This window comes from Neovison vison, chromosome 11 (genome assembly GCF_020171115.1).
Source record: "Neovison vison isolate M4711 chromosome 11, ASM_NN_V1, whole genome shotgun sequence".
NCBI lineage: Eukaryota > Metazoa > Chordata > Mammalia > Carnivora > Mustelidae > Neogale > Neogale vison.
The window spans coordinates 172,988,641-173,132,819 of NC_058101.1; the positions used below are offsets into that span (position 1 = coordinate 172,988,641).

The following is a 144,179-nucleotide window of genomic DNA, read 5'->3' on the forward strand; positions in this document are numbered from 1 at the left end:
TTTCCTGTCCTGAAATATATCAGATAAACGTCAAACAAATACTTGTTTCTAGGGGCTACTTGAGAAAGAGAGGGCTAAGATGTTAGTTACTTTGCATTAAAAGTTTTAGATCTTGGGGCGCCTGGGTGACTCAGTGGGTTAAAGCCTCTGCCTTCGGCTCAGGTCATGATCCCAGGGTCCTTGGATCAAGCCCCACATCGGGCTCTCTGCTCAGCAGGGAGCCTGCTTCCCTCTCTCTGCCTGCCTCTCTGCCTACTTGTGATCTCCGTCTGTCAAATTTTAAAAAATAATCTTTTAAAAAATTAAATAAAAGTTTTAGATCTACAGTTGAACCTTGAACAGTGTGGGGGCTTCTGAGGGCGCCAGCACACCCCCCACCACTGTACAGTTGAAAATCCATCTATAATGATTCCCCAAAAATGTGTTTACTAATAGCCTACTGTTGACTGGAAACCTTACTGATAAACTGTTGATTGGCATGTATTTTGTATATTATATGATTTATATACTGTATTCTTAAGATAGAAAAAATGTTAAAATCATAAGAAAAATACATTTATAGTACTGTACTATAAAAAAAATCTATGTATAAATGGACCCATTCTTTTCAAACCTGTGTTGTTCAAGGGTCAACTGTATTAAAATCAGTAGTTTAAGTAGTAGACAGCTGATCTCAGGAAATATTCCACCTAGCTCGTTTTAAAATTATCAACTTAGGGGCGCCTGGGTGGCTCAGTGGGTTAAGCCACTGCCTTCAGCTCAGGTCATGATCTCAGGGTCCTGGGATCGAGTCCCGCATCGGGCTCTCTGCTCAGCGGGGAGCCTGCTTCCTCCTCTCTCTCTGCCTGTCTCTCTGCCTACTTGTGATCTCTGTCTGTCAAATAAATAAATAAAATCTTTAAAAAAAAAATAAAATAAAATTATCAACTTAATATGAGTTGATTACAATATATAAACCATTCCGTTATTTTGATCGAGGAGTGTGCTGGCCCCTAATAGCTTTCGAATTAAACACATTTTTGGTTTTATGCCTTTCTCAGATCAGTATTTGGGAGCAGCATACATCAAAACAGGACTTTCTGATACTAAAATGTGTAGGCACTAGGGGCGCCTGGGTGGCTCAGTGGGTTAAGCCGCTGCCTTCGGCTCAGGTCATGATCTCGGGGTCCTGGGATCAAGTCCCGCATCGGGCTGTCTGCTCAGCAGGGAGACTGCTTCCCTCTCTCTCTCTCTGCACCTGCCTCTCTGTCTACTTGTGATCTCTCTCTGTCAAATAAATAAAATCTTTAAAAAAAAAAAAATGTGTAGGCACCAGATAAAAAAGAAGCAATCACTTTTTTTTTTTTTTTTTAATTCAGTAGTGTCACTCCTGTGTGAAGAATTGCAGGGGGAAATGCCATAGAGTAAAAATCGGAAGTCAGACAAAGTTTGCAGACAAGGCAGGGGCAGGGCGGAACTGCTGATCGCTGGCCCCTGAGGACCCAACCATGCCCTTTGCACTGAAACGTGACCCAACTCCAATGCAGCTTCTGGCAGCGTCAGGCCAGGTACCCAGGATGACCCTAGACCCCCTTAAAGTGACTGCCTGAGAAAGCTGCACGCTCACAGAATCTGATCCAGCCAAAGCATGGCAATGAGCAGATAGGTCCCTGAACCCCCTCTTAGAGCAGTTACTTTTAGAAAGCCAGCAATTATAAATCCTTCGCTGCCCTTTGAGATATGAAACTACTGCCAGAAAATATTGAAGCAACCCAAGCTGTCTCTGAAGAGTGAATACCCAGAAGAGCCTCATTCAGGTGGGCACCTTGTTTCAATGTGCCCCACCACCTGCTATCATAAAGATGGGGGAGAAGTGCCAACTCACAAATCCAATGGCCTTGTCACACAGACCAAGCCCATCACATCCCTCCCTGCCTTTCCCTTAGCGCACCCAGCCTTTTTAAAAAGTCTGCAGCCTTTTTTTTCCAGGAAACTGGCTCAGTTCACACCAGACCCCAGTGCAGTCAAGTCTGCCCTCACCCCTTCATCAAAATGGCTGTTTCTCTGACACGGGGACAGGCATCACCTGGGGTTGGTTAAACTGACACAAACGGTCTCCTGGACAAAGCTGTGTCACAGGCAGGATTTGGCCAGATGGAGGTACCAGTCTACAAGCGAAACGACCTTTGGAGTTTAGTATCAGCAGAGAAACGATTCTGTATTGAAGTATATGTGCAAGACTACAAACGATCAAAGACAAGAATGAACTGTCATAAAAGGTGGGAAAAACAAAGACCTGATTTTTTTTAAGATTTTATTTATTTATTTGACACAGAAGCAGGAAGAGAGAGAGGAGGAAGCAGGCTCCCCGCTGAGCAGAGAGCCTGATGCGGGGCTCAATCCCAGGACCCAGGGACCACGACCTGAGCCGAAGGCAGAGGCTTTAACCCACTGAGCCACCCAGGCGCCCCAAGACCTCATTTTCTGTCCAGTTCCAGGAGTCCAGACAATTCCACCAGAACCCAAAATGGTAATGGACACTGTGGGAAGCCCTGCGCTCCACACTGCAGTGAGCAAGGCCAGCTGTCTGCTAGGTTAGCACTTGGGATGGAATTCTACAGAGGAAAGCCAGTGAAATAATGGCATCTTTTGTCAGTGGCAGCATTCTGACATACACAATTAGGTAAGGGGTTTATGAGGTCTGAGGCAAGATATGACATAGGGCAAACTAGGACTTCCATCAACTTTAGATTTGGAGATGCATTTAGCCTAAAAACAAAAACAAAAACACCGTGTTTTTAAACTAACACCCAACAGATACTGATCACCAAGAGAAAAATGTTGGCTCACTACACTCATGAAAACAGATTACACAGATATGCAACTAAAGACAAACACTAGCAATGTGTTCTCCCACCTCATTTCAAAGTTCAAACAAAAGGAGTGTTAAAAATCTCAAAAGCTGAAACTATACCAAAAGATGTACTATTAATAGGGTCATGGATCCCACCATGTACTGTTTAGTGTTTTCAAAAGCCTACCCCGAACTTTTTACAGTTGATAGAGATCTCTACCCAAAAGGAGTTTGATATGTTGAGGAACTTTCTCAAAAGTCCATTTGTCTCCCCCATTTATTAGGAAAACAATTACATTAAAAGAACAAATAAAAACTATTCTGCTGGAATTTCATTTAAGCTGATGCCCTTTAATACATCCTGGATTATTGCACATTTATAAAAGATGCGCTTTATTGACTAGAGTGAAAAGACAAGAGGTGTAAGGACAACAATTTATTCACTTGATTATGAATAGGAATGAGTAATGGAAGTACCAAAAAATGAATAAACAACATTCAATTACTACATCCCTACTCTAGAACAGTGTTTTGGGCTTAATCACTTTAAGAACTCAACTCCTAACTTCCATGTCGGACACTCTCCCAACTGTGCCACTTGGGCACACTCGTTCCCTCCCAAAGCAGGTCATCAATGTAGCCATGCCATGGGCTTGTCAGTCCATGGTCCCTTGTCACTGCTGGGTCTCATAAGTCAGATAGGAGACTTGTAGCCAGTGAGACACAAGGGGAGGACTGCTGAGAGGCTCCTGGGGAGGGTTTTCTAACGATGTCATGAGATGCACAGATGGGAAGCCCTCTCCTTTGGGTGGGTGTCGCAGTCAAGTGTCTGTAGCTGTCAGCCTGCGCTGGCCTCACAGGCAAGTGAGCTGGAGCCAGCCCACCTCTGGCCTTCCTATGTGAGCCAAGTTTTCCTTAAAACCCAGCTGAATCAGGATTTCCTGGTGCCTACGGCTCAATACACCCTGATCTATTACTCCCTAATTCAAGAAATGCTTCTGGATAACTCACCTGGAGAGGCCCAAGTCAGGCTGACTTGCCAGGACTTGGGATCAATGTGACCATCCATGATGACTCGCTTCGAGAGAAGCACAGCAGCAGGTTTTTTCACCGACTGTCCCCTTACACATTAGCAAAAGCAACATTTTCATGGGGCACTCCGGGCATAGTAATTTTATCAACATTTAAATATTAAAAACAAAAACCACCATTGCTTTGCTTTGTTACATGTTTATTTAGCGCCTGCTAAGTACCAGGCACTGTGTGTGCACCGTGAGGAATATATAGATGAACAAGACATAATTCTTGCCCTTAACAAGCTCAGGGACTGGTGTGGGAAATGAGACATGTACACAAATAACTACATCATACCAGGCAGAAAGCAGTAAATGCCATGAGACTGATCCCAGTAGGTATTATGAGGGAAAAAATATCACCTTCGTCTGAGAATACAAGATTAGAGAAGGTGTTTCAGAAGTAGGGGGTCTGGGGAAAATTAAAGCAGGAAAACCCGTTAAAGACAGAAGTAGGAAGGGCTAAGAGCTGCGGAAGGAGGAGCCCAGAGGGCCGGCAAACGCGGGGCGGGCGGGCGGGGCCCGAGCAGGGGGCGGGGCTCGGGCGGATGGGCGGGGCAAGCAACTGGGAGAAGCGTCGGGCTCCGCAGAAGGTGGTTCTCTAACCACACACGCCAAAGCGGTTCCAACTTTGAGGGGAGCTTCTGAAGAGCGATCTTCCCCCGAACGAGCTCTGCTGCATAAAGCTTGATGTGGAGGCATTGGATAGTGACTTCACAGAGAAAGGACTGAGGGAAACCCGGGCCGGAGTGACACGGCGCGCGCAGCGAGAAAGGGGGTGTCGGGTGGAAGACAGGAATGACGAAGTATGGAAAAGCGGGCATGGAGGAGGTAAGGTGAGTGAGAGGTGACTGAGTTTCGCAGCTGGAGACCGAGAAGGAGCCATTCAGGGAGCTGGGAATATCCCGAGGGAAAGTCTGGATTTGGGGAGAGAAGCGGGAAGATGGGGTGCCGGCGTGCTGGCGGGTGTGCAGGGCGGAGCGACCCGCGGGCAGTGACGAGGGGGGCTAAGGGTTCGGGGTGGAGGTCCACGGCGGAACGCAGGCCAGAGTCGTCCTACTGTGGTAAGGGCTGGGGAGACGTGGAGGTGGCCCCGTCGCACGGCGGAAGAGCGGGCCCAAGCACAACCTATTCCACCTTTTCCTCCATACGGAATTCTCACAGAAAAGTCGTTAAGCATGATGATGCATCATAGAAAAGTGCTGTTTTCAAAATGTCTCCTGTCTTCACTCCTGAAACACTATTTCTTCAGTTTCGTGATTCCACACAGGAAAGTGCCTCCACTGTGGAGGGTCGTTCTGAAAAGATTTACTCCAATGAGAGTCTTGTTTTGTTTGTTTAACTTTTCATTCTCACTTATTTTGAAGAGTTCTCTGTAATAAAATTATTTTCCTAAGGATTTCAGAAAAGCTACCGATGTATCCCACCTCAGTAAGCCTAAGAGCTGGAAGGAACCAAAGAGGTCATCCCTGTCTCTCTCATTTCACAGATGAGGGAACACGCGCCCAGAGAGGCCAAGGGACTTGCTGGCATCTCACATGGCAAGGATGGCAAAGCTGGCGCCACAAGCAAGGCAGTGTGCTTTTCTCTGCCACACTAGAACCCTGGGCGCCAGCCACCATCTAGACGCACAGTGAGAGACAGACAAGTAGGCAGACAGACAGCCAAATAGGTATGTAAGTATTATAACTATAAGCAAGAGTGGCTGGAATAACACATCTATATTTTAACATCCTTTTCCAAGTAGGGAAAAGGAGAGAATCCCTTCAGACAGAAAGGCATTTTTTGGACCCACCAATGCCTTGCAAATCTGAAAAGGAAATTACTGACTTTCTTAAAATACTAAACTGCACTTAACCACAAAAAATATCAGGCCACATCACTACCCATCCCATTCGATAAGACTTCTAGTCAGCCACAGTAGAAATGAAGGTATTCTTGGCTGGCATGTGTGTACCTGGAAAGGCAGTCTACAGGAAAACAAGATATTAAAAATTAGACTTTAGATTGTTTTATCTGCCACAGACACAAAATGCCCATGGCAATTTCCTTTTGAAGAGTTAAATGACAAATCCTTAAAATGAAATTCTAAATTCATCCAGAAAAAAGACAATTATATTCCAAACATATAAGTCTCAAATATACAGAGTTCTGATAAACAGCCGCATCATAGTAAACCAGCCAGAGCACATCGGCACCTTCCCCAATCACTGGGAAATACACATCCTACTGATTCTATAATTCATGGTTCCCTTTAATAAAGGCTGCTTCAACACTCCCGCAGGCCCACTAGAGTCTGCTAGCAATGCATTTCAGCTGGAGCTGTCAGATTTTCCAAAAAACCTTCTTTTTATAAAGAATGTAGGCAATGAGCACCCAAACTGCAGTGGCGACTATGTTCTGAGTTAGGTGCTCTTTGTGCGACTGATTATCCTGTAGTTTCCACTGAAAGGGGAAGTAGTTCTCAAACACCTCATGGCCAACGTACACCAGAATAGAGTTCATTCCTGGAGAAGAAATACAGAAAATAATATTTTCCTGAGTCACATCTGATCATCTGTTTAATTCTTGAAATTTGACTTTAGTGAAAAAAACAAAATGCACACACTTAATAAATAATGCACTTCTTAAATACTTAAGTGTAAGCTAAATCAAAAATTAGAAAATATTTATAATGATGTAATTCTTGAATACTAAATCTATAAGGAGAGCCAAAATCATTAACTTATCTTTTCTAGACCGGAAACTTGAGGTCAGAAAAATCTGTCAGTGAGTCACTGAAATGACTGGGTCTAGGGCACCTAGGTGGCTCAGTCAGTTAAGCATCTGACTCTTGGTTTCAGCTCAGGTCATGATCACAGGGTCCTGGGATCAGGCCCCAACGTGGGATCTGCACTCATGGCAGAGATCGCTTGAGATTTTCTCTCTCTCTCTCTCTCTCCTTCTGCCGCTCTCCACCCTGCATGCATATGCTCTCTCTCTCAAATAAATAAATTAATCTTTAAAAAAAGTGATTGCGTCTCTCAGTCTTCAGGCAGATTTGCATCAAAACCATTCCATTTATCTCTTGATACCATTTATCTCCAGTATCTCTTGATATTTCTTATGCATCATCTATAAGGCAGTACATTTATATACAGAAAGAAGGCATGGTCTCATTGCTGAAGCATTAGAAACTGAATGATATCCCCTGGATTGTTTTTGATGCTCCACAACTCAGGACTGCCTGAAGAAACAAGTGGTACTTGGTTGTGACCCTACAATCTTAACCGATAAAATGGGTGGACTCCTTTGGAACAGGCCAGGCATGTCCTGCATGTGGCCCCAGCGGCTTTCTCCCTCAGTCTGCATCTTGGAAACCTGCCACGAGGGGCCATGGCCTCAGGCCTCAGCTGTCTCTGGGCCTGCCCACTAGGTCACCATCATCAACTCCAAATTAGAGGTTTACCTGGGTAGAAGAACGGGGTTCCCGTCCACAGTCCCTTTACATCCACAATGGGGTACAGGATAAGCAGGATGAAGAAGGCAAAGGAGCTCAGTGTGGTGACATATGAAACGGACCTACAAGGTGAATGAGGTGTTTCAGGGCTCCTGAGGAGCACATCCAGTATCAGCAAGATCAACCCAACATTATTTTCTATACCTACCACAGATTTTTGTTTATTGGAATAAAGCCTTCATTTTCAGAAAATTTCGTCAAAGCAACAGAAATAAGCCCCTATAAAAGGGGGAGAAGGATGTTAGTTTTTTAAAATATTATCTCAAAAAACAATTATGCTTCAAAACTGGAAAATATGTTATTTAATTACTTAGGGAGGCCTGAAAATTGTGTCTTACATTTTATTCTTTTAACTGGAAAACTATTTTCAAGATGCATACCTAAAAATATTCTCCAAAACAAAAAATCTCCAAAGCATTCTCCTGAGTCAAAGGTAAACAAATAAATAAATTAGAGAGGAAATGTGAAGGATAAAATGAACAGCCCAACTTTCAACTCTCCGTCACTGGGAGATCTGGAAGCGTACCTTTGATAGCTATTACCCTGCTCTTCCTGGTCTGGCTCCCCACCGGAACCCACACAATTTCTTCACTACTCCAGCTGGCCTGTTCGACAGCAAACACTCTTAGTTATAAAGACATTTGCCTAAGAAAATAAACCTGAGAGTTCAGGTGTAAAGACATGTTCCTCTCAGCTGTTCTGGTGAAGAATGTAACCCTATGCTTTGGTGGCAGCTGCTGTCCAGTGCTGCTCAACATTTTCTTTCTTCGAAACATGTATAGATAGGATTTTAGTGAGGAATGCCAGTTACTTACTAGAAAACAACACCAGGCAGTAAATCTGATCAGAATGTCTTTGGTCTGATCCTTGTAATACAAGAGTATTTTTCCTGCCTAGAGAAGAAAACACAGATGACCAAGAGAACTGCTTAAGGTATATTCGTGTTTTGTGTTCATCTACATCCTAATCACTCAACAGATAGACTCATCTGCCAGGCATGCTGCTAGATGCGGGGATTACCGAGAGGAATGGAACATCACCCCTGCCCTTGACAACTGGCCACAGAGGCACGGGGGACTCCTCGGGAAGATGGGAGGAGATGCCAGGGAAGAAGTGCCGTCCGGTTGAGGCTACGAGTGCAAAGCAGGAAGGGCATCTGGGCAGAATGGAACAGCATGCACAGAAACAGGTCAGATGGCTGAAAGAGCACGTGTCCCTGAACTGCAGGTCACTGAGAAAGGCTAGAGGGTTGGGAAGGTGGGGGGAAGGTGGGTTTGTGGGTCTCACTGGTGAGGCACAGGCTTTCTCCCATGCATAAGAGGGAGCCGAGGAAAGTCACTTCTCCCCCACCCCCAAAAAAAACCAGTAACACGGGACCAGCTCAGACTGGCCTGCTAGACAGCTCAGTTTAGTGGCAGTAAAGAAGAGGGTGGTACTAGAGGCAGAAACAGAAGCAGTATAATCTGGACTTTGCCTAAAATCCCCTGAAATTAGGAATTAATTTCTGAAAAACATCAAAGGATAAGAAAATGTTCGTAATAACTTGTGACTAAAACTAAAATTTATGAATGTTTTCTATGTGCCAGTTCTTAGAATTTCACAGGAATTACTCAGTCCTCTCCACACATTCCTGAAGTAGATGCTATCAGAGCACAGAGGGATGAACATGCCCGAGGCTACCCAGTTAGAAAGTGGTAGAGCAGGTTCAAGCCCAGACAGTGTGGCCCCAGGTCTCACTCCTAACCCTACCCCAGGCTGCTCTCGGTGGCACAGATTCATCCCTGCAGATCTGCAGATACAGGAATGAAATGAATATATGTGAAAGTACCCACTGTGAACTGTAGTGTGCTACAGAGGTGAGTATAGAGCAGTATTTCTAAATATGAATCGCCAAAATGTATACATTTTAGATCCACACTATCCAATATGGTAGCTACTAGCCATACTGGAGACTATTTGAAGTTAAATTTAAACTAATTGAAAAAAAATTTTTAATTTTGTTCCTTGGTCATACTAGCCACATTTCAAGTACTCAAAAGCCACATGGACATGAATATTTTCATCAGAGCCTTCCATCTGCTGCTTTACAGACTTTTCCCTCCCCCGAGATAGCTCTGCTCAAAAAAGAGTTTCAAACACCAATAAGGAGAAATTTAGGGGGGAAAAAAATGTAGACTGCTCAAAATTTTTAAAAAATTGCATGTGAGATAAACCAAGAACAACCTGTATTTGACTCTGGTATACAATATGCATAACCTGAAACCATACAGTGGTTACAAAAGAAAGAAATGTGACAGGAGGGAACACAGGGACTTCCCAACACCACCAGCACCCAAACATTTTGCACCCTCCAACAGGGAGACCTTTTACACAGAAACTGCTATGCCTTCATTCCTAAGATAAGCCATATAAACAATGAGAATTTGGGGGTGAGGGAATATAGAAATTATACCTAATTATTTCCATGTGCTGAATTTTAGCAACTTCTGATTTTGACAATCTGTCACATATAACAAAATTTATTAGACCATAGAAGGTATGCTTCCAATTACTTGTTTTAATTAAACAATTTTTGAATTAGTGATGAATAATCATGAACTGTCAGGAAAATGTACACCCTAATGAAATGAACATATACCTGAACGCCTAAAAATGCCATCACAATGGAGTTGATGGTCCCTAAAATTCCCTCTGGATCGTAGGCCACCTGGGTATGATAAAGCACCTTAACAAAACAGAAAAAGAAGGCAGGACTCAGACCACAAAATGCACGCAAACAATTCAGATATCAAATACAAACTTAAAGACACTCCAGAATTCAATGGTTTTCATTTTTGCTACAGAAATTCATGGCCAGCTTGTGGGGATTATAGGCAGAATACTTCTGATCATTAAAGTGTGGGGTGTGTGATACCAGAAGGGACCGCAGAGCCCAGGGATGAGCCATGACCCAGAACAGCCACTTCAACTTCAGGGGCCAGTGATTTGATGCATCCCTAACTGGTTCCAACACTGTCCATAATACCTTCGTCACTGTCAGGTTTATTCCCTTTAGTCAACCCTACTGTAACATCAAAAAGCTGTTCCTGGGACACCTGGAACTGGCTGAGTTGGTTAAGTGGCTGCCTTCGGCTCAGGTCGTAATCTGAGGGTCCTGGGATCAAGCCCTATGTCAGTCTTCCTGCTCAGTGGGGAGCCTGCTTCTCCCTCTCCCTCTGCCCCACCCCACCCCACTCCTGTTGTGCTCTCTCTCAAATAAATAAAATCTTTAAAAAAAAAAAAAAAAAAGTCTGTTCCTTCCTAATTTCCTTTACGGCAAATAACATTATCTGGGGGCGCCTGGGTGGTTCAGTTGGTTAAGCATCTGCCTTTGCCTCAGGGTCCTTCGATCGTGACCCCCATTCAGCTCCCTGCTCAGCAGAGCCTGCTTCTCCCTCTCCCTCTGCCTGCTGCTCTGCCTACTTGTGCTCTCTTTCTCTCAAGTAAATAAATAAAATCTTTTTTAAAAAAAATTTTTAATATATATCTGTATTATTTTATTATAAAACAAGCATCCATGTAGAAACTGCAGAAATTTGGAAACTGCGATGGATGCCACAGTGCATCCCTCAGATATCCCCCTGCCCATGCCTCTTAGGACTGAAGTATTCATTCCCTAAGCTTGTAGAAATATCACTGGTCAAAAGCTCTCAGCCAAGTCCCTTTTCTGGATCTGTCCTTGACTGAAGAGAGCTGCCTCTCCAAGAGCTACACTCCCTTGCTGGGGGTGGTACACATCCAATGGCCCGATCCCTGACTCCAATTCAGAACCACTCTAAAGCACCAGTCTAGGCCCCCAGGAGATTAGCTAAGGTTTTGTGTAACTACCAGCCAGTCCAACGTCCCCTTCTGCCCATTCCTGCTTCCTCTGATCCTGAGCAGGGGCTGATTCCAAAAGGATGACCTGAAAGCTTCCTACACACCAATCTGGGCCTCAGTCTGCTGCCAGGAAGTCTGAGCTGAGCCACCACATGCCTGATCCACTGCATCTGCACTTTCTTTCTTTTTTTTTTTTTTTTTTTAAAGATTTTATCTATTTGACAGACAGAAATCACAAGTAGGCAGAGAGGCAGGCAGAGAGAAAGAGAGGAGAAAGCAGGCTCCCTGCTGAGCAGAGAGACCGATGCGGGGCTTGATCGCAGGACCCTGGGATCATGACCTGAGCCGAAGGCAGAGGCTTAACCCACTGAGCCACCCAGGCGCCCCACATCTGCACTTTCAAATCCAAAGTTACTGAGATACACAGCCCCATAATAAACACTTCATTTCCTAAATCAGTGAACTTTTCAAATAAAAATTAGTTCTCATGATAGTTTGTTAAATGGACAGAGTCTCCAGTTGGCCAGCCCTTTCTATTTTCCTTCACTTCAGAGCTCCCAAGGGTCTCGCTAAAAGTGAAAGGTCGTCTCACTCACGGCGGAAGAAGGATGCTGGTAAATGTGGTCATCTCCCAAAAGCAGGCGGTCAATGTAGCCAGCAGCTCCTCCAGTGCAATTTGGATACTTCCCCAAATCTCCAATGCCACCAGGGCCGAGATAACCACTGGGAAAGTGAAAACATGTACTTAATGAACAAGACTTCAGTGGGAATTAAGGCTTACCCTGGCAACAGTCAGAGCCCAAAAAGAAGCTTCAAACACAGAACACCCTTGGCACCACACACTCCTCGTGGATGCTTTTCTGACTTGACTACTCCCCACAAGCTAGGGCGGGCAGCCCAACTTCCCTTCAAACAGACCCCGAAAAAGCCTCATGGAGACAGTCCTCTGGACATACACCAAACTCCTCTCCCAATACACATGATGCCTCAAAGGAGAAGAAAGAGAGAAAGCAAGTTCCTCTTCCTCCGGAAATCTGCAAGTTCTCACCCCAGAAGCTCTGACTTGGCAGAAAAGGACATGCAAAAAGGGATTACCTACATGGGCTCACTTACGTAGGACATCCAGGAACAGGCAAGAAGAATGTCAAAGCCAGCCAAATGCTTTCCAGCATTAGAATGAAGAGCCACTGGGGCCAGCTGAAGATGATGTCTCGAAGGGAAAAGCAGCTTCTCTCCTGAGTGAGGAGTTATTAAAAAAACAAAAATGAACTACATGTAAGTAGAAGAGGAAAAAATAAGCAGTAAACATATTTGGGAAATTCCTGGTGATTCTTCTGTTGGCCTGTATGGTAGTAATACAAAAACAGGTGCACGTTTATTTCATATACGTTATGTGGTCTACCTGCCCCTCTCCATGAATATAGTAAAACATTAGTTAAGAAGAAATCACTGGATGGGACACCAGGATGGCTCAGTCAGTTAAGTGCCCAACTCTTGATTTCGGCTCAGGTAAGATCAAGCCCTGCATCCAGCTCTGCGCTCAGCATGGAGTCTGTTTGGGATTCGCTCTCTCCCTCTCCCTCCACCCCTCCCTGACTCATGCTCACTCTCTAAATAAATAAATAAAATCTTAAAAAAAATTAACTGGACAATTCTACTCTTACATCCAAGAGAACTGAAAACAGATGTTCACACAAAAACTTATATACAAATATACATAGAATCTTTATTCATACTTGCCAAAGAATGGAAATAAGTCAAATGCCTATCAATTGATGAATGTATCAAGAAAGTAGTACATTCATAAAATGGAGTATTATTCAGCAATAAAAAGGAATAAAGCACCAATACACAGCCTTTGAAAAATATGCTAAGTGAAAGAAACCAAACCACAAGGCACATGTTATATAATTCCATTTATATGAAATGTCCAAAACAGGTAAATCTACAGAGACAGAAAGTGGAGGAGGGGTTGCCTGGGACTGGGAGAGTCACGGGGAACAGCGAATGGCTGGTAGTAAGTACAGGGTTTCTTGTGAGGTAAAGAAAATGTCCTAGAATTGGGTAGTGCTGATTACTGCACGACTCTGTGAATATACTAAGTATCACTGAATTACACACTTCAAACTGGTGAGTTTTATGGTATGTGAAATATATCTCAATAAAGCTGCGATTTAAAAAGCTATTTTAAAAACCACATTTTAAGAAAGGAAAATGGAATTTAAACTTTTGGAGCTGTCCTGACTGAAGGAAGGAGTACAGCCTACCTATCCCTGGTATCTCACCCAAACCCTTGCTCCATTGTTGGGGTGGCGGATGAGCCTCCACAGACCCTGGGTCCCACATGACTAACCAAGCCCACATTCATGTCTCATCTCACTTCATCTCAAGAAAATCCACAGCAGAGGGTACACAAACAATGACCTAGCAGGGAGAGCAGGTAAATGAATAATGATCCAATACACTCCAAGGATATATGACCAAGCAATCATTACAGGAAGAGCCAAGAAGATCAGTTTAGTAAAGAATTTGCTAGTCACATATATGGAAAGGAGCCAGAAAACAAATACAGCTTTATTAATTTATTAAGAAGGACCCCAAGTAGAAGAATTTAAGTATTTCTTCCTGAATATTTGTCTCTACTAGGGAAAAAAAGCTCCACCTGCGGTATCTCAACAGAGTAATTTATAGTAAGATAGAAAGCAATCGTGAAAGAAGTGAGGCTCTCATACTTCCCACAAAAAAGAAATATGAAGTAGCCAAGACTGCCAAGGATAATACTGTCATTCTCCTCTACCCTACTTTGGCATTTTTCCTCTAAGATGAATCTTCACAGTATCCATATAGATACTGAAATGTTTTGTGAGTTTTCTAAATATCCTGTACTACGACGAAATGGAAAAACTGGCAGTAATGCCCCCAAAGACTGGGGGCTGATGGTGATATTATTTAATGCCATCAAAATGCATTTGATTACTGGGAACTTAAAAATGTATTAAGAGGGTAGATCTCATGGTATGTGTTTTTTTCCCCCACAAAAGAGAAAAAGGATTGATGTAAAGACTAAAGGAAAATAACTAATTGAAGGAAAAAAGATGCACTTGACTAATAGAATTAAGTACTGAGATACACTACTCTGCCCAGAACTAAAGAAGATTCTGAAAATCATACAGTGATTCCCACCATCCCCTCCGACCCTATGTTTAAAAGTAGGATTTCTTACCGAGGCACAACTTTCAGGCACAGGTTTAGCAAAGATGAGCTCTAACACAGCAACCACAAAGTAGGTCACCCCCAGCCTCTGGAGCACACCAGGAATTCGTACCTTATCCCAAGACACTGCAGAAGGCACAAATTTGGTATAGTGTTAGCCAGCATTCCTCCTCCTGCCCTAGACAACATTACTGTTCTCTAGGTGGGGGAAAGCATACCTCTATTGCACTTAAGTTGTTGTCTAGGCCTTTGGAGATAGGAATGCATAGGGGACTTGGCTCAAACTCATAGCAGGAAGTGGCCAGCTAAGACACAGGGAAAAGAACACGTGTTCAGGTGCCTAGGTGGCTGAGCTGGTTGGGCAACTGCCTTCGACTCAGGTCATGATCCCAGAGTCCCCGGATCGAGTCCCACATAGGGCTCCCAGCTCCATGGGGAGTCTGCTTCTCCCTCTGACCTTCTCCCCTCTCATGCTCTCTCTCACTCTCTCTCTCAAATAAATAAATAAAATCTGAAAAAAAAAAGCATGTTCCTTCAGTATGAGATAAAGCAAGGACTACCTAAAGTTCCTCTCCTGGCCCTTTATCATTCTGGGTATGGATTCAATTGACTCCCACATCTACCAGCAACTTGCAGAGCCAGCACAGGCCACCAACAGACTCTCCCTGTCTTATAGGCTACATGGCTACATCACTGGAAGAATGGGACCATGTAATGAATCCTACAATATATTCTCCTGGGAGCAGTGGCTCATTTTTTTGAGATGCATCGAATCAACTATTCAATGATACCTTCCCTTCTGACCCCAACTGGAAGTGACCTCTATCTCCCCCTAATGGCTACTCTTAGTGCTTCTTGTCCATGGGGACAATCTGGCTACTGTCCGGATAACTGTGTCCTGTTTTGCTAATGCCACTGTACGCCCCTTGAGTACAGCTAACTATTGCCTTCCCTGACCCTGATGCACGTCCCAAGCACGGGGTATGCGTCCTTCCCTCGGCCTTCCCATCTCACTCACTGCTAAAGCAATAACAAAGATATTCCTTTCCAGCAACCCAACAGGCATACATGTGATGACAAAGGTGGATTCTTGAACTACCAATCTCCTTATTATGGAAGTCGATGAATCCAAAGTGGCAGGAAGGCAGGGTCCAGAACAAGGTGACCTGATCTGGCCCTACTACTCTGTTCCTGCCTCAGAAGACCCACAGAAAGCACTTCAATCTCTCTAGGACTCAGAGTCTTCCTTTGTATAGCAGAAGGGTCTAAGTGGTCTTAGAAGCTCTTCCCAGGTCTAAAGTCCAAAGACAGTAACAATAATGCCCGAAGTTATACAAGCAGGTATATACTTTTCCAACAACTGTTCTTTTTGCAGGAATCTGAGATGGAAGAATTATATTTCTTTTAAATTATGACATGTAGCTTCCACATTTCAACCACAATATATACTAACAAGAGGTGAAAAAATACTTACATGGACCAAGGCAATAATTGGGATTCACAATGACCACTCCTATACAGATTAACAGGAAACTCCTCCATGCAATTTTCCCTAGCAATCTGAATTTTGAACATCCTCGCTGCAGTATGGAAGTCATTGACAGAAAAACTGAAGATCCCATAATAAATACAAACCTAAAAAAAAAGACAGCTATTAAGAGGTGATCATTTCTAGGGTGGTTTTTTTTTTTTTTTTGGTCTATATATCATTAATATTTTGTAATCTACTACATAAAAGAAGTGATACATTGTTTTTCTAAAGTAGCCAATTATGAAAGTAACACTGGAGGAAGAATCAGAACAAAACCATTTTGGACCATCAAGTCATATCCTAGAAGGAAAATTCTTCAGGGCTGAGTACAATCCAAGGACAAAGTCTCCCATTTATTATTAAAGAGAAACAATAAGAGACTCTTAATCTCACAAAACAAACTGAGGGTTGCAGGGTGGGGGTGTAGGGAGAGGGTGGCTGGGTTATGGACATTGGGGAGGGTATGTGCTATGGTAAGTGCTGTGAACTGTATAAACCTGGTGATTCACAGATCTGTACCCCTGGGGCTAATAACACATTATATGTTAATTTAAAAAAATTTTTAATTAAATTAAATTTTAAAAAGAGAGAGAGAAACAATGATGAAGATGCTAGAATCGAAACAACTAGACATTCATGACCACACCCTCAAAGTCCCTGAGAAACAAACAACATACATCAATCATTCCTATATTCACTCTTTCTCCTGAAAGAAAAATGAAAGCTATTTCTTTTTCTAATTTTGTCTGAGCCACATACCTCTTTTCTTGCCTTTTACTAAATTAATTCTTTAAAAAAAAAAAAGTCAGAATAGCAATCTTTCCAATGATTGTGCATGAGGGCTAACAGAGGTGAGAATTTGCCCTTGCCACATTTCTTGATATCCCCTGGCTTCCCTTCTTGGGGTCACCTAATTGGATAAAAAGTGTCGAGTAACAGAAATGGGAACACATTTCCTACAGGGAATCTCATAAATAATGTACAAAAATGGGAACTCTGGGTGGTTCAGTCCATTAAGCGTCTGCCTTCAGCTCAATTCATGATCCCAGTTTCCTGGGATCGAACCAAGCATTGGGCTCCCTGCTCAGCAGGGAGTCTGCGTCTCCCTCTGCCTTTGCACCTTGTTCATGCACACGTGCTCTCTAATAAATAAAATCTTAAAAAAAAAAAAAAGTACATAAATAATTACCAGGTCTTCAGGCATGTAAAAACTTCCTCAAACCCAAAACCACCTCAATCAAGAATCGCAGCTCCTCCGCAAGAAACCCTGAGTTCATATTGTGATGAAACACAAGGGACCAAAAACATAAACCAATAGCTAGTACTACTTCCTACAAATGGGACAAAGTCACTCAAAGCGTCAGAGGCAGTGACGCAAATCCCACACTATACAGGAAGTCAGGGTCCCTTAACAAGGTGAACAAGTCACAGATGATCAGAGATAGAGTGGGTCATTCCTGTATTACTTTAAATTTTAATTTAATACTATCATTGCCCAGTTACATACTTATCAGAATTTCCTGATGCCAATATACTACAATTTCTTTTAGGAAATATGATTTTTATACTTATTTTCAGGATTAGTGGGATTTAACCACATATTCAGAATTTATGATTTCCTATAAGATCCCAAGATGTATATACCATATCTATAAGAAGAAAATGTTCCCTGTGAAATCATTCATCTTTTATATGCAGGTTTTAGATACGCCCTCTTACCAAGCATATGAACTATCCAGTAACATAACTTTTGGAAGGACCTGTGAGCAACACAGGCCTGTGGCCCAGAACTCAAGGATGGTCTCAGAGAAAGGCTCCAGCATGAGCTGGACACTTGGATGACCTAGGGAAGAGCTGGTGGTAGACTGCAACTCACCATGGGAATACGAGGTCAGCCACCGTCAGTCCTGGAGAATAACACAAGCACAAGAGTAAGGAAAAAGACTCTAGAATGTAATACTTCCTAAAACGAATGGCTCCATTATATACTGATATATATGGAAAGTAAACTCACACTGAGAGTCTACAGGAAAACACTGTGAAGTAACATACAGACACTCCTTGGGGACCCTGGACCCAGTCACCAGGCCTGGTACATTTCCTAAGAACATGACTGAGCAGGGGAAAACCAGAGTAGAAGTCTGTGGACAAGTCTGTTATCTTTAAGCTGTGTTATTCAAAATCCATTCTTAAACCAACTACTGAGCCAGATTCACAACCATTACTCAACACCACTCACACCAACCTGAGTTCAATGGCACCCTGAGGAGGACCAAGAGTCTTAGAAGGTAGAACTCCCGTGTGGCTGTAATAAAAGTGTATCTAGATGACAAGAATCATTTACAACTAAATTCTTAACAGCTTCTGCAGAGTCCCATAGCCCTGCAGCAGAGTCTTGGGCATCCACTGTTATCACAGTGAAGCATTACAAAGCCACAGCACACAAAAGCAAGAACAAAACAAAAGGGTTAACAGCATCATCTAAAGGTCTGGGGGCAGAAGATCAGCACTCAGAGGAGGCTGGTGGGGCCTTGTCTCTGAGCTCCTGAGGGGATGCTGAGAGGTTCTCTTGTCCACACTTCTCTGAGGGGATCCTACACAAACAATACCACTTTTAGGAAATATCTTACCATTCCAACTTGAGTGTTTGAAGTACCAATATTTTCCTCCTCCATAATTGACGAAGACCATGAGGATGAGAGCTATCCTGTAAAGCAGCAAAGAGCACAATTTCAGGGCTTGCCCATGTGACAGGGAATGGCCCAACTGCAAGAGACACACTTACACTCACAGGGGCAGTCACAACACAGATACACTTAAAGAGCAGGAAACTATTATTTCTTTTTTTTTATTATTTTTTTAAGGTTTTATTTATTTATTTGACAGACAGAGATATCACAAGTAGGCAGAGAGGCAGGCAGAGAGAGAGAGGAGGAAGCAGGCTCTGTGCTAAGCAGAAAGCCCGATGCGGGACTTGATCCCAGGACGCCGGGATCACAACCTGAGCCGAAGGCAGAGGCTTTAACCCACTGAGCCACCCAGGTGCCCCAGGAAACTATTATTTCTAATTACTACAATTTGGGCCCTACACAAAGCCTTTCTGTTGCCAACATTTCCAACCTGATTTTTTTTTTTTAACTAGGCTCCAAGCGGGGGTCGAACTCATGACCCTGATCAAAACCTGAGCTGAGATCTAGAGTCAGACACTAGTGCTCGCTTCGGCAGCACATATACTAAAAAAAAAGAGTCAGACACTCAACTGATTAAGCCGTGGAGGCACCCCTCCAACATGATTTCTTAAGAGAAAATTACACTGACACTGAACTGTATAACTTGAAAACAAAACAGAACATTTCCCATCACTCCGCTCTGTGCTAATTACTTAGATGTTGCAGGTTTAAAGAACTGTAGTAGAAGGCATAGTCATTAGAGCTGAAGGCTCGAATCATGGGCCCTCAACTCTTATTAGGGCAAAACTCTCATCAGTTACCTCAGTGTGCTCCTCTGTAAGACAGGGAACATACCCACAGGGACCCCTGGAACCACTGAGGAAAATGATGTGTATCATGGCGCCTAACCAGGGCTTGGCACATTTTAGGCACTTAACAAATGTTAGTTCCTATCTACCAGCTAACATCTCATCTCCAAAAGTGGCAATGAGAATCGAAAAAAAGAGGAATAGGGGCTCCTGGGTAGCTGTTGGTTAAGCTTCTGACTCTTGCAGCTCAGGTCACGATCTCAGGGTTTGAGATCGAACCCCACATTGAGCTTCATGGAAGGCATGGAGTCTGTTTAAGATTGTCTCTCTTCCTCTGCCCCTCCCTCTCCCTGTCCTTCTCCTAAAAAAAAAAAGAAAGAGGAATATGATAAAACAGACTCTAAATATGCTACTGTTTAATGCTGATTCTGTAAGATACTGAAGAATGAAGACTTGAGTGTGTCACTGTGGTTATCCGTGGGGACTCTGGAGCCAAACTCCTGGAGTCAGATCCCAGCCATCCCACATCATCCCCAAGTGACCTCAGACATGTTACTTAACTCTGTGGCCCAGTCTCTTCATCTGTACCTGCTCACATTTTAAAAGGACATGCCTCAGGGGATTGTGAAGAGATTGAATAAACTACGACAAGTAAGAACAGTACCTGGCACAGGGTGAGAATTCAAGAATCCTTTGCAGTGGTTTTAATTCTTACTACTGCCTGGCTTCCAACATGCACCCCAGAGCACTCAGTGTCTGAGAAGGCTGGGACAGAATTGTAATTATCACCAGAGTTTCAAAGCCCTCCATCAGGGGCACATGGTGGCTCAGTCAGTTAAGTGTCTGCCTTTGGCTCAAGTCATGATCCCAGGGTCCTGGAATCAAGCCCCATAGGGTCTGTCTCCTCACTCAGTGAGGAGTCTGCTTCTCCTACTCTTTCTCCTCTATCTCCTACTCTATCAAATAAATAAATAATCTTAATTAAAAAAAAAAAAAGAAGAAGAAGAAAGAAAGCCCTCCATGGGTAGAAATGGAAGACCTAACACCTACATGTTTATTTTCAGCTATATGGTTTTAAACTTTATTTCCAGAGTTGGGTCCTGGCCCTCACACTTCTACCCAAACTCTAAAATAACAAGTTGCTGGGCGCCTGGGTGGCTCAGTGGGTTAAGCCGCTGCCTTCGGCTCAGGTCATGATCTCAGGGTCCTGGGATCGAGTACCGCATCGGGCTCTCTGCTCAGCAGGGAGCCTGCTTCCCTCTCTCTCTCTGCCTGCCTCTCCATCTACTTGTGATTTCTCTCTGTCAAATAAATAAATAAAAAATCTTAAAAAATAAAATAAAATAAAATAAAATAACAAGTTGCTGCAGGACGCTGGATTTGCCTCCCAGAGGGTTTGATATTCAAGCTGTTTTGCTAGCAGTGGGGAAGGGCCAGGACTGGCACACGCTGGTGTTTCATTTGTCTGACGGAATGGGGAGGGTGCAGATGGACATGCCACGGCCTGCCCACATGACCTTAACTCAGCAGAATCTCCGTACTAGCGCAAACTCGCTCTGGCCTCATCCCTTGATTCTTCTCCAGCAACTTTATACTTGCTATCATGACAGTTTTTGAGTAAAGAGAGGACACTGATTTTATTCTCACAGCAAGAAGTCCTGCCTATCCTATGAAGTAAAAGATATGTAAAATAGTTAAAAGCGTGTTTATGTGTAAACATGTAATTCTAGACTGCCTGTGCCCACCATGCCCCATGGAAGCCCCACATACCCTCTGAATGTGTCTACACAGCGGAGGCGTGGCGTTGCGGTGGGCGGACGCCATGCTTCCGGTTGAGCATCGCCACCGATGGAGGCTGCCCTGCTTGGAGACCCCAGCTCCTTCAGAAAAACGGGGAGAGAAACATGCCAGTTGATAATACTAGTGAGTTAATTTCAGTTTTCTGGTTTTTTAGGGAAGAAATTAACAGATGGGAGAGCTAAAAACCATTGTCCAGAACAATCCTTTAATTTGCTTTTGTAAAGATCCCAACCAGAGGTTTAGTTTTTCACAATTATTTCTGTGCTGTCTGCCGAGCCATGCTGATGAACCACCACAAAGACCTGGTCCGTAAGTGCATCTAGTACAAGAGGACAAGCAAATATGCCCATTTATGGACATATCTATGTCCATAATGAATTTATTAAAATAAGTAATCTATTTAATTACCACAGGAAGCCATCGATTTTTAATTTCATATTGATGGCTCTATTGTTTTTATCTTAATAGTCTCTATTTAACTGGATTGATTCAACAGTGCAGCCTGCAGAGAGAAAAATGTTTCCACACCATGCATATAATGCAACCCAAAGTTCCAGCTTCACCAGGAAAGAGAAGGGGATGGTGCCCTTCACCAGAGCTGCAGATAAGGCTGCCTGCTCTTTATGAAGGCTACAGAACACATGACCGACCTGGCCTTCCACAATATAAATAAGATTAATTAAGCCAGATAATAAAGATTATTAAATAGGGAATTATAAATTCCAAATAGAGAAAACCACCACACATGTTGCATTCTAATAACTCACAGAATTGATGAGGCGATCAGTTTCCCGGGAATTTATTGCTTTAGAAATCCAATTATGAAAGTCATCTAAACTGTAAAATAAATAAAAAGCTCAGTTAATTTGTTTTCTTTGGCAGAATTTTCAAAATGATTAGGTACTATACTGAAAAAAATTCATTAAGTTCATACTTCATACAAGTCAAAGAATTAAACATTTTAAAGTGTCTTTAAGTGTGGTGGGTCTTACTTCATCCACACTCCCACCCCTCACCCCCTTGCCTGCCTTAGATGGACTATTTTAAAGAATCCCAAACATGGTATCACTTAATCCATAAATACTGCAGTTTGTAGATCTAAAAAATAAACAACCCCTCTTTTTTTTAACAGAACTGCAGTTCCATTATTCAGTCTTAAAATATTATCAATAATTCCTTAGTTTTATTATCAATAACTTTATTATCAGTAATTCTTATCACAAGAGAGCCAGTTCAATTTCTGTCTCGTAAGTTTTTTCTCCAGCTTAATTATTCAGATAGCCTCTAAATATGACCCACTTATCTAAGGCACATATTCTTATTTTTTCTGTTTAGTCCCCACAACTCACTCCTATTTCTACTTTATTCAGCACTGGTAACATCACCATCACATGAAAACTATTAAAATCAAGACATCTAAGAAGGGAGAAAGGAGAAGGTAAGATATTTAAAAATTAAAATTTTAGAAACTCGCTTGATTTCCTTTTCCATGCTTGTCCTCCCAGTGAAAGGAGAGAGAGAACCGGTATTCTTACTACCAACTCAGATTTTGCTCTGTTTCCTCCGACACACCCGAACATCCCTGGACTTCCAGGGGCCCACTGGAAAGTGCTGGGGCAAGGGACAAGGGACTCCTGCTTTGCCATCAGAGCCTTCTGCCTGCAAGGCTGAAGAGGTGAACCACAAGCTACGAGGAGTTTCAATTCCACAGTGGAATGAGGTGAGGTTTGTTCCCTTTCCAAGAGCTCAAGATCAGCTACCAATTACTTTAAAAAGTGATGCCAAAGATCCATTCATATTAAAGGGACCAAATGAAAACATTAATAAACTGGAGTAGTATCTGCATTTTACCAAAAGATTGACAAGATAATATCTTTTTTTTTTTTAATTTTTTTTTTTAAGGATTTTATTTATTTATTTGACAGAGAGAAATCACAAGTAGACAGAGAGGCAGGCAGAGAGAGAGAGAGGGAAGCAGGCTCCCTGCTGAGCAGAGAGCCCGATGCGGGACTCGATCCCAGGACTCTGAGATCATGACCTGAGCCGAAGGCAGCGGCTTAACCCACTGAGCCACCCAGGCGCCCGACAAGATAATATCTTAATTCAAACAAACAACTCTGCCCCTAAAAAGCAGTCGGTTAAAAATCGTCTTCTGAGCAAGAAGTAGTCCTTTTACCCTTACAGACCCTTGTATTTCTAGGATGCACAAAGGAAGAATCAAGAGTATCTGAACTACCCCAAGCTGCTAGGTTTCCTCAAGGCAGCAGATTTGAAATACTAGGTTTTCTCCCTTCCAGTCTGAATATGGTCTGAACACCCATACAGTCAGAATATAGTCTGAACACCCATAAATAAAATCTTGTGATCCTTCCTGACCCTAACAGGCTGAGCATGTGAAAATTCCATCAATCTTACTTCTTTAAAAATACGAAAAAACTTTCCTTTCAAAGGTGACCTGCCAGCCTATATCTATGTGACTTTCTTTTTCTTTCCCAGTCTATTCACTCACTTTCACTCTCTTATCTCGTGTAGACTCGCTGTTAACCAGGCAGAGAAGGAATCCCTCGCCAAGCTGCCAGTCTCAAGCAGGGAAAAGCGAGTCCACGCCAAGGTCTGGAAATCCAGCACCCCAGCCTCCATCTCTGCGGCCTGATCCCCGAAGGGCAGGGGCTGCAAAGCTGGACCAGAGGGGTGGCCTCGGGGCTCAGGGTAGGACAGGAGAAGTATAAGGCAGCATCTGCCTCCTGAGATCAACCCAGGCCACCTCCCACTCACTACCACAGCAGGCTGTGAGATCCTTTGGGGAATAATGACTTGAGCATTTTCTTCTCTCTTTTCAGCCATGGGAGGAATGAAGGCAAAGATCCATTCGAACTAGGTTATCATGACCCTGAAGTCAGGGACCACCTCTTATTCTACATTGATCCCTCATCCCCCAGGCTGGACTGGGCATGGTGGACCCAGTTAAGTATTCATTTAATCAAAGGATAATGGTCACTCAAAGGACCAAACTAGCCTTCCTGAATTTATTTTTTTCTATATTCTACCTCCCCCAACTGTGCCCTCCCCTAACATTTGCTCACCTCAACAAAAACCTCAGAAACGATACTGCAATGATGAGTGCCACACCAATAAGGAACGCGATTCTCACAGCTATAAAAAAAAAATCAAAGAAAACACCATATCACCAAAGTGTCATCCTAAGCATGGAAGCTGTCAGGTCATTAAGTTTAATCTATAAATTAAAAAATACAAACAAAACAAGGGAAAAGCCTATATTCTTCTGCTAACTTTCCTAAAAACACTTGAGAACATTCATCATTAGAGGAGCGCTCATTTTCATTATGAAAAATATCAAACATAAACAAAAGAACATATTATTGAGACAAAAGAACTTATTATTATTGCATAATAAACCCACAAACACACATTACCCAGATTCTAGAATTATCAAGATACTGTCCCTCTTGCTTCATCTGTTGCTACTCTGCCTCTGGTTTTTTGCTGGAAGTATTTTTAAGCAAATCACAGACGTGACGTCATTTCCTCCGTCCACCTTCAGTACGTAGCTCTAAAGCACAGGCCTCACAAAAGACGTGTTGGCATCGTGCAACCCCTGACGTGGCCCACTGAGGAGGCTTCTGGAGACATCTATGGAAAATGCATGCCTTCTACCTAGCTGAGAGAAAACAGCAAGCAAGTGCAAATAACAAAATTATTTTGGCCAGTCCTCTTTATATGGCCAGTCCTCTTCCAAAGTGTCAAGGTCAAAAAGACAAAGAAAGGCTGCAGAAACCTAACAACTAAAAGGACTGTGGGATCCTGGACTGCATCCTGGACCAAAGAATGGGCCTTGAAGAAACAATGGGAGAAATCTGAAAAGTCTTCATCAGTTAACAGCACTATATTAATGTTAGTGTCTGGTTTCAAGCATTATATATGGGTAACTATACTATGTACTGTACTATGATTATATAGTTTAGGGCTTTAGGGTTACGGTTAGGTTTAGGGTTAGGGCTGGGAAAAGGGTTTATGGGAATGCTTTTTTCCCATGTTTCTTTTAAGTCTAAAATCATTTCAAAATTAAAAGATTCTTATGGCACCTGGGTGGCTCAGTCGTTAAGCATCTGCCTCAATAGCTCAAGTCATGGTCACAGGGTCCTGGGATCAAGCCCCACATCAGGCTCCCTGCTCAACAGGAGAGTCTGCTTCTCCCTCTCCCATTCCCCCTGCTCTCGCTATGCCTCTCTCTGTCAAATAAATAAATGAAATCTTTAAAAAAAAATTTAAAGATTCTTAAAAATGGACCTTTTGTTATATACGTATTTACATCCACCATATCATTAACAACTCCTCTCTAACAGAGTCCATATTTCAATTTTTCTAATTATTTCAAAAATGCTATTTGTGGGGCACCTGGGTGGCTCAGTGGGTTAAAGCCTCTGCCTTCGGCTCAGGTCATGATCCCAGGGTCCTGGTATCGAGCCCTGCGTCCAGCTCCCGGCTCAGCGGGGAGCCTGCTTCCTCGTCTCTCTGCCTGCCTCTCTGCCTACTTGTGTTCTCTGCCTGTCAAATAAATAAATAAAATCTTTTTTAAAAAAATGCTATTTGTAGTTAGTGTGTTCAGGTCAGGATACAAACAAGGTTCACATTTTCTATTTGCTCATTATGTCTCTTTAGTTGTGTTTAGACAAAAGCAGACATTGACTTGTTCGAAACAAGTTATCTATGAGGATGTCTCATGTTCTAGATCTGTCAGTCTGCTTCCTCATGGTGTCACTGAACTTGTTCTATCCTAATCCAATGTTCTGCATATGGGCAATTAGCTGTAGAGGCTTGACTAACAAAGTTCAACTTTTTGGGGGAAGAATGCTTCACAGATGGTGCTGTGTCTTTCTCACTCCCCACATCAGGCGCACCTGGGGTGGCTGACCACATGCCCAATACCCATGTTCAGATGGGGAAAGCCTGGCCCTCCTGTCCCAGTTCCTCTTTCATACAATGGTTTCATCCACTCATGATTTTCGTCTACATCAATTCCTTCATTAAGGGTTACAAAATAGTGTGCCATTCTGCCACATGTAGTAGCTAGAATTATTCCTTGAAGAATTCACCCTCAACATCTCAGACTACTTAGTTATCCTAAAATACAATTAAAATAGGAAACACAGGATAAATGCTTAGATCCTCCCTTTCAATTAATGATTTTAAGTCACTCTGGTTATCAGGTGTCCTTCTTACCTCCAAAGGCAACCGAAATACTGCCTTTGTTTAGGCAAGTGGCTCTGCTCTTTTAAGTTTCAGAAGGAACTCACTGGTTTTTGTAGATTCAATGTGTTTCCATCCATTACATTCATTATTCTTTCAAATGCTTGAACTGGCTCATATTGGCCCTTTCATGTTGGTTCTTCCATTCTTTTGACATGACCCTATGGTCTTCAAAAGCTTCGCTGTGCACAGTATTTATTAATGCCACAGGGATTGTCTAATGGGGGCTCAGATCAACAGACCTTCTTTTTCTTTTTTTTTTTTTTAAGATTTTATGTATTTATTTGACAGAGAGAAATCACAAGTAGATGGAGAGGCAGGCAGAGAGAGAGAGAGGGAAGCAGGCTCCCTGCTGAGCAGAGAGCCCGATGCGGTACTCGATCCCAGGACCCTGAGATCATGACCTGAGCCGAAGGCAGCGGCCTAACCCACTGAGCCACCCAGACGCCCCCTTTTTCTTTTTTAAGATTTTATTTATCTATTTGAAAGCAAGAGAAAGCACAAGCAGCAAGGGACGGGTAGAGGGAGAAGGAGAAGCAGACGCCCCACTGACCAGGGAGCCTGAAGTGGGGCTTGATTCCAGGACACTAGAATCATGACCTGAGCTGAAGGACTGACAGATTTTCTTCAGTGGAGTTATTAGAGAATAAACAGTCCCTCCTTAATCTCAGGGACTTCTGAACTGTCCCTATAAGACCCATACAAGAAATACTGTGCCCTCTATCCTAAAATGAGGAAAGATACTTGACAGTCATTTGCCCTATTTCTAGTTTCTTTCTATTGCACTAACTTTTTTTGGCTTATTTATGCTTCATCATTACACTAGAGAACATCTATGAGAAGATGTTGATCATATAATTTTCTTATATATCACATAATTTTTTTGGTATACACCCATGACACAATCAATACATTTAAATACACCACAACTAAGTAAGATAGATAACCTTTAATCCAAGTTTTAAAGTACACAGAGTGTTGCAAAAAGTATTCAAAAACTAAAACCTGTAAAACACAAATTAAAAAAAAAAATTCAACAAAGAGCCTATACGTACGAAGGTTACTGTCGACTGGCTTCTTGTTGACAACTATGTCACAAGCAATTTCACCAACTCCATTATGGGCGTGCTTTACCACGAGTGAATAATTTCCAAATTCTCCAAATTTATATTCCAGCCTACGAAGATGTGGTAAAATTAAGAAAAATGGTTAGAGCAGGCCATAAGGAGTTGGATTATGGTAATGTCATCAAGGCAGAGTGACAGGCATTCCTGAGTGCAGACCGGGAAAGATATAAAAAAAATTTTGATGGAAGTAAAAGCTAAAACCCAAATAGGGGACAAAAACTAGACAGAAATTGCAGGCGTCATGTCAGTAGGGCCAAATCAAAGCAGGTACAAACCTACAAACTTCTTTCTCTTCCAAGGTGTCATTAAGCTGCAGGAGAGATCCGTGCTGGGTGCTCACCGCCACGGCGGCAATGCTAGGCTTCCCGGGTTTCCCACTCCAGGAAACATTGACCAGAACCTGAAACAAGCACTGTACAACAGAAACACAACCTGTTAGAGGTATCTGAAAGGCCACCGGTTGTTGGCACACATGAGTATCTACCTGAAGTCCTTATAAATTCCAATAACTTAGATAAAATTAGTATCACTATGTGTAAATTCCTCACCTAATTAACAAATACATCATATACTGTCTTGTATTCCACTGTTTTACATATTACATACACGTAAATTTCCATGATTCTGCCTAATTTGCATATTCAAACTTTTAATGGTTGCATTATAATCCATTAAATGCTAAAATTTTGAGTGTTTAGGCTGCTTTCAAAGCTTTTGTTTTATCTTTTTGTGTAACATTTATATAAATTATGTTTTTAAAGATATACCATACATATTATAATTTTTATTAAATATAATTTATATAAATTAGCTTGTTTTCAAAGATCTACACGTGTTTTGTTTGTTTGTTTTAAGGTTTCATTTATTTGACAGAGAGAGAGAGACAGCAAGAGCAGGAATACAAGCAGGGGGAGTGGGAGAAGAAGAAGCAGGTTTCCCACCAAGCAGAGAGCCAGACGCAAGGCTTGATCCCACAACCCTGGGATCATGACCTGAGTCAAAGGCAGACACTTAATGACTAAGTCACCCAGGCACCCCAATGATGTTTTATTCTTTTAAATTCTTGCCCTGAAATAAATTTCCAAAAATGAGGTTACTAAATAAAAAATAATTGTTTTGGGGCACTTGGGTAATGCAGTCAGTTAAGTGCCTCTTGTTTTCAGCTCAGGTCATGATCTCAGGATAGTGGGATTGAGCCCATTGGGTTTCTCTCTCCCTCTCCCTCAGTCTCTCCCCTCCAAATAAATAAATATATCTTTAAGAAAAATCATTTAGCCACAGTCGCCAAACTATGGAAAGAACCAAGATGCCCTTCAACGGATGAATGGATAAGGAAGATGTGGTCCATATACACTATGGAGTATTATGCCTCCATCAGAAAGGATGAATATCCAACTTTTGTAGCAACATGGACGGGACTGGAAGAGATTATGCTGAGTGAAATAAGTCAAGCAGAGAGAGTCAATTATCATATGGTTTCACTTATTTGTGGAGCATAACCAATAGCATGGAGGACAAGGGGCGTTAGAGAGGAGTAGGGAATTTGGGTAAATTGGAAGGGGAGGTGAACCATGAGAGACTATGGACTCTGAAAAACAATCTGAGGGGTTTGAAGTGGCAGGGGGGTGGGAGGTTGGGGTACCAGGTGGTGGGTATTATAGAGGGCACGGCTTGCATGGAGCACTGGGTGTGGTGAAAAAATAATGAATACTGTTTTTCTGAAAATAAATAAATTGGAAAAAAAAAAAAAAGAAAAATCATTTAGGGTGCCTGTGTGGCTCATTTGGTTCAGCTCAGGTCATGATCCCAGAGTCCTGGGATCAAGTCCCACATCAGGCTCCCAGCGCCATGGGGAGTCTGCTTCTCTCTCTGACCTTTACCCTTCTCATGCTCTCTCTCTCTCAAATAAATAAATAAAATCTTTTAAAAAAATCATTTTAATGGTTCTTGTTTTATGTGGCCAAACAGTACTCAAATAAGAAAAATTACAGTATATTTATTTCTCATTAGTCTTAAAAGGATTTAAAGATCATCTTTTTTGTTCATGTACTAAATACTTATGATATCACAGCATTTAAGATTACATTTTAAATTATCAGTAAATTAAGTAATTCTTTTGTTATTTTATATTTCTTATGGTATGAACCATTCTTAGACACAAATCCCCTTGAACATAATCTTAGAAATATGTCTTCATACTGCAACATTAAACTTTTTTTTTAAAGATATTATTTATTTATTTAACAGACAGAGATCACAAGTAGGCAGAGAAGCATGCAGATAGAGAGGAAGGGAAGCAGGCCCCCTGCTGAGCAGAGAGCCCAATGTGGGACTCGATCGCAGGACCCCGAGATCATGACCCGAGCCGAAGGCAGCGGCTCAACCCACTGAGCCACCCAGGCACCCGTAACATTAAACTTTTTTTTTTTTTCCAATTTATTTATTTTCAGAAAAACAGTATTCATTATTTTTTCACCACACCCAGTGCTCCATGCAAGCTGTGCCCTCTATAATACCCACCACCTGGCACCCCAACCTCCCACCCCCCCGCCACTTCAAACCCCTCAGATTGTTTTTCAGAGTCCATAGTCTCTCATGGTTCATCACCCCTTCCAATTTACCCAAAAGCACATACCCTCCCCAATGTCCATAACCCTACCCCCCTTCTCCCAACCCCCCTCCCCCCAGCAACCCACAGTTTGTTTCGTGAGATTAAGAGTCACTTATGGTTTGTCTCCCTCCCTATCCCATCTTGTTTCATGGATTCTTCTCCTACCCACTTAAGCCCCCATGTTGCATCATTAACTTTTAACTGTCTCAAATATTTCCCCATTCTACTGCTTTCCTTTTCATCTTGTTATAGCCTCTTATTTTTTTTTTCATATAAACCACAGAATATATTTAATTCAAATTAAACATGAAACTAGAATAATGTTCAGGTCCTTATCAAGTAGCAATTACATTGTTTAAGTGGGTTGGGCCGCTGCCTTCGGCTCGGGTCGTGATCTCAGGGTCCTGGGATCGAGTCCCGCATCGGGCTCTCTGCTCAGCGGGGAGCCTGCTTCCTCCCCTCTCTCTCTGCCTGCCTCTCTGCCTACTTGTGATCTCTGTCAAATAAATAAATAAAATATTAAAAAAAAAAAAGAACAGTACATTTCCTTCTACATTCTGGCGATCCAACAAGGCACAAGTCACATCCAGCTTGCTGAGGTGACAGATCCAGCAGTCACCATCAATGCGCACGGTTTGGAGGGGGTTGGGGAGGGACGACCATACTTCATACAAAACGATTCTGCAGCAATGGTGAAGGAGAAGAACCTCCCTCCTAATATATAAGAACGAAAGTCCAAGTAGCAGGAAGTAGGCGATTTGCATAATGCATGTATTTTATTAAATAGATTGTTCACGCACTACTTCTTCTTCATTCCAAATTGCCTTTTATGCCACCTGCCTCAACGGCAGTGACAAAGCTTCCTAGGCGCGTCTCAGCAGTAATACTCCTTCCATTCTAGGTACTTCTTTTTTCTTTTTTTCTCTTTCTTTTTAAATTTTTTTTTTTTTAATTTTTTGGCATGATTTCTTTCCCGTTAAAGAAAACCAACTTCTTCAAAGACACAGATCATTCAGCTTAAAGTGTCAGCCTCCACCTTCTCCTGAGGCTGTGGGAAGGCAAAGGCCTGCATGCCAGACCTTCTTTTTCCCTTCACTGAAAGCTCTTCACTGTTTGGACTGCGGAGAGAACCATGCACCTGCCCGGTTCCGGGCTCCACAGTGGAAGGGGGCGGGGCGGGGGCGTGGCTTTCTTCACAGGGCGGTGCTTTCTGTATCGTTGTCTATATCCAACAGAATGCGTCGGGGCAGGTCTTTGCTGGCTGAGTCTGAATGCATGTCAGGAAAGGTGCTGCGAAGCGGCTCTGAAACTCTAGAACTGGTGTCCGTGACTATTTTGGAGGCAGTGGGAGCAGCATTGGTGAGGGTACCATCCCCAGCCGAGTGGGCACCAGGAGGATGTGGGGGTGGAGGCATGCTGGGTCGGTTCCTTGGCTTTGGTACTAGTCTTGGTCTTGGTAAGGTTCCGGTGTGTGGCTGTGCCATCTCGGGATTACTCACCGCCTGGGCCTGAGAAGCTGGCAGGCTGGGGTTCTGTTTTCCTAAAGGTGGAGTACTGGGGGGCGTTGGAGTCTGGGGAGGGGTGTGAAGCGGCTGCTCAAGTCCAGGCTCACTGGGCAAAGCCACGGGAGCGGGCTGGCCCTGGCTACTCGGTTTGCTGTGCCCCAGCAGCGCGGCCTGCGTTGGGGGCTGCGGTGGTGGGTGACTGGGAGCTTGTATGCGGGACAGACTGCTCGAGTACCTCCGGGGTGCAGAAGGCTGAGAGGTGGTGCAGGGCTGGCAGGGGGCCTGGCCCACATGCTGGGCGGGAGGAGAAGGGCTTCGCATGGTTGGCTTTGGTGACAGGCTGGGTAGGTGCTGAGATGTTCCTGGAGAACTCTGGCCCCCGGGATGGCCAGGAGGTGGGTTTCCTGGTTTCGGGGGCGCAGGAGCAGGTTTTTTAACAGCTCGGCGCAGAGTGTGCGGGCTAGGGCCTGCGGAATTGTGCCCTGGGCCGACAGAGAGCTGATGGGAGCCAGCTGTGGTCTGGGCCTGGTTCTGGCCAGTGGCCATCTGATTGCTGTTTCTCGCTGGGGCAGGGGCAGGTGCGGGGTCCTTGGGTTTTGGTGGACTCTCCTTCTTCACCAAGTCCCCTTCCATGACCGCCATGCTGGCAGGCCGCTTTCTCTCGAGGGTCCCTGAGTCAGAGTCATTTCCAATGTGAGATGAGTGATTGGAATTTGGGGTGACGAGAGGCACAAATGCTTCTGATACATTAAATTCCACCTCTTCAGGGAAGAACCAGTCGGCGTGCTGGATAATGGGCTCGATGACCGCGACCACGTGGACAGAGGTGGCCACTGCCATTTCAGCCAGAGTTCCTTCAGTTTTGGCCCATAATAAGTTAGGGCCTAACACAATTGCAATGTTGCTGGGAGTCATTTTATTGACGTCGCTGGTCTGAGCAAGCTTTGCAAGGAACTTGATTAAATACCTAAAGTTAACAAAATTTTGTGGTGGAACTTTTGACATGTTCTCCACAAATCCTGAAGCTTTTTGTCTTGATCAGATATACACACTTGCAACTTGTGTCCATTCTTCATACAGATTAAAAGTCATCAGAGGTTCAGGCAGTTCCCGTAAATAGGACTTTAAAGCACCTGCAACAGCATGGGGGTCAGAGTAGAACTCATCCAGGTGAGAAGTAGAACAGTCTAAAGCAGCTTTCAGTTTCTTTAACTTGGAGGCCCCAGCCCCAATTCGGAAAAGGCCCTCCTCCTTCATGCCCTTCTCCAGGAGCAGCATGACGCAGGCTTCGATGGGCAGGGCAATCTCACGGCCGCTCCGCTTCAGGTGTTCCTCCAAGGGCGTCCCAAAGGCTGGCTTTTCCGCCCACTTATCTTGATGGGCTCGCATTTCGGGAAGGGCCTTTTCTAAGACTGCTAATGCTTTTCTATGGTAATCTGCTTGGACTTCTAATAACGTAACAAAGAATTTGCCATACTCCCCTTCTTTAGCCATAAAGTTGTACATGTCTGCGGCAAGTTGATCCTTGCACAGTTCTACTTTATTTCCAGCTTCATCCATCTCTTCCTTTAGGGTATTTATTTTTGACGGAAGCCCCTGGAAGTTGGTTCCTGAAGATTTGTGAGCCTGGTTCCACCTGGCTCTGACCGAATCCCAGTCTAACACCAATTTAGCGAGCTGTTTCCTCTGTTTTTGGATGTTGGGAATCTCCACCTCTGCTATGCTGCACAGAGGCTCCACAATCTCTCTCTCAACAAAGACTTCATGCTGTGTAAGTTCTAGAGCCAGCTGATTCTCGGCATCACCACACGTCTCCAGCATCTTCCCCAGCAGAGACTCTTCCAGTTGAGTTGATGCTTCCTGCATGTTCTGCGCGAGAGTGGTCAGCGGGAGTTTTTTATATCTCCTCTCAGCGTCGGTGCCATGCTGGCCCTGGAAACATGCCATCAGACACTTGTGCGAATGGTGACACATTGACCGAACCGTGTCCAGGCGCCGCTCGATCTGTAACATCTTCACTGAGGACCTCTGTCTTCTCGGCTCTGCCCACGGTCTGGTTGGCCAGCTGCTTCATGCAGTTGAATTGCTTCTTCATGGTGGCGGCAGCGGCGGCCGGCGGGGCTAGGGCCGGGCAGCTCTATCCTCTTATTTTTAATTATGTTTTTAATATTTTATACAGTCATACTAATCTGGCTTGCTGTTTCTTCTTTCATTAGTTTAAAAATGTATTTTGTCTCTTTTAGTTATTTTTTACATTTATGGAGATTATTTTAACTTGAATCCACTTGGAGTATTTGACAGATGGTGGTATATAATAATTCTAGATACCTTCCCCATGGTTTCAGTTTTAACATGTTATGTTAAATTCTCAGAGTAAATTAGATTCCACTTCTTGTATTTACATTGGTCCACTGGTCTTCATTTTTCTTTTTTGGCTACATAAGTGGTTGTGACTTGGTAATCCATCTTATCTGGTATAGCAAGTCTTCACACTGCCTGTTCTTTTGGGCCATCTTTTGATCCTCTTGCTCATTTACTTTTTCCTATCGATGTGGGAATGACTTACATAGACTCTATAAAGTAGCCATTGCTATGTTAATGGCAACTGTGTTAAAGGTATGAATTACCACCATTTTTTCTATGCTTAGTCTTCATATCATATTGGCTATCTCTCCATTTAACCTATATTTTTGCCCTAAAATTTCCTTATCGTCTTTATGTATGAACTCTGTTCATGAACTTTATCCTCAGGGATAAAAATATAAGTCATCATGGGGCGCCTGGGGGGCTCAGTGGGTTAAGCCTCTGCCTTCGGCTCAGGTCATGATATTAGGGTCCTGGGATCGAGCCCCACATAAGGCTCTCTGCTCAGCAGGGAGCCTGCTTCCCCCTCTCTGCCTGCCTCTCTGCCTACTTGTGATCTCTCTCTCTCTGTCAAATAAATAAATAAAATCTTTAAAAAAAATAAGTCATCATAAATAAATCTTTCAATATGCTAACTTATTCTACTTGACAGAATTTTATTTAAGACTGTTGTACCCACACTGATTAAAAAGTCTAAACTGCATTTCTTTTCCTGTCTTTGCCAGACTTTTAACATCCTATCTATACTGCAGAATAAATCAGATATTGAGCCATCATTACAGGGGGGAGGGAGCTTATATTTAGGTTGGTTTATATAAAAACTGAAAATTCTTTATTATTTGAAAATGTAGAAAAAATACTGTATTTCTAGGTGGAGAAATTCATTATAACTTTCAAGATTTCTTAATCAGTGACTGATCTACTTATGTTCTCAATTTCTTGAATCAACCTTCATCATATTTTTTGAAGGAAATCAATTCTTGAATTTCAAATGTATCAGCTTATAAACTATTCATTTGACCATAATTATTTTAATTATAGTGGTTATCCAAATCCTAATTTCTAATTTTATTAATTTCTATTTATCAATAATTTGCCAATTATACAACTTTTATTTTTAAAAAATCATCTCTTGGGGTGCCTGAGTGGCTCAGTCAGTTAAGCATCAGACTTTTGATTTGGCTCAGGTCATGATCTCAGGGTTGTGAGACTGAGCTCCCACACTGGGCTCTGTGATTCTCCCTCTTCCTCTGTCCCTCTACCCCCTACTCCACTCACACTCTCTCCCTCCCTCAAAAGAAAAGGGAGGGGGGAACACCTGAGTTGATTATTTTACTTAAGCATCTGCTTAACCCCAAGGGTCCTGGGATTGAGTCCTGCATCAGGCTCCCTGGGAGCCTGCTTCTCCCTCTTCCTCTGCCCCCGGCTCCCCCTGCCTGTGCGCGCGCACACGCATTCTCTCTCTCTCTCTCTGATAAATAAATAAATAAATAAATAAATAAATACATCTTTTAAAAAAAAATCCCTTGGGGCCCCTGGGTGGCTCAGTTGTTTACATATCTGACTCTTAATCTCAGCTCAGGTCTTGAGCTCAGGGTTGTGAGTTCAAGCCCCACAGTGGGCTCCACACTGGCCATGGAGCCTACTTAAAACAAAACAAAACAAAATCATCTCTTGACTCATGTTAATTTTTCTCTCATTTTCACAGGCAGGAAGCGCCAGAGGCAGGATTCAAACCAGGTGCTCTGGCTGGCAGAATCCATGCTCTAAACCACTCCATTCTATCACTTTCTTGTCTGGTTCCATTCACCAGTTTAATCCCTAAACCCCACTGAGTCTGATAATAGTGAATACTTATTTTTCACCACAGTTTTGTTCTGTAGTTTCTACCATCATTTTTTTTTTAAAGATTTATTTATTTATTTTAAGATTTACTTATTTATTTATTTATCGGGGGCGGGGGAGAGCAAGCACAGGCAGACAGAATGGCAGGCAGAGGCAGAGGGAGAAGCAGGCTCCCTGCTGAGCAAGGAGCCCAATGTGGGACTCGATCCCAGGACGCTGGGATCATGACCTGAGCCGAAGGCAGCTGCTTAACCAACTGAGCCACCCAGGCGTCCCAAAGATTTATTTATTTTAAAGATTGATTGATTTTTTTTTTTCACGTCAGATGGGAAATGTGCTGACGTCGTAACAAGGTTTAAAGGGTGGCACATGTCACACAGAAGCGTGAACACCCAATCATCATGCTTATGAACTACAAAAGGATCCGATTGCTTTATTTTTGAGACAGAATGAGCACAGGGAGAGACAGAGGGAGAGGAGTGAGAGAATCCACAAGCAAACTCCCAGATGAGCAGGAAGCCTGATATGGGGCTCAATCCCAGGATCCTGAGATCATGATCTGAGCCAAAATCAAGCGTCAGCCACTTAACCAAATGAGCACCCAGACACTCTACTTATTTTAGAGAGACAGAGAGCATGAGCAGGAGAGACAGAGGAAGAGACAGAGAGAATCTCAAGCAGACTCCACACTGAGTGCAAAGCACAATGTAGGGCTTGATCTCAACCACCCTGAGATCCTGACCTCAAGAGTCGGATGCTTAACTGACTGAGCCACCCACGCACCCCCTACCATGACTTTCCATGTGTGCAGGGGCCCATTTCAATTCCGAGTCTTTTCATTTGGCGTGCTTCTATTTTAATATTAATATTTCATTTATCATTTATGCAAATACTAAAGCCTGACTGGCCCCCTTTATTCCCACATCTACCTCATGAAAGTAACAATGCATATGTCTTTTGTTCTTAATGTATTCTTTTTAAGCATAATATGTTATGTACAATATGTTATATTTTAAGTACAATATGTCTTTAATGTTATTAGTCAATGTATTTATGTATAACTTTCCTTTTTCCAAAAGGAATTTGAAATTACTCCCAATATTTTAATACAAATGAACCTTATTTTTATGCAAGTTAATCCAATTGTATTTGTTGAAATTAGCCTAGACTTGCTCACTCTGAATTCCTTCCTCTACTTTTATTGTCTTCTTTTGTCATTTATATATTTCCCATATTGCATATTCTTTTCTGATAATATTTTAAAGATATAGTAACATTAACTATTATATTATCATACTTACATGTCTACTTATATTACATACATACATGTCTACTTTAAAAAATGAAATGGCCTTGTTTATTCTAATTTATGTCTAAATAATTAACAGTCAAAATTAACAGATCACCTTCACTGCAATGAAAGCCCAGATTTCTGTCTCCCCCTCACTGCTTCTTTATGCCACCTCCAGATCCCCCAAGGAATACTGTTTAGGATGCTAAAAAGCAATTTTCTTTTTCTTTTCTTTTTTTCTCATTTACATCTTGGATTTATTTAGGCAGTTATAGTGATTACTCATAGTTAACATTACAATACAAACCTTCCTCCAATTTTGGTTCTCTTTTGAAAAGCACTTGCTGACACATTCAGGTACCTTTAGCTTCTTGAAGCTATGAAATCTACACATTTTTTTCAATATGTTTATGTGTTTTTCAACGTGTTTGTATCTTAAGTGTTTCTACTTTAAGAGAAGAGAGATAAAGAAGAAAGAAAATTCTCAATTTAACCAGATAGCTGATTTCCTTCACCTGTAAGTCCATAGTTCCCAAATATTTATTATTTGGTTTACAAAATACAAATTATTATCATTTGCATTCCTTTGAACGTCTTTCTCTATATTTGCTTAAAGATTTGTAAATTATCATTAATGTTCATAATTTTTTTAAAGATTTTATTTATTTATTTGAGAGAGAGACAGTGAGAGAGAACATGAGCGAGGAGAAGGTCAGAGAGAGAAGCAGACTCCCCGTGGAGCTGGGAGCCCGATGCGGGACTCAATCCCGTGACTCCGGGATCATGACCTGAGCCAAAGGCAGTCGTCCAACCAACTGAGCCACCCAGGCGTCCCAATGTTCATAACTGTTAAAAGGTTATGTCTCGGGCGCCTGGGTGGCTCCGTGGGTTAAGCCGCTGCCTTCGGCTCAGGTCATGATCTCAGGGTCCTGGGATCGAGTCCCGCATCGGGCTCCTTGCTCGGCAGGGGTCCTGCTTCCCTTCCTCTCTCTCTGCCTGCCTCTCTGCCTACTTGTGATCTCTCTCTGTCAAATAAATAAATAAAAATCTTAAAAAAAAAAAAAAAAGGTTATGTCTCGATAGCATTTTCTGGTTGTTCAACCTTTACAGGCTCATAAGTGTCTTTCCATATGTCCTTTATCAACAACCAAGCAGAGAGGGAAAAAGCAAAAAAGGAGAGAGAGGAGAGAGAAGCAAAAACCAGGAAACAGACTCTTGACTAGAGAGAACAAACAGATGGTTACCAGAGGGCAGATGAGTGAGGGGACAGGGCCCTGAGTAATGTACAGAACTGCTGAACCACCACATTGTAAACCTGAAACCAATAGTAACACTGCAGGTTTGTACTGGAATTAAAATTAAAAACTTAATAAAAACAAATAAAGCTTTTATCATCAGGAGGGCAGATCCCTGGAATAAGTGTCATACTTCAACCTAAGCCTCCCGGTTGTCGTCACTACCTCTGCCCTTAGAGAATACCAAGGTTCTCACTTCTTCCTTCTCTGGTTCAGCAACAGAGTTATGCATCAGGCAGAGGAAAAAAGTAGAAACATGGTCTGTCTATCACTTTCACTCATCACCAAGAACTGAGTTTCTAAAAAGATGGGGAGGGGGAAAGGTAAGAGACTGACATTGTTCACTGCTAGGCATTCCCCCTGATTATCTTTCTCCTGATTCTTTCTATTTGTGTCCTTACCTATAAAACTGAAGGAACACATGAAGGGCTTCAGGCAGGAGAGCCCTGGGGATCATTTCAAACAGCCCCAAAGCAAACAACAGTGTGAGCATGAACATAATACCTACGTGGTAACAGCGTTCGGAATTCCAGAACATAGTCAGGTTTGTTCCGCGCAGTTCATTGTGGATGAGCAGCAAAGCCTGATCCATCTTCAGCTCTCCATGCTTTTTTTTATCTAAGTCTGGTAAGAATTAGGAAAAGAAAGTTTAGGAAAAAAAATTAAAAAGCATCTGAAAGACACATTAGAGACAAAGTGCACCTGTGTGAAGAGTGTGGCTTCATAGGCGTGCTTCTCGAAGGCTTGCTTGGGGGCTTTGGGGTCTCTTGTCCCTTACTTTGTGGACACACAAGTGAAAGACTCTGAACACATGGGCACGTGCGCGCACACACACACACACACATACACTTTTGCACACATGCCACCACTACAGACGAGGATTCGGTTAACACCATTCACATCCTGTGTGTAAACGGACCATGTGGGACCAAGTTCATCGAGTGCTAAATTGTGAGAGGCACTGAATTTACTAGTTTCACAGATCTTCTATCTGACAATATGTCAATCTCGTAAGCTGGTATTTTCTCCATTTTGCAGATGAAGAAATTAAGGCTTACAAAGATTTGATCATTGCACATGGCCAGAGTTCTGCAAAATCACTGTGTAGTTCCAGAGCCTGGACTTTCCTGGACCTTGTTACTCCACTCTGAATGCAGCTCAGGAGACGTCAGGATGCCCAGTCAGCAGGGCTCTACAAGGATGTGCATAAACTTTAAAGTTGGAAACTCTGGGACGCCTGGGTGGCTCAGTGGGTTAAACCGCTGCCTTCGGCTTGGGTCATGATCTCAGGGTCCTAGGATCAAGCCCCGCATCAGGCTCTCTGCTCAGCAGGGAGCCTGCTTCCTCCTCTCTCTCTGCCTGTCTCTCTGCCTGCTTGTCATCTCTCTCTGTCAAATAAATAAATAAAATCTTTAAAAAAAAAAAAAAAAGTTGCGAAACTCTGCCTTATATCACTTGGGTTTGACTTCTGAATCTCTTTCCGGTTTCCACAGCAGATCCGAAGTAAGAACAGAGGATGAGCCTCAGTCTGAAGGAAGACCCACTGCTCTGTATTCCCTATGCTTAGAGCTCAGCAATCTACTAGATGCTCGTAGGATGACCTAAAGACCACCATCATGAACAGTCTAAATTTCACCTGCCAACTTGGTAGGCAAAGAAAGAAAACTACTATTGGCTAAAGTCAAAGCAAAATGTTTCATTTAGACCTACCCATTTATACTATTACATGAAAGAGAAATTAACTTGCCCTCTAGCTTCTAGGCCAAAAAACTATTTAATAACACAATGAGAAAGGTAATAATCTAGCCTCTTTTCTTTTCTTTTCTTAAGATTTTATTTATTTACTTGTGAGAGAGAGCACAGGTGGGGTAGGAAGAGGAACAAGCAGACGCCCCCTGACCAAGGAGTCCAATGTGGGGGTTGGTCCCAGGACCCTGGGATCATGACCTGAGCTGAAGACAGACATTCAACCAACTGAGCCACCCAGGTGCCCCCTAGCCTCTTTTTTTTTTTTTTTTTTTTTTTTAAGAGGGAGAAGCAGATTTCCCACTGAACAGAGAACCTGATGCAGGGCTCGATTCCAGAACCCTGGGATCATGACCTGAGCTGAAGATAGATGCTTAACTGACTGAGGCACTGAGGTGCTCCTAATCTAGCCTTTTTATTTTGCAATATGGGATCTTCCTTCAGGGCTCCCCGGAAACTCATGTGAACAGTTAATTGGCTAATTCAGGAAATTTTTCTAAATCGCTCTTTTTAAAGTTTACCTGAATTTACCCTTATTCAGCTCTCCATAAAGACAAAACCCACAATATATCATTTTCTTTTTTTATTTTTCTTTTTTTTATTTATCTGAGAGAAAGAGAGCACAAGCAGAAGGGGCAGAGGGAAAGAGAATCTCAAGCAGACCCCACACTAAGCACAGGGAGCCAGACGTGGGGCTCAAACCCAGGACTCTGCAATCATGACCTGAGCCAAAACCAAGAGTCGGACACTTAACCAACTGTACCACCCAGGCACCCCAACAATATATAACTCTTAATAATCTATTGAAAATCTTTTCCCTCTCTAAACTAAATAAAGTTATACCCATCACTTTTTCTTTTCTTTGTTAACCTTCTGAAGAGCTGCTTCTAGTAGGAGCAGTGGTTAGGACCAGGGATAAAACATGGTGACATGGTGGGTTAAGTGTCTGGACTCCAAGTTACAGCAACATGAATTTGAATCCCACCCTCTCAGCTTCCTCACCAATAAATTAAGAGTCTAGAGGTTCTGCACTCGATTTCTTTTTTTTTTTTTAAAGATTTTATTTATTTATTTGACAGAGAGAGATCACAAGCAGGCAGAGAGACAGGCAGAGAGAGAGAAAGGAGGAAGCAGGCTCCCCGCTGAGCAGAGAGCCCAATGCGGGCCTCGATCCCACGACCCTGAGATCATGACCTGAGCCAAAGGCAGCGGCTTAACCCACTGAGCCACCCAGGCGCCCCTGCACTCGATTTCTATTGGGAGTGAAGCTTCCCACACCACAAGCAATTCTCAGATACCAACTGGGAGTCCTACAATTCAACTCAACTTTGACACTCTTTACCTGGAGACAGTGTCAGGTCCCATAGACAGGGGCTCAGTCCCACAAGACCACCAGCACCTTCGGACATGGGTGGTGCAGGTTACCACCCATGCCTCTGACCATCCAGTGAGAGACTCCTCAGTTTTGATTAATTTGCTAGAGTGCCTCACGGAACTCAGAGAAACATTTTACTAGTACATTGCTGGTATATTATAAAACTACATAACTCAGGAACAGTCAGATGGTAGAGATACATAAAGCAAGTGGAGGGGAAAGAGCACAGAGCTACCATGTCCTCTCCTAGGCCACCACTCTCCCCAAATTTCCAATTGTTCTCCAACCCAGAAGTTCTCTGAACCCCATCCTTTGAATTTTTATGGAGGCTTCATTACACAGGCAATTGATTAAACCATTGGTCATTAGTGCCTGATTCAACCTCCAGCCCCTCCCCTCCTCTCTGGAAGCCTGCTGTGGGACTGAGCTCCAGCCCTCTCATCACAGGGATGGTTCTCCTGGCAACCAGCCCCATCCTCAGGTGGGCACAAAGGTTACCTACCTCATTAACACAACAAACACACCTTGGCCTGCTCTCAGCACTGAGGAAATTCACAAGAAATGGGGATGAAGACCAAATACCTATTTCTTCATATAAGCCACAGTATCACAAGTTGTAATATTGTGTACTTCATAGGACTGTTGGGAAGGCTATGAATGACAATATAGGTAATGTGTTTGGTGCAGAATCTGAAACAAAGTAACTGGTCAACACAGGATAACGGTAACATCGAGGCCACAGCCAACCAATGCAGAATCAGCGTTAGGAATATATGGTTAAATATTCTCCACAGTTGTTTCTGCTCTTTCCATGTAACTTCATTTCCAACTCCTTCCCATTTCCTCTTTCTTCCTAATGTAAGAAATGATGTCAGAGACAGCTGAAAATTAACATGGGCTCCTGTTGACATAGTTCCTTAACTTCGAGGAGGGAAATTTTACAGCCTTTTAAATAGTGTTTGCTATGCCACTGCCAAATCCCTCTCTAATTTAGTTGCAATTTATGACAATTGTGTCACTTGCGCTCCCAGGTGATACAAATTATACACCCAAATGTGCACCAGGCCCCAACAGCCCTATGAAATAACTACTGATGTCTCCATTTTCTGGATGAGGGATGTGAGGCCTGGAGAAGTCAAACAACTTGCCTCAAGTCACCCACCAGCCATAAGGACTTAGACTGTGGGCAGCAGCCCCTGACCTCTGTGACCTGAGTCTCCTGAGTCAGGTAAACAGATCTGTTGCCTAGAAGCTGTGCCAGTGATTTTTAGCCTTTTAATTTTTTCCTCATTTTTGAGCCTGATGTATAGAAAATATAATTTCCTTATTGTTTTAGTTTTGAAATAATGCTTGACAAGTTTGAAAATGTTTTCCAAATGTTTCCCATCAATATTTTCCTTTCATGGGAATTGTTGGAATGTTCTTTTCTTTTTTTTTTTTTTAAAGATTTTATTTATTTATTTGACAGAGAGAGATCACAAGTAGGCAGAGAGGCAGGCAGAGAGAGAGAGGAGGAAGCAGGCTCCCTGCTGAGCAGAGAGCCCGATGCGGGACTTGACCCCAGGACCCTGAGATCATGACCTGAGCCGAAGGCAGCGGCTTAACCCACTGAGCCACCCAGGCACCCGGAATGTTCTTTTATTTAACTACTTAACTCCCATTAAAAAGGAGCCTGCAGGCCCAGAATGGAGTCACATATGCTAACCCCCACCCAGATTTAAGACCTACCCCAACTGCAGCTTCAGCTTCTGCCAGAAATGGGGCCTTCAACCAGGCAATCTGGAACTTCCTGGTCAGCATCAGGAGGTAATCTATAGGCAGACCTTTTTCTGTTCCCTCCCAGAAAGGTCACCTTGCCCAAAACAATGCAAATTTTTGTGAATAATTTCCTTTTTCCTCTCCCTCTCTGCCTTTAAAAACCTTTCCTTTTCCGCAGCTCAATGAAGTTCCTTTCTGCAGTACTTGCTAGATGGGATGCTGCCCGATTCATGAGTTGTTAAATAAAGCCAATTTGATCTTTAAATTTACTCAGTTGTCTGTTACTTAACACATTTGGTGGCAGTGGTGGGATTGAAGGAGCCTTCCGACGACTCTGGGGAAAATGGGAAACACAGGCATGGTACCCCACAATCACTCTGAGCTCATGGTCTTGCTCATCATGTCCGAGTGCCACGGTAAGTTCTCTCTTGTTTCGGTGCTCCACTCTCTGCATCAAGCCTTCAAAGTAACTGCCTCTGCAGTCCACAATCCCAGGCTTTTTGAGTGAAAAACCCCATCCCTTAATCCTGTCCCAAGTTCTGTGTGGGAACTATTGGTGGGGGTATGTAGTTCCCCACCATGGGGAGCCTCCAGGCTGCAATTCCCATCTGCTGGGCTCTGCTGGTTCAACCCTTTCCCCGGGCCAAGGCTCCACAGGGACTGCTGTTGGTGCATACAGGGCCTTCTACTGGCCACTCCACAGAAACTGCCAAACCCAGGGTTTCAGTTAGTTCTCAGATTCCACTCCAGCAAGTGCTGACATTTCAGTCTGCTGTTCTCTGTTGGGAATCCTTCTCCAGATTCCATGCCTATCGGGAGCAGCTGCGGTTCCCATTTGTTTGGAATCAGTCTATAGGCCCCATTCTTTGAGGTTTGCTGGTTCAACACTTTCCCCAGCCCCCAGTTCTTTGGTTACAGCTCATGTCCACAGTTTCAGTTCCTCAGATACTACTACTGGTTTCTGTAAAAGTGCACATGATGGAAAGGTTAACTGCTCATGGGAATCGGGGAAGCCAAAAAAGCCACAGAAATTGGTAAGCAGGAGTCAAACATTTAAGAACTGTTGGAGTGCTCACCACTTAAACCAAAGACACCTGTGTTAGGACTAGCTAGTCACAGAACCAGATGGGTTGACAAGAGACCACTTGTCAACCACAAGAAAAATTCTGTGCGATGAGGTACACCATGAACCACCACACAACCCCAACCCCTGAGCAATTCAAAGGCTAAGCTAAAAATTAATAATAAATAACAATAAAGATAAACATAGGATCCTTAATTTCTAAAGAGTGAAGTGTGCCACCATCTGGCATACTTATTTTATGTCTAAGAACTGTGGTCCCAAAAGCTATAAATATCTACAAAAATGGCAAAATCTCACTAACGACAAGCTAGAATTACAGTGGCCATTTTGAGTAATGTTCCAATTAGATCAGCTCATTTAAGAAGTGTCCTTAAAAGCAATGATTCACAGAAGCACCTGGGCGGCACAGTGAGTTAATAAGCCTCTACCTTAAAAAAAAAAAAAAAAAAAAAAAAAAAGCCTCTACCTTTGGCTCAGGTCATGATCTCAGGGTCCTGGGATAGAGCCCCGCACTGGGCTCTCTGCTGGGAGCTTGCTTCCCCGTCTCTCTCTGGCTGCCTCTCTGCCTCCTTGTGATATCTCTCTCTCTCTCAGCCAAATAAATAAACAAATAAATAAATCTTAAAAAAAAAAAAAAAAAGAGGATTCCCAAATTAAACAAAGAGAATGTGATACACAATTTTAGCTGGTATACAGAGGCCTCCAAAAGGTTCCAAATGGCAAAAGAGATCCACTGAAATATTTATTGTAAAAGACTACTGAAAATTTTTTTAAAAAGAGGTACCTAAAGCAAAAGGCTACAGTACTGATGTAATCCCTGCTGCTCCACCAGCCTCCTTTATCTGAGTGCTCATTCTTCAATATCCCCTCTCTGAAGTAACTTTACTTGACCGCGAACAAAGTCACCCAAGTCAATGATCTTACAGGCACCCCATATCTACCTTCAAAAGAGGGATCCCCCTATGAGTTCCTCTCAGAGTTGACAAGACTCAGGAACTTCCTGATAAACTGCTACATTATTCCCTTAAAAAGTCAAGGGAAAACTAAAATTAAGAAACAAAATAAGAGGGGCACCTGGGTGGCTCAGTTGGTTGAGCATCTGCTTTCAGCTCAGGTCATGATCCCCGAGTCCTGGGATTGAGCCCCATATCGGGCATGGAGGCTGCTTAAGATTTTCTCCCTTCTTCTCCTACTGCTTCATCCCCTTGTGTGCGCTCGCTCGCTCTCTCTCTCTCTCTCTCAAAAAAAAAAGAAGAAAAAGAAGGGGAAAAAAAAGCTCCCAAATTCTAGTAAATTTCAGAGCTAGGAACTCTTTGCTTTAAACCCCATTCACAGCCTACAGAATGGATCCTGGAAAAACGGAAGCTGGCTAAGTCCTTCTCTAAGCTAAATGTGGGAAAGAGAAACATTCCCACATAGGTGGAGGGATAGGTCAGTTCTTTCACATCCAGACTATAACCTGAATCTTTGAGGAATTAAAAGCAATTCTCCTGATCTTAAAAATCTTTGCAAAACTAATCTTTAAAAAAAAAAAGGGGGGGGGCCTGGGTGGCTCAGTGGGTTAAGCCTCTGCCTTCGGCTCAGGTCATGATCCCAGGGTCCTGGGATCGAGCCCCACATCAGGCTCTCTGCTCAGCAGGGAGCCTGCTTCCTCCTCTCTCTCTCTCTGCCTGCCTGTCTACTCGTGATCTCTGTCTGTCAAATAAATAAAAAAATAAATAATCTTTAAAAAAAAAAATCTTTGCAAAACTAGAAATGCACATGGAGAGGCAATTCAAAGTTAACCTGTTTATTTCATTGATCTCCAAGCTTCCCCGTTTATCTCAGAAGACATACATTATTGTTATTAGAAAACCAGAGTCCTTATTGAAGGGACTTACATTCTTTTCCTGTGACTTTGAGTTGAAAATACCAAAAGTACAACCTCAGTGAGGTAATTCTTAACAGAAGTAGAATGGAAGGAATAAAAGTCATCCGAAATTTGGATAAACGAAAAATCATGTATCTTCTCCACAAATATTAGTAGAAAAAAATTTAGTCCATCTGCCAGAATTCAAGTTGGGAACCAACTATTCTTTTGTAAACTAGTGAGTTCTGCATTATCCTATCTGTCTTATGGTAAAAATTTTAAAATACTAACTCCCAGGTTTCTGCTTATATGTTAATGTCTGTCTGTCTGTCTACCTATCTATCTATGTGTAGGTGTAGATGGGTGGCATTTTTTCTACCTCTGAAAAATGCTAAATTGCTAAAATTAATTTGTAAAGAGGTCTATTTAATTGGCTTATAAATTAAGTATTTCTAAATTTCAGAAATAGAATAGAAACTAACTCAAGTGCTTTTTCAGGTTCATATTTATTGTCTGAACATGCAATCACAAGACATTCATTATTAAACATGGTTTATGTTTGTTGGTTTAATTAAAACAGATATGCCTTTATAGAGTTTTCAACATTAAATAGGACACATTTATCATAGCAAGTTTTACTCATCAAATATGTTCATATTATCTGTTACTAAATTTGTCAACAAGAAACAGTGGCTGTCTAATATCATATCTGAGTTGTACTGTTTTGTGGGTATTCTAACCATTGTTAAGAACAAGTAAACTGGGTGCCTGGGTGGCTCAGTGGATTAAGCCGCTGCCTTCAGCTCAGGTCATGATCTCGGGGTCCTGGGATCGAGTCCCACATCGGGCTCTCTGCTCAGCAGGGAGCCTGCTTCCTCCTCTCTCTGCCTGCCTCTCTGCCTACTTGTGATCTCTCTCTGACAAATAAATAAATAAAATATTGAAAAAAATAAATAAATAAAATCTGTTACTAGATTTGCAAATTTAAAAAAAAAAAAAAAAAAAAAAGAACAAGTAAACTGAATAGGTAGGTAAAAAGTTTTTATGTGAACTTTTTAAGTAGTTTTCCCAAATCTTTTTGGTAACAGTGAAACCTTAAAGTTTTGCAAAATCAAGTTTAATTCACTGAGTATCCAGATCATTTCCAACTAAGATAAAATGCTGGAACATTAAGTACTGAATATAGGCTTGACCACTTTTTGCTTCCTTTTACAGAGGAACTGAAGATCTTTGAGTCTATTAGTAAACATGCCTCATGCCACCCCGAGAAATTTTCTATGAAAAAAGCACCTGTTTCTAGAAGTCATAACATTTACAAGTCTGCCTGAAAGAGGATTCAGCTGCCTCCATTTTGACCCCAGACTTTCTGTTGGGTTCTTCTTTCCAGCTTGTCTCTTGGGTCAGGGGGAAGACCCTGAGGGCAAAGCATCCTCTGCAACATCCCCCTCAAGCAATAACGACTGCCAATAACGACAGCAACATACCACCTTTGATTGACTCTATGACAGTGGTGGACAAAATCTGATGGTAAAAAAGAAAGATGTAGAAGACTTGTGAAAAAGGAATCTCTGAAAGGAGTTTAATGTGTGGTCAGGCTGGCTACAATTAAAATGAATCTATTTAAAAGAAAGATTTTTTTTTTTAATTCAATTAGCCAACATACAGTACATCATTAGTATCAGATGTAGTGAGGTTTTTTGTTTTTTTAACATAATCTCTACGCCAACACGGGGGTCCAACTCAGGACCCCAAGATCAAGAGTCATATGCTCCACCGACTACACCAGTCAGGAGCCCCTAAAAATGAGTTTAAATGTCAGGAGTACCCTAGTGCAAAGTTAGAATTTGGTTATTCTCTCCGTTAAAAGGACAAAGTTGTTTTAGGTTATTGGTCTGCTCTTAATAAATTATAAGCAAAGTTTCTTCTTCATCTTTAATGTAATCTGCCTAGAAAGACAAAAATTTTGTTTTTTCTCTATCAGGTCTTTAATTAGTTAGGGGAAAAAACAGGGTCTTTTCAATATTAAAATAGCCACAGCAAATAAATAAATAAATAAATAAAATAGCCACAGGAAATAAATAAATAAATAAAATAGCCACAGCTTTGTACAACTATTTGACTCTCTGTATTTGCCTGTGAAGTCTTTGTAACTTGGTGAAATGGAAACTAAGTATTGCTTCACAGTGACCTATGATCCCAAACCTTTTGATACCTTAACAAAGGTCCCAAAAATCAAACTCTAAATGAAATCTTCTTGACCTTTAACTAGCTTTGGGTTTTCCAGACAGTCCCTTGGAATATCTCAAAGGATCTGTTCTCTTTATAAAAGGGAAGATGTTAACAGGCATATCTGGTATGTTATATTACATGGGAAGCACTGTCAAGCAGATGATGCTAAACCTTCTCGGATTATATCTGCGGGATATAGGTTATTAATATAAGTGTTTCAGAAACTGTATGAAATTCCTGAAGACAGAATAGGCACTGATATGTTAGCACTTGTAATTACAGTTATTGTCTGAACATGCAATCACAAAAATAACCAAATTTCCTTGTCAATTCTATTGTAATGAACTTTTCAGATCTTTAATGGGCATTTTTAAGTCTTTTGTCATTTACAGAGAGTTGTCTTACTCAGATGCTTTTACAAAAGCTTCCTGCAAATGTGTTTTATCTTAGAAGAAATTCATGGAAAGAGTCTGACAAGTACTCTAGAATACAGGTTTCTGATCACTTTCAGATCATGCAACTGAACTGGGTAAAAATTTCCAGGAACTATGAACCTGGGTGGCTCAGTTAAGCATCAGACTCAGTGTCAGCTCACTTCAGGTCATGACCTCATTGGTCATGGGACTGAGCCCCTCACTGGGCTCTATGAGTCTGCTTGAGAATCCCTCTTTCTGCCCCTCCCCCAACTCACAAGCACATGCAAGCACTCTTCTCTAAAACAAATAAATCTTTTAAACAAAAGGGGGGGTACCTGGGGCACCCAGCTGGTTGAGCATCCAACTCTTAGTTTTGGCTCAAGTCATGATCTCAGGGTCATGAGACTAAGCCCACATCAGGCTCTATGCTTGGTGGGGCGTCTGCTTGGAACTCTCTCCCTTTCCCTCTGTCCCTCCCCCTACTCACTCACACTCTCTCTAAAAATAAAAAAAATCTTAAAAAAAAAAAAAATCCAGAACTAGTGGGAAAACAGTATTCAAGTAGGACAAAAATTAATAACATGGGACCAAACGAATCTAGCAGGAGGATTATAAAATTTTTGTGACTTCTTGTTTAAAATGCTGCTGGTGGGTGCCTGGGTGGCCCAGTTGGTTAAGCAAGTACCTTCAGCTTATGTCTTGGCCCGGGAGTCCCCACATGGAGTCCTGCCTCGGGCTCCCAGCTCCATGGGGAGTCTGCTTCTCCCTCTCACCTCCTCCCCTCTCATACTCTCTCTCACACTCTCTCTCTCAAATATATAAATAAATCTTAAAACACACATACGCGCGTGCACACCCATAGTTCTTTAATATTTTGCTTTTCCAGATTTTAAGAAACCACCTTCTCTTTTCTCTAAAGGTATCAACAAATTGATAAGATATGCCTTTGGGAACAAAGATGAAACATTTACTTTTTCTCCCTAATTCCTCCAAAATTGGAAACCTCTTGGGTACTCCTTTCATGGCCATATTTACAGAGATTCAATGAGTCTGATTGTTGTAACCAGACACCACTGGAAACCTTAGCTAGACTACTAAAGCTTTGACCAGCACATTATATTTGAGAGAGATACGCCTACACTCAGATATGACCAAACAGCTTTAAAGAACTAAGATTGATGTGAACTGCTGCGATCTGAGAGCAGTCAAGATAGAATTCTTGAAACATCTTTGGTGCAAAAAGAATTGTTTTATTAAAGCATGGGAACAGGACACACAGAAAGAGCTACACTGGGGTTGTGGGGAGTAACTAATTATATCCTTTCAAGTTGGGAGTTGGTTAGGGATAGCCTAAGTCCCTGAAGAATTTGGAAGCAAGGCTTCCAGGACCTTGAGGGGCTAGCTTCAGGAAAAGGTCGTTTACTACTGTCTAGTAAAACCTTAGTCATGAGACCCTTCAGATGGTATCAGTGGGCCATTTGTTTAGAGGATGACTGTTAACACATAACTTGGGAGGGTGGATGGAGCTAAAGTAAGCTTCTAAAGGGATTTACATATGTTAAAGATTTATAGGATCTCACGAGGTTGTCTGATGTCAAGCTAAGGTTGTCTTTTGCTTATAGCAAAGTATTAACATTTAGGCAGTTGCGTTCCTGGAGGAAAGTCACTCTGCCTGTCCCAAGTATTTATCTATGGACTCTAAGTTATAAGAAAGTTTAATTTTTTTCCCCTATATTTCTTTTGATTTTGTTCTCTACATCAAGGTTGACTTTGCGGAGCCAATAAAAAGCCTCTTGGCAAACACCTTGCTTACAAGATTCCAGCAAAGTAATATTAAAAAGAGCTTAGGGACGCCTGGGTGGCTCAGTTGGTTGGACGACTGCCTTCGGCTCAGGGCGTGATCCTGGAGTCCCGGGATCGAGTCCCGCATCAGGCTCCCAGCTCCATGGGGAGTCTGCTTCGCTCTCTGACCTTCTCCTCGCTCATGCTCTCTCTCACTGTCTCTCTCTCTCAAATAAATAAATAAAATCTTTAAAAAAAAAAAAAAGAGCTTATATTGGGGCACCTGAGTGGCTCAGTCAGTTAAGCATGGGATTCTTGAACTCAGCCCAGGTCTTGATCTCAGGGTTATGAGTTCAAGCCCTGCACTGGGCTCCACACTGGGTGTGAAGCCTACTTAAAATAAAAAATAATTTTAGCTGGCCGGTTAGCTCAGTTGGTTAGAGCGTGGTGCTAATAAAATAAAAAATAATTATAATTTTTTTTTAAAAAAGAGCTTATATAATCCAAAAACTATATATATATATATATATATATGTGTGTGTGTGTGTGTGTGTGTGTATGTATATGTGTATACACATATACATATATATATATATATATATATATTTTTTTTTTTTTTTTTAAAGAGAGGGGATGCCTGGGTAGTGCAGTCAGTTCAGCATCTGACTCCTGATTCTGGCTTGGGTTGCGATCTCGGGGTCATGGGATCAGGCCCCATTCTGGCCTCCACACTCAGTGCAGCATCAACTTGGGACTCTCTCTGCCTCTCCTCCCCCCCATAAATAAATAAATATTTTTTAAAAATTAAAAAATAAAAGAGGGGAGGATACCTGGCTGGCTCAGTTGATAGAGTGTATGGACTGTTGATCTTGGGGTCATGAGCTCAAGCCCAATACTGGGCACAGAGCTTATTTAAAAATAAATTTTAGGGGCGCCTGGGTGGCTCAGTGGGTTGGGCCTCTGCCTTCGGCTCAGGTCATGATCTCAGGGTCCTGGGATCGAACCCCGCACCGGGCTCTCTGCTCAGCAGGGAGCCTGCTTCCCACCTCCCTCTGCCTGTCTCTCTACCTACTTGTGATCTCTCTCTCTCTCTCTCTGTCAAATAAATAAATAATTTTTAAAATAAATAAATAAATTTTTAAAAAAGAAAAAAATCTATAACCAATTTCTAAAAGAAAGAGCTTATATGGTCAATCACTATTGTTGGCAAAGCTTAAAGCAAAGAAATTAGTTTTACTCTTCAAAATGAGGGTATAACTATAGAGGGAAGAAATGTTTACCCTTTTGTCTGTTTTGATTCTAATCCTCTTAACTGTCTTTGAGGTTCTGCTCTAAGTTGGACTGGCTCCTGAATTATTCTAGTTTCTTCAAAAATTTGGCTCTGACTCTCCAAACGAATGTTTCCACTTTTCTCCCAGCCTTCTGATTTGGAATCAAGAATAAAGACTGCCCTTGGATCTCCTTCGGAGGCACTCCAGGTCCTTGTCACCACCCAGATGGCAGCCAGACTTCAGGGACTTAAAGCCTGGAAATGCATCTCTCACTGCTGAAGAGGGCTCTACCTGACATGGGGTCCTTTACAAGCCCTGGAGACCTCCAGATTCAACTGAACAGGACGGAAAGGAGCTGACAGCAAAGCAGAGTGCTTCCTCCCAAGATGCCACATAAACACTTCATATTTCAAAAGTGAAACTCTTTCTTCCTCCTTTTCTGTCCTTTACTCTGGCACTGGCCTGGAAAGATAACGCCATCATCTGTATCTCCCAGGCCACTGCTAAAACGGGTAACTTCTGGAATTTACAACAACTTTTTATGTTAGGCTGAGGAAACCTTGCTGACCCTTTGGCTTGAACAGGAAAATACAAACAGTCCCTGTGAATGAATCCATTCACCACGCCCATGTAGCAGGAAGTGCCTTGTGCCCCCAGAAGAGTTTATCTTTATCTGTGGTGGTTATCACTATGAATGCTGCTTAGTCTGTCTAACTGTGGGCCTAAGAACTAAGGCCAAATGAACTAAGACAGCTCACCAATTCACCCTCCAGGACTGACACTGTCCAGTTAGAAAGGAATTACCAGAAGGCATTCACGACTCCAACTCACGTCCTTTGGCCGGACCACACTTCATTGGTTAGGAGTACATGTCAACGAGAATATGTTCAGAAACCTCTCCTAAACTCTTAAAGATAGTGCAAAATCCAGTGCTAATGACAACAGCTGCCCAATAAAGATCCTATAGAAAGTTGTTCTTAATAACGGGATAGCCTTTGGTTATATTTTAGCCAAAAAAAAGAGGATGTCTGAACTATGGCTAAAACCACCGGCTGCATCTGCATTCATGCATTCACACTTCTGGGGAAGTTGAAACGCGGACATATGATCATGGAGCAAGCCACCTGGCTTACAGTGGTGACTCCTTCACCAGGGTCTGTCTTTGACTCAACTGACCTTGATTTTGATTAGTTTGGGACTTGGGGACCCATATGGCTCTGAAATGCACTCCAGACACTGGGAATTATCCTGCTTGGAATAATCACAGTTCTAGCCTCTCAAAAGCTCTCAATACATGTTTACAGCCACTAACCACCACACAAATGATCTCCTTAATACATGAACATCAGAAAGAAACAAAGAAAAAGACCAACTTAAAAGACCGTAAACCTTGAAATTGTGGCCTATGAATCTCACAAAGCTTAAAACAAGGGCGCCTGGGTGACTCAGCTGGTTAGGTGTCTGCTGGGTCATAATACTGGGGTCCTGGGATTGAACCCTGCATCATCCACTCCCTGCTCAGTGGTGAGCCTTCTCCCTCTCCTTCTGCCACTCCCTAGCTTGTACTCTCTGTCAAATAAATAAATTTTTAAAAATAAATAAACAAATAAAAAATAAAAATCTAAAAAACAAAACAAAACAAAAAACAACATGACCTATGCATACCACACAAAGGATCAACAAAATTTCAGATTTTGTTCAGATTTGGAGCTGAGAGTGCCATGAGAGCCTTATACTTAAATCACACCTCTCAGTTACGCCGAGAATCTGACCGAAAGGTGGAAATTGTTGGGCGTCTGGGTGGCTGAGTGGGTTAAGCCTCTGCCTTTGGTTAGGGTCATGATCTCAGGGTTCTGGGATGGAGCCCTGAATCGGGCTCTCTGCTAAGCAGGGAGCCTGCTTCCTCCTCTCTCTCTGCCTGCCTCTCTGCCTCTTGTGATTTCTCTGTCAAATAAATAAACAAAATCTTTAAAAAAAAAAAAAGAAAGAAAGAAAGAAAGGTGGAAATTGTTAACAAGGAGACAGCAGGCCCCAAATGCAGTCACTTATGGTACACCCCACCAAGACTTAATACCTAACTGCACCTTCACCTCTCAGAAAAGTGACCTTTAGGCAGCCAACCTGGAACTTCCTGGTCAGCACTGGAAGGTCAGCACTGGACCCCTTCCATTACCCTTAGAAGAACATGCTGGCCTAAAATGCATTCTTTGCTAATGATTTCCTTTTTTCCTTTCCCTCTCTGCCTCTTAAAACATTTCCTTCTCTGCTGCTTGAGGGAGCTTCTTTCCATTTGCTAGATGGGATACTGGCCAATTCATGAATTACTGAATAAAGCCAATTTGATCTTTACATTTACCCAGCTGAGTTTTGTTATTTAACACCCCTTCTGTCTTCAGGCTCTGGGGACTGTATCATTTCTTTACATAGCACAGATGTCAAATCTTTTGTCAAACCTGTCAAAGACATGTGTCATGCCATGTTTTCAAATAGTTCTTTTTAGTTTCCTTGCTCAGTTTTGATAGTTTTCATTTTCAAATTTATAGTCACTATTCATTTTCATAGTTGGAATAACTAATGCTTTTATCCATATTCTTGATTCTTTGGTAGTGGGTGGAGTAAGGTTCTTGATTTATGCTTCAATTTCCATAGGAATTTCAGACTTTTAACAGTTTTTTTTTAAGATTTTATTTATTAATTTGACACAGAGAGAGACACAGCACGAGAGGGAACACAAGCAAGGGGAGTGGGAGAGGGAGAAACGGGCTTCCTGTCAAGCAGGGAGCCCGATGTGGGGCTCAATCCTAGAGCCCTGGGATCATGACCCGAGCTGAAGGCAGATGCTTAACAACTGAGCCACACAGGTGTCCCTAGACTATAACAGGTCTTAGCAGTCATCATAAGGATGCAACTCCCAAGCCATCCACTGTGACATCTAAATTGAACTTGATGCTCAGTTTCAAGAAAAAGCTGCCAACTTCTGATACCGATGACCCTAGAAATACCAGGGTAACACTCTGAGTATTATATCCAAAACAATTCTCTCCTCCTCTCCTGTCTACAGTGTCCTGTGCCTGAGTAACTGTGCTGTTTATATATTAGAATTTTGTTTCCAAATATTTAATTTCTGGTTCTAGCTCTCTGCTCATGAGTTTCTTTGAGGGACAAATTTTTAAAGACATTGTCTATTTACTATTATTTTTTTCTTTCTACTAAACTGGAGTCCTCAAATCAAGCAGAGACTTTCTTAGGAGGAAGTTGTCCAGCCCGAACCTGAACTCCAGGTGGCACTAAAAGCTTAGCTGTCCTCTCAACCCAGCTTCATGAAGGTTCTGGAGTGGATCACTTAAGAATATTAATATGTTCTGGGGATCCTTTTGTAGTTCATAAGCATGATGATTGGGTGTTCACGCTTTTGTGTGACATGTGCCACCCTTTAAACCTTGTTACGACCTTGGCACATTACCCGTCTGACGTGAAAAAAAAAAAAAAAAAAAAGAATATTAATATGTTCTCCCTCACTCCACTGAATTACTATATACAAACCACCTTTTTCCTAAAATAATTCCTGCTATTAACTGGTACTAAAGTATAAAGAAAAAGAATTGCCCCCTGACAACTTAGGACTGGCGTGATTACATAACCTCTTAGGGTCCGTTTCCTCCAATATAAAAGGGGGGTAGAGGGGACAGAGTCAGGGGTGGGGGAGGCAGTTAATACAAAACGTTATCAGCTAAGATGGTTTCCCAAAACTCACTTTGTCTTTGCCCTACAAGATTCTGTTTGGGGAGGAGGGGTCGTCTGAACTACACGCACCGACGCCAAGTCCCCCATTCTGATACAGAGAGGGGGATGGGAGGAGGGGGGTAGGGGACAGGCAGACCTTTCCCCAAACCCTGACCAAGTAGGGTTTGCTGCATTTGACGGATCCCACAATCGCTGAACAAAGCATCCCCCGGGGAGGAGCCGGGGGCTATCATGGGGGCCATCAGATCCCAACGGAGCCCTGGGATGCCCGTTTCGGGGGCTCTAGGGGAGTACTTTTCACCATCCTCCCCCCCTCCCCCCCGGAGAAAGGGGAGACCAGGCAGATCAGGAAAATACGATCGGAGCTGAGTGTGGACACTCCCAGCCGCGCAGGAGACTCACCCCCGGCAAAAACACCCCGCGCGGCCCCTCCCAGGCCAAGAACCTAGTTCCGTGGCTTCCCAGCAAACCCAGGCCGCGACTGTCCCTCGCATCACCTCAGCGGGAAAATGTGGCTGCGGGCGCTCGCTACGGGCGTTCGAGTTTCGCCAACGCCTAGGACCGACGCCCTCCCCGCGCCGCCGGCGGAGTTTTTAACTCCAGGTCGGACGTGCGCTCGGGAGTTTGGTGCCCGCGCGGCGGAGGCTCTTCCCCGCCCAGGGCAGGCCCGGGCTGCCGCGCGGCGTGCCCCGTCGGCGGCTCCCGCGCTCCAGCCACCCGCCGCGCCGCAGCCACGCGCCGCGTCCTCTGTCCCTTCGCGGAGCGGACTTGGCCGACGCAGCGGCCCCGCACACAGAAGCTGGCGGAGAGCGGGCCGTCGCGTACACCCCTTTCCGGGCCGGTCCGCCTCTCACTTAGCCGTACGTTTGGGGAGTAACAGGTCTCCCCATCAGATGCTAAGACAAAAGTCGCCTGGAGACCTGGGTGCCCGGCAGCCTCCGGAAGCGCGCGCGGGGGAAGGGGCGCGGGGCTGCACCGCTCCGCGGCTCTCCCGGCTCCCCGCGGCCCTCCCGCGTGTTTCCGGTCCGGGTGGCGCTCTGGGGACGCTGCGGTCGGGCCCCTCCGCGGCACCAGCCCCCGAGCCCGCGAGGCTGACCCGTGCGGTATCTGCGACAGCGGCCAAACGTGCCGAGACCCCCGGCCCGGGGGACGCGCACTACGGTGCACAGCGAGAAGAAACTAGTTCCGGAGACCGGCTTTCTCCACAGCACTCGGCCGCGGCACTGCCCAGCTGGGAGGGGGCGGCGCGTCGTCCCGGGGGAGGGGACAGTCGCGCGGACCCAGCGGAACGCGCGGCGGAAGGGGGCGCAGCGGCCCGGGGTCCGCTGAGCAGCCCGGGCGGGAGCCGCGGCGCGCACTCACCTCGCGGCGGGGCGGCCTCGGCATCGCGCTCCGGGGAGCCACCGGGGGCCAGCAGTGCGGCGCTCAACACCGACGCGGCCAGCAGCAGCGCGGCCAGCGCCGGGCCCGCGCCCCGCGCCCAGCTCATGCCGCCCGCCGCCACCTCCGACGCCGCTCCTCCGCCGCCGCCGCCGCCGCGCTCCCGGGTCCTGCGCTTCTCCACGGCGCACGGCCGCGCGCCCGTCATCGCCTCCCTCCCGGCCGCCGTCACCGCCGCCGCCGCCTGACTCACCCGCGGGGGCGGGGCGGGGCGAAGCGGGAGCCGGGGGGCGGGGCGCTCAGGGGGCCCGGCCCGGAGTCGAAAGGAGCAGCGAGCGCAGTGAGAAGCCAAGAGTCTCTCCCCGCGCGCCGGGCACTTTGTCCCGCGGACACAGGCCGCCTGCAGGCCACGAGCCCCGGCTCTCCAGTCTCTGGCCACTCCCCTGAGCAACTTTCTGCCCCAGCGCCGGGTACAAACGGGCGTTAGTGTCCTCTGCCCCCGGTTCTGGAAATGCCTTGGTAAGCAAGACAGCCAGAGCCCCAGCTCCCAGGGAATTCACCCTCCAGAGGCAGAGATGCGCCTCCAAAGCCACCGTGAGGTGCCCCCACCCTGAAGCTCTGTGTCGGTGCAGTTAGAGGAGCTCGGGCACGCTGACGCCGCAGGTGCTCTCCTGTGCACCCGCGAAACTGTCACACGTTTGAGACACGTTCGGTAATGCTTGTAGCACAGTGCGTGGGAATTTCAGAAACCTGCGAACACTCTAAACGTCTGTCAGTGGAGAAAATGGGTAAACTGCGGTATAATATACAGCTGTAGAAATGATCTCGAGTTACGGGTATCAACATGGATGAGGCACAAAAATAAAGCTGAGGGCAAAATGCAAGTTGCACAAATACCTTTGGAATAACTTACATGTAAAGTGTAGAGCCAAGAAAAACAATACTATATGTTGTTTAGATATATATGCACATGTAATGAAAGTATAGAGACCTATGAAAAGATAAACACTCAATTCAAGGAATGGTTGGGAGTAGGGAGGGAGCAAAATGTCATTACCCTGGGCTTGGGCTGGCAATGTTTCGTAGCTTAACTACGGTGATAGGCATATGGGTGATCCCTGTATTACTTTATTTTAAAGATTTTGTTTATTTGTCAGAGAGAGATCACAGGCAGGGGGAGCAGGAGGGAGAGGGAGCAAGGAGCCCCATGCTGTGATTCATCCCACGACCCTGGGATCATGACCTGAGCCAAAGGCAGACGCTTAACTGACTGAGCCACCCAGGTGCTTCCCCCATATTATTTGTCATACTTCTCTGTATGTTTGAATTACCTGACAATTTTTTAAAGCGATAGCACAGTATGATGAGTGCTGAGTTGGTAGAAGAACAAGATGCTAAGATAGCATTTGACAGAAGCACGCAAGCTAGTCTGGGAAGAATCCCAGGAAGAATGACATTTAAACCAAGTTTGAGGGATGTTGGCCAGGGCAAAGGAGGAAGTGCTCCTAACAGAAAGAACAGCCCTTGCACAGGCTCCAAAAGCAGAAACCCAGTGTTAACTGAAGCAGAATTCTCCGACAGAGCTAGTCAACAGAATGAGGTTTATGCAGGTGCTTGGGTGGGTTAGTGGGTTAAGCATCTGCTTTTGGCTCAGGTTGTGATCCCAGGGTCTGGGGATCGAGTCCCACATCAGGCTCCCGTGCTCAGCCTGCTTCTCCCTCTGCCCCTGCCCCTTTCCCTTCCCCAGTTGTTTCATCTCTTTCCGTCTCTCCCTTGCAAAAATAAATAAAATTTTTTTAAAAAAGTAATTGAGTTTGGGCTTCTTCCTAAGGACCATAGCAAGCTGTTGATGAGTTGTAAGGTGGAGAATAACTTTCAGGAAAATGATGGTCATGGACTGTCTCACAGTGGTCGTCACATTATTTTTCTCAGAGAAAACAAGCCTCTATGCCTGAATGTCAGAAAAAGTTCAGTTACTCCCTCTTTCTTCTTTGCCCCACGGTTCAGAATCTTAAGACTCAAGGAACAGTGGTGTCTAGGCCATCTGGCAAGTCCACTGCCACCAAGTTGTCTACTGTCCAGCAGCTGCTTCTGGTCCCCACAAAACCAGAATGGGCTACAGGGACCACTGGGCAGATGTAGCCCTTTCCCTTCTCTCCTTGAGGACAGCTCTTTCAGCTTTGTCCCCATGGCCAGGAGAGCCTGGAGTTCCTGTTTTAGAGCAGTGCTTGGCTGTCTACCTAGAGTGCCCTTCCACCAGATACCTGCTGGCTCCCTCCCTCACTTCACTCAGGTCTCAGCTCAACTATTAGCTTTTCAAGGAGGCTTTCCCCATTACCCTTATCTAAAGCTAAAACATCCTCTATCCCTGTGCCTCACTGTATCTGCTTTGTTTTCTTCCTTGTATTCATTTCCACCTGACATTATAGTATGTATTTGTTTATCGTTTCTCTGGCACTAGAGTGTAAGCTCCATGAAGGCAAATAGTTTGTCCTGAGGACAAGAACCTCCTCTGTTAGGCTATGCTGCACTAATGAACAACCCCCAAATCTCTTAGCTTATCTCAACAGTTTACTTCTTGCTCACAGCTATACCCAAAGCTTCATTGCAACAGGAGCTTCTACCACTCTTGCAGCAGTGGAGGGATAATGTAGCAAACCTCACACTGGCTCTTAAAGCTCCTTCCCTAAAGAGATGCCTGTGACTTGAATTCACATTTTACCATCCAAATCAAGTCACATGGCTGCATGCAATGAACATGTGCGGGCGGGGGAGGGACCACTAAAGGAAATTCAATACCCATTCAACCCTCAGCTATTAGAAGGGAATAGAATAGAAGGGAATTTCTTCAATGTGATAAAGAGCATCTATGAAAACCTTAGCGCTAACATGACATATGGAGGACTGAATGCTTTCCTCCTAGGATCAGGAACAAGGCAAGATTATCTGTCCTCGCCATTTCTACTAAACATTGTTCTGGAGGTCCAGATCAGTGCAAAAAGGCAAGAAAAAGAAATTAAAAGCTTACACATTGTATTTATTCAGAGATGGTATGATTGAATATGTAGAAAATCTCAAGGAATCTACCCAAAAAAAGCTACTAGAAATACAAAGTGAATTTAGCAAGGTCACAGAACTCAAAGTCAATATACAGAACTCTACTTTTATATTCCAGACATAAACAATTGGAACTTGACATTTTTAAATAGCATTTACAAACGAGTTTTTTAAATGAACACATAGCAGCAAATTTAATAAAACTTAAGATTTGAACATAGAAAACTATAAAACATTGATGAGGAAGTTAAAGAAGACCTAACTAGTTGGAGAGAAATACCATCTTCATATATTAAAAGAATCATTGCTGTTAAGATGCCAATTCCCTCCAAATCAATCAATCCCAATCAAAATTCCAGCAGGTTATTTTGGTTTGTTTTTTGGGGTTTTTTTTGCACATGTGAAGAAATTGAGAAATGATTCCAAGATGTATATGGAAATGCCAAGGGCCTAGAATAGCCAAAACCATTCTGAAAAAGAAAAGTTACAAGAATTGCATTATCTGGTTTCAAGATTAATTATAAAGCTATAGTAATCAAGATAGTGTTTTGGGGACAACTGGGTGGCTCAGCTGGTTAAGCATCTGCCTTCAGCTCAGGTCATGATCCCAGGGTCCTGTGATCAAGCCCCACATTAGGCTCCTTGCTCAGCTGGAGGCCTGCTTCTCCCTCTCCCTCTGTCATGCCCCTGCTTGTGACAAATAAATAAAATCTTAAAAAAAAAAAGATAGTGTGTCTTTGATGTAAAGATAATACAGATCAGTGGAATAGCATAGCAAGCCTAGATATAAACACACACAACTGGGTTTTCACCACATTTCCAAAAGAATTTAATAGGGGAAAGGATATTCTTTTCAACAAATGATGCTACAATTAAATGATTCACTGTGATCCTTACCTCATACCACACACCAAAACAAAACAAAACAAGAAAACAACAACCCACAAACGAAACAAACAAAAAAACAGATTAAAGACCTAAAAGCTTAAACTATAAAACTTCTGGAAGAAAATATAGGAGAAAATACTTATGACCAGGCGCCTGGGTGGCTCAGTGGGTTGGGCCTCTGCCTTCGGATCAGGTCATGATCTCAGGGTCCTGAAATCGAGTCCCGCATCGGGCTCTCTGCTTGGCAGGGAGCCTGTTTCCTCCTCTCTCTCTCTGCCTACTTATGATCTCCCTCTGTCAAATAAATAAATAAAATCTTTTTAAAAAAATACTTATGACCATGGATTAGGCAAAGATTTCTTTTTTCCTTTCTTTTTTCCCCCATCTGTATAGCATTTATTAAAAGAACAACCAGTTAGGTACTGGGTGAAAGATTTCTTAAATAGTACATAAACCTTTTTTCTTTTTAAATTAAATACCCTAAAAAATAAAAAACTAAAGACACTGTTAAGAAAAAGAAAAGAAGGAGCACCTGGGTGGCTCAGTTTGTTAAGCATCTGCCTTCAGCTCAGGTTATGATCCCAGGGTCCTGGGACTGAGTCCTGCATCTGGCTCCCTGCTCAGGAAGGAGTCTGCATCTCCTTCTCCCTCAGCTCCTCAACCCTTCCCCACTTGTGCAGATGCTCTCTCTCTGTCTGTCTCAAATAAATAAATAAAATCTTTTAAAAAAGAAAAGGAAACCCACTGACTGTGTGAGAAAAGATTTGGAAAACATATTTAATAAGAGGATCTTAATTCCAGAATATGAAATGAACATTTACAATTCAGAAATAAGCAAATAACTCTTTAAAAATGCACAAAGGGGCACCTAGGTAGTTTCATCAATTTAGCGTCTGCCTTCAGCTCAGGTCATGATCTTAGGGTCGAGGGATCCAGTCCCACATCAGGCCTCAGGTCCAGCTCCCTGCTCAGTAGGAGCCCGCTTCTCCCTCTGTACCCCTTTCCCAACTCCTGCTTTCTCTCTCTCAAGTAAATAAATAAAATTTTGAAGAAAAATCCTTTAAAAAGAAAGGTATATACTATATTGCCTGTTTGCATTTATATGAAACTCTGGAAAAGAAATTCTAATTTTTCTAGGAAGAAAGCAGGGTTCTGTCCTGGAGCCAGCAGTGGGGGAAGGACTGAACATGATGGGACACATAGGAAATTCCAAGAGATAGAAATGTTTTGTGTTTCATCTATAGGGGAGGTGACATGAGTACATAAATATATCCAAACTCATTAAGGGATGCTTGGGTGGCTCAGTCAGGGTTATTACTCTGCCTTTGGCTCAGGTCATGTTCCCAGAATCCTGGGATTGAGTCCTGAGTTGGGAGCCCTGCTCAGTAGGGTATCTGCTTCTCCCAGTAGATGGTTTCACATTTCTGGGTTCCAAAACTACAAAGTTGTGTAATCAGGGGCGTCTGGGTGGCTCAGTAGGTTAAAGTCTCTGCCTTCAGCTCAGGTCATGATCCCAGGGTCCTGGGATCGAGCAGGGAGCCTGCTTCCTTCTCTTTCTCTGCCTGCTTTTCTGCCTACTTGTGATCTCGGTCTGTCAAATAAATAAATAAAATCTTAAAAAAAAAAAAGGCTGTGTAATCAAAACAGCATGGTATTGGCATAAAGACAGAGATATAGACCAATCCAATGGGATAGAAAGCCCAGAATCAACTTACATATATACTCAAATAATTTTCAACATGGGAAAAAACAATGTTTTCAGCAAATGATGTTGGGGAAATTGGATATCTACATGCAAAAAACAAAACCAGAAGTTGGATCCTTTCTTACACTGTGTACAAAAGTTAACTCAAAATGGATCCAAGACCTAAACATAAGAGCTGAAACTATAAAATTCTTAGAAGAAAGTATATGGGAATAGCTTTATGACATTAAGTTTAGCAGTCAGTTCCAAGGTATGACACCAAGAACAAAGGCAACAAAAGAAATGATAAATTGGACTTCATCAAAATTAAAAACCTTTTTGCATCAAGGGACATGATCAGTAGTGAAAAGGCAACCACAGAATGGGAGAAAATATTTGCACATCATATGTCTGATAAGGGATTGATGTCCAGTATATATAAAGAACTCGTACAACTCAACAACAACAAAACAAGCAATCCAATTTTTAAATGGGCTAAAAACTTGAATAGGCATTTCTCCAAAGAAGATACAAATGGCCAATAAGTACATGAAAAGACGTTCAACATCACTAATCATTAGGGAAATGCAAATGCAAACCACGAGATACCACTTCATACACATTATGGTAGCTAACAAAACAAACAACATAAGGCCCATGAGGAGTGTCTGGGTGGTTCAGTGGCTAAGCTTCTGCCTTTGGCTTGGGTCATGATCTCAGGGTCCTAGGATCGAGCCCCACATCTGGTTCTATGCTCGGTGGGGAACCTGCTTTCGCCTCTCTCTCTGCCTGCTGCTCTGCCTACTTGTGATCTCTCTCTCTGTGTCAAATAAATAAATAAAATCATTAAAAGAAAAAAAAAGGGCCAGGAAATAACAAGTGTCGATGTAGATGTGGAGAAATTGGAATCCTTGTGCATAATGCTGCTGGGAATGTAAGATGGAATCACTCTATGGAATATGTTCCTAAACATAGAATTACCATATGACCCAGAATTCCACTTTTGGGTAAATAACCCCAAAAAATTAAAGCAGGGAATCAAAACAAATATCTGTACACTTGTGTTTATAATAGCGTTATGTTGGTGCAGGGACTCATGGGGGTGGAGAGGGGGTTGATGAGTTGATGTTTGTCGAGTACAGAGTTTCAGTTGAGGAAGATGAAATCAGGTTCTGAAGGTGGATGGTGGTGATGCCTGAACAACAATGTGAGTATATTTAATGCTACAAAACTACACATTTAAAAATGGTTAAAATGATACATTTTTTGTACATTTTACTACAAAAAGGAAGGGGTGAACCATCCTGGAAGAAAACTATTTCTATTTTACATTTAAGAAATGACGGGACGCCTGGGTGGCTCAGTTGGTTAAGCAGCTGCCTTTGGCTCAGGTCATGATCCCAGCGTCCTGGTGAAAGACCCTTCCCCCAGTTAACTAATTAACTGCTCTTTTGCCTTTCTGTAACCGCTTGGCTTTTAGGGGGTGATACTGGTCTCCTGTTTGAACAAGATACCTTCTGCTAATAGCATAGGCATAGGCAGAGGCAGGGGGCGCATAGTCACGTAGGCAGGGGGCCGCATAGTCACTTAGGCAGGATGCTTCTCTGCTGAGTAATAAGGTCCAACTCCCCCTCCTCATTCCCCCTTCCCGCCTTTTTCTTCGCGCGCGGGGGTCCTCCAAAGCCAATCCGCAAACACCAAGTATGCCTTTTTCAAATGTTCAAGTTGTCAGCCAATCAGCTCTGCCCCATCCAAAACTTGTTTGTATCTGTCTATAAAAATCCTGCACCACCCCAGCCTGGTGTGCTCAGCTAGCAGGAGCTGCTGACCACCCGCAGGCGCCGGCGCTACAATAAAGAACCTCTTGCTGATTGCATCCTGTGGCAGTGTTGAATTCTTGGGTAAGGGGATCCGCGGGTCTTACACTGGGATCGAGTCCCCCATCAAGCTCCTTGCCTCACAGGGAGCCTGTTTCTCCCTCTGACTCTGCCTGCCACTCTGTCTGCCTGTGCTCGCTCTCACTCGCTCTCTCTCTGACAAATAAATAAACAAAATCTTAAAAAAAAAAAAGAAAAGAAATGAAGGTCTGGGGGCAGCTGGGTGGATCAGTGGGTTACAGCCTCTGCCTTCGGCTCAGGTCATAATCCCCAAGTCCTGGGATTGAGGCCCCACATCAGGCTCTCTGCTCCGCGGGGAGCCTGCTTCCTCCTCTCTCTCTGCCTACCTCTCTGCCTACTTGTGATCTCTGTCTGTCAAATAAATAAATAAAATCTTAAAAAAAAAAAAAAAAGAAAGAAAGAAAAGAAATGAGGATCTGGAGACACGTGTGTGGTTCAGTCAGTGAAGCGTCTGCCTCCTGCTTAGGTCATGATCCTGGGGTTCTGGGACCAAGTGCCACATCTGGCTCCCTGTTCAACAAGGAGTCTGATTTTTCCTCTCCCCCCCCCACACATGTGCTTGCGTTCACGCACTCTCTCTCTTCCCCTCTCTGAAGTAAATAAATAAAATCTTAAAAAAAAAAAAAAAGTGAAGAAAGAACTGAGAGGATCCGTGAGACAATTTCCACAGTTAAGGACATTAAAATTGCAAGTTTCAGAAACCAAATATAAAAATATATTAAATAAAGCCCAAATCTAAAAAATATATTAAATTTATATTAAATAATTAAATATATTAAAATATATTTTAAAATATATTAAATAAAAATATATTAAATAATAAAATATATTAAACAAAATATAAATAAATAATATATTAAATAAAAATATATCAAATAATAAAAATATATTAAATAATTTAATTAAATAAATTAAATTTTTAAAATATATTAAATAAAACTCCAAAAAGGCCACAGTAAGATGCCCACACCATACCCATTAGGTTGGCTATAATAAAAAAGTCAGCTAACGTAGAGAAATCTGAACTTCCACATGTTGCTGAAGGGAATGTAAAATGGTATAGCTTCTTTGGAAAATGGTCTGTTTAACGGCAGTTCCTCAGATGATTAAACGTAGAATTACCATATGACCTAGTAATTCCACTCCTGGGCATATGGCAAGAGAAATAAAAAGGGGGCACCTGGGTGACTCAGTTGGTTAAGTGGCTGCCTTTGGCTCAGTTCATGATTCCATGGTCTTCGAATTGAGCCCCACGTCGGGGTCCCTGCTCAGAAAGCCTGCTTCTCCCTCTCCCTCTGCCTGGCTCTCTGCCTACTTGTGCTCTCTCTATCTATCGAATAAATAAATAAAATATTTTTTTAAAAAATAAATAAAAACAGGATTTGAACACAAATGCTTTACCACCATTATTTATAATAGCCCAAAGTGGAAACAACCCAAATGTCTATCAGTGGATTAAGGATAAACAAAATGGGTTCTATCCATGCAATACACTATCACTTGACCATAGAAAAGAATGAAATAATGATACATACAACAACTTGGATAAACCTTGAAAACATGCTGAGTGAAAAAAAAACATGCTGAGTAAAACAAGCCAGACACACAAGTCCACATAGTATATGATTCCAGTTGTATAAAGTCCAGAATAAAGAAACTCATAAACATGGAAAATCAATTAGTGGTCGCTAAAGGGTAGAGGTTGGGAGGAATGGGAGGATAGGGGACTACAGATAATGAGTGCGGGGTTTCTTTTTGAGGTGATGAAAATGTTCCGATTCTTTTTCAGCTTTGAGGGAAACTGACAAATAATGAAAATAAAAGTGTATATGTTTGAATTGCACAACATGATGACTGGACATAAGTATACCTTGTGAAGTGATATAAACAGGTTAATTAATACATTCATCACCTTATATATGTACCCTTTATTCCCCCTTCATAGTGCCAACATTTAAGGTCTACTCCCTTATAAAGCTTCAAGTATGGGGCGCCTGGGTGGCTCAGTCAGTTAAGTGTCTGACTTAGGCTCAGGTCGTGGTCCCAGGGTTCTGGGATCGAGTCCCACATTGGGCTCCCTGCTCAGTGGGGAGCCTGCTTCTCCCTCTACCCCTCCCCGCTGCTTGTGCTCTCTCTCTCACTTTCAAATAAATAAATAATTCTTTTTTAAAAGCTTCAAGTACACCACATAGTACTAATTATAGTCATCATGCCATATACCCCATCCCCAGGGCTTACTCATCTTGGACCTGAAGTCTTGTACCCTTTGACTAACATCTTCCATCTCCTCCCACGTCAACCCCAACCACATACAAATGAGATCATGCAGTATTCGTTGTTCTCTGCTGGCTGATTTCACTTGGCATAATGTCCTCTAGTTTCATCCCTGTTGTTGCTGATGGTAGGATTTCCTTCTTCTCACAGGTTGAATAATGTTACATTAAATATAATATACATATATTACATATAATTTGTTACAGCTATACTTATATATAGTCCTGTATGGTCATACATATATAAATATACACACATACACATATCTTTTTTAACCATTAATCTGTCCATGGATGGGCATCTAGATTGTTTCCATATCTTGGCTACTGTGAGTAACATTGCAGTAAACATGGGAGTACAGGTATCTCTTTGAGATACTGTTTTTGTTTCCTTCAGCTATAAACCCAGAAGTGGGATCCCTGGGTCATACAGTATTTCTGTCTTGATTTTATTTATTTTATTTGTTTGTTTGTTTGTTTAATTGAGAGAGAGAGAGCGCAGGGGTGGGGAGGGGCAGAAGGAAAAATCTTTAGCAGGCTCTATGCTCAGGGCAGGAACAAACATGGGGCTCAATCCATGACCCTGAGCTCCGCACCTGAGCAGAAATCAAGAGTCTGACACTTAACTGACTGAGCCACCCAGGCGCCCCTCTATTTTTAATTTTCTGAAGAATCCATGTACTGTTTTCCATAGTGGCTGCACCAATTTACATTCCCACCAACAGTGTACAAGAGTCCCCTTTCTTCCACATCCTCGCCAACACATTTTATTTATTTCTACTGTCTGTTTTATAAAAACCATCCTAACAGTATAAAGTGATAATCTCATTGTGGTCTTGATTTGCATTTCCCTGATGATGAGTGATGTTAAGCACCTTTTTATGTAGCTATTGGTTGTTTTTTAAGTCTTCTTTGGAGAAATGTCTATTCAAGTCCTATGCCCATTTAAAAATCTGATTAATTTTTTGTTCATATATTTTGGATATTAACACTTTATTAAATATATGGTTTGAAAATATTTTTGCCCATTCTGTAGGTTGCCTTTACATCTTGTTTCCTTTGCTGCACAGAAACTTTTCAGTCTGATGTAGTTCCACTCATTTTTGTTTTTCTTGCCTGTGCTTTTGACATAATATTTAAAAAATCACTGCCAAGACCAATGTCAAGGAGCTTTGCCCCTGTTTTCCCCTCAGAGTCTTATGATTTCAAGTCTTACATTTAAATCTTAAATTCGCTTTGAGCTCATTTTCAAGAGTGATGTAAGACAGGGGGCAATTTCCATTCTTTAGCATGTGCCTGTCCAGTTTTCCCAACACTATTTATTGAAGAGACTATTTATTGAAGAAACTCTCCTTTCCCCACTGTGTATTCTTGGTGCCCTTGTCAAAGATTAGTTGACCATATATGCTTTGGTTTCTATCTGGGCTTTCTATTCTGCTCCATTGATATACATGTCTATTTTTATGCCAGTACCGTACTGTTTTAAACAAGTTTTACAACAAAGTTTAAAATTAGGAGTTGTGGGCGCCTGGGTGGCTCAGTGCGTTAAGCCGCTGCCTTCGGCTCAGGTCATGATCTCAGGGTCCTGGGATCGAGGCCCGCATTGGGCTCTCTGCTCAGCAGGGAGCCTGCTTCCTCCTCTCTCTCTCTGCCTGCCTCTCTGCCTACTTGTAATCTCTCTCTGTCAAATAAATAAATAAAATCTTAAAAAAAAAATAAAATAAAATTAGGAGTTGTGATGCCTCCTCCTTTATTTTTCAAGATTGCTTTAGCTATTTGGGGTCCTTTGTGATTGCATATGAGTTTTAGAATTTTTTTTTCTATTTCTGTGAAGACTGCCATTGGACTTTTATAAGAATTGCACTAAATCTCTGGATCACTTTGGACATTTTAACAATCTTCATTCTTTCACTCCATGAACACAGGGTATCTTTCAGTTGTGTCTTCCTCACTTTCTTTCATCAGCCGTATTATTTTCACCTCCTGGGTTAAATTTGTTTCTAAGTATCTCTTTGGTTTTGATGCTATCGTAAAAGGGATTATTTTCTTAATTTTCCCTTCTGAATTTGTTAGTGTGTAGAAGTGCAACTGAGAGTGACAGAAGCATCAACTCTGAAGGACAGTTGCTGGCATCTTGGTCTTCCCTGCATGTTTCTTGCCCTCCCATGAGGTTACTGCGGTTTCTGTGATGAGCTCCCATGAAAGAGCATAATCTGTTCCAGACCTCGGGTCCCAGGATAATTTTAGCTTCAAAAATGATAAGTTGGATAGGAGTGTCCAGACCAAGAAAATTAAGGCAAACCTTCATAATGGAGTATGTTAGCACTGTAAAGAAGTTCTTGAATGATGTGCAAAACACAGCAAATACAAGCCATTTTTAAGCCTTAAAAATGTGTTAAATATTTACAAAAGACAGTGAAGTACTGTTATAACATGTAGACCATGTGCCTGTGAACGTGAAGGTTGTGTAAAGGGTGTAAAAAAGAAGACACTGTTATTCTGTTTCATAAAGAAACAGAAAGGGGGCACCTGGCTGGCTCAGTTGGCAGAGCATGGGACTCCATCTCAGGTTCATGAGTTCAAGGACAATGTGGAGTGTAGAGCTTACAGAAAAGGAAGAAAGGAGAAAGAAAGGAAGGGAGGGAGGGAGGAAGGCAGGCAGGCAGACAGACAAAACATATTGAAAATAATGTACATTCCAACCACAGAAGAAATTGCAGAAGAAACGAAAATGACTTACATTTTGATATGGGTTTATACAACACAGATGACAATAAACTGATTACTATATTAAAATCAGTTTGAAAAATGGAGGGCGCCTGGGTGGCTCAGTGGGTTAAGCCGCTGCCTTCGGCTCAGGTCATGATCTCAGGGTCCTGGGATCGAGGCCCGCATCGGGCTCTCTGCTCAGCAGGGAGCCTGCTTCCTCCTCTCTCTCTGCCTGCCTCTCTGCCTGCTTGTAATCTCTCTCTGTCAAATAAATAAATAAAATCTTTAAAAAAAAATTAAAAAAATTAAAAAAAAATAAAAATAAATAAAATCAGTTTGAAAAATGGAATTTTTTTTTAAAGATTTTATTTATTTATTTGATAGAGAGAGATCACAAGTAGGCAGAGAGGCAGGCAGAGAGAGAGAGGAGGAAGCAGGCTCCCTGCCGAGCAGAGAGCCCGATGCGGGACTCGATCCCAGGACCCTGAGATCATGACCTGAGCCGAAGGCAGCGGCTTAACCCACTGAGCCACCCAGGCGCCCCTGAAAAATGGAATTCTGATCAAATTTTGACTTTAAGCCTTTTACAAAAAACAAAAACAAATAAAACCCAACTCAACACTGCTAAACCCTAATGACGAACTTGGAATAGCCTGTAGAAAATGTGCAAAATTTATACAGGGACAGTATAAATTGTGTATGATATTTGAATGACTATAAAACTTTCATCCAGGATTTACTTATAATAAAGTTCAAAGTAGCATATGTTAAAATAAATGAACCTTGAATGCCTAAATGAACATGAAGCCTCATATTGCAGTTAGTGGGAATTATTTAGAATAGACTACCTAATAGCAAACTGAGCCAGAAAAGCAAAATGGAAAATGTGGGTGTGCTTGCAAGAAGGTGTGCTGTTGACTCGCGGAGTTTTGAGTGCAAAGCCAGAAATTTCAGTGGGAGGTAAGCCTCTTCTTTGGGGTACAGTTTCCCTAGAAAGAAATCTTCCAGTCTCCTGACTGGTGTCACAGTAATAGGCCTGGCTGTGAGCATGGCAGGGGAGGACTTTGAGCCGTGGAGTGGAAAATGAGGGTTGAGGCCTCTTAACCATTCTTTCTGTAGAATTTCAGGTAATCCCTCCATTTTCATGATTGAATCTTACCCCCAACATATGTTACATCTGGGGTTCCCATTTAGCTCTTTAGTTCCTTCTACAAATTGTCTTTTTTTCCTGTAGAACATAGAGAGGTAGTATCCTGACTATACATCAGGTTTGTGAAGGCAATCGGGAGTCTAACTCTTCCGTATAGGAACTTTCAACCAAACCTTGTGGCTTTAAGCCCACTCCTTACTCTCACCTTCCAAGAAACTTGGCCTCTACAATTTTCGAGCTTTCCAGAATTCTGAGTAACAAATGGTCTTTCTTCATGTTTGGCTTTATGCAGTTTATACCTTTTTATTTCTTTAATGCCATTCTAACTTGGTTTCAGAAGGAAGCAGAGATAAATGTGTGCGATCCATCGATGGTTAAACACATGATAAACATGATAAAAACCAATGGTCTACTTTGGTGGTTTTTTGTTTTGTTTTGTTTTTTAAATTTTAAGTAATCTCTACACCCAATGTGGGGCTTAACCTCACAACCCCAAGATCAAGAGTTGCATGCTCTAACAACTGAGCCAGCCAGGCACCCCCAATGGTCTTTTTTTTTTTTTAAGATTTTATTTATTTAGGGGCCCCTGGGTGGCTCAGTGGGTTAAGCCTCTGCCTTCAGGTCAGGTCACAGTCTCAGGGTCCTGGGATCAAGCCCTGCATCGGGCTCTCTGCTCAGCAGGGAGCCTGCTTCCCCCCCCCCCACCCCCGCCTACCTGTCTGCCTACTTGTGATCTCTCTCTCTGTCAAATTAAAAAAAAAAAAATTTTCATTTATTTGAGGAGGGGGGAGAAAACAAGCAGGGCGGGGTCGGGGCAGAGGCACAAGCAGACTCCCCGCTGAGCATGGAGCCCAATCTGGGGCTTAATCTCATGACCCTGAGATCATGACCTGAACCCAAATCAAGAACCACCTACATGTCAGAACAGAGCTGTGTCCCACCTGGAAGTTTTTTTTAATGATAATCTGCAAGGAAAAAGTCAATTTATTTGCTTTTAGGGGAATATACCACACACATACTATATGCCTATGTTTTATGATCCATATATATGGTCCCTTTACATAATTGAACTGTATTAACCAAGCAGTGATGGAGTGAATCCTGATATAATTCTGCAAATACTAGTCCTGAAATAATCCAAATAGTCCTGGAAAAAAAATTATGAAATCCCTATTGGAGGGACCTGATGAAAGTCTGATAAAAGCCTATTTTGACAACAAAATAAGTAAAAATTAAGCCTCAAAAATTTACTCATAAGAAAATTCTAGCACCTGAAACAGTTGGAATTGATCTTTGACAATTTATGATGACTTTCTTCAGTCTCTAAGAACCCATTTAAAAGGTTAATAACAATTGTCAGGGTAAAGGGAAAAAAAAAAAGGAAAGAACACAGTCTAGCATAGGCTACAGTTTACATATTACACATATGGTTTTTACGCTTTAAGGAAAAAAAATAAACCCAAGGTAAAGGGTTTATTGTGAGCTTCACAGTTGAGGTCCAGAGTTCCTGTTCTCTTCAGCTGCCTATTTCCAAATTTCTGAATCCAACCTTGGCAATGACCCTGCAGGTATAAGAACTTCTGGTCGCTGGCACTGCCTTGAAGAATCTCGAGGGTCTGAGATGATCTTGGAGCCCAAGAACACTCTCAGGGGATCTCCACAGTCACAGGCTAGTCCTGTCCACTCATGATAGAAGAGAACAGCAATGACAACAACAAACTGAAAACACAGTGCTGTTTTCATAGGCACAAAGTCGCTTTCAGAAGTAAGTGAGTATTTTGCCTTACCCATGTGAGATACTCCGTAATCGATCACACGGACTTGGGAGTGAATGAATCAAATTTTCTCTGCAGAGGAGTTAATTCCAGGTAGTAAAACTCTGACTCGTGCTTAAGGTATAAATAAAAACACTGCACTTGGAGGCTCCTGGGTGGCTCTGTTGGTTAAGCAACTGCCTTTGGCTCAGGTCATGATCCTGGAGTCCTAGGATCGAGTCCCACATCCAGCTCCCAGATCCAAGAGGCGTCTGCTTCTCCCTCAGACCTTCTCCCCTCTCATGCTCTCTCTCAAGTAAATAAATAAAATCTTAAAAAAACAAAACACTACACTTGGACGCAGTGCTCTTGCTGACTTCCTCGGAGTTCTGATTCCAAACTACGTTGTCACGCTCCAAAAAATCTAAGTTATTCCCTTCATTTTGTTGACCCTTGCAGAAGATTACAAAGGGGTAGGAAAGCATGGTTTCCCATTTTAAATTACCCTTAAATGACCAAAACTCAGGCGAGAATAGTGATTACTGAAATTGAGTGATGTTTATTTTTAAAATAAAGGTGGGGGGGAGACCACCAGGACCTTTCTGCAGAGAGCTGCAGAGCTTTCCACCTCCCTCCCAAACAAACAGCCCCGTGTTCTGTCTCCGCTGAATCACTAACAGTCACTGCATTGCCACCAGACGTTTGGAGTGTTCCTAGCATCACCTGACATGAGAAAGCCCATTATGAACCACAGGGTGGCAATGATTTTTTTTTTTTAAACATTAGGAACAGGTAAGCAGGGAGAGAGCACTGAATCCTTGGCTGTGCTTTGAGAATGGCTCACTTCAGCAACCTCCTCTCCTGGTCACACACTTCTGTGGAGCGCCAGGCAGCAAGCTGACTGGGCCATGAACTCCCATCCAGGCTTTAGCTAGGCTTGCTTTTAGGATTTTGCAGTTCTTTGTGTACTGAATTATATCTGAGCACAAGCTAATGACTGAACCCTGACAGACCAGGTTCTGGTTGGCATCTGGCATGATGAAGCATCCGAGAGAATTTAAGAGAAGCACGGTGGAGGAAATGGCACCCGCCGACTCTCGCATTTTAGAGATCAGGTAGTCTGAGGGCACACGATGAATCGGAGGCAGGGCTGGGATTAGAACCCTGGTCTTCTGGCCCTAACACAGTGTCCCTTCCCCACACCGTGCTGTTTATTTTAGCTCTACCATCAATATTTCAAAATATTTCAAAACAAATTTGCTTAAACTGAAGGTTTTGCTCCAATGCAAAATCCTAAAGCTAAGAAAAACCCTCAAATAAGAATTACATCCTGAAGAGGGTAATATAACCAATAACTACACAATAACCACCTACATCAAGTGAAAAGAGTCATAAGGGATTCACAGCCTTGGCACAGACATGGGTTTTTTCCCCTTGGTTTTATTGAGATATAAATTCACATACCATAAAATTTGTCCTTTTATACAATTCAGTTACTTAATATATTCAGAGTTCTACAACCATCACTATATAATTTCAAAACATTTTCATCGCCCCCAAAAGAAACTCTGTACTCATTAGCAAGTAGTCCCCATTCGTTCCCCCCTGACCACCTGCCAGCCCCTGGCAACCACTAATCTACTTTCTATTTGTATGCATTTGTTGGTTCTGGACATTTCCTAGAAATGGAAGCATACAACATGTGGTCCTCTGTGACTGGCTTCCTTCAATTAGAATGTTCCCAAACTTCATCCATGTGGGAGCAAGCATGTATCAGTACCTCATTCTGCTTTAAGGCTGAGTAATACCTTATTGTATGGATATACCATATTTTCTTTATGCATTCACTGGATGATGAACATTTGGGTTATTTCCATCTTTCGTCTATTATGAATGTTGCTACGAATGTTCATGTACAAGATTTTTTATAGACATGTTTTCAGCTGTCTTGGGTGAATACTTGGAGTGAATTCCTGGGGTCATGGCAATTCTATTTTTAACTTTTATTTTTTAATTTTTATTTATTTTTTTAATTTCTTTTCAGTGTTCCAGAATTCATTATTTATGCACCACACCCAGTGCTCCATGCAATATATGCCCTCCATAATACCCACCACCAGGCTATATTTTTAACTTTTTGAGAAAGTGCCAGACTGCTTCCCAAAGCAACTGCACCAGAAGACATTTCTACCAGAGTGTTCCAATTCTCCACATCCTCGACAACCCTCGTTATTGTCCATCCTCTTGATTCCAGCATCCTGACTGCTGTGGGAGAGGTTTTAATAGCAAAAACTAACAGTTAAAATACTCTAGGGAATTATATTCTCTGCTCAGCCATATGACCCAATCAGCCCCAAAAGTGGTAGACTAGGACATAATACTAATTTTGCTGCCCTATCTTACTGCTCGTGGTACCCTCCCTAACAGTTAAGGAGAGTGGCTCTCAAAATGTAGTCCCAAGACCAGCAGCACCAGTCAGAAATGCAAAGTCTCAGATTCTGTCCCAGACCTACTGAGTCAGAGCCTCTGGGGTGGGACCCAGCTCCTGCTTCTGGTGATTCCAACACCTGCTCAAGTTCAAGGGAAGGCAGTGTCTATTGCCGGGCATCTATGCCCCTCAATGTCAGCTTTAACCTCCTTATTGGTGGTAATTAATACACACCAAATCCATCATCCTCTGCAAATGAGGATGATAGTGACCAAGAAAGAACTTTCTAAACGATTCTGTCATGCAACTTAAGTGGAAGGGTTTGACACTTTCCAGTAATGAGTGATATTTTTGATATAACTTGTTCTAATAATTAACTTTGGACACAGAAAACTGAGCTGGAAGGTAAACAGGAATTTCATAAGCACCACCCAAGGCAGGAACGTGGATATAATTTCCCTTGTACTTGCTGTCCTAAATATTCCTTGTCCATTCAAAACTTCAAGAAGCTGCTATCACAGCTCTCCTTTAGGTTTTTGGAAAGAGGATGACATAAGAATTTCACATTCATTAAAATAAACATTTAAACAATCCTTTAAAATACTAAAGACGCTGGGGCACCTGGGTGGCTCAGCAGGTTAAAAGCCTCTGCCTTCGGCTCAGGTCATGATCCCAGGGTCCTGGGATCGAGCCCCACATCGTGCTCTCTGCTCAGCAGGGAGCCTGCTTCCTCCTCTCTCTCTGCCTGCCTCTCTGCCTACTTGTGATCTCTCTCTGTCAAATAAATAAATAAAATCTTAAAAAAAAAAAATACTAAAGACGGCCTCATCAACACGTGAAACATCGCAAATACTCCTGTGACCCTGAATCTGGGAACTGAATTATGTCTGGTCATGTCGACCATCACCTAAAAACATGAGAAAAACAATTCTTTGGAAAACCACTGCATGTTTCTTTCATATCTTTCCATTTAAAAACCTTTTCTATATACATTTTTTTTTTTAATTTATTTGACAGAGAGAAATCACAAGTAGATGGAGAGGCAGGCAGAGAGAGAGGGAAGCAGGCTCCCCACTGAGCAGAGAGCCCGATGCGGGGCTCGATCCCAGGACCCTGAGATCATGACCTGAGCCGAAGGCAGCGGCCTAACCCACTGAGCCACCCAGGCGCCCCTTCTATATACATTTCTTACACGCCTCCAGATTCAGTAATTAGGGCAAGGGAAGCCTCTTTGTGGCTTTTTTTGGTTACTTCCTTCAGCTGTGGCTAGATTCCTGCTTCTCTCGTCTTCCACTGGGAGTGATCAGCATGAGAGAGGGAGGCCAGACTTCAGCCAAACCCAGTGTGCCTGCAGCGACTTCTGCCCTGGTCCCCGGCGGGTGAACGCCACTCACGGGTGCATGTGGAAGCAGAGGAAGGACCACACAGCTGAACAGCAAAAACCTCACCATCAGAGCAAGTTTGCTGCATCTCTTCCATTTGTTCCCATCCTCACTGACAGGACGGGTTTCTAGAGCATTTCTCTCATCTGGGACACCATGGTATCTCTGAGTAAATTCAAAACCTTCTTGTAAGTGTCTAGAATATCCTGAGCTGTCGGTCGTTCTGCAGGTGACTGGCTCTTACAGGCTTTATGAATATCAAACAAATGAAACCGGACCATATCGCTCCCTTCAACATGCCCCAAAAGGAAGCTAGAGACGTCTGGAATCTTCCAGATGTCGATCTTCTCGTCATAGGAGGGCATGAGGTCATCGTCAAAAGGCGTGTCTTCCCCATAGGGCCACAGCTGCTCTGGAGCCACGAAGTCCCCATGCAGCTCCCGGTGGCCACACTTCACCAACATCCCGGAGCTGTGGTTCACCAGGGGCAAGGCGTCCAGGTCATTCACCAAGAGGCTGAAGTTACTGGTCAGCAGATACTGTGACAGCGTCTTGGGCAGGTCGTTGGAGTCGCACATGACACGTGTGCCCAGGGGGCTGTGGTGCAAGTAGTTGATGATGCTGACATAGTCCACGGCCAGTTGTAGCCTGCGCTGCCATGTGTTCACGTTCTGGTACTTGGAAAGGTTCAGCGTTGCTTCCAGATTGCTCAAGGAGCCCAAGGGGTGATATTCAGTAAGGATAGTGTTGTCGTCCTCACAGAAGCCGAGCAGGGTGACCACGTGTTTACTCTGTAGACCTTTCAGCATCTCCAGCCCGTGCAGGAAATCCTCTTTCATCTCCAGCTGGGAGAGCCGTGAGAGCGCCACTTTGCGCTCCTTCCACTCAGACAGAAAGACCTGAAACAAAGCCACAGAGAGCTTCAACCCCGAAAACCGTCACCTGTGTCAGAGAGCCGGAAACCCCCCAAGGAGCGCCAGAGGTGGTACAGAGAATGCAGAAACGAGGAGACACAGACCCAGTCCCGGAGAAGAGCTCAGTCTGGTTACAAAGGCTCACTGATGAGCAAACACGGGCACCCAGAGCACAAGGCAGGGTAGGCCCGGGATGGAAATGGGTGAGGGTGCCGGAAGCCTCCTGGGAGTTGGTCTAGAGGATAACTGGGGCTGGCCTGGTGAATGTGGAGAATGGGAAGTGCATCCCTGGGAGAGGGGCCTGTAGGATAAAGGCATGGAGTGGAAAACTGACCGGAAGCTCCAAACACCTGCAGCACAAATGGATGGGGGGGGAGGGGAGACCACTAGAAAAGGAGTGAGTTGAGCCCAGCCAGACGATCACACATCACACCACCACCTGCTTAGCTTCAAGGTAGCACAGTAAATCACAAACAGGAATCGTTCTCGGTCAGGACAACAGTTTTTGTTTTTGTTTTTGTTTATTTTTAAATTTTATTTATTTGGGGCGCCTGGGTGGCTCAGTGGGTTAAAGCCTCTGCCTGGGATCAAGCCCCACATAGGGCTCTCTGCTCAGCAGGGAGCCTGCTTACCCCTCTCTCTCTGCCTGCCTCTCTGCCTACTTGTGCTCTCCATCTGTCAAATAAATAAATAAAATCTTAAAAAAAAAAAAAGATTTTATTTATTTATTTGACAGAGAGCACAAGTAAGCAGAGCAGCAGGCAGAGGGGGAGAGAGAGAAGCAGGCTCTCTGCTGAGCAGGGAGCCCCATGAGGGGCTCGATCCCATGACCCTGGGATCATGACCTGAGCCGAAGGCAGCCGCTTAACCCACTGAGCCGCCAAGGCGCCCCAGGACAACAGTTTTAAGTTGGGTGTGGTTCTGTATTCCTTCAGCTGTAAGAACAGAAGCAAAAGTGCCGAGCAGACTCTAGACCAGACCCCCCGCACCGAGTCCCTGAACAGGACTCCTTAGACTCCCCATTTCTACTAGCTAGGAAAGGCTTGCAGAAGGATTGTAATGAAGAACTTTTGACCTCCTGCTTAAATCTCCCAGAAGAGAAGACAGGCTCAGAAGTGAGGGTAGGGAGGTCTGGCTGCCCCCAGGCTGCATCTGCCGCTTGTGGGCTGTTTCTCTGTGCTGCTACTTACTCACTGCTACAACATAGCTTACGGTTTTTTAAACCAATGAGGAGTATTTATCAAGTGCCTGTAACATCAAATCCAAGATCTATTAAGGCAATAATCTCAAAGAGATAAAAAACTCCAGGAATAAAAATCTGGCACTACTTACAAAAGCATAAACTGGAACTCTCCCATCCATCAGAAAATGGAGGGCAAGAATGGCAAGATCACTCAGAAGAGTGCGACATGGTCAGCAAAAATGCATATATTGACAGAGTTTTCACAAGTCTTCACAGATAACAATAATGTCACAAATGAATAAGTATATAAAATTTCCTTTATGTTATTGTTCTAACTGAATAAAACAAGACAAAATTACATGGAAATCAAAGGAAACAGGCTAATACTTCTCTTCATATATTCTCTTCATATGCTAAGATTCTAGGTGATTTTTTTCTTTATGCCTTTCAGTATTTTCCAACTTTTCCAGAATGAATGTACATGATTTCACATTTTTTTTTTTTTTAGATTTTATTTATTTATTTGAGAGAGAGAGACAGTGAGAGAGAGCACGAGCGAGGAGAAGGTCAGAGAGCGAAGCAGACTCCCCATGGAGCTGGGAGCCTGATGCGGGACTCGATCCCAGGACTCCAGGATCACGCCCTGAGCCGAAGGCAGTCGTCCAACCAACTGAGCCACCCAGGCGTCCCATGATTTCACATTTAAAAACACTTTTTAGGGACTCCTGGGTGGCTCAGTTGGTTAAGCGTTTGCCTTCGGCTCAGGTCATGATCCCAGCATCCTGGGATCAAGTCCCACATCAGGCTCCTTGCTCAGAAGGAAGCCTACTTCTGCCTCTGCCTGCCACTCTGTCTGCCTGTGCTCACTCTCTGACAAAAGGAAAAAAAAAAAAACTTAATAGGGGGACCTGGTGGCTCAGTCGTTAAGCGTCTGCTTTTGGCTCAGGTCATGATCCCAGCGTCCTAGGATCTAGCCCTGCATCCGGGCTTGATCCCATCAATTCTGCATCACCTGATTCGCATAAATTCCCTGCTCCTCGAGAAGGCTGCGTCTTCCTCTCTCACTCTCCCTGCTTCTGTTCCCTCTCTCGCTGGGTCTCTGTCAAAAAAATAAATAAAATCTTAAAAAAAATTTTTTTTAAACTTAATAAACCTTGAAGTCAGGCATTATGATGCCTCCAGCTTTGGTTTTCTTTTTCAACATTCCCCCCTGGCAATTCGGGGTCTTATCTGGTTCCACACAAATTTTAGGTTTGTTTGTTCCAGCTCTGTGAAAAATACCAATAGCATTTTTTTTTTTTAATTCATTTGCCAGAGATCACAAGTAGGCGGGAGAGAGGAAAGGAAGCAGCCTCCCTGCTGAGCAGGGAACTCATGCTGAGCAGAGAGCCTGATGCCAGGCTCAATCCCAGGACCCTGAGATCATGACCTGAGCCAAAGGCAGAGGCTTTAACCCACTGAGCCACCCAGGTGCCCGCCAATAGTATTTTGATAGGGACTGCACTGAAAGTATAAATTGCTCTGGGCAGCACAGACATTTTAATGATGTTTATTCTTCCAATCCATGAGCATGGGATATTTTTCCACTTCTTTGTGTCTTTCTCGGTATCTCTCCTAAGTGTTCTACAGTTTCTAGAGTACAGATCCTTTATCTCTTTCATTAAGTTTATTCCTAGGTATCTTATAGTTTTTGGAGCTATTGTAAATGGAATCGACTCCTTAATTTCTCTTTCTTCAGTTACATGGTTAGTGTACAGAAATGCATCTTATTTCTGTGCATTGATTGTGTATCTTGTCATGTTGCTGAGTTGCTGTATGTGTTCTAATAACTCAGGGGTAGAGTCTTTCGGGTTTTCCACATAAAGCATCATGTATCTGTGAAGAGAGAGAGTTTGACTTCTTCTGTGCCAATCTGAATGCCTTTTATTTCTTTTTGTTGTCTGAACGCTAAGGCTAGGACTTCTAGTACTATGTTGAGCAGTGATGGTGAGAGTGGGCCTCCTTGTTGTGTTCCTGACCTTAAGGGAAAAGCCCTCAGTTTTTCCCCATCAAGAATGATACTCGCTGTGCGCTTTTCATAGATGACTTTTATGATATTGAGGTATGGTCCCTCTATCTTTGTACTTTGAAGAGTTTTAATCAAGAGAATGCTGTATTTTGTCAAATGTTTTCTCTGCATCAACTGAGAGAATCACGTTTTTGTTTTTTCTTTTACTAATGTGCCCTATCACCTTGATTGATTTATGAATGTTCAAGCTATATTACAAAGCCAGAGTCATCAAGACAATATGGTATTGGCACAAAAACAGACACAAAGATCAGTGAAACAGAGCAGAGACCCCAGAATGGACCCTCAACTCTACGGTCAACAAATCTTCAGCAAAGCAGGAAAGAACATCCAATGGAAAAAAAGACAGTCTTTACAATAAACGGTGCTGGGAAAACTCGACAGCCACATGCAGAAGAATGAAACTAGACCATTCTCTTATAGCATACACAAAGATAAACTCAAAATGGATGAAAGACCGCAATGTGAGACAGGAATCCGTCAAAATCCTATAGGAGAACATAGGCAGTAACCTCTTTAACATCAGCCACAGAAACTTCTTTCAAAACACGTCTCTAAAGGCAGGGGAAACAAAAGCGAAAATGCACTTTTGGGACTTCATCAAGACAAAAAGCTTCTGCACAGCAAAGGAAACAGCCAACAAAACTAAGAGGCAACCTATTGAATGGGAGAAGATATTTGCAAATGACACTTTGGATAAAGAGATGATATCCAACATCTGTAAAGAACTTCTCAAACTCAACACTCAAAAACCAAATAACCCAGTCAAGAAATGAGCAGAAGACATGAACAGACACTTCTCCAAAGAAGACATACAAATGGCTAACAGACACATGAAAAAATGTTCATCATCTGATTAGCCAGCAGGGAGATTCAAATCAAAACCACATTGAGATACCACCTTACACCAGTTAGAATGGCCAGAATTAATAAGACAGGAAACAACAAGTGTTGGAAAGGTGGTGGAGAAAGGCGAACCCTCTTACACTGTTGGTGGGAATTCAAGCTGGTACAGCATTTCTGGAAAATGGTATGGAGGTTCCTCAAGAAGTTTAAAATAGAGCCACCCTAATGACCCAGCAATTGCACTACTAGGCATTTACCCCATAAATACAGATGTAGGAAAAAGAAGGGGCACATGCACCCCAATGTTCATAGCAGCAATGTCCACAATACCCAAACTGTGGAAGGAGTCGAGATACCCTTCAACAGATGGACAAAGAAGATGTGGTTCATATATACAATGAAATATTACTCAGTCATCAGAAAGGATGAATACCCACCATGTGCATGGATATGAATGGAACTGGAAGGAATTATGCTAAGTGAAAAAAGTCAAGCAGAGAAAAACAATTATTATATGGTTTCACTCATATGTGGAGCATAAGAAATAGTGCAGAGGACCACAAAGGAAGGGAGGGAAAACCGAATGGGAAGAAATCAGAGAGGGAGACAAACCATGAGAGACTCTGGACTCCAGGAAACAAACTGAGTATTACAGAAGGGAGGGCAGTGGGGGGGATGAGGTAACTGGGTGATGGGTATTAGGAGAGCACGTGTTAGGATGAGCACTGAGTATTATAGGCAACTAATGAATCACTGAACACTACAACAAAAACTTATAATGTACTATATGCTGGCTAACCGAACATAATTTTTTAATACTTTATTATTTTTATTAATATACAACGTATTGTTTGCCCCAGGGGTACAGGTCTGTGACTTGTCAGCTTACACATTTCACAGCACTCACCACAGCATATACCCTCCCCAATGTCCATAATGAACATAATTTTTAAAGAAAAGTAACTGAGAAAAAATATTTTGACAATTTAAAATAAATAATTAAATAAATAAATAAAACTTAATAAAAAGATACACACAACATGGACATTGGGGAGGGTATGTGCTATGGTGAGTGCCGTGAAATGTGTAAGTCTGACAATTCACATACCTGTACCCCTGGGGCAAATAATACATTATATGTTAATTTTAAAAATGTAAAAAAAAAAAAAAAAGATACACATGAATAAAATTCACTGGAAAAAAAATTCTAAAAGGGATAAATCTCCCACTGTTATCCTCAGAGAATAAGATCAGAGATGGGGAGGACAAGAGGTAGAAGGGAACAGTTTACTTTGTACTTCACCTCCTTCTGTAAATTTGAATTGAATGTACTACTTTTACAATTAAAGAAAATTAAAGAAAAAAAAGAAAGAAAAAGAAAGGGTCAATCTGCCTTTCAGTCAAACTGGGACTGCTCCAGACAATCACAAACACAAACCATAAATAGAGTCTGGGGAAAGAAGGCATTGGCCACACGCTCCCCCTAGGAGCAAAATCACTTCTGGTGGAGAACTGCTGACTTAGGGGCAAGATAGGGGACAGAAGGCAGCAAGAGGGATAATTAGGAATGGCCCATGAGGGAGTAGGAAAACTATGAAGAGGTGGCGGCACAGAGAGCCACAGTCACAAGGACAGAGGAGCCAACTGTATCAAAGGCTGCAGAAAAGATCAGTGAGAGGAAGACAGAGAAATGACCAACCCAGGGTTTGCAGGTCTCTGGATAAGGGCAGTTTCTCTGCAGGAGGGTGTTTGGAAGCCATCCTGGCAGAAGACAAGAAGTGAATGGGAGGAGAGAAGTAGGGACAGAGTTCTGGCAATTTCATTACAGAGGAAAGAGAACGAGCACAGAGCTTCCGAGGAAGAGGGAATCAGGGAAAGGGATTTCTGTGTGAAAGAGTGTGTGTTTGCCTGCCAGTCAGAATGACCCTTGGAGTGGGGAAGACTGAGGGTGCAGCAGAGAGTGGACAGCTTCCGGGAGAGACATCATGAGAAGTCATGACACCTGAGCTGGAGGACTTACAGTCAGGTGACTGAAGATGAAGAAATTTTGTTTGGGAAGCTCCTGTTTCCATAACAACTTATGCAACAAGACCATGAACTAAGGCAAGGGGGAAGGAAAAGTCGCGGAAGGAACACGGTAAGAGCGCTGGGCTGTGGTGAGAGCAGGGCTGAGGTTTGCGGTCGCGCATGAAACCACAGGGCTGTGGGACCTCTCTACCTCCAGGGCAACTGCTCGAATGCAGATGCACAGCTGGGGTCAACCAGGTTCGGGGCTCCCCAGTCAGGCACGATGTATTTGTGCAAGACTGACTTTGAGGCTAACAGCCACGGAGTCCCTGCTGCTGGGTCAGTGTAGGACCCAATGCAACCACCATGGGATCAACACACAGGTCCTGATAACTTAGGAATTACTAAAGCAAGGGCGCTAGGAGAGGAGGTGGTCAGAGAGCAGGATGCCAAGAACTCTGGTTACAGAAATTCCTACTGAGGAAGCTTATGCCTTCCAGCTTAGGATGCGGAGTGTTGCCCGCGTGGAGGAGCTGGTCCCAGTGATGGGAAACACGTTACATGCAGCGAGTTGTTCCAATAAGTGACTATGCAAAGGATTAAGAGGCTGCCCTGTGCTGGGACCCCCATGTGTCCCAAGCCCCAGGGCTCAAGGTGGGGGGACGGACAAGACTCATCACTGATGGTGCAAATATCCAGTGCGCAAAATACTCTTGCCCTGAGGGCAAATTTCAACCAAAGACAAAAGAAAATCAATGTAATGGCCTTACAGTCCTATTTCATTTTAATAAACAAAACTACGTTACTCAGTTATTATCCACATTTTTTTTTAATTTCAGATATTTTTTATTTCTTCAAATTTATCAGGAGTGACTGAAATAAAAAATATAATTGAGTCCCATCATTGTGGAAATGGCTTTAAGAGAAAACTGCTCAGGTATTATTGCTTCCCGTTTAACCAGTGAAAGTTGCCATCGATAAAGAGACAGCCAACCAAGTTGAAATCAAAAAAGCTATTAATGAAGTTCAATCAAAAATGGAGGCTCTCACTGCTAGGATAAATGAGGCAGAAGAAAGAATTAGCGATATAGAAGACCAAATGACAGAGAATAAAGAAGCTGAGCAAAAGAGTGACAAACAGCTACTGGACCATGAGGGGAGAATTCGAGAGATAAGTGACACCATAAGACGAAACAACATTAGAATAATTGGTATCCACATTTTTAAACCTCATATTCGCATGGGCATAATTTGTAGGGCATCCCCCAAATCCAATCTGTCCTTAAACAACAATTTGCCACCATCAAAGCTACCTACGGAAGGGGTGCCTGGATAGGGCAGTAGGTTAACTCATACTGGACTCTTGGTTTTAACTCAGATCATGATCTCAGGGTCATGAGCCCTGTGTTGGGCTCCACACTCAATACGGAGTCTGCTTAAAAGACTCTCTCTCTCTCCCCCTCTCTGCTCCTTCCCCTGCTATTCCTCTCTCAAGTAAATAAACAGTTTTTAAAAACAAAACAAACAAACAAAAACTACCCACCCAAAAATATATCCTTCAAGGTAAAGAGCAATTCTGAAAAAGAAGTCCAAAAATGACCTGAGCAGTAACCTGGAAACAAGTGGGCGGCCAGCCCCTCCAGGTCATGAAGACAGAAATCAACGGGGCCTAAGTCCTCTTCTCTACCCATTTCCCCCCTGTGTGTTCTTCACATCCTAAAGCTTTCAGCATCATCCCAGGTATATATTCCCACCCACTGCCCCAGACCCGAATGCTAGGCTTGTATGTCCAACTTCACATTCACTCACAGCCTTAACATGTTCACCGCATGCACACAAAATTGTTCTTCATTCTTACCCACTCAGGCAATGGCAGCACTACTCTTCTTGTTGCCTGGACCTAGAACTTTGTGGTCACCTTCTCCCTCACTTACACCCCAGAAATGATCTATTAGGAAAGCCTACTGGGGGCGCCTGGGTGGCTCAGTGGGTTAAGCCTCTGCCTCTGGCTCAGGTCATGATCCCAGCATCCTGGGATCAAGCCCCGCATCGGGCTCTCTGTTCAGTGGGGAGCCTGCTTCCCACGCCGCTGCCTGCTGCTGTGCCTACTTGTGATCTGTCAAATAAATAAAATCTTTATAAATAAATAAATAAATAAAAAAGGAAGTCCCACTGGCTCTGCCTTTAAGACATGACCAGAATCTACTGATTTCTTACTAGGTTCACTGCTAACACCCTTGTCCAGCTGTGACCATCTCTCCCCTGCAAGGCCCAGCCAGTCAGTCTTCCACCTCCCACCAACACCTCAGCCTCCTTTCCACACATACAACACATTCTACCTCTATTCAAATTGCTCCAATGGCTCTCCTGGTCCCACTAAGCCTCATGTGCCCTGGCCACCACTTGGCTTTCCTCTGACTTTATGTGCTACCTCCCTTCTCATCCTGCCCTCTGGTGTCACTGGCTCATTCCGAGTCCCTGAACAACCAGGCATGTTCCATCTTAGGACTCTGCTGGTACCCATCTTTCTTACTAGAATATATTTTCCCCAGATATCCACAGGGCTCACTCTCAGATCATTCTGACCACCTAGAGTAGTGAGCCGTGGCTCTTTCCTCGCCTTGCTGTCTTCCCAGCACACGTCATTAACATATTTTATTGAGCATCTATTTCTTATTCATTGACTCATCCCAACTAGAAAGCTTCAACAGGCTCTGTTTTATTCATTGCCACAGCTCCAGCACCTACAATGAATGAATAAATCTTTTTTTTAAAATATTTTTTAAAAAGTTACCTTGTTCTATGGTTTTACTTTGCATAAATTCCATTCCCTTTTCCCTGACTTCTTCCTTCAAGATGTCTCCTTTCTGGGGCGCCAGGGAGGCTCAGTTGCTTAAGGGTCTACCCATGATCCCAGGGCCGGGGATAGAGCCCAGCCCTTCACTGGGCTCTCGGCTCAGTGGGGAGCCTGCTTCTCCCTCTCCTCCCCACTTGTGATCTCTCTTGCTGTCACTATTCTCTCAGGTAAGTAAATAAAATCTTAAAAAAAAAAAGTCTCCTTTCCACATTCATGGTGCACTGGTCTCCCCAAACAAAAGCCAGGTGTCCATGTGGATGCATTTTCTGTTCCCTCTCTCCTTCCTGCCAGTCACTCAATACATCCTCACAAAGGAACTCTGTGCAACAATCATTCTCTGGCCTCTAGAGGCATCAGCAGGCCTTAGCTCCCACAGAACCAATAAGGGACCAGGTGCAGCCAGCACACACTGGTTGCCTACAGACAACAGCTTTTGAGGCATCTGAATTCACCCCTTTGGTTTCTCTTTTTAAAATAAAAAAAATTTTTTTTAAATAAAAAAACTTTTAAAAAGTCAAAGTAATCCCATGCCAGGGCTTGAAAAATAAGAATTTTAAAAATTGCCCATAATCTTTTTACCATAGCACAGTTTCTATCATTTCTGTATTTTTCTACAAAAGCACATTAATTTTGCAGTTGAAAATCACATATTATGCAGTTTTGCATTTTGCTTTTCTCATTTATCCTCATAAGATTTTTTTCCTACTGCTACACAGAGTTCCTAAACACACTTAATGGCTGCAGAATATTCTATCAAGTGGCTAGCCCATAATGAACTATATCCAATAGTTTTTATTACTGGTTTTCTATTGCTATAAATAACAGAGCAAAATACTCCTTGATGCATTTAGCTTTTTTCCTTCCATTGGATTAGGATAAAGTCCCAGATGTTAGATCACTGGGCTCAAAGGCAGAAATATTTTGAGGACCCTTCACACATAATGCCAATTTGCCATCCTGAAAGGCCACCCCATTAACACTCAGAGGTAACCCAGCACTCACTCTCTTCACGGCTCCTTCCCCAACACGCTTCAGCTGCCTCACTTCTGTCCTCAGCTCCTCGCAGGACAGCCACGGTGAACAGTTTTTCATCTGTCCCATTCTGAAATGTCCGTGGGGACAGTGGGTGGAGCCCGGAGTGGAGTGGGGAGGGGCGATGAAAAACCAGTCAAGGCAGAGGTAGAGGAGAGCATTCATGAGAGCCATAGAGAGCAGCAGCCCCACAGCTGGGGGCACCGCTCTGCGGGGAAGGCTTCTGCTGCTGTCCTGGGCCTTCCCGTCCATGCTGCTATCCTCTGCAGGTTCCTGTGATGCGACACCAAACAAGAAGTAATCATGAAGGTGTCTGAGTGACAAGGGGTTAAAAGAAGGCACAGCCTCTCAGTCCTCTATGCCCAAGGATCCTGCATGCCTTCGGGTCCTTGGGAGGATTAAAGAAGGTATCCCGTACTAGGTTCATTCTAAATGTTCAGTGTCAGCTGTTCGCACAATCCGTGTCTTGTTATCAGCTCGTCTGGATTCCACCAGAAGTAAGGTGTTTGTGTGTGTCTGACTTTGTGTCCTTCCACAGGACTGAGCAAAATGAAAGCAAGCCGCACTTGTTAGTCCAGTGGGGCCAGGACAGATGGACAGAGGAGAGCAGCCAAGATCAGATACGGTGGGGGTGAGGGCAAGAATGCTGACAGCCTCCTGAACCAGCTAAGGAATTGGGATAATCCCTGGAAGGTACTAGAAAGCTCCCTCACATTTTTAAGAAGCAAGGCTCCTCTTCAGCAGGTGTGACAGATGTGTCAGGGTGGAATAGATGGTGGCGGGGAGACTGGGTCAAGGGCTCTGGCAGTCGTGTGGGGTCCGAGCTGAGAAGCACGCCAGCTGGAGTAAGAGTCGTGAGAATGGAGAGAGGGTGACGCGCAGGTGACCCTCGCACCAGGCACCACCGAGAAGGCTGGACACTCAGCGGCTCAGCTCTAGTGCTGGCGCCGGCGGGAGGCTCACAGTGGAGGTGGGAATTCCTGCCGAGTTGTGTGGTGGCAGAGGGGCTAGGAGGGGAGAAGGCCGGAAGGACCCTGGAGGTCAGGTGCTTGACGCTCAGGGTGCCTGAGGCAGAAGCTACGTGTGAACCGGAGTGGAAGCGTGTCAATATTTTGATTAGGATGATGGGCATAATGGTGTGTTCTCTTAGTGTCAGTACTGGATGTGTTGGGGACACTAGTGACAGAACTGACCCTGTGCTTCCTGTGTCTGAAACGACTGTGACATGAAGGGTTACCTTCCAAGAGTGCCTTCGTTCTCCCAGCTCAGGCCTCCACCCAGACACCTGGGTCACTCTGTGTCCTGGTTGGTCACAGGCATCGGTTTGAAAACACTCTGCCACGAAGTACCAAAAAAGGAGGTTTGCTGAAGGAAAACTGCAACTCTGCACAGAGACAAACGGCAACCGTTCAGATGGTCTTCCCCAGGGGCCCTCCTAGGGTCTGGGCGTCCCCCTCCAGCCCCAGGATGGAGCAGCAGCTGCGGGAAGTCCTCTGACAGCCTGGTGGCCATCGTGGCATCCTGCCAGCTGGTCTGAGTTCAGAGTCTGCATCTCCCCCACTGCTCCCTTAACCTCCATCGCCAAACGCCGATCACTTATTCACTTCACGTTCATGAAGCCGTTTCCCCATGCTCAACCCCACTCTAGGCCCTGGGGATCTGTGAGTAAATACAGAGATATGGTTCCTGTCCTCTTGGACCTTAGGGAGAAACCAGTGGAGGAGAGAGACAATAAATAAGAAACAAAAAATCTTCTCCTTGTATATTGTGATGAGCTTTTAAGGATAGAGACTAACAGAGAGGAAATCCCTGGATGAAGCAGTCCTAGAACACCTCTCCAAGGATTCGCACCGAGACCAGAGGCCCGAGAGGCGACAGCCGTGAAGAAAATCTGAAGACAGCTCTTTCCTTTTTCATACCTTCTCCTGGAGATAGCCCACCCACCATTCACAGCGCTGGGACAACACACCCATCAAGCCAGGTGCAAAGTTCACAGAAAACAGCATTTCTCCTAAGTTCACACTGCAGCTATAAAGACTTGAAAGCTTTAAGGACTATCTATGCTTACTTTCTCCAACACTCCCCCTCTTCTTCTAGAACCCAAGGCTACTCCACCCACAGTGACCAAATCACCAGGACCTCACTATTGCTGAACACAGCAGTCAGTTCGGTCACAGGCTTGACCACTCGGTGGCATGTGGCATGGCTGATCACTCCCTTCTCTTTGAAAGGCCTTTGTTACTTGGTTCCCAGGAAGGTGAACTCTGGTGGCTCTTCTTGCCTTTGTCTGTAGACCGCTGGAGTGTCCGAGGCTTGGACAGACCTCTGCACTCATGCCCTGGGTGCTCTTATCCAGACTTGGGCTCCCTGTCCCCACCTGCTGGCAGCTCCCAGTGTTAAGCCCCAGTCCCGCTAACTTGACATCTCTACTAGAATGTCCCAACGGACAATTAAAAATACTACTTCTTCTTGACAGTAAAATGACAAATAACTCAATTTGGAAATGGGCAAAGGGCTTGAACAGACATTTATCTAGAGAAGACAGTCAGATAGCCAACAGGCACGTTGACTTTATTAGTCATCAGGAAAATGCAAATCAAAACACAATGAGATCCCGCCTCATCCCCACCAGGACAGCTGTCATCAAAGAGTCAGGCAAGACCTAGTGTAGACAAAGATGTGAGAAAATAGGAACACTTATACATTGCTGGTGGCAATATAAAATGATGCAGCCTCTGTGGAAAAAAGTCTGGAAGTTCCTCGAAAGGTTGAATATAGAGTCACCCATACAAATCTATTGCTCGGTATATGCCCAAGGGAACTGACAATGTACATTCGCATGAACCCTAGTCACTAGTACATGAATGTTCACAGCAGCACTACTCCTAACAGCCAAATAGTAGAAATAACCCAAAGTCCATACATGGACAAATAAAATTTGCTATAACTAGACATGGAATATTAATCACCCACAAAAAGAAATAAAGCACTAATACATGCTGTAACATGGATGAAACTTGAAAACTTGATGCTAAGTGAGATAAGGCAGACACAAGAGGTCCTATATCGTAGGACTGTATTATATGAAATGTCGTACAGGCACATCCATACAGACAGAAAGCAGGTTAGTGACTGCTAGGGGCTGAGTGAAAGGGGAAACGGGGAGTGGTTGGTAATGGGCACAAGATTTCTTTTTGGATGAAAATGTTCTGGAATTAGTGGAGATGATTGCACAACCTTGTGAATATACTAAAAATCAATGAACGGTACATTTTAAAGAGCAAACTTAATAGTATGTGAATTGTATCTCAATGTGAACAGATAACAAAAATGCTTCCCAAACACAATGTCTGCCCCCTCCCTACAAATCTGCTGTTTTCAGCGTTCAGACCCTCAGCGCTCAACTGCTCTGTTCTTCCAGTGACCCAGCCCCAGTGACCCCCCCAAGGGTCAGCAGAGCAACACTGCTTTCTCTGAGCAAGACATTTTAGAAGTAATGGATTCTTCCACAAACCCATGTAGTTCTTCCTAATTAATTTTTTAAAAATGCTGCCGTGCAAATTGCCACTGTGATTATGACGTGTTCAGCAAACCCTGGCTCTACCGCACTGTTCCAGCCTCACTTGAGTCTCTGCCTTTTCTTGACATAGTGCCACCTGCTCACCTGCCCCTCAGTCTTCCCAGCTATGCCTGTTGGGGTTGTGCTGGCTGTTCGCTCACCTTTTCCACAAAGACTCCGGGCCTGTGTCTTTCTCTCTGGCCCATTCCCTCCTGTCTTCAGGGACTTTGACTAAAACTATGATGAATTTTCCCATTCAGCCCTCACGGTCTCCTCTCTTGGTACCTGCTTCTTAGAAGGTGCTCTTACAGAAATGAATAAAACAACCGCCATCTCTCTTCTACAACATTTGAAATGACCAAGTGTGTCTCAACTCAGACCTCAGGTCAAGAAACAGCACTTTTTTCTGTAAAGGGCCAGATGGTATATATTAGGTTTAGGGGCAAAAGGTGAAATCCAGTGACAACTGCATCATGTGACTTGTGGGGCACCAAGAGGCAGTGTAAAGCCATGACAGGCCACAAACTCTCTGTCACTGTCACGCAGCTCTGTTCCTGGGTGTGAAAGCAGCCCCCTACATTACAGAAACAATGAGCGTGGTTGTGTTTGAATAAAACTTTACATACAGACAATGAAATTTGAATTTCATAAAGTTTTCATGTGTCACATGATTATTTCTCTTCTGACTTCCCCCCAGCGTTTCAAAAGGTACAAAGCATTCTTAGCTCACAGTCCTACAAACGCAGGTGGCAGGCAGAGGCTGGCTGAGTCCCGCACTGGGTGGTGCTATTCTTGTGGGTCTGTTGCAGACCAGCCTTCCATCCTGAGGCTTCCCTCTATGTAATCTCGCTCACGCGCATGGCCATGGCACTGGTCTCCAAGTCTCTATGGTGGCCTGGGTATTTTTCCTACACTTCACTCAGCTGGTTTGTCAAGGCCTGGGATGTCCAGAACTTAACTCTGTCCTGTCTCCAGCATGCCCCTCCTCCAGGATTCCCTCACTGTCACAAGCATACAATGCCCACTTGCTCAAGTCACAAAACAGGCGACTTGGTTCCACCCTCCCCCAACCTCCAAACCAACCAATCACCACGCCTGGTCAATTCTTTCACCCAAACCTCTCCCAGCTCTGCTCACTTTTCCCCTCCCCCCTGCCACCCCTGGTCTAAGTCTCCAGCATCTCTTACCTGGGCTTCTGCAACAGCTTCCTGCATGAACTCCCACTTCCTTCTCTTTTCCAGTCCATTCTCCACACAGCAAATAGAAACTTTATTCTTTCCTGAAATGTTTCAAGCACAGAAACAACTAAAAAGTAAGATCATGAACACCCGTCCAGCTTTGTCAAGTAACGGTGCATCACAAAGATCTTTTTTAAAGAAATAAAATAAATAAAGAAATAAAGAATAAAGAAATAAAATATTATATATATAGTTGAAGCCCCTTTGGACTCCTCCAGGTCCTATTCTGCTCCCTCCCAAGAAGGAACCACCATCCACAAGCTGATGTCCCAGGACCTGCAGCAGCAGCAGCATCTAAGAACTTGTGGGAAATCTGAGTTCTGGAATCCTCTCTCCAAATCTCCTGAACCAGAAACTCTCAGGTGAGGCCCAGAAATCTCTTTTTTTTTTTTTTTTTTAAAGATTTATTTATTTATTTGTTTGACAGACAGAAATCACAAGCAGGCAGAGAGGCAGGCAGAGAGAGAGGAGGAAGCAGGCTCCCTGCCGAGCAGAGAGCCCAACGTGGGACTCGATCCCAGGACCCCGAGATCATGACCCGAGCAGAAGGCAGCGGCTTAACCCACTGAGCCACCCAGGCGCCCAGAAATCTGTTTTAACAAGTCTTCCAGTGGATTCAGATGCACGCTCAAGCCCAAGAACCAGTTGTGTATAGAATTTCCACACATACTTTTTATTTTCACCACCAGTATGTGCCTATAAATAACAACGCATAACACATCGATGTTTACACACCGTATATAAGTAGCTGTACTGTACCCATCCTTTGTAACTTGCTTTTTTAAAAGCCTAACATTAGAGGTGCCTGGGTGGCTCAGTGGGTTAAAGCCTCTGCCTTCAGCTCAGGTCATGATCCCAGGGTCCTGGGATGGAGCCCCACATTGGGCTTTCTGCTCGGCAGGGAGCCTGCTTCCTCCTCTCTCTCTGCCTGCCTCTCAGCCTACTTGTGACCTCTGTCAAATAAATAAATAAAATCTTAAAAAAAAAAAAAAAGCCCAACATTAGGTTTACGAGGTTTATCCATGCGGGTACATCCAACTCGAGTTTGCCATTTTCACTTGTTTAACTATACCATCAGCAAAGCAAGTTTTGTACACACCTCTTTCAGCACATGTGGGAAGTGTCTCCTGGCATACAGAGGGTGATCTTTCTAAAGCACAAATCCAATCACTCCTTGCTTAAAATCAACTAACCATCCTTCTCTGTCCTCAGGGCAATGCCCCTGAGCTCCAGCCTCTGTCCACCTCTCCAGACGCCTCCTTGCACCCCCCTCTCTAGGCCCTGAGCTTCCCTCTGTTCTTGAAGTCACCCGCATTGAGACGCCCAGGCTCTGGCATGTGCATCCCTTCTTCCTCAACTGTGAGCAACCAGGGTACTGCCTGCCTGCTTGGTGCACCCCTGGGTCCTCAGCAGGTGGTGTGCAACAGGCACTGAGTAAAAATGCACTGCCCACCGGATCACTCAGGACTCCTCTCTGCCACCTTCACAATCCCACCGAATCTGTTCTTTCTCTGTTCACGTGCCTGTCCTCTGATGCTCCCTTCCAGCACCGCCTCCAGTCTGAGTTCACCATCTTTTTACTTCTCCAACCCCCTTGTGACCTTCCTCGATCCTATCTCCACAGGTAGGATAGTCAGTTGTATAGGGCCTAAAGCCTATCGTTTTTGTTTTTTTTCTTTTGGAGGGATACTACTTCCTTCATTTCCACACAAAGGCTGCCAGCATCAGGTAGGAAATTCTGCAGAACTCTAGAAATTCATTTTTTCTAATCTACATTAGATCAGTACCCAGTTACCCTTTTTTTTTTTTTTTTAAGATTTTATTTGACAGAGAGAGACCACAAGCAGGGGGAGAGAGGACAGGTTCCCCACTGAGCAGGGAGCCCAACACGGGGCTTGATCCCAGGACCCCGGAATCAAGACCTGAGCCAAAGGCAGGTGCTTAACCAACTGAGGCACCCACGCACCCCACACAGTTACCCATTTAATGCATTTCTTGTGGACCCTGAAGTTATATGCCTCAATAATCTTTCAATTATCCCCAAGCCCTCAGATCCACTTCTGAATCCTCAGAAAAAAACTCACCCAAAAATTCAACTAACTTTCACACAGTGTCAACCTCACACCAATTCTGTGAGACACATATAATCATTATTCCCATTTAACAGATAAGAGAACTGAGAAGTGACGTAGCCAAGGTCACTAAACTGTAGTTGGAGGAGCCAAGTTTTCTGGCCTTAAACTCACCTTATTCCTCTAAATCCTGCAACGGGGGTGGGGGTGGGGGGTGGGGGGATGTGCCTGGGTGGCTCAGTCGGTTAAGCGGCTGCCTTCCACTCAGGTCACGATGCCAAAGTCCCACATCGGGCTCCCTGCTCAGTGGAAAGCCTGCTTCTCCCTCTCCCACTATCCTGCTTGTGTTTCCTCTCTCACTGTGTCTCTGTCAAATAAATAAATAAGATCTTCTTATAAATAACTAAATAACTAAATAAATCCTGCAGCCCTCAGGTGTGGGACGGGACTGAACACAGCACGTTCACTGTGTGGGGGTGGGGGGTAGACCTGAGACTGCCCACTTCTTAAAGGACTCTCTGGCCCACCCCAACACCTGATGGGCCTCTCTCCCTTAAAGGTGTATTTCTGGAGCAGCCCGTGTGGCTGAAGGAACTCTGGTACAAAAAGAAGCAAAATGGCAATGACCGTTGCTGGTTCACAAGGAATGAAGATTGTGGGGCCAGTTGGGTCAGGAGAAATGCAGGCACTGTTGAGACAAAGAACTTCTGACGTTGGTAGCTACAAGCTGGTAGTGGAAAAAACTGGCAACCACTGCTCTACACTCATAGCTCGTTTACAAGAATGAAAAGGAATAGCACAAAACCAGTTTTTACCGATTTACGGAGTATTCGATTCAAGCAGAGAAGGAACGGACGGGTGCCACCCAGTGCAATTTAGAACGGAATCCCATCTTGCCACCAGGACACACGGCGCTTCACAGTAATTGTTTCAAACAACTCGGACGCTTACTTAGCCTTAAGCTGCTACGGTCACGGCAAAAAGGACGGAGACAAGGCCGCTTGGCCCAGCTGAGCCTTCACGAACCGAGGACCAGGGCGACCCCCACCACGGAGGCCCGAACCGAGGACCAGGACGACCCCCACCACGGAGGCCCGCGCCGACAGCGGGCGCGCGGCGGCGGCACTACGGGGCCGAGCGCAGCAGCCGCCGGAGGGACGGAGTCGCCGAGCGCAGCGGCGAAGCCCGGGCCGGGCCCGCCGCGCCGAGGTACAACCGGGCCGGGAGGCGCGACCCGGAGGGGCCGAGGCGGCCGCCGGGCAAGGACATATCCCGCAGGAGGCCCAGCCACCCTCCGCAGCCGCCCGCCGGCCCCCGCCCGCCGCTACCCGGCGCTCCCTCGCGTGGAGCCTCGCCGCCACACCTCCACGCCAGCCGCGCCTACCTGCGGCCCGGGTCGGATCCGCGGCCTCCTGCGCAGGCGCGGCCGGAAACCAGCCCCGGCAGGGCGAGCGCGAGGCCGCCCCCTGGCGTCCGCCTCCGGCCACGCACCTGGGGGCTTGCGCAGGCCGGATTCTAGCCCAGATGCGTCCACCGCTCCCCTATTCTGGCTTCTCTCCAAACCAGTGAGGACAATGAGATGTTGACCTAGTGTTAGGTCCCCCCCAAAATGGGTCCCCCAATAATGGGTTCGTGATTATAAGAGCGAGATGGATACAAAGTGAAGGTCAAGCAAAGCTTTATTTCGCGCCAAGCATCAAGAATCAGACCAACCGTCAAACAGACCAGTTGGGGTCGCCCCTTACAGAGGATGACCCCTCCCTGCTTTCCAGACTAACTTTTATTGAGCAAAGGCCGTGTGATTGGGCCTGGCCACACACAGGTGGCTAATTGAATTACAATTCACCCCACAGTAGCCATGGAAACCAGCCCATCACCTTGGTAGCTAGGAGACAGTCTGTGCCTGGCCTGACTCACTCTTGTATTTGAGCTTTGTAACCTGAGGCTGGTTTCCAGGACTTGTTTTTAAGTCCCCTGGAGGAAGGGGAGCAGGGACTGTTTAAGGGTTAAACAACAAAGTTATTGTTTAACCTCAATGGAAGCCTCTGGCTAAAATAAAAATATAAAATAGGGGTGCCTGGGTGGCTCAGTGGGTTAAGGCCTCTCCCTTCAGCTCAGGTCATGATCCTGGGGTCCTGGGATCGAGCCCCACATCGGGCTTCCTGCTCAGCGGGGAGCCTGCTTCCTCCTCTCTCTCTGCCTGCCTCTCTACCTACTTGTGATCTCTGTCAAATAAATAAGTAAAATATTAAAAAAAAAAAAATCGGTCCTTACAACCAGTTTTGTTTTAGTCCGGAGTCCCAGCCTGCTGCTCGCTATGGTGGAGGGGAGATGGAACATCTAGATATTTCATAAAGCTCCCGGTCACTGCAAAGCGGGGGTCTCCGAAGGGAGCCTTCAGAGCATAGGGGGATGCTTCAGATCTCCAGGGAAACTGTTAGAAGGGCAAATCCTCGGCTCCATCCCACACCTGGAGGCAGGTGGGGTCCAGCAACTTGCGCTTTAACCAGGCCTCTGGGTGATGCTGAAGCGCCCCAAGGCCCTGGTTTTTATTCATGACTTTGCATAGCAGAGTGATACTGGAATCTATGCGTCCTGCTCTAGTAGCACTGACAGTACAAGGGCTTTAGGTGGGTTTTGGATGGAGGAAAGCATCATTAACAGAAAAGGTAGCATAAGGAGAAGACATTTTGAATTTGCAAAGGAATGGGAGTCCAACCTAATATCCAGTAGGACCTATCATCTTTGGGGGGGAATAATAAAGTTTCCCCCTGAAAGACTCCGCATATAGACACCCCCCCCCAGCCATTGATTAACTAACTGCTTCTTGGCTTTTCTGTAATCCCTCGCCCTTCCCCTGTTAGACCCCTCCCCCAGTTAATTGTTTAACCACTCCCTTGCCTTTCTGTAACCACTTGGCTTTTAGGGGGTGATACTGGTCTCCTGTTTCAACAGGATACTTTATGCGCATAGTCACATAGGCAAGGGGGGTCGCCTAGGTACGTGGGCCTAGTCACGTAGGCAGGATGTTTCTCTGCTGAGTAATAAGGTCCAACTCCCCCTCCTCACTCCCCCTCCCCACCTTTCTCTTCGCGCGCCGGGGTCCTTCAAAGCCAATCTACAAACACCGAGTATGCCTTACATTCAAACCAGCCAATAAGAACCTTGTAACTATGTTTCTGCTTCTGTACGTATGCTTTCGCTTCCCCAAACCCCATAAAAAGGCCCTGAACAAAGGGCTGGCGCGCGAGTCTTCCTAAGACTTGATCGCCCGCAGGTACCTGTGTCAACTCAATAAACCTCGTGCTGTTTGCATCTGATCAGTGGACTCGGCTTGGTTTTTGGGTCCGGGGGTCTCCTCCTGAGAAGGGGTCCATTCCGGGGTGCTTGGAGCCCCGGGGGGATCTTTCATTTGGGGGCTCGTCCGGGATACGAGACCCCCCACCCAAGGACCACCGACCCACTGTCAGGAGGGGATACGAGACCCCCCACCCAAGGACCACCGACCCACTGTCAGGAGGTAAGCTGGCCAGCACTCTATTCGTTGTGTCTGTTCGTTGCGTCTGTGGCTGCGTCTGAACCTGTTACTTGTGAATTTGCGCATGCGTTTGGTTTGGGGTTCGATCGGATCCATTTGTATTTGGCGAGAGCCAGAAGGAGCTGACGGGCTCGGACTTCTCCCTCGCAGCCCTGGAAGACGTTCCAGAGGCGTTTGTAGTCCCGCCGGGCGGGACATTTGAGTATTTGCGCATGCGTTTGGTTTGGGGTTCGATCGGATCCATTTGTATTTGGCGGGGGCCAGAAGGAGCTGACGGGCTCGGACTTCTCCCTCGCAGCCCTGGAAGACGTTCCAGAGGCGTTTGTAGTCCTCCCGGGCGGGACATTTGAGTCCTTCGGGACATTTGGGCCCCGGTGCAGCGGGGCATTTGGAGCTCAGCCTGTGTCAGAGAGATACATGGCCTTGGTTGGAGAGGGGGAATCCGGACCCCCAGGATCTCCGCTTGAGTTTTTGCTTTCGGTTTTGTACCGAAATCGCGCAGCGTCCTTCTTGTTAACTGTTTTGTGTGTCTTACTTATTGTCCTTGGTGTTTTCTTTGACTCTAAAATGGGGCAAACACTTACCACCCCCTTAAGTCTCACTTTAGGTCACTGAAGAGATTCTGAGTTTCTCCTAATAGATGTGGGGGTTTCTCCCTCACTCACTTCCCGTGTTAATGGCTATAACTGGAACCAACTGGGGTTGGTCTAACTCGAGACAGAGACCATAAGAAATATTCCCAAGCAGCTGCCGAAACTCTCTTTGTTTCGGGGAAGTTTCCCTGTGTTCTCTGGCCCGACTTGGACTGCTTAACCCCTCCCTCCTTGCTGATGGGAAAGCATGGCATCTGCTCCTCTGTTGGGGCTTATGAGCTCTAAAACCGGGAATCTTTTCTCTGCCTCCTGGCAGCACTTTGTTTCTTCTGTTTCCCCCTTATCGTGTTTCTGCACCAACGTGCGTGCAGCCTGCATGACTAGCCTCTCGATCATGCACCACGGCTCCTTCTCTCTCCACTGTCAAGGAGCAAGAAGAGCAGCCCCTGGACCTAACGCACCCCCACTCCAGATCTTCCCATGCATGTCTCAGGTAAACATTCAAAGTGGAGTGGGCCCAGGTGAAACGTAAATCACTATTGGAACTAAGTTAAGTTTGTTGGTTTAATTAAGATAAGATGTGTCTTTGAAGTTACAGCAGTAAATGTGAAGCTTTTATTCTATCAAAGTTTATTGAAGGTCAAATAAGCTTGTGTTATTTATTAAAATTTGTTAGCAAAGAAATGACTAAACTAAGTTCTAATGGGTAATTGCTGAAGTAGCTTTCAAAGTCTTTGGTAACCTGAAAGTTTAAAGTTTTGGTTGGATGACAAATGGAATTAAATTATGGACATCTAGGTCTTAAAGGATAAAATGCTAAGTCGTTAATTACTGGATGTAGGTTTGTGCTTTTGATTTCTCAACTGCAAAGAAGCTAAGAGTATTTAAATCTGTTGGTAAACGTGTTTTGCACTTAACTGTTTCATAAATTTGACATCTTAAGATTTCTGTTCTAACAGTTCGCAATTGGTTAATACTTAGTCTTAACTAGAGATTAAGGAGTTTCTAAGACTATCAAATTCTGCTTAGTGTAACTAAAACTGATAAAAATAAGGAAAACTCTATAAAAAAGTAGGTGATATGTAAAAAAGATTTAAGGAATGGGAATACATTTTGTTGAAGGTTAGGGAAGGTAATTTTGTCCTCAATAAAATGGTTGTTTGAAAGAAAATGGCTTGGGACAAAACCTGAATGCAAAGGAAAGATGTAAAAGGTTTGTGAAGGGAAATCTTCAGAAAAGGAATTTTAGATATGGTCAGGACAGACTAAAAAGGAAGAAAAACAACCTCCAAGGTGATTTAATACTCTCCTGACCTGCCTCCACATAGATTATACTTCCAAGTAAAGTATAAGGGCCATTTGGCCTTGAGAGATTAAGGAAGCAGCCCAACCTAGAGAGACTGCGAAAACACCCGGTTGCCATCCTCCATTGCCTGTAACCATAGAAATTCACTCTAATCTGTAAAGAGTAAAAAGGGAGATTGATCACCTCCCATTAGCCAGAGATACCCAAAAGGGAGGGTATCCAACCTGTTTGAATCTGAAGAGTGCCTGACTGTGTAAATCTGTCTGTACGGCTTCACTGCTTCGGCTACGGAGTCTGAGTGGGCTGCACCCCGAGTCTCGCAGGGCGTCATATGGCAGAACGGTCATCTACTCCACGGAGTAGCCTGGTCTAGGGTTTATTCGGACAGGCCTTAGCTAAAACGCTCCTAAGTTCCTGTGGGGAATGCGAGCAGGACAGCAGGGGAAAGATCCCCCTCCCTTGTCTGCGACATCATTCATGATGGGAGAAAAACCCAGAAAACTCCTATCTTAAGACTGCACACTTAAAAATAAAATTAAAAAGGGAAAAGACACTGGTATAAAAAAAAAAAAAAGCTGATTTTCTTTGTTTAAAAGGACAAAGTTTTCTTAGATTAATTGATCAGATAAGAGAATGTAAATGGTTTTCTCTTTGCCAGCCCAGAAAACCCAGTCTCTATGTTTTGTTTTATCACGTGTTTAACATCCCTAATTATATTTAGGCATGTGCTTTAAAACTTTCTAAGATTTTAGCAATTGTTGACAAGATTTAAACCAATGATAAACCTTGGGTTACATTTGGGAAAATGCTATAATTATTCTAGAGATTCTATACATTTCCTAAAGTTTTAAATGTTTTAAAAGATCATCGCTTGATATTATAATTACAGAAATGTTATGTGTCACAGAAGTAACCTGATTTCCTTGTCAGCTAAATTGTAAACTCTTGTCTCATCAGCTCTAACCATATCCATTCCGAGTTTTGTCATTTGTAATTGTTTTAATTCTCTTGTAAAATGAGTTTTATCTTAAAGGAGATTCATATAAAGGACTTCCAGGACAAATACAGATATTTGATATACTTGAAAATCCTAAAACTGAAATGGGTAAGAATTTCCAAAACTAACTAAAGGTGCATTCACCAGAATTAGTAACATGGAACTAAATGAACTAAAAGATTATAATGTTGTGTCTCTTATTTTAGACATTGCTGGTTCTCTCTAATGTTTGCTCTTCCAGACTAGGGATACTTTTTCTTAAGTTATCTGTAACTCACAGAGATGTAAAAGTGCTCAAGGCATTCAACTTTTCTCTCTATCTAAACCCTCTGAAACCAAAAGGTCTCAATAAGTATTCTTTCTTCCATGGCAATCAATCATTTGCATAAGTTCAATAAGAATCTGTTCTCTTTGTAACAGGACAGCATTGGAAACTGGTTATTTTACCAAGGCTTTGACTGGAATGTCATAGTTGAAAAAGACATGCATAGACTCAGATATGACCAGACAGCTTTAAGGAACTAAGGTTGACTTTATGAAACCTGGAGCCATAAAGCCCCTTGGGACTATTGGCCTGATACCTTGTTTACAGAGTTCCCAGCAGCCTCACCAGGTGAGTAAAGAATGTCACTCCTTGGTAGGTGCAGAATCTCATGAAGAGGCATATGCCCAAATCGACAGGTATTGCAGGCATGCCTGATGGCAAGTATGTGGCTTGGCTTCTGGCCTGGAGAGGCTACTAGAAGTTCAACCTAGAGATTCCTTATAAGAAGTTCCAGCAAAGCAGATTCTAAAAGATCTATATGATCACACTCAACTGTTCTTGCTGAGCTTATGTAAATAATGGGCCAAGTTTGTTAAAACTGGACTTGTTTCACAAGTGACTTAGTCCTGATTTGGCTATCTCTGTAAATGAGGGTTATCTTAGAGAGAAAAATTATATTTTAATAACACACCTTTATGGATATTAAATTCTAGATTCGATTGTCTTTAAATGTTTGTTTACCTAAGCTAAACAATTTGAGGTAAACTTCAGAGAAGTTACACAATAGCTTCTTTAATCAATCTTATTATCTTGTGGGTATATTAACAAGACCCCACGGCACATGATTAAACAACTGGAAAATGGGATTGATTCCCCTATAATTGTATAACTTAACTAACACCTTGTTTGTGGCTGGGATAATGAAATTGCCTAAAGGCCAGCCTATTGCACTCCATAGGATTAACTATGGACTTATAGAGATAATGGATGACCCCACTTTCTTTATGATTAGATCGGATGATGCATGGGGAACTCCCCTTATCTCTTGACAAGTTTTCTCACTTGCCAGTGATCCTCTGTAATCAGGATATTGTTAAGGCTGGACCACTCAAAGGTCTTCTTATTGGTTTCATCCCTTAGTCATATTTATCCTAGAGGCCACCTCTGTTGAGGTGCAATTGCAAACAGATGCTTTAGCGAAACCTAAAACAGCCCCTAACTAATGAGTTCACATCAGGTCCAGATTTTTCCTAGAATTCAAAGGCCACCAAAGAATGATGAAGGCCGACTAATTAAATATTGGGCTATACTTACAGATATGCCAGATGAATGACAGTTTACTGATGACAATAGTTTTCATAGAAAAAAAAATAAGAAAAGCTAGGTATACTGTAGTGTTCACTAGCACTTTGCAATTGCCAAAGCCTAAGAATAAACATTAACACTGACTCCAAATATGCCTTCCTGGTACTACATGCCCATGGAGCAATTTGGAAAAAAAGGGGATTGCTGTCAAGCCATAACTCCCCAATCAAATATGGGCCTAAGTTACAAAACCCTCCTTAACTTACTAAGGATGGTGTATATCAAATCTGGGATGCATATCTGTGGCTTACACCCACGATTGGACGGCTCAGTCAGAAGGCAGTTTTATGCTGGGAACAAAGAAATCATACGAGTGATATTTGGGCAAATAACACACTATATCTGGGATGGCTATCATTAGAAATGTGTTACCAAATAATAGTACTCCAGGCTATTAACTGGACAAGGTGACCTGGCATTAGATGGCCAGCTCCAAACAGAACCCACTGGATATGTGAAACAAACCTGTGGCCCTGGCTTCCTCCAGGGTGGATAGGTCGCTGTACCTTAGGATTTGCCTGGATTCATGGGCGCATTACTAAAACCATTACAACTCCAGCTAGTCTCCCCAACTTAAAACAAAGATGGATGCGATCTATTTTTTTAAATGGTATAATCACTTAGCATCCATTTTTGTTCCATCTTTGTGACTAGAGGATGTCATGTGGCATATATGTAATTATCAAGACAGAATGTTGTGTGTACATCCCAGACTATCACAAAAATGTCACAGGATTAATAAAGGATATGAATGCCCAGATTAAAGCTCTACAAGATCCTTCTCTCTCTCTCAGCAATTGGTTAGCTTACTGGTTTGGAGGAGGACTGTAGCCAAATCTCCTTTTTGGGCTTCTCATTCTTATTGCCTTATTAGCCTTAATATGTTGCTTTGTTCGCTGTTTCTCTACTTGGTGCCGAGACTCCATCGCTGCAATGACTTCACCACGACAGATGATCCTTACCATGCGCAAAGATACTTTTTCACTGTCAGCACTGGATTCAGCTGCCTCCGCCTTTTGTAACTCCCCTATACATTCCTCCACTGATCAATGTTGACCTGAGTAGGTAGGGACAGCTCTACGCCCCTATTCAGCAGGAAGAAGTTACAGAAGATAAGACCTTCCACCTTCAACCACCTTAAAGATTTAAGGGTCAAAATTGTTCAGGAGGCTGGCTGAAGAGGGAGCAGGGGCTGGCGCCTTGCACCCCCTCTCCACCCCTCCCCTTGGTAATATGTATGACCTTTCACAGGCACCCCTGACTGCCCTGAAAAAAAAAAGAACAAATGTTTATATTGCAGAGATCACAGTCTTGTAAGGCAGGAGTCTCCCTTTGTTTGCAAATGTCCTTGAGATTTACAACAAAGAAGTTACCTTATCAATAGCCCAATTTCCAAAGACACATAACTCAGTTCCTCAAGCCCATCTGCAAGCCCTGCAGCTAGTACACCCTAACATCTGCAAGCTAGCAATGGGAACTCCAGCCAATTAGGACGTAGAAAATTACTTTGACCGCCTTCACAACCATCCCCCCCGGGGGTGACTCGGGTTAAATCCTTGGGGAAGCTATGGGGACTGAAGTCACCAAAGTATGTTAAGAACACTTATGCCCCGGGTTTCACAGACCCAGAGAGTGGACCTACTGTAGTGGGACATCCCACTTTTATTGTCGCTATTGGGGCTGCAAAACCACTGGTGACACAGCAATATCAGCTAATTCGACAGACCGGATCCCAAACTGACCTGGTACAGGACCAGAGCGAATGGATATAAGATTCTATCCATGATAAAGAAAAAGGGGGGAATGAAAGACTCCGCATATAGACACCCCCCCCCCCCAGCCATTGATTAACTAACTGCTTCTTGGCTTTTCTGTAATCCCTCGCCCTTCCCCTGTTAGACCCCTCCCCCAGTTAATTGTTTAACCACTCCCTTGCCTTTCTGTAACCACTTGGCTTTTAGGGGGTGATACTGGTCTCCTGTTTCAACAGGATACTTTATGCGCATAGTCACATAGGCAAGGGGGGTCGCCTAGGTACGTGGGCCTAGTCACGTAGGCAGGATGTTTCTCTGCTGAGTAATAAGGTCCAACTCCCCCTCCTCACTCCCCCTCCCCACCTTTCTCTTCGCGCGCCGGGGTCCTTCAAAGCCAATCTACAAACACCGAGTATGCCTTACATTCAAACCAGCCAATAAGAACCTTGTAACTATGTTTCTGCTTCTGTACGTATGCTTTCGCTTCCCCAAACCCCATAAAAAGGCCCTGAACAAAGGGCTGGCGCGCGAGTCTTCCTAAGACTTGATCGCCCGCAGGTACCTGTGTCAACTCAATAAACCTCGTGCTGTTTGCATCTGATCAGTGGACTCGGCTTGGTTTTTGGGTCCGGGGGTCTCCTCCTGAGAAGGGGTCCATTCCGGGGTGCTTGGAGCCCCGGGGGGATCTTTCACCCCCATTTATAGGAATTACCTGCCTCAGAGGATCCTGTGATGCTTTAGAAAGGGATGATCTCTCCAAGACAGAGAACATACTGAGGAAAGAAGAGAGCCAAATCTGAGCTCATGGAAACTTAGATTTCAGGATTAGAGAAAGTGTAAAGCACAAAGAAGCTATGAAAGCCAGTAAGAAGAGATTGCAAGGCTGATTCCTGGTACGATGGAGAAAACACATGAAAACTTTTCTCTACCACCAAACACCACTGTAAAACCTGAACAGAACTCATGGCACAGCTATTTGGGGTCTCTGAAAAGCAAATATCTCCAGCTGGATCAAAGAAGAATGCCAGAATTGGAAGTACCACTGATTGGTACTTCCAAAGACAATGTTACTGTCTTTCCTCTTGATGAAGTTCTAGAACCTAGGTGAGGTTCGGTGGGCTGAGGTCCGGAGCCGATGACCAAGAAAGAATTCTTGAGACATCTTTGGTGCAAAATGGTGGTTTATTAAAGCACGGGGACAGGACCCGTGGGCAGGCAGAGATGCAGCCGCCCCTGGTTGTGAGGGATGGCAGGTTATGTACCCTGCAGTTGGGAGAAGGTGAGGGGAAGGGAGGTTTCAATGGAGTTTTCATATGCTAAAGAGGGCCTACAAGGTGCCAGGATGTCAGAGGCCTACCGGAGGCCTTGCCCTTGTGGCTTGATCAATGTTGTCTTTAGACCAGCTATTAACATTAAGATAGCTGGGAGACTCAGGACGTCTGGGTGGCTCAGTTGGTTAAGCAGCTGCCTTTGGCTCAGGTCATGATCCCAGCATCCTGGGATTGAGTCCCACATTGGGCTCCTTGAAAATCTTAAAAAAAAAAAAAACTCAAGAAGAATTAAATTTTATTTTATTTTATTTTTTTAAAGATTTTATTTATTTGACAGAGAGAAATCACAAGTAGGCAGAGAGGCAGGCAGAGAGAGAGGAGAAAGCAGGTTCCCTGCGGAGCAGACAGCCCGACGCGGGGCTCGATCCCAGGACCCTGGGATCATGACCTGAGCCGAAGGCAGAGGCTTTAACCCACTGAGCCACCCAGGCGCCCCAAGAATTAAACATTTTAGAACTGAAAAATACATAACTAAACGGACTTTATTGATCCAAGGACGGAATGGACATGACAGAGGAGAGTCATTAAACTTGGAGATAAGAGAAATCATTTAATGTGACCAACAGAGAGAAAAAGAAGGAAAAATATGGGCAAAACCTCAGGCGCCTGGGGGCCAAAAATAAAAGGTCTAATATTCTTGTCATCTGAGGCCCAAAGAAAAATAGAAAATGCTAAAAAACTACTTGAAGAAATCATGGCTGAAAATGTACCAAGTTTGGTGAAAAAGTCAAGATTCAAGAAGCTAAGCAAGAAAGATATATTCAAGACACACATACCCAAACACATCAAAATCAAATTGCTGAAAACTAAAGACATATTAAAAATTCTGAAAGCAGCTAGAAAGAGAGAAACCCATAAGCAAACAACCATCCTAATGGCAGATTTCTCACCTGAAGTCACACAGGCCAGAAGAAGTAGCACATTTTTTAAGCACTGTAAGAATTATACATCTGGGGGCAGATGTATAATTCAAAGCCTGCTTTGCCCTCTCTCTCTTGCTGCCTGCCTCTCTAATTGTGATCTCTCTGTCAAATAAATAAAATCTTAAAAAAAAAAAAAAAAAGATTATACACAGAGAATTCTATATCCAGGAGAATGTCCTTCAGTAATGAAGATGAAATAAAGATTTCTCAGACTAAGAAAAAATAAAGAAATTGGGAACCAGAAGACTTACTCTAAAAGAATTGCTTCAAGAAGTTTCTTCATTCAAAAAAAAAAAAAAAAAAAGAAGTTTCTTCACTCAAAAGGGAAATGAAACCTGGAACATCAGGAATGAAAGAAGAGTAAAAGAAATGGTAAATGTAAAGTAAGCTTTACATTTGGGGCATCTGGGTGGCTCAGAAGGTTGGGTGTCTCGCTCTTGATTTTGGCTCAGGTCATGGTCTTGGGGTGGTGAGATTGAGTCCCATGTGGGGATCCCAGCTGGGGAATGGGGTAGGGGATAGTCTGCTGGAGATTCTCTCTCTCCCTCTGCCTCCGCCCCTCCCCGTTTGCTGTCTCTGAGAGCACACACTTGCTCACAGAGGGGAGGGGCAGAGGAGAGAATATTCAAGCAGATTCCCCACTGAATGCAGAGCCCCGTGGGGACTGATACAGGGCTTGATCTCACTGCCCATAAGATCATGATCTGCGCTGAAAACAAGTCAGATGCTTAACTGACTGAGCCACTATATTTTTTTTTTTTGAGCTCCTAAAATATGTTTGACATTTGAGTGCAAAAAGTATAAAATTGTGTGATGGGGTTTTTGATATAAAAGGGTGTAACATATAAGACAGCTACAGCATAAATGGTAGAAGGTAAGGAAACCTATATGGTTATAAGGTTTCTAGAGTAACCACTAAAAACAAAATAAAACCAAACAAATCACAACAGAGGATAACAGGAAAATCTTCTAGTACTTGGCAATTAAACAATATACTTCTGAATATTCCATGGGTCAAAGATGCTGTCAAGAAGGGAAATCAGAAAACAATTAAGCTGAATGAAAATGTAAAATATCAAAATCTCTGACAACAGTAAAAGCAGTTGCTTGAGGAAAATGTATAGCAATTGGTATGAGTGAAAAGACAGAGTTGACATGTTAATTGGAAATGGTAGACGAAAACACTGCCTATTATACATTCTTATAAGAAAAAGAAAATGCATGTATGTCCCTTGCTTTAGTGTATGATATTCTGCAAGAATAAAATCTACTGCCAAGGGGCACCTGGGTGGCTCTGTGGGTTAAAGTCTCTGCCTTCGGCTCAGGCCATGATCCCAGGGTCCTGGGATCAAGTCCTGCATCAGGCTCTCTGCTCAGCAGGAAGCCTGCTTCCCCGACTCTCTCTGCCTGCCTCTCTGCCTACTTGTGATCTCTCTCTCTGTCAAATAAATAAATAAAATCTTAAAAACAAAAACAAACAAAAAGAAACACCAAAAAAAACTACTGCCAAGTGTTTACCTCTGCGAAGTAAGGGAGGGGGTTGTGAATGAATGCAGGGAGACTTGTTGTGTGTCTTTCTTTAGTGTTTGTCTTTTTAAAATTTTTTATTTTTTAACTTTTTAAAGATTTTATTTATTTATTTGACAGAGAGTCACAGTGAGAGAGAGGGAACACAAGCAGGGGGAATGGGAGAGGGAGAAGCAGACTCCCACTGAGCCAGGAGCCTGATGCAGGACTTGTCCCAGAACACTGGGATCATGACCTGAGAAGAAGGCAGACTCTTAATGACTGAGCCACCCGCCCCAGTGTTTGTCTTTTTTTAAACATGCATATGTTCCTTTTATAGTTAAAAAATACTAACATGGGGGCCACTGGGTGGCTCAGTCAGTCGAGCGGCTGCCTTCGGTTCATAGCGCTGGGAAAAATATTAGAATAAACCAAATCAAGTAGGAAGAAAGAAATAATGAGAGAACTCAGTGAAATTATTTTCTATTATACTTATTTTTTTTAAATGAAAAGCTGGTTCAGACCCACTGACTTGATGTAATTGCCTATTAATGGGTTACAACCCAGGTTGAAAACATTGATTTTTAAAACTTCCAGGGGAAAATAAATGTTCTAGACTTTCTTGTTAATTTATAAGTTAGTGTTTAGAATATAACCAATCACAAAATTGAGTGTAAGGTCTTTTTAAAGGATATAACTAGCCAGATTTGTACCCCTTTGTGATCCTTTCCTGACATCACCAGGCATATAATCCCTTCCGCTTCTTTGTTCCCAAATAATATTTCTTCAATAGTCAATAAACATTTTCATAGTACCAAGGCACATAGCATGCTGTTGGCCTCTCTCAAAATTGAGGTCCCTGAGGACAGATGTGGTGGTGTCTCTTTTCTAAATCCAGCTTTTATTTTTTTTTTGAAGATTTTATTCATTTATTTGACAGAGAGAGATCACAAGTAGGCAGAGAGGCAGGCAGAGCGAGAGAGGAGGAAGCAGGCTCCCTGTTGAGCAGAGAGCCCGATGCGGGACTCGATCCCAGAACCCTGAGATCATGACCTGAGCCGAAGGCAGCAGCTTAACCCACTGAGCCACCCAGGCGCCCTAAATCCAGCTTTTATTAATGAGAGTAGTATCTATTGGCATTTACCATATTTGAAATTTTAAAATTTTATTAATAAACCTATTACATGTTGCAAAGAATAACATGTTTTATAAAACCTACATTTTCCAAATTAAACAGAAAAATGGCCGTTCACATTTTTGCAAGTCTCTTTAGTCTAACTTAATAGAAGACATCTAGATCTTCACATTTACTTCTACAATCTGTTGCAATTCGGTGTGTTGAAGTATATGAAGAAAATTCAGGCTCGTACACACAAATATATAGTTGGAAAGGGAATATTTTCATAGCCTTTTCATAAGTTGTGATACTTATGATACTCTGATACTACACCCAAACAGGACAGTGTAGTTTCTCAAAGGTTAGTTGGGATGTAGAATCTGCAAACTTGTCTATGCAATTTTTGTACTGGTAGGTCTTATTATCTGAATGGATTATAAATGCATGGTAACATCACAGACTGGTCATTTGGAAAATATTTTCTTTCAGTTATGCAGCTCTCCCAACTGTTGACACATTTAAACAGTACCAAAATTTTAAAAAAATTATTCACTTTAATACCATGTTGATTTCATTAGAAAGGTCTGTGGTAGGTTATTAGGAAGCTGCCAGGCTTACCATGTAGATTAAAATTTTTCATATGACAGCTCAAATTCTATCACTGGCAACAAACTTGCAGTTGTTTCCTATGACAAACTGAAGTGACAAACTCTCGTTTGTTTTTGAGAAAATATATGCCAGCCATTGAAGTATGAATAACCAGTTTAGCAATTGTTCCTTCAAGTAAAAGTGGTGTTCCGTGGAAAGTGACCTGTTTGGCCCTCTTCACAATCGCACAAATGCTTTTCTTCAAAACAACCAAAAAGATATGCTATATGCACAAACCCATTCAAACATACAAAGTATTGAAAAGACATAGTACTGTGAATAAATTATATAATTACTGACTCATCAAAGACATCCTTCCGTGACTATACGGCAGTGAAGAACACAGCAGCTACTAAATACCACTGCCTTGTTTCTGGGGTAAGGCACCAGCAGTTGTACCCACCATTGTTTTGCACCAACAGTGCCAATAGCAACACAGTGACAGTGTTATCAGGCAAGTAGTTTCGAACTAGCAGACCCCTCCACGGACCACATGTTAATTAACATGCATTGTGAGGCAAGGGAAGCGGATGTGCTTTCATGTCCAGTGAAAGGAGTGTGCTGCCAGGTGTATGTGTCCGGTTGCCCATTAGGAGATGTCCTCACCAGGATTAGCAGAGCCTAAAGTCATCATACATTGAAGTCCTAGAGCCTCCTCACCTGATTCCATACCCACTAAGCAATCTTTTCATAAACAAATTGCCACCTGAGGCAGAAAATGCCAAGTGAGTAACTGTTTGGTCTGTTTCAGTTACATTCTCAATATAACTTATGATTTTTATTTAAAAAAAAAAGTATCATATGATACTTCATATGACAATTCTAAATAGAAAATCAGATTTTTTGAGTCTAAAACCAGCAAAAACATGTAAAATGTTAAAAGTATTACTTTCTAAATTCTTTAGAAGCCTATTCTACTCTATATAAATTTCTTTAGTTGGAGTTCGATGCTTTCACAACAAAAATTCTTTGTTGATGAAGTGCGATTATGTGCAGGTACAGAGAACTAACTTGTTCAATACTTCAACTCCATTCTAGCTTATCTTCCTGAACTGTGGAGGTCAGAAAGCGATCAACTACATTTTCCAGATTCCTCTGCAGTTAAGAGTTTTAGATGACATTTAGGTTCCTTCCAATCTGATGTACTAAAGTGAGTGAGGCTTTAATTTGGAACAGGCTTTAATTTCCCTTCCGTGAGAAGGGAAGCAGATTTGCTCACAAGGAATGTGGCAGAGGTTGACAGTCCTAGAGACCTAGAGTCCTAAAGTCCTAGGGAAACAGCCTCATTCAAAAGTTTTCTGATCCCAGAATTTGACGGCCCGGTTCTACAGCGTGGTTTGGGGATATATTTCTGGAAGATCAGGTGATTATTCTTTGAGCTATCTATATGCCTTAATAAACCCTGCAGGTCTAAACTATCTTGAGCAGATTTTGTTGAAGACAAGAACTGACCAATTCACATTCTAGTAACATTTCCTTTCACGTGATCATGTTTCTGTTTTCTATAGTTTTATGGCAATATTTTCTTTCTCAGTAGCTTTTCCAAGCTGAGACAACATCCCATGTACATAATTAAATGCTATTTAAAAAAAAACAAACTACCATGTCAAGTTTTAGGATACATCTATAATTTTATTACAAAATCATTCTTTTGGCATTAGTTGGTTACAGTGATAGCAAGATACTGTGAGTGTGACATAGCAGCTCTAATGTAACATTGCATTCCCTGCTTCCTGAACCCAAATTTAAGTTATCTTATATCCATTACATACAAGTTACCTGCGTTCATTAATGCTGCAAATCCTGATGCATAGTTCCTTTAGGGAGGAGCTGATGCTAAGGGATTAGAGTAAATGTTGGTAAGTCTACAAAAGTTCCTTCATGAGACTTTCTGTTTCTTCTCCCTCCCCCCAAATTACTTTGCTTTAGAATCAAATTACTAGTCTGAATAGCAGCAGCACCCAAGGAGCATCACACTTAGTTCTTGTTAAAAAGCAATTACCTGTGCAATTGCACGTTTTACACCACAGGCAAAGGGAATGACTGCTTTAGTTTTAAACTCCTGCATTAGAGTCTCTTAAAAAAATAAAAGCATTCCATTGAGTTCTTCCAGATGGTGTTATTGGTGTACATTTGTTGGTGGGTCACTCTCTGTGCTGTGTTTACTTTGAAGGGATCTTCCAATATATCTCCAATATTCCTTTCTTATAGTGTCCTTTTCTTTAGCTAGAATTTCACACAACTGAAAATGAAAAACAAAAATTCTCTAAAGATAATGGGCAAATCCTTTTCAGCCAACACAGTTAAACTCAGATCATGTTCAAATGAGATCCATCATTAAAATCATACATTGTGTTCACTAGTGATGTGGGTTTTGCCCTCAACAGTGGAAATCGTCCTGCCCTGAATTCTTGAGTGAACACGCTGAAAAGGGCATGAATATAGTGGCATTGCACGGACCAAATTCTGAGACACCAAGAACAGTGTCTGGGTGTCTTGACTTACCTCTAATGCTTTATTAAGAATGTCCTCCTTGTTGTCACATTGGTTTTCTAGCATGTCTTCATAGATATCCACGAGAAAGGCAATTAGGTAAGGGGAACTGTGACTTGGTTGTAAATCAAGTAACTGATTTAACAGATTCGGATATTTGGAAAGACCACGATCCTGTAAAATCCTAAAAAAAAATTATTCTCAATTTTGATAAGAACAGAAATAATAGAAAGATCGTAAGAAAATGACCTCTGTAACGTGACCAAGAGAGGAGACTTATTTTGAATGAATGAAGTTGAAACTAAATGAAATTTTTAAATTATGTGTGAGTTTTATTATGGATGATTAAGACCCAAGTATAATTAAAAAGAATAATGAAAGTTAAAAGTGATAATTTGTAACTGAAACTACAACACACACAATTAAATCAGAAAATAAACCATCTTCTTAAAATTAAAAAGTGAAGGAAAAGAACAAGAGAGATGTTTCTGTTTCTTCTAGAGATGGTTCCTTATTCTTTTAGCTCTCCAGATATTATAGGCCCGAACCCTGGATACATCTCCAAATGTGACTGGGCTCCATACTTTATGTTCTTCGGGCCTCCAGGGAGATCTCTAAGCTCAAAAAGAAGGCTGGTTTTATCAGTGGCCAGGCAAGTGAAACCTTGTCCATTTAAGGAATGAGAGAGAAATAGAAACAGAAAGGTTGGCTATGCATCCATGCAATCTGCTTATAAGTTTGCTTTGTCTTTATTATGTTCCTGAGATAAATAGAAACTAAGTGTGTATATCCCATTCTTTGACATAAGACTATAGGATTCATAAATATATTATAGTTGCATTGTTGTTTAGTCATGGACTAGTCCAAAAACTCTGCTGGTATGTGCTTGGGGGTTAAAAGGCACTGTTTTTGTGTGCCACCATCTAACACTGCTATAACTTCTTTTAGATCCAGAAAAATGGAAAATTCTTTAGTATCCTTTGGAATCTGATTAACGGAATATATTCAATGATACATCGTATTAGCAGGTGGTTTTTTATATAAAACAACCTCTTGGGATGCCTGGGTGGCGCAGTTGGTTGGACGACTGACTTCAGCTCAGGGCGTGATCCTGGAGTCCCGGGATCGAGTCCCACATCGGGCTCCCAGCTCCATGGGGAGTCTGCTTCGCTCTCTGACCTTCTCCTCGCTCATGCTCTCTCTCACACTCTCTCTCTCTCAAATAAATAAATAAAATCTTTAAAAAAAAATAAAAATAAAAATAAAAAAAATAAAACAACCTCTTACCCTTTCAAATAGTTCCATGCACTTTCATTATGTGGTACTAGTTTGATCATTTCCAGAGTGTACCTATAAGAAAAAGACCACGAAGAAATATGTGTATAATTTTAAGAGCAGTGCAATAATTAGAAACAGTTTTAATAAGATGGTAACAAGGCTTGGATATGCGCTTTCATTTATCTTAGTGGGCTATGACTAGGTCTGAGTCATAGCTAAATTAGAAGCCTTTAAGTCTGTTTTACATAGATCCTCCCTCTTGTAAATTTGTAACCAATTCTAGCCAAGGACAGCTAACTAATATGAAGGCTAAATTCACAATAGGAAAATAAACTGATGTGAGGTATTTCCTTTAATTAAGGCTTTCCCTTTGAAGAAAATGTCAGCTAAAACAGGTATTCCTTTTATTGGTAAAGCAATCTTGAGAAAAAGTCCAAGATCTACTTATGCCCAATAAATTGAAATCATTCAAAAAAGGGAACTATGTATCTTAGGAGTCGTAATAAAAAACAGCACAGAAACTTTATAGACAAAGAATAAAAATGAGAAATCAACACAAATGTGTATTTCTTATATTCTAAAACAAGACTACTAGTTAACTATGATGTGATCACCAGTCAAAATGGACACTCCCTTTTTCTTCCCTTTAACCAGATTATTAAATACAATTTAGATCCAAATACAATAAATTCCAAGGGAGTGGCAGAATTTAGCTTCACATACTTGCTCAAATGAGTAAGTCACTCACTGACTAAAATTTAGTAATCTTGGTTTTATTGCTGTTTTATTTATTGTCTTATTACTGTTACGATAGCATTTTCCCCTCCCAGAGTACAGTAGTCCTCCTTTCTCTACAGGATAGGTTCCCAAATACTCAGTCTATGCCTGAAACTACAGAGTATCAAATCTTATATATACCATGTTTCCTCCTATACATCCATACCTTCAATAACGCTTAATTTACAGGCACACTAAGAGATTAACCATAAATAGAACAATCATGATATACTCATTGCAATAAAAATTATATGAACGTAGTCTCTCTCAAAATACCTTAGTAGACTGTACTCACCCTTCTTGTGATGATTTAAGATAATACAATGCCTACATGATAAGATGAAGTAGGTAAATGACAGGCATTGTGAGGTAGTGTTAGGCTATACTACCTAATGTCCCCCAACACATATGTCCCCAGGAGGATCATATGCTTCTGGACTAAAGCTGATCATGAGTAACTGAAACCGCGGAAGGTAAAACTGCAGGGAAGAGGGGAATATACTATAATGATAAACTCATCCAGCACTACTAAAAGGTTTTTTTCCAACTACTTTTGCATGGCCTAATATTTTCAGTTATTTTTCAAACCATCTACCTGCATGTCTTCACTAGTCACTGCAGAAGATTCTTAAATTCCATTTTGGCAATATTTGAAGAATGTTATTCATATACATATGTACTAAAGATGATCTATTTTAATAGTTAAAATATGCACTTTGAGGTCAGAGTTCCTAGCTTATTATTATTATTATTATTATTTCAAGTAATCTCTATACCCAACGTAGGGCTTGAACTCACAACTCCTCGATTCACGACTCCAAGATCCAGAGTTGCATGCTCTACCAACTGAAATGGTTGTCTGTCCCAGACTGCCCAGCTGCTAATCCTAACCCCATCAATTATTACCTGTGTGCTCTTAGCCACATCACAGAACTACTCTGAACCTCAAGTTCTTCATCAAGTATCTCACAGTGTTGTTATGAAAATTAAGTAAGAGGGGCACCTGGGTGGCTCAGTGGGTCAAAGCCTCTGCCTTCAGCTCAGCTCATGATCCCGGGGTCCTGGGATCAAGCCCCGCATCTGGCTCTCTGCTCCACGGACAGCCTGCTTCCTCCTCTCTCTCTGCCTGCCTTTCTGCCTACTTGTGATCTCTGTCTGTCAGATAAATAAATAAAATCTTTAAAAAAAAAAAAAATTAAGTAAGAACTCCTGGCATGTAGTAAGTGCTTAATAAATGCTAATTGTTGGGGGCACTGGGTGGCTCAATCAGTTGAGCACCTGACTCTTAATTTCGGCCTGGATCATGAGTTCAGTGTTGTGGGACTGAACCCTGTGTTGGGCTCCATGCTCAGTGCAGAGTCAGCAGGAAAGTCTCTCTCTCCCACTAAACAAAATAAAATCTTTAAAAAATAGATAAGTGTTGGGGCGCCTGGGTGGCTCAGTGGGTTAAAGCCTCTGCCTTCGGCTCGGGTCATGATCCCAGGGTCCTGGAATGGAGCCCCACATTGGGCTCTCTGCTCAGCAGGGAGCCTGCTTTCTCCTCTCTCTCTCTGCCTGCCTCTCTGCCTACTTGTGATCGCTGTCAAAAAAATAAATAAAATCTTTTAAAAATATATATATATAAGTGTTAACTATTATTTTTTAAAGATTTTATTTACTTAACAGAGAGAGCAAGTGAACACACAAGTGGGGAATCAAAGAGGGAGAAGCAGGCTTCCCCTGAACAGGAAATCCGATGCAGGAGTTAATCGTAAGACCCAGAGATCATGACCTGAGCTGAAGGCAGTGGTTTAACTGAGCCACCCAGGTGCCCCCAAATGGTAACTATTATTAACAGTACTAGTAGTAGTCATGAAAATATGGCCATGATATATTAAGTGAAAAAAACAACGTGTATAATACCATTGCGTACGTTGCTGTGCATACATGTTTGCAAATATACTTAATAAGGCTTGGAAGAATCCACACTAATTGTAGCTCACTCTTAAGAATGGGGTATAAGGGGACGTCCAGATGGCTCAGTCAGTTAAGTGGCTGCCTTTGGCTCGGATCATGACCCCAGGGTCCTGGGATCAAGCCCCACATAGGGTCCTTGCTCAGCGGGGAGCCTGCTTCTCCCTCTCCCTCTTCCTCAGCCCCTGCTCATGTGTACTCTCTCTCTCTCCCCCTAATAAATAAATTTAAAAAATAAATTTAAAAAGGGGGGTATAGGAAGAGAGAGAATAAGAGATTTTGATGCTTTACTTTACATAACTCAGAAGTTTCCTCCTACACCCAGACTGCATTACTTTTATAATAAAAGGGAAAAAAGTAATCAGATAAATCTATATTCTTTAGAGTAAAAAATTTAGTTGACGAACTAAATTCTAGATAACTAAAGCTACTCTTAGCATTTTAAATATTTCTTTTACCTCTCTTAATGGTATAAACCTTAAATATGAAAAACTCTCAGATTTTCTTTTTAAATGATTTTTTAAAAGATTTTTGTTTTTAAGTAATCTCTACACCCAATATAGGGTTCAAACTCACAATCCTGAGATCAAGAGTCACATGATCCAACTGAGCCAGCCAGGTATCCCTAGAAAACTCTTAAGATTCTTGACTATTTCTATTTGTTAACAGAAAACCAGCAATGTGCCTTTGAAGACTAGGAGAAGTTTCCATTTTTCACTCTTCATGCTCAACTTTTAAGTATCTTATTACACTTACCTATGTAGCATGCTATAGTAAATAAGGAATATGTAGTATCTGAAGTCCATAATTATTAACTGGGTTAATTCAAGGAAGAATAACCTGAAGCGTTCTACCTTTACACAAAAAAGCTATTGAACTCTCTAAAGGATGACATTTTATTGTCTTTCAGAGTACTTTTGTCCTAATCTTCACAAAAGAATACCAACTCTAAAAAAAAAGTAATATGTAAAGGGCTGGATGATGAGTCTGAATTTTCTCTACTCAAGCCCCAGTATTGAGGTTTAAGAGTAATAAAATTATTTCAGTAAGTTTCACTGCTACCCCTCAGATCAATACTATTCAACAGAACTTGCTATGATGATGAAGATGTTCTTTATCGGTGCTGCCCAATTAGTAGTCATTAGCCACATGTGGGTACTGAACCCCTGAGAAGTGATTCATACAACTGAGGAATGGATTTATGTGATTTTCATTAAACTGAACTTAAGTAGCCATATGTGGCTAGTGACTACCATATTAGTGCAGCTTTGAAGAGTCGAGCAATAAAATGAAAGAATGAGATGTGCTTGAGGGGCTATGTGGCTGCTTCAGAAAGAAGCCTGGAGCATTGACACACCTCTTTTCTTTTTAATTTAAATCACCAGAACCCTATACAGAAAAGAGAAAAGAAAAGCTAGCTGCCCTAACAGCTAGCTGGCCCAAACAGAAGTAAGAAAAAGGAAATGAAGACAGATGGTCATAAACATCAGCTCTTCCCAGGAGCTGTTAAAACAACTTTCTGCTTTTTATTTTTAATTTTTTTCAAGTAAGCTCTAGGCCCCACATAGGGCTTAAAACTCATGGCCCCAAGATCAAGAGTCACCTGCTCTACTGACTGAGCCAGCCAGGTGCCCCTAAAACAACTTTTAAATTAAAATTATGAGTACGTTCTCATCAGGCTATAAAAACAAAAAATATGTTCAAATTTAAAACAGACACCGAGACAAAATAGTCAGAAAAGAGGTGGCTATTAATGTTTATGGATATTAATATTCATTCCAATTCAAAAAATTCTAGTGCTTAGAATTGCTTTTTGTACACTAAAGCAGTAGTTTTCAACTAGGGATGGTTTTACCCCACAGGTGACATTTGGCAATGTCTGGGGACATTTTTGTTTGTTACAACTTGGGGGAGGGGTTACTACTGATATATAGGGTGTAAAGCCTAGGAATACTGCTCAACATCCTACAAGGTACAGGAGAGCCTCTTACAACAAAGACATCCTGCTCCATCCTGCTCAGTAGAGTAACATGGCTTCTGTGGACTATTATCTAAAAGGCACCAGAATTTAATGAGATAGTTTTAAAATAAAGCTTCTTAGACACTATGAAATCAGAGGATTTCTTCTCAATCTGTGGTAGGCAACAATATTTTAAGAAACTTATGACACTACAATGTAGAGCTATCTATATAGCTATAAATTCATCCTTCTAGATTTCATCTAAGTATTCTGTCCTATTAGTTCAACGGGGGCAGGATCAGGGGCAGTCTTGATCTTTGCTGGATTCCCAATGCCTGAGACATACATGAGAGGCACACAAATACTCTTTTAACAAATGAACAAGTAAAGAAGATTACTAACTGGACTTCTCTCTCCAATATAGCACGATCATTATAGCCAGTGGTGTTAGAAATTACAAAGTATCTTTGGTTCCAGACAGAGTTATTTCTCACATCCTCTTTAAGAAGTTGGTCTACATACTGCAGCTCATTATCCCAAAGTTTAAATTCCTAAGAGAAAATAAAAAATATCCAATTAGAAACGTCTCTTTTTTTTTTTTTAAGAACAACCCCAAGATCAAGAGTCACATGCTCCACGGACTGAAGTAGCCAGGCACCCCTAAGCAATGTCCCATTATTAATAAAAAATAAAAACAGGGATGCCTGGCTGGCTCAGTTGGTTAGGTGTCTGCCTTTGGATCAAGTCCTGATCCCAGACCCCTGGGATCGAGCTCCGCATCAGGTTGCCTGCTCAGTGGGGAGCCTGCTTCTCCCTCTCCCTCTCCTGCTCCTCCTGCTTGTGCTCTCTGTCAAATAAACAAAATCTTAAAATAAATAAATAAATAAAATTTCAGTAAAGCTAGGTAGAAGATGTGGGACTCATCACATATTTGGAGGAAAATGATAGTTGCAGGTCAAGGAAATGGAAGGGGAAAGAAAAGTCATCAAAGACAAGGGAATGGTCACAAAGAAAGAAAAAAATTAGGAAGAGAGAGCAAAGTGCCCTGTGATTTGTTACTATCTTCTTGAGAATAATTTATACACTAAGAGGCATGTTTATACTATTTAAACAGATCCAAGAAGTATTCTCTAAGGTATTAAATAATAGGCAAAAAAGGTATAGGTAACTAAATGCTTATGCATTAAGATGAAAATTTAGAGGGAAGAAACTAAACTCAAGATGATTATAGTATATTAATTTGATGGATTTGATACAAATACATAATATTAAGTAAAAGGAAGTATTAAAATGCACATATATGATAAAATCACATTAAAATACATGTGGAGAGGGACGCTTGGATGGCTCAGCAGGTTAAGCAACTGCCTTTGGCTCAGGTCATGATGCCAGGGTCCTGATCAAGTCCCAGACTGGGCTCTCTGCTAAGCAGAGAACCCATTTCTCCCTCTGCCTGCCACTCCCCCTACTTGTGTTCTATCTCTTCCTCTGACAAACAAATAAAATCTTAAATAAATTAAAAAATAAGTAAAACACGTGGACAAATATACACAGCTGTATTTAGACAAACAAATAAAATCTTAAATAAATTAAAAAATAAGTAAAACACGTGGACAAATAAACACAGCTGTATTTAGCTGTAATGTAAATTTTTACATTATAAAACTGTTTTAATAAAAAAATATTAGGGGGAGGAGAAAAACAATAAAGACAATTTAAAAAAGGAATAAAAAGGTCAAAACTTACAAATGCTGCAAAAGTTGGGGATATTAATTATGAAAAAGCTAACAGAGTTATATATTTCTTATTTGATAATGGTAAAAGGGTAGAATTTCATATAAAAAACAAAAATACCAATCTTTAGAAAATGCATCCCTTTAATCAAATTAAGAAAAGTTTAAATTTTTAAGTAAAAAAAATTTTTTTTTCGGAAGTGATCTTGGTATAATGAATAGTGCACAAAATAGCAATCACTGGAAAAAATTCACAATAAACAACATTAGAATTGTTCACTGGAATAAATAAATGTCTAGAGTGGGAGTTGTAACTGTACACTTCTATTCAGGGTTTAGCATAAAATTCTAACAAGTGGGCAGAATAAAATACTATTTATTACTGTAAAATGGTATTCCAAAGTTTATGTACGTAAAAACCCCAGTAGGTACCATGACTTTGTTAATTAAAATAACAAAGGCGTATTAGAAAATTACAACTACCTTTTCTATTCAATTTGCTAGCAAATATAAAATGTGATGCAAATTCAATCTAAAAAATATAAAAATTACTATTAATTCTTCTTTAATAGGAATACCAACGTATCTTGAGAGAGTATAAGACTAATCAGCATGAAGAATATCAGGTTTTAATTAAACATCTTAATAATTCTCAGTCATTACATTTTGTGTGTAATGGTCTATATGTGTGTTTTAATTCAGGAGTATACTAACAATCTAAGAGTAATTTAAATTATTTAATTCAGTTAATCTAAAAAACACTTTAACAAGAAAAGCAATACCTGAATAACCCATTGTCGATGTTGCCAGGCATGATAATTCTTTGCATCCTGATTAAGAATATCAGCAATAAACTCAAGCTCCTGAGATGGATCTTTTAGCCATTCCACTAAAACTCGCCTATGGTGCCTAAAACAGGAAGAAGAAAAAAGTTTTGTGTTAATGTATCCAAGAACTCAAGATCAACTGCATGTGTTGTATTATGCGATGTGGAGGGGCACTCAAAAAACAGAATTTCACCTCTAATTCTCCAGATTATACTGGAAAGAAAAGGTAACAAAGAACAAACACTAAGAGGTAAAAATTCTAGAAGACTAAGTAAGAGTTGAGAAACATAAAACAGTGATTTGTGTGTAAAATGAAATCAGATACTTCGGGTTTAAAGAAGGTTTATTTCAAGCTAAATCTGGAAGTAATCTCTGACAACCACAAAATCCTGTCAAAGAATTTGGAAACATTCCCAGATGGCATAATCAGACTATAGGAAATGTGATACTATTTAATCAAGTATAGAAGCTCCGCTGGTTATAAATATGCTTTCAATTTTTCTTAAGTCCACAGCATCACATACAAGCAACTGCTCATTCCACCAATTCGTGGGCAGAATTAAGTCTGCTTCTCCTCTGGTAAATAGCTATGACAAATTGTAAATTTGTCGAGAGTTGTTTCTGTACTAGGAAAATGCCTCTAAAAGTTTTCTGTTGGGTTCCTTTTTTATAATTTTTAAGCTGAAATATTTATAAAAATCTATTAGTGAAAATGTTCTGAAAGTCATTATAGTTATGGTTGAACATATTGGTAAATATACTAAAACCACTGAACTATATACTTTAAATGGGTAAATGGACTAATGATGTATAATATGTTGGCTAACTGAATTTAAATTTTAAAAAATAAGTAAATTGTAGGGGTGCCTGGCTTGCTCAGTTGGTAGATCATGGGACTCTTGATGTTGGGGTCATGAGTTCACTCACTTTAAAAATAAATAAATAAATAAATAAATAGGTAAATGGTATAATATGTGAGTTATATCTCAAAAAAGCTTTTTTTAAAAAAATTCATTAATATTCAATATACTATAAGTGAGTAGGAGTGATGGGAAAAGTGGAAAGATTTGATGCTGAATGAATGAACATTCTACATGCATCTTACAGAATATTTAAAATTCACCTTACAGAATATTAAGAAGGCAAGATACTACAAAGAGGAGATCCTAGAGGGAAAGTCTTCCAAATTTATTTCAAAAATCTCCCAAGTTAGTGAACACTAGTAATAATTTTTTTCTAGGTTCCTAGTAAATTCTGTAATTTAGGAAAAACTTAAAAATTAGGTTGTTCAGTATGTCAAGTTGACCCACACCATGATCACTACCAGTACCTCCTCCTCCATCTCCAGAATAACAGCAACCTCAGCAGCTTCCATTCAAGAGCTGCCCACTATATGCTGGGTACTGTTCAAACTCCATTTCTTTTCCATTCTCTGTCCTCCTGCTCCATAATGCTTCCTTTTTTACTCAACTGTTTTCTGTTCCCCTCACCCATAATAATCCCTATAGTTTTGTCTATGCTAACTTAGGGCTTAGTTTCTAGAGCAAAGATACTCTGTAAAATACTCTACACCATTGTGGTTTTCACACTGCACTGTAAGGTAATTGGCCTTATTATGTGCTTTCCCCTGTTAGACTGTGGTTCATCTCTGTACCCCCGCATCAATAAAAAAATTCTGAAAAAACAAATGAACGAAAAATCAAATACCAGAAAGTCATTTTACAACACACTGGACAGAAAACATTTTTTCAGATTCTTTATTCAAAAATTTTCCAGCAGTATTATATGCTAATGTCAAATTTTAAAATTATAATAGCAGTACACATATGTGAGTGTTAACTCGAAGATAGGCACCACTTTAAGCACTAAACACAAAATTATCTTACTTAGGAGCACCTAGTGGCTCAGCTGGTTAAACATCCAACTCTTGGTTTTGACCCTGGGGTTGTGAAATCGAGGCGCTCCTTGCTGGGTGTGGAGACTGCTTAAGATTCTCTTTCTCTCCCTCTTTCTGCCCCCTTCCCTTAAAAAAAATTCTCATTTAATCCTCCTAACAACCCTATGAGACAGGTAACATTTTAGCTCCAATGTAAAGTACTAAAATTAAAAATAAACAGTTCTCTGTAATCTCATCACCCAGTGGGTATGTAATATTAACATAATGACATAATTCCTTCCTACTTTCATCTTACCAAACTTGATAGTTTTTGGGCTGTTCCTCAATTATTGCAGTGATGTAGTTCATTTCCTCATGTAGATCCTTTTGAAGTGACTTTAAGAGAACTCTCCGAAAATGCCTAGAGCAAACATCAAGCATTGTCTCATTACTCTACACAAACTGCCTAACCACAGTATCAAGTTAGATAAAGGTAAAACAACAGTTAGACACACTTTTTTGGGTAGGCATTCTATATAACCAATAACAGCAACGTAACTGTTTGGTTGTCCAAACTCATACAATTATCTGGTGACTAGAAGAATCAAGCCTTTTGAAGTAAAAATAGTAAAAGGCAACAAACATTGAGAGAGAAGAAAAAGACAACCAACTAATGATTATTTTCAGGTAACACTCTGGTTATGAGTGTTCTATTACAGGTGAATCAAAGACATCTCTTTCTTTATAATATTTCCTTATATGGTACAGCTTGTTTAGATAGATCATTCATATAATAAATTAATTCCATTATAAACATTATCAAATATTTTGCTTTTAGAACCACCACAAATATGCTACTCATATATGAAACAAGTTTCTCTTAATTTCTTTATAGGCAGAATTAAATCATTTAAAAAACTCTACTCGGGCGCCTGGGTGGCTCAGTGGGTTAAGCTGCTGCCTTCAGCTCAGGTCATGATCTCAGGGTCCTGGGATCGAGTCCCGCATCGGGCTCTCTGCTCAGCAGGGAGCCTGCTTCCTCCTCTCTCTCTCTCTCTCTGCCTGCCTCTCTGCCTACTTGTGATCTCTCTCTATCAAATAAATGAATAAAATCTTTAAAAAAAACAAACAAAACAAAAAAAAACCTCTTTTCTCGGGGCACCTGGGTGGCTCAGTCATTAAGCATCTGCCTTCGGCTCAGGTCATGATCCCAGGGTCCTGGGATCCAGCCCTGCATCAGGCTCCCTATTCAGCGGGAAGCCTGCTCCTTCTCCCTCTCCCACTCCCATCCCCCTGCTTCTGTTCCCTCTCTTGCTGTGTCTCTCTCTGTCAAATAAATAAATAAAATCTTAAAAAAAAAAAAAAACAAAAACTTTTCTCTTGCATCGGGCTCTCTGCTCGGTGAGGAGCCTGCTTCTTCCTCTCTCTCTGCCTGCCTCTCTGCCTACTTGTGATCTCTGTCTGTCAAATAAATATAATAAAAAATCTTTAAAAATATTATTAGTTGTGGTCTATTTTTACTTCAAAATTTCCAACTCAGTGTATAATAAAAGACAAACAGCTGCTTTAAAAGTATCTTTTAAAATGAAATGCTAGGGCGCCTGGGTGGCTCAGTGGGTTAAGCCTCTGCCTTTGGCTCAGGTCATGATCCCAGGGTCCTGGGATAGAGGCCCGCATTGGGCTCTCTGCTCAGCAGGGAGCCTGCTTCCTCCTCTCTCTCTGCCTGCCTCTCTGCCTACTTGTGATCTCTGTCTGTCAAATAAATAAATAAAAATCTTTAAAAAAATAAATAAATAAAATAAAATGCTAAATATGACAGATAAGTATTTCTCTATTTTGTAAGTTTAAGGAAAATTAGGCTTCATAAAGCATGGCCATTAAGAAGCAGCTTGGTTTACCTGAGTAATGTTATCCAGTATACTGCCTTTTAAAAAAACAACAATTAAACTTAGGAAATTTCAAAATGCATTCTAAGTTACTTTGTGTTATGCATGGTCAGGAATTTCTTAAAAGATAAGAAAGAGCCTATTAGAGATATAAAATGATAGAATATTGTACTAAAAATTCCAGTGAAACATGGGAGATTAAATGAATAAATTTATCCTGACATGCTAATAAAAATCCACAAAAATGATAGTAAGGGAATGAAAAACAGTATAAATCCACAAGAACAAAGAGAATCAGGGACAAGGGGGTATCACAGCAATTGGAAGAAGTCAACAACATTATGGAATATGATAAGGTGACGGACAGGTTTTAACTGACTTTGAAAAACAAAGTGCTAAAAACCTGTCAACAGAGGAAGAAAGGTTCAGAAATGAGGTGTCAGGTATCCTCGATATTGGGAATCAAGCATGGGGTTAAAAACAGTATAAAATCTAGAAAGAGCCCTTAACAGCCAACCTTAAGCAGAGATGTGATGGCATCACTGGCCTGTTGTGAGATAACAGAAAAAATATATATAGGTCTCTGCCCCTGGTTTCTGGCACACAACTCGTGGGACACTTGGAAATTCCTAAGAGATAAGAACACTAGAAGTGGGTGCCTGGGTGGCTCAGTGGGTTAAGCATCTGCTTTCAGTTCAGGTCATGATCTCAGGGTCCTGGGATCGAGCCCCACGTTGGGCTCTCTGCTCAGCACGGAGTCTCTTTTCTCTCTCCTTCTGCCCCTCACCTCACTCATGTGCTTCCTTTTACTTTCAAATGTATAAATAAAATCTTAAAAAAAAAAAAAAAAAAAGCACTAGAAGCATTCTATTGAGGCAACTCTAGGTGGGCTCCTTAGGTGGCTCCTTGTCACCAGAAAGACCAAACCTTGATCAGAAGCTTGGAATTATCAGTTCCACCTCCAGTTGTCTAGGCAGAAGAGAGAGGCTAGAAACAGAGTTAATAATTGATCATGCCTACATGAGGGACCCTCCATAGCATCCCAGTACTAGGGGTTTGCAGTTTCTAGGTGGGTAAACCTATCCATATTCTGGGAGAGGGCATACCCTCTAATGAGGGCAAAAGATCCTGAGCTTGGGACCCTCCCAGACCTTGCCGTATATATTTCTTTATCCGGCTGTTCATTTTTATCCTTTTATCACATCCTTTAATAGACTGGTAAACATAAGTAACAGTTTTCCTGAGTTCTGTGAGCCACTCTAGCAAATTTGCAGAACTTGAGGAAGGGGTCCTGGGAACCTCTGAGCTATAGGTTAGAGACTAGGTGACTAATGGATTTGCAATTAGCATCTGATATAGGGGGCAGTCTTATAGGACTGAGCTCTTAACCAGTGGGATCTGATGTTAACTCAATGTCAGGTAGTTAGACAATGTCAGGCACACAGTGTCAGAACTGAGTTCAATTGTAGAACACCCAGCTAGTATCAGAGAGAACTGCTTGGTGGGGAAAAACCCACAGCCGTGTGGTGACCAGAAATGTCAAAGTGAAGTGTTCTGTGTGAAAGTAAAGGACAGGAAGATAACTGTGGTTCTTTATAAAAACGTGGCAAGACACAAGTGGCTTTATTCTCTGGAAAAATCTGAAATAGAAAGGAATACCAGACACAAGAGGAATACAAGGTGAGGAAAAGGACCAGAAACTGGGAAATTAAAAACACTGATATACTAAACTGCTGAGAATCCCCACCACAACCAATCTTTCCCTGTCTGACCCCAAGAACTGTGGCAGCCAAACACATACTCCTCAGGCAATAATCAGGTGACCCTTCTTTGGAGCAACAAACTAACCACAAGAAAAGATCTAGAATTGCTGGGGCGCCTGGGTGGCTCAGTGGGTTAAAAAGCCTCTGCCTTTGGCTCGGGTCATGGTTCCAGGGTCCTGGGATAGAGCCCCACATCGGGCTCTCTGCTCGACGGGGAGCCTGCTTCCTCCTCTCTCTCTGCCTGCCTCTCTGCCTACTTGTAATCTCTGTCTGTCAAATAAAAAAAAAAAAAAAAGTTTAAAAAGATCCAGAATTGCTGACACGAAGATTTCACACAAAATAGCCACATCTCCACTCACTAACCTCACAGTGAAGCCCGCCCGTTGACAAGTCTTGCCACATACAGAGCTTCCAATCCGGAATTTTCCTGCTCTATCTTAAGTTTGAAAGGAGAATCAAGGATTTGAAAAAAATATTTACATGAAAGAAAGAGACCAAACAAACACAAAGAGAAATGAAAATACATCACACACCTATGAAATAAAAGACAAGATGCTATTTAAAAAATATTCAGAAAACAGGAAAGAGCTTTGGAAAGTAGAAATTTTTCAGTGCAAATAGAAATCAGAAGATAAAGCTGAAGAAATATCTCAAACATAAATGAAAGAACAAAGAAATGAAAATAAGAAAAAGCAATTAAAAAGGTACCACATACGACTTAAAAAAAAAAGCATTCCAGAAAGAGAAAAAAAAACGGGGAAAGAGAAAAGGAATTATCAAGGACATAAAAAAGTTCCTTGGACTTACTAAAGATTTGAACAAAATAACAGGAATGTTCTCAATAGCAGCTAAAGGAAATGGGAAGGCAGTTTTAAATTTCTGAAGCAAAAGGATTTCTAATATAGAATTCTACTAATAAAGTTGAGAAGAGACTAACAATGCTTTTCAATATATCAAATCTCACAAATGATTTCCCACCCAACCTTTTATGAGTTCTCTTCTACTGAAGGATGTGGTCGATAAAATGAGAGAGTAAATCAAGAAAGAGAAAGAGGTCAGGTAAGGAGACAGGGGATCAAACGCATGAAAGAGCTGGAGACTAAATGTGCAGTGCCCACACTGGTGAAGAAGGAAAAAAGAAGTTGAAGGATTACCTGTTGTGTTCAGCAGTAACGACACATTTTACACATATCAGAGAGTCTGGGAGACAAATTACTTACTGGCACAAAGAAAACGAAACTAAACAAAAAAAAAAGGCAATCTGTTAAAAGGAATGTACTCTGAAATACTATAAAATGTAGGTTAGCATATTTAGAATATGAAGGTTATCTTGGGAAAAAGTAGTTAAGAGTTCTTACCTCTGGGGAGGGGACCCTGGTAGTGATAAGGAATGGGACAGAGGATGGCATTTTTCATTCAGTCTCTGACTTTTAAACTCGCAGTGTGAATTATTATTATGATGACAAAGTTTAGTTAAGAAAAAGAGCCATCTGAACTAAAACATTAGACATTTAAACAGGGAATATTAACGGTAAGTAGTACTTACCAAACTGTATAATTGGCTGCATTTAACTCAATAGCATCTCTGGTTAGTTTAAAAGCTCGTTCACTTCTTTCATCACGCTGCAGAACAGCCCGGAAATAATCATAAACATCTCTAACTGGGGACAGAGCACACACCTGTATTAGGACTATCTTTCTTGTTTAAACTTAGCACCATAATACAAAATGCTGTTATGTCTTACGAGGAAGGATATTGAATTTATATCATTTATAACAATAAGCAAAGGAAAGTCAAATGACTGTGTGCATGCCACCCTGAGAATGCTTTAGTGTCACAGCCACAATATATGGGTAACTGTGCTTCTTACTTATATATGTAGAGGGGCTCATGCCAGACTCCAAATATCTGAAAGACATTATGCATTAAAGTAAAATTAAGAGTGCATATATTCAAATATATTCACTTACCTGGTTTTCCCATATTGTATTTTGATTAGTTTTGTAACTGAAAAAGCAATGTATGCAACAGTAGAAAACTCAAACCCTACAAAAGGTTTACACTAAATTTCCATCTAACTAAATTCACAGTCCTTCTCCAAAGAAGCAACCACTGGTAACTGATTCTACTGTTATCCTTCCAAATATATGTTCTAAACATAACCTCTAATATTTTTACACAAATGAGATAACATCGGGGGGGCCTGGCTGACTCAGTCAGTAGAGCATGCAACTCTTGATCTTGGGGTTGTAAGTTCAAACCTCACGTTGGATGTAGAGATTAGTTAAAAACAAAATCTGCACAAAGATTAAAAAAAAAAATGAGATCACATCACACTCTATGTTCTGGGCCTTGCTTTTTTCACTCACACATTACTAAAGTTAGTGCAAAACTTACATACTCATTAACTCAATGATTATAGTTGCAGGAAGTTTTCTTACAAATATACTTCCATATGTACCCAAAGCATCCAAAGAAATTTACTGGAGTATTTGGTTACATAAACAAAATTTAAAAAGCTGGTCTGATGGTAATGGGTTAATCAGAACTTACTAACATCAATGTCACTGAAGTTGGTATACACCCCACCCCTTGATAAATTTAACTGGCTTAAAAAAAAGGAAATGAAAATTGGAAACAAATGATAAAGAATGAGCTAAGTCCATTATGGTACACCCATACAATGACATACTACCCAGTTCTTAGTATTGAGGCTGCTCTGGTATGCACAGATATGGAGTAACCGCTAAGACTGTTAAGTGAAAAAAGTAAGGTGCAGAGCAGCATGCTATTCATGTAGTTAAAAATATATCCTTATTGGGTGCCTGGGTGGCTCACTTGGTTAAGCAACTGCCTTCAGCTCAGGTCATGATCCTGGGGCTCCAGGGTGGAGTCCCAGATTGGGCTCCCACCTCCATAGGGAGTCTGCTTCTCCCTCTGATCTCCCCTCTCATGCTCTCTCTCACTGTCTCTCTCTCAAATAAATAAATAAAAATCTTTTTTTAAAAAAAAATATGCTTATTTACAAATATACTGAGGAACAGGGATGACAAGACATAATTTTCAACTGCATTCCATTACAAAGTTTTGCCATATTTCTCCAATAGCTACAGAGCATTTCACTATATAGTACTCAAATTTTATCTAGCTCATCTCCTATAAATGAATGTTTCATTCTTTTGCCATCCTGAATATAAACTGTATGTCGTCCTGAGTATCACTCTGTGCACATGTGCAAATTCAACGTATCTACAGGATAAATTCCTACAAACAAAATTACTGCATCAAGGTGATGTGCACTGTTGATGCTGACAGGTTTTGCCAAATTAAAGATCTGATCAATATACATATATTCCCTCCAAGAATGTCTGAATAACCTATTTTTCCACATCCTCACTGACAATATTAAAATTTTTCATCTTTGCCAATCTCTTAACTGAAGAAACTTAGACTGTGGCAAATAGTAACCTGCTATATTCCCATTTTCCACAAGACAAACTGAGGCTGAGAGAGATCAACAAGTTCACACTGGGTCAGTGTTCCTTGCAAAGAAAAGTTAAACCCAAATCTAGGGGTGCATGGTTGGCTTAGTTAATAGAGCATGTGATTCCTGATGTTGGGGTTTTGAGTTTGAGCCCCTTGTTGGGTACAGAGATTGCTTAAAATGAAATAAAATAAGTTAAACCCAAATCTAGTCTGACATCAAAGACCATGCCACTAATCACAATGAACTAGTAGAGACTGCAGCTGAAATGCCCTCATAACACAGTACAAGATTCAGGCAGAGAACAGATTATGGCCCAAGGCAGACTATGAAAAATGACATGTGCTAAACATTCCTCAATACTTCTTTTTTCCACAACTAAAAATGTATGTAGACATGCTATTTTTCTTAGAGTATACAATTTTCCAAATACTGACAGTTTAAAAACTTTTAATAGGTATATATGGAAACCATGTCAAAATATCCTAATTTACCTAACCATTCTGTTACTATTGGCAATGTGGATTGTTTCCAATTTTGCTATAAAAATCACTGCTTTAAGCTTCCAATGACTTTGCATTAAAAATTTTCTTAATTACATATATAATGCATATATATTTATTTACATGTACATTAGAAATTAAAATGTAAATTAAATTACATGTAAATTAAATTAATTACATGTAATATAAATTAAATTACATGTACATAAGAAATTAAATTTTTCATAATTACATATATAATGCATATATATATGTACACATATTGTTTCCTTAGAAACAGTTCAGTTTTAACTGTTTTCTGAAACAGTGCAGAAAACATGAACAATTACAGCTCTTTACAATTCTGAGACATAAAATGGTTACCTACTTCTAAATATTATCTTTTAAAATCTGAATTTAAATCATATCAGAATGAATTAAGAAGAACGTAAGTAACAAATTAACTATGAAACATTATGCAGTCATTAAGAACCAAGCTCCCAAATAATTTTCAAGTTACAACAAAATGCTTAGAACACATATACAATGTATGTATGTTTATATATATACGTATCTACACATATAAACCATATACACATCCACATAGAGGTAGCATAAAACCAACTTTATGGAAACATCATCAAAGACAAGTGGAAGGGGCGCCTGGGTGGCTCAGTGGGTTAAGCCGCTGCCTTCAGCTCAGGTCATGATCTCAGGGTCCTGGGATCGAGTCCCGCATCGGGCTCTCTGCTCAGCAGGGAGCCTGCTTCCTCCTCTCTCTCTGTCTGCCTCTCTGCCTACTTGTAATCTCTCTCTGTCAAATAAATAAATAAAATCTTTAAAAAAAAAAAAAGACAAGTGGAAGGCTATATACCAAATATTAACAGTGGTTATTTCATTCTCTTTTTTAATAAAGATTTTATTTATTTCATATAGAGAGAGATCATAAATGGACAGAGACAAAGGGGGAAGCAGGCTCCTTGCTGAGCAGAGCCCGATGCAGGGCTAGATCCCAGGACCCTGAGATCATGACCTAAGCCAAAGGCAGAGGCTTAACCCACTGAGCCACCCAGGCGCCCCTCGCTCTCTCTTTTTAAAAATTGGTGACTTTTACGGCATCATCAAGAATATTCTTTTCTTCTGGGGCAGCACCTGGGTAGCTCAGTTGTTAGGCGTCTGCCGTAGGCTTGGATCATGATCTCAAGGTCCTGGGCTTAAGCCCCATATTGGTTCCTTGCTCAGCAGGAAGCCTGCTTCTCCCTCTCCCCCTCCCCCTGCTTCTGTTCCCTCTCTCACTCTCTGTCAAATAAATAAAATCTTTAAATATATATATATATATATATATATATATTCTTTTTCTAAAAAAGTTTTTGTTAACATATAGTTTAATATTAGTTTCAGGTGTATAACACAGCGAGTCATCACTTTCATTCATCATCTGGGGCTCATCACAATCACACTTCTTAATCCCCATCACCCATTTCACCACCCCCACCTCCTCTCTGGTAACCATCAGTTTGTTCTCTATAGTTAATAGCTTCTTGGTTGTCTCTTTTTTCCCTTTGCTCATTTGTTTTGTTTCTTAAATTCCACATATGAGTGAAATCATATGGTGTTTGTCTTTTTCTGACTTATTTCACTAAGCATTACACTCGCTAGCTCCAAGTTGTTGCAAATGGCAATTTCATTACTTTTTATGGCTCAATAATATTCCATTTTATATATACCTCATCTTCTTTCCACTCATCAGTGGATGGGCACTTGAACTGTTTCCATAACTTGCCTATTGTAGATAATGCTGCTATAAGCATCGGGGTGCACATATCCCTTTGATTAGTATTTTTGTATTCTCTGGATAAATACCTACTAGTGCAAGTGCTGGATCGTAGGGTAGTACTTTTTTTTTTTTTTTTGAGGAAGCTCTATGCTGTTTTCCAGAGTGACTGCACCAGTTTGCATTCCCACCAATTGTGCCAGAGGGCTCCCCTTTCTCTACATCCTCGCCAACACTTGATATTTCTTGTGTTGCTGATTTCAGCCATTCTGACAGATGAAGTACTATCTCATTGTAGTTTTTATGATTTTTGTTTTTATGTGCACAAGCAGGAGCGGGGGTGGGGGAGAGAGGGAGAAGCAGACTCCCCACTGAGCAGGGAGCCCAATGCAGGACTCCACACCCAGACCCTGGTATCCTGACCTGACTTAACTGACTGAGCCTCCCACATGCCCTATCTCATGGCAGTTTTAATTTGCATTTCCCTGATGAGTGATGGTGAGCATCTGGTCTGTTGGTCATCTGTCTTCTTTGGAAAAATGTATATTCATGTCTTCTGTCCATTTTTTAATTGGATTATGTGTTTTCTTGGGTCTTTATATATATATTTTAAGATTCTATTTATTTATTTGACAGAGAGACACAACAAGAGAGGGAACACAAGAAGGGGGAGTGGGAAAAGGAGAGGGAGAGCAGGCTTCCCGTGGGGCAGGGAGCCTGACGCATGGCTCTATCCCAGGACTCTGGGACTATGACCCGAGCTGAAGGCAGTCACTTAACCAACTGAGCCACCCAGGTGCCCCAAGTTCTTGATATATTTTGGATATTAATCCTTTATTAGGTAGGTCATTTGCAAATATTCTCTCCCATTCCATAGGCTGGCTGCCTTTTAATTTTATTGACTGTTTCCTTCACTGTGCAGAAGCTTTTTATTTTGATGAAGACCCAATAATTTATTTCTGCTTTTGTTTCCCTTGTCTCTGGGGATGTATCTAGAAAGAACTTGCTATGGCCAAAGTTACTGCCTGTGTTCTCTTCTGGATTTTTATGGTTCCAGGTCTCACATGTAGGTCTTTAATCCACTTTGAATTTATTTTTGTGAAGGGTGTAAGAAGGTAATCAATTTTTTCCAACACCCTTTGTTGAAGAGACTTCTTTTTCCCATTACATAATCTTTCCTGCTTTGTTGAAGATTAGCTGACCATATAATTGCAGGTTCATTTCGGGGTTTTGTATTTTATTCCACTGCTATGTGTCTATTTTTGTACCAGTACCATACTATTTTGACCTTTCTTTTTTGTTGTTTGTTGTTCCTTCTCCCTCATTTTAGAGTATGTGCATGCATGCCAGAGCAAGGGTGGGGAGGTTAAAGGGAGAGGGAGAGAATATGTGCCTGCATGGTCTGCCAGGGGTGGGGAGGGTATAGAGAGAGGGAATTAATTTTTAAGCAGACTCCACATCCAGCCCGGAACCTGATGAGGGGCTCCATCTCACGACGCTGAGATCATTACCTGAGCCCGAAATCAAGAGTCAGACACTTAACTGACTGAGCCACCCAGGTGCCCCAGTACCATACTATTTGGTTACTACAGCTTTGTAATATAACTTGAAGTCCGGAATTGTGATGCCTCCAAGCTTTGTTTTTCTTTTTCAAGATTGCTTTGGCTATATGGGGTCTTCTGTGGCTTCATACAAATTTTAGGATTGTTTTAGCTCTGTGAAAAATGCTGTTGGTATTTTGACAAGGAGTGCATTAAATTAGATTGCCTTGGGTAGTACAGACATTTTAACAATATTTGTTCTTCCAATTCATGAGCATGGAATGTCTTTCCATTTCTTTGTCATCTTCAACTTCTTTCATTAGTGGGTTTTGTTGTTTTTTTGTTTTTTTTTGAGAGAGTGGGGGTAGGGGGTTGGGGGAGAGGCTTCATGCCCAGTGCAGAGCCTAACAAAAGGCTCAATCTCACAAACCTGAGATCACAACCAGAACTGAAAGCAAGAGTTACACACTTAACTGACTGGGTCACCCAGGCACCCCTCATCAGTGTTTATAGTTTCCAGAGTACAGGTCTTTTACCTCTTTGGTTAGAGGTATTCCTAGGTATCTTATTGTTTTTGGCACAATTGTAAATGGGACTGATTCCTTAATTTCTCTTTCTGCTGCTTCATCACTGGTGTATAAGATCACAACAGATTTCCATACATTGATTTTGTATCCAGCAACTCTACTGAACCTATTAGTTTCAGCAGTTTTTTTGGTGGTCTTTCGGGTTTTCTATATATAATATATCACTTACAAATAATGAAAATTTTACTTTTTCCATGCTGATTTGGATGCTTTTTATTTCTTTTTCCTGTCTGATTGCTGTGGCTAGGGCTTCTGTACCATGATAAATAATGGTGGTGAGAGCAGACATCCCTGCATGTTCTTAATTGTAGAAGAAAAGCTCTCAAGAGTTTTTTCCCCAACAAGGGTGATATTAGCTATGGATTTTTCATATACGGGCTTTATTATACCGAGGTACGTTCTCTCTAAACCTACTTTGTTGAGTTTAACAGTGGCTATTTCTTGATGATAAGTCTTCTTTCAATTTTAACATCCTCAAAATTTTCTTTTCTTTTTTTTTTTTTTTTAAAGATTTTATTTACTCATTTGACAGACAGAGATCACAAGTAGGCAGAGAGGCAGGCAGAGAGAGAGAGGAGGAAGCAGGCTCCCTGCTGAGCAGAGAGCCCGATGTGGGGCTCGATCCCAGGACCCTGAGAATATGACCTGAGCAAAAGGCAAAGGCTTAAACCCACTGAGCCACCCAGGTGCCCCCATCCTCAAAATTTTCTAAGATGAGCATGTATTACTTCAAAAAATATTTTTAATTAAAAAGAATATATATTCCATACAAACATCATAAACAATACAAAAGTACATGAACTTTTTCCCCTCACTCCAATGCCACTCCTCAATGCACTAGATTTCTATCAAGGGCAATGGTTATTACCAGATATTTTTCTAAGTGTATATATACATATATATTACATAAATATATAGTTTTGTGGTTTATTTTTAAAATTTTTTTTCTTTTTTATTAAGTAATCTTTATGCCCAACATGGGTCACTCATGATTCCGAGGTCAAGTGATGCATGCTCTGCTAACTGAGCCAGCCAGGTACCCATTGTTCGTTTTTTTTTTTTTTTTTAAAGATTTTATTTATTTATTTGTCAGGGATAGAGGGAGAGAGAGTGAGCGAGCACAGGCAGACAGAGAGGCAGGCAGAGGCAGAGGGAGAAGCAGGCTCCCCGCAGAGAAAGGAGCCCGATGTGGGACTCGATCCCAGGACGCTGGGATCATGACCTGAGCTGAAGGCAGCTGCTTAACCAACTGAGCCACCCAGGCGCCCCCCATTGTTCGTTTTTAATGAAACTGGTGTAACAGTTTTTATACTGCTTTCCTTTTCGGCATTTTCCTCCTCAATGGTATGTTCTTCCATGCTAACATAAACACATTTACATCACTCTTTTTCTACTATTCCATATAAAGAACACAGCATAATTTACATGTGAATGTTATTTTTTTTCCAGACTTCTACAAGTGGGAACAGAATACTCAGCCTTACAGTTATATATGTCAGGCTGACAGGCTCATAAATTAATCTGAGGTTATATAAATAGAATTTTATATTCATTAGATTTTTTTCTATAGTTTTCAATATTAAAATATTCTTATAATTAAAAATTACACATTTGATATACTGTCATACTCAAAGTTTCTAAAACTTATATGGCTTTTTAAACTCAGCATTGTTTCTGAGATCTCTCCATGCTATAAAAGATCTAGATCCTCTTAATGGTTACCTAGTATTCAACTGTATGATAATGATACACTATATCCATCTTCCAAAACATAGATATATACTTGGCTTCCAACATTTTGCTTTTTCAAAAAATGCTGCAAATTATAAGAGTTAACATATATAGTCCTTACTCTGAGCCAGACACTATTCTATTATTTTATATATATAATTTATTCTCTCTCAAAAGTACTGGCCCTTGAATTACATGGATTTGAATGCACAGGTCCACCTCTATGCAGGTTTTTTGACACAGGATAGTGCCATATTTTTCTTATGAAAATTTTAAGAGCTTTTTTTTTTTTTTTAAATTTTTATTTATTTGACAGAGAGAGGGAGGCTGATGTGGGGCTTGATCTCAGGACCCTGGGATCATGACCTGAGCTGAAGGTAGATGCTTAACCCACTGAGGCACCCAGGTGCCCTGATTTTTAAACTAAATTCTACCCTCATAAGGGACTTGAACTCATGACCCCTAGTTCAAGAGTTATATGCTCTGGATGCCCAGGTGGCTCAGCCGATTAAGCCACTGCCTTCAACTCAGGTCATGATCCCAAAGTCCTGGGATCAAGTCCCACATGGGGGGGGGGTCCTTGCTCAGCAGGGAGCCTGCTTCTCTCTCCACCTCTGCCTGCCACTCTGCCTGCTTGTGCGTGCTCTCTCTCTGACAAATAAATAAATTTAAAAAATAATAATAATAAAAAAAAAGAGTCATATGCTCTACTGACTGAACCAGTCAGGTGCCCTTCCTTATGATTTTCTTAGTAACGTTTTCTTCTTCTCTCACATAGTTTAAGAATACAGTGTATAATACATTTAACATACAAAATATGTGTTAACTGACTATTTATGTTATAAATAGTAAGACTTCCAGCAACAGTAGGCAATTAGTAATTAAACTTTTGAGGAATCAAAAGTTACACATGGATTTTCAACTAAGCAGGAAGGAGGGAGGTCAATACCCCTAATCCTCATGTTATTCAAGGGTCAACTCTAGTTACTATTATTATCCTCATTTTACATAGGGGGAGATAAAGATATAGAGAGGTTAAATAATTTGTCCAAGATTATAGTGCCAGTAAAATGGTAAAGTTAGAATTTAAACCAGTTGGTCTGTCTCTAAAGTGTGTGTTCTTAACCTCCTAGTATGTCTTCTGACATCATATGCCAGAATGTACCCAGAATGTATCAATGGATGCAGTATTTCAAGGTTGTATGATAAGAGTATTTTCCAATTTTACTAGATTAAACTAAACCCCAAAATGACTAAACATAAAAATTACTATCTGAAATGTATGGATCTGTTCATATACCCAAGTACCTGATATCATAAGATAGTTTTGATTTTTACCATTTAATGCATAGTTGAGAAATAACATTCCCATTTTATTTGCATATCTTTTTTTTTTTAAAAGATTTTATTTATTCATTTGACAGGCAGAGATCACAAGTAGGCTGAGAGGCAGGCAGAGAGAGAGGAGGAAGCAGGCTCCCTGCTGAGCAGAGAGCCCGATGCGGGGCTCGATCCCAGGACCCTGGGACCACGACTTGAGCCGAAGGCAGAGGCTTTAACCCACTGAGCCACCCAGGCACCCCATGCATATCTTTTATTCCTAATGATAACAGAAACCTCCCCCTCTAAAAGCCAACGGAATTTTCTCTACTGTAAACCACTAGTTCATGTACCCTTTTGTCTATTTTTTTGTTTGCCCATTTCCTTAACCTCCTGTAGGAATTTCTTATAAAGTTCTGAACATCAATCCCGTTTCATAATGGTGCATCTTTTCCCATATTATTGCTTCCCTTTTAACTTGTTCATGGGTGTCTTCAGTTGTACAGATTTTAAATTTTGATATATTCATCTATGTTTTTTGGTTAATAGGTCATATTTCTCTATCTTTTCCTTTATGGTTTCTAATCTATAGGTAAGAATTTTATATGTTAGGGCGCCTGGGTGGCTCAGTGGGTTAAGCCGCTGCCTTCGGCTCAGGTCATGATCTCAGGGTCCTGGGATCGAGTCCCTCATCGGGCTCTGCTCAGCAGGGAGCCTGCTTCCTCCTCTCTCTCTCTGCCTGCCTCTCTGCCTACTTGTGATCTCTGTCAAATAAATAAATAAAATCTTAAAAAAAAAAAAAAAAGAATTTTATATGTTAATCTTTTCACCCTGCAAAATAAAAAAAAAAAAAGCTTTTATTAAATTATTTAACCCCAAGAGAAATGTATGATTTTATCAGTTTCTCCAACATCTTTGTTATAGGTACCTAATGAATCTGAAAGTGGTTTTCATCTCTCTGATCACTAGTGAGGTTAAATATCTCTTCAGATATTTCTTTCTTTCCTTTTTTTTTAGATTTACTTATTGATTGATTTATTTTTGCAAGAGAGAGAGAAAGAGAGAGAGCATAAGTGTGGAGAGGGGCAGAGGGAGAAACAGACTCCCTGCTGAGCAGGAAGCCTGATGTGGGGCTGGATCCCAGGACCTCATGTCCCAAGCTGAAGCCAGACACTCAACCAACTGAGCCACCTAGGCACCCAGACATTTCTATTTCTAGTGAATTATCTCTCCCATATCATCTCTCTTTGTAGTGTAAAAGTTCTGCATTTTAATACAGTTATATCTTCTGATCTTTTCCTTAATTCTGAATTTTAAATCTTGTTTAATTATACCTTCTTCATCAAAAGAAAGAAAGATTATTCTCTTGTTCCTTGTATGTTTACAGTTGTGTTTTAGAGCTTTAATTCAGGGGTGCCTTGGTGGCTCAGTTAGTTAAGCATCTGCCTTTGGCTCAGGTCATGATCCCAGGGTTCTGGGATGGAGTCCTGCAACAGGCTCCCTACTGGGCGGGAAGCCTGCTTCTCCTTCTCCCACTCCCCGGTTTGTATTCCCTCTCTCACTGTCTCTCTCTCTCTGTCAAGTAAATAAAATCTTAAAAAAAAAAAAAAAAAACACAAAAAACTTTAATTCACCTGTAATTTATTTTCATGTAAGACATGAGATAAAGATATAATTTTGCTTATATCCAAATGCACAGACAACTGCTGCAAAACCAATTTGATTAATCCATCTTTTCATACAAGTATAAGATGTTCATTTTATCACATATTACGTTCCTATCTATACTAATCTATTTTTAGATTTATTAATCTATTTATTTCTGTACCAGTTTCACATTTATTTTTAGTAGTACATTTTTATACTCAGTAAGTCATCATTCTTCCTTTTCAATCATTTCTTGGCATTATTTCATAACCAAAACAATAAACTTTTTGTTAAAAAAAAAAAAAGAATGATCTTGGAGATCTTGGATAACAAAGCTTTAACTGAAATGTGTACATACCACACACACACACACACACACACAGCCCACAGAGGAGGTTTGAGGATTATGGGGCCACCACAAGCAACAGAAATCAGAATATATATACACACACAAAAAACGCAAAGCTAGCATTCCATTTTACTCATGTACCCTTTCTTAGAAGAACAACTAACAATAAAGATTTGCAATGACCTTCAATTTACAAGGCATTTTCATTCACATTCATTATGAAAGAATGATACTTTGTCAAAGAAAATAATCCACTCATTTTAATATCAGTAATTGTATTCTGACTGAGCCTAACATTTCATTGCTGAAAGATATTTCAAAATGCACAAGTTTCAGCAACCAGTTTATTCTACATCAACCAGTAACTCGTTTATGTTGTATCTTTTGTACAGATTAAACAATAAACGAAAAGTACAATCACAAGTACCTATTACATATTATAATGTAGCATTCATTACTTATACTTAGAATATGTCCATTCTTTGGACAAAATAAAAGCTTTAGCCATGAAAAGGAATGATTAAAAAACAAGTATTAGCTTAAGTCATTTAGATTTTTATTAGGCAAAAATCTGTCATCTACCTAACCATATAACTGTCAATTTCAACTCTGCTATTAAGTTTAACTTATAGACCTTTTCCTAGTAAAAAATAAACTTACATTTTTCACTGTAAATGATCTGGACCACTGGATTGGGGCCATCATTCTGCGGTACTGGATCTATATCAGCCCATTCTGCTCTGTCCCTGAAATATATAGATTTTTTCAGTGATTGTATTCGAATACATAAGAAGAAAAAGAACTCCAATGTTTTTAAAATTACCAACAACTACACTTCTATTAATATCAGTAACTTATAAATATTTTAATATAATCATGGTTGGATTCTTCATGATCAAGTTTTGCCATTTTGCCTTACATCTTAAACTTTTAAAGTATCATAAAAATAAACTGAATAATCTGCCCATTAAAATAAGTTAATAAATCAATAGTTCTCAAATTTAAAGTCTTTATGTAAGTAGAGAAACTTCTTTTGCAGTAAGTACAGAATAGTTTTAAATTAGAAATCTATTTAATTAATTGGTCTAGTAAGACTTTTTGGAGTTAGCATTTAAAAAAAATTGAGTAACAAGTTACTAGGAACTGACATTTTAAAATCAAAGTAAGTACTATTATTAGTTCACTACACTGAGAGGTGGTCCAGGTGGTCTTTCGAGAGCAGGCTCTTGAATCTAATAACTGTGTGGGTTAGAATGTAGGCTCTACCACTTATCACCTGTGTGCCCTTGAGAAAGTTACTTAATCTCTATGGGCCTCAGTTTCTTCATTTAGAAAATGGAGATGATATTACTAACCAACCTTAGAAGGCGGTTTTGAGGATTAAATAGATAATATGTTAAGCATTTAAATGTGTATAATAATAAGCACATACATAGTAAATATATTACATATATATACGAATATATTAGTATATAGTATATAATCAATATACGAAACACACAATATTACTATACACTTAAATATTTATACCATATTTTATAAATATAGCATATAATAAATGCATATAGAGGCACCTAGGTGGCTCAATGGGTTAAAGCCTCTTCCTTTGGCTTAGGTCATGATCCCAGGGTCCTGGGATCGAGCCCCGCACCGGCTCTCTGCTTGGTGGGGAGCCCGCTTCCTCCTCTCTTTCTGCCTGTCTCTCTGCCTACCAGTGATGTCTGTCAAATAAATACATGGAAAAAAAAAAAAAAAGAAAGAAAGAAAAACTTTAAATAAATAAATAAATAAATAAATGCATATAGTAAGCATTCAATGAATACTATTCTCATTATCATTGCTAAAATAACATAGTGGCACCAATAAGTGCCTATAGACATTTCTGTGCAAATGTCTAATATGACTAAATTTGTTTTAACCACTCTTTTATTTATACTATTTTCCTTTCACCCATCTTTTACTTCTCTATACCGATCAGCTATTGACAGCAACGATTCTGTGGCATCCAGACAATCCTTAAGTTGTGTCCACTGTATCAGAAGAAATACAAGGGAAACAATTACCTGAGGTGTGAGACCTAGAGCCTGGGGCAGTAGCATGAAAAAGGTAAGGCTGTCATATAGTCACTGAAAAACCAGACCTAGCCAACTGAAGCAGCTGAATATTTTACAATTCAGAGAGGAGGTGTGAGGATTATGGGACTACCACAGCCAAATTAAATGTGTAAAACAACTCCAGTAACAAAATCTGGATGGTGACTTTCACTCATTCATAAAATCAAGGAAGGCAAATAAGCTATCTAATGGGTTTACCTAGAACTCCATAAGAAAAAATAAGACAAAAGAAAAATAAGATACAAGCATTTCTCAACTGTTTTTGCAAGTCCAACTGGAGATAAGAACTTCTAGGAGTGAGAGTCGGAAGAAAAAGCAAGAAAGTTACAAAGTACCCAACTCTGTTTACTATATACCACTTATATTATACACGAGGTGATGTAACGACGGATTACAGAGTTTAACAAATACCTTTTCGGTTTTACAGCTTAAATCCGATGCCTGCCTGACGGTAGGCGCTAAAATATTTAAAGAAAATGCTGAATGTAAAAGTCCCAGCCCTTAAAGATCTTATACTAGCTCCGTCCCCTTTAACAGAACAAACCAGGGGAAGCCCTTACACCTTGTTTTTAAAGCGAGCAAATCTGGACCTTATTTATATTTAACTCTTACTTCCTGCCCGGCTATTAAACAGCCCCCAAACCCTTCGGGACTCTGCGATCATCCAGCTTAGCGCCGTGGGAGCATGAAAGCGAGCGGGAGATTTCCTAAATTCCTGAATCACACCTGAACAGCCTCAGGGAGAGCGCTGTCCGGTGTGCTGCAGTTTCTACGCTGTCTGGCGTCTGGCTTCCTCCATCTCTCGGCGACAGGCTGGCCCCGGGAACCAGCAACCCTGGAAAGAGCGCGAGGGGGCCGAGCGGGCCTCGACCCCGCCGAGCGCGCCCCCTCCACCCCGGCCAGCAGGACGAGGAAGCGGCGGAAACTTCGGCCGCACACGCCGAGGTCAGGGGAGCCGACCCGGAACCGCCGGCCGGGTGGAGCACCCGCCTTCAGGAGGAAGGGCCTCGGGCGCGGCGGCCCTGCCGTGGGCGTTACCTGTACAGGACATAGGTGGGCGAGTCCAGGCTCAGGAACCCGTCGTCCATAGGGGACGCCACTGCTTCTCCGGGCTCAGCCGCCATAGCTTCTTCCTGCTGCTGCTGGGGCGGCGGAGGGTGCGGCTGGGGCGGTGGCGGCTCCGGCTGACCAGACTCGCTGCCCTGCGCAGCCTCCCCAACCCCCTCCGTGGCGGCCATCTCGCCTCGGTCCGCAGCGGAGGTGGTGGCGGTAGCCCCGCCCCCCAGGGCCCCGCCCCTCGCTCCCTCCCACACCCCCGCGGCGGCCCATTTCCGGTTTTTCCTCCCTTCCTACCATAGAGATGCAGACTAGAGAGACCCGGGCGGGGCCCCAGCCTTGGAGCTCTGAGATGGGTACCAGGCCTCTGTGGAGGGAACGACGCTGTCCCTGAGGACTCCAGATTTCCCGCACGTCATCCCGTGTGTGGACCTTTCCGAATGCTTGTAGTTGATACTTCGGAACGGATTGTTTTTGTTAGATCCCCTCGCTATGGAGATGATTCTCTCTTCTCTTGGACGGTGTCTTAGACGCAGTGGATAAGGGCAAGTGACCCACAGCTGAAGACCCAGCTCCTCCCCCTCAACCCTGTCTGGGAAACTGGCTTCCAGGGCTCCATATTAACCCTAAAGGCCTTTATGTTTCTTGGGCACATTTTTCATTTGCATGGTGAGCTTAGGCCAGAGAATTTAATACAGGGCTTTTGTCTTTCAGAATTAAAATCTGGGGGCGCCTGGATGGCTCAGTTGGTTAAGCGACTGCCTTCTGCTCAGGTCATGATCCTGGAGTCGTGGGACTGAGCCATGCCTTGGGGTCCCAGCTCCATGGGGAGTCAGCTTCTCCCTCTGACCTTCTCCTCTCTCATGCTCTCCATCACTCTAATTAATTAATTAATTAATTAATATCCTAATTATACAAATACTATGTGTGTATGATACAGAAGAGGCAAACATTTAACAACTGTTTACTACCTGTTACGTAGCTTGCCCACAGGAGTGTAAAATAAAGTCTCTGTAGTCACGAAGTTTACATTGTAATGAAGGGCAACAGAAAATGTCACCCTAAAATATATCGGTATTCAGGACATGTCACTCCAAAATATACTGCTTTGGTATACTGATTATTTCTGAGCATTAGGCACTTGAAAAACAGCCTATGAAGGGAAAAGCTTTATCTGAGCTCCCTTTATCTGCCTAAAGACAGATTCTCTAAAAGAAACGGAATTGTCCTAAACCCCACAGTAGAAGTGGAGACCACACCCAGACAAATTTTGTCAAACTGTCCTATCTCGGGGTACCTGGGTGGCTCAGTCATTTAAGCCACTGCCTTAGGCTAAGGTCATGATCCCAGGGTTCTGGGATTGAACCCCATATCAGGACCCTGCTCAGCAGGCAACTTCTTTCTCCCTTGCCTGCCCTTACCCCTTCTTGTGCATGCTTTCCGTCTCTCTCTCTCTCTCTCTCACTCGCTCTGTGTCAAATAAATCTTAAAAAAAAAACCAAACCTGTCCTATCTACTGTCTGTTCTTTTAAGGGCCCATTCTTCTTTCCTAAAAATTATTTATTCTCTGGAGAGGCCTACATTGCCACTTCCCTTTCCCTATTAAAATGGTATTTAAGACTGAATTCTAAGCAACCCCAGTGAATTGCTAATTTTTTCCTAAGTATCATCCATGTATATGTGAGGCATACATGTTAATAAATCTGTTTTTCTCTTATTAATCTTTTATTGCAAGGGTCACAAGCCAAGAGCTCAGAAGGGTAGAGGGAGAATTAATTTTCACCCTCTATAATGGGAAGGCTTATCTGGGGGCTATTTGTTATTGTTCTTGTTGTTATTATTACTATTATAACAGAGCGTGTGAGTGCAGGGGTGGGAGGAGAGGGCAACAGAGACAGAGAGAAAGAATGAGAGAGAATTGAGACTGGGTTTAACCCTTTCTCATATGTTGTTCACCTGATATAATTAGTCTCATTCAAG

General features: G+C 42.2%; 4 protein-coding genes and 2 non-coding genes across 10 annotated transcripts; 1 reads left to right on the forward strand and 5 right to left on the reverse strand.

Annotated features, from left to right (window-relative positions):
* Nucleotides 1-4,047: 4,047 nt before the first annotated feature.
* On the reverse strand, nucleotides 4,048-73,741 carry HGSNAT (heparan-alpha-glucosaminide N-acetyltransferase). The gene is made up of 20 exons (XM_044225998.1): nucleotides 73,652-73,741; nucleotides 72,434-72,603; nucleotides 57,208-57,740; nucleotides 39,100-39,215; nucleotides 27,956-28,092; nucleotides 27,609-27,730; nucleotides 24,369-24,438; nucleotides 22,053-22,122; nucleotides 21,256-21,365; nucleotides 18,638-18,714; nucleotides 17,884-17,914; nucleotides 15,951-16,111; nucleotides 14,487-14,602; nucleotides 12,377-12,498; nucleotides 11,860-11,986; nucleotides 10,044-10,130; nucleotides 8,221-8,298; nucleotides 7,554-7,624; nucleotides 7,355-7,467; nucleotides 4,048-6,413 (listed from the first exon to the last, which is right to left on the reverse strand). Exons 1-20 carry the CDS (start codon nucleotides 73,739-73,741, stop codon nucleotides 6,232-6,234), a joined length of 2,583 nt encoding a protein of 860 aa, XP_044081933.1. The 3' UTR covers nucleotides 4,048-6,231.
* On the reverse strand, nucleotides 30,819-33,901 carry LOC122889845 (rho GTPase-activating protein 17-like). Its single transcript, XM_044225271.1, is given in 4 exon segments — nucleotides 30,819-32,791; nucleotides 32,794-32,839; nucleotides 32,841-33,807; nucleotides 33,809-33,901. Coding segments are annotated over 4 exon segments (2,403 nt in total). The 5' UTR covers nucleotides 33,892-33,901; the 3' UTR covers nucleotides 30,819-31,484.
* Nucleotides 36,325-36,429, reverse strand: LOC122890825. Its single transcript, XR_006381244.1, has one exon. It is a non-coding gene; the product is annotated as a small nucleolar RNA U13 (small nucleolar RNA).
* LOC122890824 lies at nucleotides 55,470-55,574 on the forward strand. The gene has a single exon (XR_006381243.1). It is a non-coding gene; the product is annotated as a small nucleolar RNA U13 (small nucleolar RNA).
* A 2,463-nt stretch (nucleotides 73,742-76,204) lies between the features above and the next one.
* POMK (protein O-mannose kinase) lies at nucleotides 76,205-95,633 on the reverse strand. 4 transcript variants are annotated; one of them, XM_044225275.1, is made up of 6 exons: nucleotides 95,609-95,633; nucleotides 92,102-92,193; nucleotides 88,593-88,739; nucleotides 87,326-87,628; nucleotides 79,558-79,644; nucleotides 76,205-77,347 (listed from the first exon to the last, which is right to left on the reverse strand). In XM_044225275.1, the coding sequence occupies exons 2-6, from the start codon at nucleotides 92,126-92,128 to the stop codon at nucleotides 76,577-76,579; spliced, it is 1,335 nt and encodes a 444-aa protein (XP_044081210.1). In that variant the 5' UTR covers nucleotides 92,129-92,193; nucleotides 95,609-95,633; the 3' UTR covers nucleotides 76,205-76,576. The 4 variants fall into 4 exon arrangements, with proteins under 4 accessions (XP_044081210.1, XP_044081209.1, XP_044081207.1 ...); XM_044225274.1 differs by lacking the exon at nucleotides 95,609-95,633 and adding an exon at nucleotides 95,176-95,407; XM_044225272.1 differs by lacking the exon at nucleotides 95,609-95,633 and adding an exon at nucleotides 95,040-95,407.
* Nucleotides 95,634-111,173: 15,540 nt separating this feature from the next.
* FNTA (farnesyltransferase, CAAX box, alpha) lies at nucleotides 111,174-142,405 on the reverse strand. 2 transcript variants are annotated; one of them, XM_044225277.1, is made up of 9 exons: nucleotides 142,182-142,405; nucleotides 139,690-139,775; nucleotides 127,660-127,774; nucleotides 122,781-122,885; nucleotides 120,544-120,670; nucleotides 118,431-118,579; nucleotides 113,348-113,410; nucleotides 112,073-112,244; nucleotides 111,174-111,809 (listed from the first exon to the last, which is right to left on the reverse strand). In XM_044225277.1, exons 1-9 carry the CDS (start codon nucleotides 142,379-142,381, stop codon nucleotides 111,687-111,689), a joined length of 1,140 nt encoding a protein of 379 aa, XP_044081212.1. In that variant the 5' UTR covers nucleotides 142,382-142,405; the 3' UTR covers nucleotides 111,174-111,686. The 2 variants fall into 2 exon arrangements, with proteins under 2 accessions (XP_044081212.1, XP_044081213.1); XM_044225278.1 differs by lacking the exon at nucleotides 142,182-142,405 and adding an exon at nucleotides 141,870-142,056.
* Nucleotides 142,406-144,179: the final 1,774 nt, after the last annotated feature.

Bases quoted from the DNA above. Each gene is read 5' to 3' on its own strand.
- HGSNAT (XM_044225998.1), bottom strand. From the start codon at position 73,741: ATGCGAGAGTCGGCGGGTGCCATTTCCTCCACCGTGCTTCTCTTAAAT. The intron at 72,604-73,651 runs GTCTGTCAGGGT...CTGTGTTTTCAG, and splicing joins CAGATGCCAACCAGAACCTG to TTTGTTGTTGTCATTGCTGT. The intron at 7,468-7,553 runs GTAGGTATAGAA...TTCACCTTGTAG, and splicing joins CCAATAAACAAAAATCTGTG to GTCCGTTTCATATGTCACCA.
- FNTA (XM_044225277.1), bottom strand. From the start codon at position 142,381: ATGGCCGCCACGGAGGGGGTTGGGGAGGCTGCGCAGGGCAGCGAGTCT. The intron at 139,776-142,181 runs GTAACGCCCACG...TATATATTTCAG, and splicing joins CCCACCTATGTCCTGTACAG to GGACAGAGCAGAATGGGCTG. The intron at 112,245-113,347 runs GTAAGAGGTTGT...ATTTTTTTTTAG, and splicing joins GCATGGAACTATTTGAAAGG to GATTTTACAGGATCGTGGTC.
- POMK (XM_044225275.1), bottom strand. From the start codon at position 92,128: ATGCAGGAAGCTGTTGCAGAAGCCCAG. The intron at 79,645-87,325 runs GTGAGTGCTGGG...TTTTTTTGACAG, and splicing joins GGGAAGGAGCCGTGAAGAGA to AGACCCAGCGAGAGAGGGAA. The intron at 77,348-79,557 runs GTGATGCAGAAT...GCTTTGTTTCAG, and splicing joins AGGGAATTTATGCGAATCAG to GTCTTTCTGTCTGAGTGGAA.